We start from the raw sequence: 144,179 nt of genomic DNA on the forward strand, positions 1-144,179 counted from the left end.
CCAACGGATGCAATCCGTGTTTGCGACGTCGAATACGAACCAGAGGGATTGGTTGTTGCCGCTGTGACTTGAACGAGAGTTGACTCGGCTGTCGATTGGAGTGCCTCGTGAAGGCGAATGCGATGTGGAAGATTGCATTTTCGGCAATTGCCGGACTGGCAAGGTTCACCGGAATATTGCTTCAGGTAGTTTTCGCAGAGGTTCTACCTACAGATAAAATGAAGTCGATCATCGGCGCTTGCATGCAGAAACTTACCACATTGATACAATGTATGAGGTGATTTTGCACAAAAATGGCACATTGAATGAGAGAAGTGATGCCCGGTGGTGACGAGAGCTGTTGGTCGAGCTAGCAGTAGGTTTGCTTGGTAGAAACGTATTAGCCACCGGTTTCTTCACACGACTCGATTGAACGGACTTCAGTGAGCAACTTTGCGCATCGACAAACTTCAGAAACTTATCCAAAGTGATATCTTCGTCTTTGAGCTCTGGTCTTTTCTGGTACCACAACTGTTGCCTCCGGCATCCAGTTTCTCGACTAAGATTCAGCGCTAAGCCGGGCAGCACGGCTAAAGCCATAGTTGACAATATATTTCAGATCATTCTGCCTTCGATTTTCGTTAGACGTTGTGTACGAATTACGTAAACTCGAAAGTTCATTCGTCTCTGAAAAAAACCACAAGTGGCTGAAAAAATAACCAAATTAGAACAGTGGACCCTGATATCTAGGAGTTCAGCTGCCTATGGTAATCTACTAGTAACTGCAATCAAGAAAAATGACGACGTTGGAGTATGTTTGGATGTTCGTAGATGGATAAATACGTCAAAAAACTATGAAAAATTATGAAAAGTCGCCGAATATGCAAAAAATTCTCCAGAAATTTCTGGACGAGCCGAAAATTTCTAATCCATTGACTTGAACGCATCGTTTTGACAGATTCTTATCATGCCGGAGCAATGAGAATACACTGGATTCACGTGAAATTCAAAAACATGCGTTTTCAGTTTTTCGAGGGCAATGAACTTTATTTTAGGACTTCCGCGTACGCGTATTCTAGGATCTTAGAATTTGCGGAAAAATATTTAGATGATTTATTAGTTCATTCTATCACGTTAGAGGAAGATTAGAGAAAAACCAGGATATTATTCTGTAGTCTAATAGATGCGGGACTCAAGATCGGTAGCCCTAAATCTCAGTTTTTAAGTGGTTTTCTTAGGACATGTGATTGCAATAGAGGGGATATCAATAAACTCTGAAAAGATCTCAGTCAACTATCTTATTCTCACTTCGGTGAGCGCTGTTCAAAGTTTCCTTTGCCTAGTAAGCTATGTAGTGAAATTCGCACCCAACTTTACAATGATAGTTCGACTGCTCTACCATTTTTTGCGCTTTTAGACTGAATTTAAGAATTTGAAGAAACTTTTCCTTGACCATATAAGGTTACTGTTCGTTACTAGAAGAAGGTACTAGAAGGCATTATTGTGATCAGGAATCGATTTGCCCCTCGCAATCTGTGTAGGCCTTCCTTCTAGTATACAATATTAGGAAAACATCGGATAAACGAGCGAAACCGATGTATAATAAATTATGTGAAAGTCCAAAACCTTTTTATGCTGTAAATTATTATTTTGTACCCAGCCGCCAAGGAAAAAGGTTGCCATTATTGTAAATTTATGTATTGTTCAGTATAAGTCCAGTTATTGTGAATGTAAAATAAATATTGTAATGTAGTGTACTATTGGAAATACAGTATAATTCAATCAAACGAGTGTTTTGAATCGAAGACCGGAAATCTTGGCTGTGGAGAAAATTATTGAGGATATTGTCCAGCACCCAAAGAACCAGTTCCAAACAGTTACGATATCCTAATCCAGATCAAATTTTTCACGTTCAGATGGATAGTTCGTTGAAATAAATTGTAGATGGGGTTTGGCGCTTCTGGGTAATGCTTTACGTTTTAAAATAATTTTATGGTTTTTAGCGTAGGATTATGCCTTTCATTTATATACCGAGGTGTAAAATCAAAGTTTCGAAAACGAAAGCGTTACGCCGGAGACCGAGATTTTCAGCATTAATAGCTCCTAAACAAGTGAACGAAATGGTGAGATAAACACTTCATTCGAAAAATAAAATGTCTACGCGTTGTATACTTTTTACTTTTTGATCCAAAAACTCGTTTCAATAGCCTTAAAATTGCTTTCAAAACAGGCTATTGAAATCACCAATCGGTGTATAAGCGAGCACCGCTCGGAAATCCACTCAGTTATAATTGAACAGCGATTGGAGCATGTTGTCGCTGTTGTGGTGAAGCTAATTTCGTTCATCATGAAAGCGCTGATGAACGGTGTCACCAAGAGCCTGTTTGTGCATCTTAGGCCAGAAGGAAATCCATCAGGAGGAGATTGATGTCACTGAAAAGGCGATCAAGAGAGTATCAGCATCGAAAAACGGTTCCGCTTGAGGCATCGCAGCAGCCGTCACACACACACACACACACATACATACACGCGCGGAATTCTTTTCATTTGGTTGCTGTTCAGCATCGAGAAGATTTCGAAAGATGTAATCGTTGCTGAAAAATAATCTGCTATTTAGTTCCCCTTGGAATACTGGGACCAAATAAATTTAGTTTTGTGATTTTTCAATCAAGTGCGGTCAACGTAAGACCACGTCTTTCGGCAGTTTATTAGAGGTGCAATGAATCTTAATAAAAAATTTCTACGCGCTCTACGTGCACTGGAAAAGGATGTTTACTCAACAATTTCTCAAACGAGAAATGGGTGTTGTGAGAAAGGATGAGCGGACGCAAAAATTATGTAGACTGATTTGATGCAACAGATATTTTGTCTATTGGAAATGGAATACAAATCATATCACAATACAAGCAATGTACAAGTCGGACTCGATTATATACAGACTTGATTATATGTGATTCGATTATATATAATTTTGGGCTCGATTATATACAGTTTGGTAAAAAATAATTTTTTTTAATTTCAAATAAGGCTTATTTTACGAAGAAATGTAACCTTTCAACGTTAAGGTGAAGTTTAAGTGGCTATTACATTTACAGTAAGCAGGGTTGCCATAATAAAATCTGTGTTTTGGTCCCAAAAAAACATTTTATCTGTGTTTTTTCTCAGAAAATCTGTATCGAAATCTGTATTAACCCTTTGCGGTCGATTGTTAGCTTTCAGCCACCACAGCAAAGAAGTATACTAATATTATCATTTATGCAACAATGTATCAGTTCACACTTTTTCTGAACGAATTTTAATGTCTTGTGAATTTATTCACGAACCAAAACGATACTATTATGTATAATAGAGAACGGTAATCAGTATAAACATATGTTGTCATCCATGCTTGAGGAAAGGATTGATGGAAAACTTCATATATTACGGCACTGTGTAAAAGTAAAGAGCATTGGTCTGTATGTTCAAACAGAAAAATAAAAGACGAAATACGCTAAACTATTTATTTTTGTGATACATACGAAAGATATCACACGAAGCAGAATTATGGCAAATATGTTTTAAACATAAACACGAAAACATTGTTTAGTAAATACTTATCAGAAGTTTACAAAAAATAAAGCAACTTTGTTCATCTTTCATAATCTCACAAAGTTATACATCACTGATTTTTCGTGTAAAAATAATTGCGATCAGTATGACACATGGTGCTCCCGTGGCCGAGTGGTTAGCGTCATAACTAACATGCCGGGTGTTCGGGTTCGATTCCCGTTCTGGTCGGGGGGAATTTTTCGTCAAAGAAATTTCCTCCGACTTGCACTGTGATCACGCGTATTCTAGAGCTTGCCACTCAGAATGCATTCAAGGCGTGTTATTTGGCATAGAAATCTCAACTAAGTACTAATAAAAATGACGCAAGTAATGCTACGTTGAGACGGCGAAGTTCCTCTAGGAACGTTAGTGCCATTGAAGAAGAAGAAGAATGACACACATATAGAAAATTTAATAGAACTTCAAAGGGTTAAATTTATAAGTTCAATCTTGAAGCATAATCTTAACTTTAGTATCATAGCTGGTCATAGTTATTATGAATTTGACGATGTTGATGGTATCCACGTAAAAATCGTATTCACTGTGCTTGAGTAGGATTAAAATAAACAGTGTTATTTATTTATTGTAGAGTTAGCCGATGACGCAGACTTTTGCATCTTTTCGCCTTAGATTGAACATTAGAAAGCAGTACTGCACGCTACATATGAATGATAAAAGGATTCTCATTCAGACTGATTCGAATGCTATATGAATAAAATTTGTGAGTTGTGAAACAAAATAATTGAGAACGAGCCATAACTGATATTGGATCGTCATTTTGAAAAATCTGTAAATCTTTATGAAAACCAAAAAAATCTACAGATTCTTGGTTTCAAAAAGTCTGAAAAATCTGTAAGATAGAAAGGAAAGATAGAAGTTGTGCGTCAAAGAACAAATTGTAGAGTGGTGAAAAAACAGGAAGTGGGTTATATCTATGGTATAACCGCAAGGGTGACGTAGGACTATCGTTGATTTAGAGATCATTTGTTTGAAGTTGAATCTAAATCCATCCTGAATGAATGAATAAATAAATATTTGGGTGACTTCAAAAACAAGAGTGTTACGTTGGAGACTCAAGGTTTTATGCATCCAATATTGGATACAAAAAACCTTGTTCTGAAGAATAATCTTCAGAAGCTTTCCTGCTAACTGCACTTGATTGACAAATCACAAAACCAAATGTATGTGGTCGCAGTATTATATGGATAGAAAACATTAAAATAAACTCGCTTGAATGTAATTTTCAATTCCAAGGGGAACTGGCAGATTATTTTTCAGCAACGATCATTATTTTCCAGGTTTCCTCTCGATAACCAGCAAATGAAAAGAGTTGCGCGCGTGTATGTGTGTGTGTGGCAGCTGCTTCTATGTCTTCCCGAGGAACCGTATTTCGATGCTGATACTCTCTTGGTCACGAGAGTATCAGCATCGGCTTTTCTGCGCTCCCTCACAGTTAAAACAAACTGATTGCATTTCAGGTCAGGTCAGGCCAGGTAATGAATCCCTCGATCCCTCGCCGTTCAGCTCGTTCAGTAACGATGTTGTCTTGTCGATGTCCTCAGGCGTCGTGCACAAATTACGTAACGCTAAAAATCCGAATTTTGAACCACCTCTCCCCCCCCCCCCCCTTTCGTAACGCAATTTCCTATCTCTAATAAACAGAAAGTAACGCAACATCTACCCCCTTATCGCGTTACGTAATTTGTGCACGACGCCTCACGAAAAATGAATCGGTTTCACCACCAGAATATCATTTCAGTATGCTTTTCGTGCGTGATTGAATCGAGAGAAGGTGTGGTTTACGATGGCAATTTGGAAGGCAAACTAGAGAAGAATGAACTCTCTGAGTATGAAAATTTCGGCGACTGAGCAATAATCGATTGAAAATTATATAATGTTCGCGATACGAAACATTTTCCGTTTTTCATGTTATGCATCCAATATTGGATACGAAAATATCCTACTGATGGGAAAGAATAATCTTCAGAAGCTTTCCAGCTAATTACACTTGATTGAAAAATTACGAAATCAAATGTATTTGGTCGCTGTGTTCGCCATATAATTAGAAAACATTAAAATAAACTCTTTCGCATGGATGTATTCTTCAATTCCCAGGGAACTGGCAGATTATTTTTCAGCAACGATTAGATCTTTCCGGAATTTTCTCGATGCTGTATGGCATCCAAACGAAAATTCTCGTTTCAGTTTGGCCTGCAAAAAACTTTTCTAAACTCTAATCCATCAAATTTGGAGCCCTGAAAAGGGCCGATGATTATATGCTAAGCTAATATAGCACCCTCTCCTTGGATTCGATGGGCCAGCTGAATGTCCTTGGGCATGATGTGACGCGTTTTGCGTGGATAGCACACAAATTTGTATCTTCGAATAAGCCTCCTGCAGCGTCATAACCGCGGAACTTTGGAAGCGCAAGTCGGTTTTGAAGTCCTGAGCAATTCCACAATCCAAAAGCTGCAAAGGTAGCTTGCGGATCAGCAATTCGGTCGACTTCCGATAGCGATGAATTTCACGCAAAGTTCCCGGTCGATAGCGATGTGGCTTCTTCACCTATCCTGCGGCTGGTGCGCTTATCCGAGCTGCTTTCGTGTGCCTTACCACTGAAAGACTAACTATCTATCTGCTTGGTCCCAAACAAACGAGTCGTCACGGTGCGAGAGTAGAGTAAGAAATGAACGAAAGCAAAGGAAGCGTCATTTTATAAACCATAAAAGAATCGAATGTAAACCCCACCCTCTTTATTGTATAAGCTTACTGTATACTCACGAATATAATAAGGGTGGGATTTAGATTCTATACTTTTATGGTTTATAAAATGACGCTTCCTTTGCTTTCGTTCATTTCTTACTCTACTCTCGCACCGTGAGGACTCGAGCTCGTTAGTCTTTCGCAGACAGCTCGTTAGTCATTCGGTGGTAAGGCACACGAAGTCAGCTCGGATAAGCGCACCAGTAGCAGGATAGGTGGAGAAGCCACATCGCTATCGACCGGGAACTTCGCATGAAATTCGTCGCTATCAGATATCGACCGAATTGCTGATCCGCAAGCTACCTTTGCAGCATTTGGTTCGTGGAATTGCTCAGGACTTCAAAACCGACTTGCGCTTCCAAAGTTCCGCGGTTATGACGCTGCAGGAGGCTTATTCGAAGATACCAATTTGTGTGCTATCCATGCAAAACGCGTCACATCATGCCCAAGGACATCCAGCTGGCCCATCGTATCCGAGGAGAGCGTGCTATATTAGCTTAGCATATAATCAACGGCCCTTTTCAGGGCTCCAAGTTTGATGGATTAGAGTACAGAAAAGTTTTTTACAGGCCGAACTGAAAGGAGCATTTAGCGAAAATCGTGGTTTCGATAATAATTCGTTACCGATAGGTGCCATGGATTTGGATTTCCTTATGAAGAATATGAAATACATGACATGATGTAGTGAATATATCCGAAGAAATTACTTTGGTGAAACTGCATTATAAAATTATTTGTGTACGAATGCCGCAATCGATAGTCGACTCTAATTTGCGCTGGGTAATTTCCTCGGAGGACTCGATTCCTCCTTTGAGCATTAATAATCTCTTTCTGGCAAAACGATGTGCTATGAATCACATTATTTGAATGATAGAATGAAGAAGTTTTCTGCCAATTTCCTTCAACCTCCAAACGTATCTTTCTCCCGTTTGTCGTTTTCGCGTTCGCTAATCCTCTCTCACAACACCCATTTCTAGTTTGAGAAATTGTTGAGTAAACATTGTTTGCCAGTGCGCGTAGAGCGGGAATTCCTAAAGATTCATTGCACCTCTAATAAATTGCCGAAAGACGTGGTCTTACGTTGATCGCACTTGATTGAAAAAATCCAAAACGAAATGTATTTGGTCGAAGCATTATATGAGTAGAAAGCAAATAATCGCTCGAAAATGACTTGATTTTCGCGATGTGAAACATTTTCCGTTTTTCATGTTATGCATCCAATATTGGATACGAAAATTTCCACTGATGGGGAAAAAATATTCAGAAGCTTTCCTGTTAATTGCGATTGATTGAAAAATAACAAAACCAAATGTATTTGGTTGCAGTGTTATATGGATAGAAAACATTAAAATAAACTATTTCGCATGAATGTATTTTACAATTCCCAGGGGAACTGGCAGATTATTTTTCAGCAACGATGATAGCAACGAGAATTCCGCGCGTGTATGTGTGTGTGTGTATGTGTGGCGGCTGCTCCGATGTTTCAAGCGGAACCGTGGCATCACTCCTCCTCCTGATGGATTCCCTTTTGGCCTTAGGTGCACAAACAGACTCTTGGTTACACCGTTCATCAGCGCATTCATGATAAACGAAATTAGCTTCACAACAACAGCGACAACATGCTCCAATCGCTGTTCAATCATAACTGAGTGGGTTTACGAGCGGCGCTCGCTTATATACCGATTTTTGATTTCAATAGCCTGTTTTGAAAGCAATTTTAAGACTATTGAAACAAGTTTTTGGATGAAAAAGTAACAAGTATATGACGCGTCGACATTTTATCTTTCAAATGAAGTGTTTATCATACCATTTCGTTCAGTTGTTTAAGAGCTATTAACGCTCAAAATCTCGGTCTCCAGCGTAACGCTTTCGTTCTCGAAACTTTGGTTTTACACCCCGGTATAGAAATGAAAGACGTAGTCCTACGTCAAAACTTCAATTTAATTGATAGAAAAAATCTAGTTTATTATACATTTTTAGGATTAAATTAACAATAGCACATTAAAAATAATTAATTTTTAAGTGTTTCACTTCCAAAATGTTATTAAAATCCACTAGTTTAAGTGTTACACTACTATATCCGGTACTAAATTTTCTTATCTTTCAAATGAAAGCATCAGAGTTGTCTTCCGTAGCGTACTTTTTAATGAAGAGCCAGTTTGAGGCAATAGAGTCCGATACAAAAAAAAAGTTCTATAACTCTGTTTTTGTTGAAATTTGAACATATGTGTAGAAGGATTTTATTTTATCAAATATGATCGTCTATCACCTCCTGAGAGAATGTGGATAAATTTATTTTTTTCATGTGAGAAAGGTGTTTTCTTACTTTAAGGGTATGAATCAAAAATCAAATTCAAATCAAATTCATTTCCAAAAAATGAAAAATACATGCAAAAAAAAAACAAATAAAGAAAAAAAATGACTCGATAATATACAGGATTCGATTATATACAGTGAAAAGAAATCAAATCTGTAAATAATTGAGTCCGCGCTGTATTATGTATTATACAACTTTTGTGTGATTGCTTCTTCTGCTGAATATTGTGCCTCCAACGTAACGCTCTCGTTTTCGAAGTCCCCCAAACATTCATTTATTTATTCATTCAGAATTGATTCAGATGCAACTAAAAACAAATGATCACTAAACCAACGATAGTCCTACGTCACCCTTGCGGTTATACCACAGATATAACCCACTTCCTGTTTTTTTTAAACAGAAAAGATTTTTTTTATCGTGATAGAAACGTTGGAATATTCCCAGTTGATTGGTGCAGACATTCTCGTGATCTAGAAAGAAATGGTCCACTTATAAGCGTTCGGAATCATTTTAAATTTTATACCTTATATTTTCCTGTTAAATGTAGTCCTACTTCAAAAGTTGCCTTTTAGTAATAATTTTTATTTTATTACGTATTTATGCCCCCTGAAAATCCATCATCATTTTCACAACATGAAGCTCAATTCCATCAAAATGAATTAAAACTGTTGTCTATTTTCATTTTAATTTTTTGAATTTAACGTTCAATACTTATTGATGAATTATGAAGCAAAGCATAATAACAATAGTGAGCGCCCGAGAAGAGTTCCATTCTCTAACTGCGCTCGGTTTTCTTTGTTTGCCCAACACTCACAACGCTCACTCGCCGCGCGCGCTCAGCTTGTCAGCTGCGATTAGCGCAGAAAGCCGAGCTACCAACCGATCGAGCCGAATGTGTGATGAAGGCCCTTCGCCACAAACTCATTCAGTATTCATCGTGTGTCGGTACCGCGTGGATCGTGCGGAAGTTGCGCGCGAGCGGAGAAGTCCTTCCGATGCGCGATGCGCGGAATTGATCAAAACGATAGAAATCGCAAATGTGTTTAAAATAATAATAGAAAATACGGTTCTCGGTACAATGATTGGCAGCCTCTGTGCACGTGTTGAGTGTGTTCATTGCAGTCTGAATCGGTGCGCATAATTGCTCCATCGGTGCCCGACAAGGTCGAACCTCCAGCTGACCCAATTCATCTTTACTCGAGTGAGAAGCAGAGGAAAAATAACAACAACAAAAAACTCAATCCAGAACCAGTACCAGTTTTACAAGTTGAACGGATTTCACGCGTGGTTATCGACCGCGTTGCGCTGATCAGGTTCCCTCGAATCAACCAGTCGCGCTTGGCGCTTGACTCGCATGTGTTTGTGGCTTAAGTGCGGAAGAACACAACGGACAGCGGCTCAACAAAACTGAAAACGATAAGATATTGTACCAGAAGCTGCCCGTTTTCGTCTCTTTTTTGGTGTTTTGTTTAATTTAGTGTGGATTTGAGACAAGGGTTGGAAGCGAGGAAAGTATCGTTCTTTCTTTCGAGTGAATGTTTTGAATCGGTGAATTGTGCCCATCCCCGTCCGGAGTGTGTATTTTTAGATCCTCAATGCAGTGGTGGCATGGCGTGAAGAAGGAAAAAAAATCTCTGTTTATTCGACGTTCAGAAGTTTACAGGCATCCGAGGAAAGTGTGAACAATTGTCACGACAAAAGTGAAGGCGAGAGCGAGCAAGAGTGAACGAGTGAAAGTTGAACGAACCCACCGAAATGACTGAGACAATCGAGATGAGCAATGCTCCCAGCGGTAGTCCGAGTGGGGGCAAAAGTAGGGAGAGTTCCCCGCTAGAGGTGGATCAACACACAAACGCCGAGTTGAATTTGGAGTTATTGGAGCAGGGCAAATTGACACATAAAAGACCCCAAACGTTGGGGTTGGAACCGTTGAAGATTCCCGCGTATCCGGGTTTCGACCTGAGCCCTAGTTTGGGAGGCGTTTCGACGGCGGCCTCGTTGGCCGCCGCTCGTCTCTTCAAACCGGTTACCATCAGCTTCAAAAACTTGTCGTACTCGGTACGAACCGGGATTTTTCGGAAAGGTGAGTGAGTGGGTGTTCTGTTGTTTAGGGGAAAAAACAAGAGTTGAGATTGCTGAAATAGCATTATTCAAAAAGTAGAATCGCGTATCAATGAGTATAATGGTGAATCGGGTACTCTTAGTATACTTGTGGTTAGAGATTAATCTTCTCATTATCTTTCACTCATTCTGTAGTAACTTGCAACCGCGTTTTATTAACCAGTGCACGCAATCGTAACGAAATCAACAACTTCGTTCATAATGGGATTGATTAACATGATCCTTAAATTATCATTTTATTGGTAACACTGACGTTGATAGCTTAATGTTTTGCAGAAAGAATAATATGTTCATTACGCCAATCAATTCTTAGAACAAAATCATAACCATGTATTGGAACAATTCTATAATTCGAATCGTAAACGAAAGTCGTATAAACTGTCAGTATTTACTAACAAAACACGTATGTTTGCTACGAGCAAATGGATTTGAAAACAATATCAAGCGTAATCAGGGCTTGAACTAGTGAATATGATAGTAACAAACAAGTACAACAGACCGGAGATAAACAAAGTACTCGCATCTCATATGGCACTTGAACTTATTTCTGCGTCTTATCGCTTTCACACTCTCCGATTCTCTCACTCGTTAGTGGCTTCGGTGATTTGAAAATTGTGTTAGTAATGAAAAATGCTGTACTAATTACTGCAGCCTGCTGTCAATATTTTGACACACTTTATTCTGAAATTAGAACAAGCACCTATCAAGATCTAGTGGAAAGTTACTGGATGCAGGGGAACGGAGAGAAAAAGAATACAAGCATCAGAGTCTGCGAAATCAGTAAACTTCTCGGATACATCGTACGACGGCTGCTGATAAGGTATAAAAAGCCAGGCGTGAGTTGAGGTATTTTTTGGGCAGGCGTGAGTTGAGTGACGGGGCCAAATAAACTTGACCTTCAAGCGCGAATAATTATGATCGGTCAATGTTGTTCTTATGTTTCAGGATGCCTTTACCATACCTTGGTTTGTATTTTCGAGCCATGTTTCCGAGTTTAATGTTCTACTAAAATGAGTTTAACTGAAAACATAACAAGGATGTGCTCCTGTATGCGATCGAAGCTTGCACCGTGCAGAGGCGGTGAAGTTGAATTGTACACTGTCTGGAAGAAGCTCGCAAACAGATTAGCGACATCGCCAGGAGAGCTGGCAGTGATTCCATCGAACTCCATTGTATCCGGGATGCGATTGCCTGAGCGATGCGATTTCACGTAATTCCAAAATGCCGATGGGTTTCGCTTAAGATTTGCTTGAGTTCGTTGTATATATTCTCCGTACCTGGACCTCAATAATGCGTTGTAATTTGTTTCTGTTAATCTGGGACTATTTTTATCTTCTGTTGATCTTGTGCTCAAATAGCGTTTGCGTGCCTTCCGCTGTACGTTCCGAAAGTTGCGTAACTCAGAGGTCCACCAAGGTTGCGTCGGAATTGGCTTCACTACACGTCGTTTGAGGGGAATTTGCGCATAAAGAACTTCATACAATTTGTCGTAGAAACGTTCAGCTATAACTTCGACCGAGCCTCCTTCCAGCAGTTGAAGCCAGTCAATAGAGGACAGTATGTTGTTCAACGAGTCAAAGTTACACAACCTGAAATTCAATTCAGGTGGAAGAGACGCATAGTCAGAGAAGTTGGCCGGACTGTAGAGGGCGTCCATGTTTAAAACAAAGGGCTTGTGATGTTCATCGGCTGCCAATAACGGGACCGCAGGCTCTAGAAGATTCGCGATGTCCGGTTCACTTATGAACGCCAAGTCGAGAAGTCTGCCGTTCGAATTTGGAAGCGAATTCACTTGAGTTAATCCCAAACTTAGCATCGGTTCAGTAAGTGCCAGTTCCTGTTCCGTAGATGCGTTAGATGGTAAATAGCCGTTCATGTCCTCATCGAAGACCCAACTCAAAAGCGGGAGGTTGTAGTCGCCTAGTGCCAAGATTACATCTTTACTCGAACATCCATCCATGATCGTCTGTAGCGCGTTGGTATGAGTCGTGTAGAGAGCCGGACTGGAGAGGGGGCGCAAATAGATAGCTGCGATGTACAGCACACGAGTAGTTGGATTTTACCGCGATAAGTACACCACCTCCTCTGGAAAATTGGCTGGTAACTGGATTACGGTCGCAGCGAAAGAACTGATACTCAGAGGATAGCTCACAATCTGAAATGTCCGCACGAAGCCACGTTTCAGTGAGAACTAGAGCGTCGTAGTCACAGGTCGAGAGCATCAATCGGAGCTCCGTGGTTTTCGTACGTAATCCCCTCACATTTTGGTAGTATATGACGAATACAGGATCAACTGGAGGTGATGAGTTATCTGGAATGAGGGCCCGATTTGGTTGCATTTGCTTGATTAATTCTCGAGTAATGTAGAAATTTGTGTTTCATTTGTATGAAAGTCCCCCCCCCTCCTCCTTAGAGAGGGGTATGGAGTGTCTAATTACCATAGAAACATTTATTGCACCCTAAAACCTCCAGAAGCCTAATTTGGTTGCATTTGCTTGATTAATTCTCGAGTTATGTAGAAATTTGTGTTTCATTTGTATGACAGTACAGAAATCCATTTTTCTATATATAGATATGTTTCTCAAACGATTATTAAAAAGTAGTAGATAAAATGTGATATGTTCCCATGTACAAATTAAATTATATTATCCATTGAACATTTTTTCCTGATATTTTCGAAGTGAAACACTGTTGTTCCAAGCTCGCACTGTTCGACTGGAGACAGCTGTTTTAATCGTATTCATAACCAGTTTGCAGTTTGGTTTGCCTTTGTTTGTTTGTTTTCGTTTCGATACGTTTCGCAATCCATATTTGCATGCGTCTGGCTTATTTTCTTGTTATATTTCAATTTTATGGTCGATGTCTCCTTCTCCACTTCCTTAATTATATGCCATTTGGTCGCCACACGCTCGCGACAGACGAATCATCGCGCGATGTGTGTGTGTGGATAGTTTCAATATGTGTTTCGATCACTGAGAGGTTGGTGAACTTTTATCCCACCTCAGGCGACAACTAAAATTGTGAATTCTTATTTTCGAGTCCATGTGCGCATCTTAAATCGACCGATGCGAGTTCGGAGATGCAAAATCAGGTGACATTCTTGACTGTTTGTCTCAATTACCCATCCGTGTGTGTCTCATCCCTCTATCGGGGGTGGAAAATCTCAATGAAAATAACACGCGCCTCCTCCCGTTTGTACACAAGAGTCTTACAGTGGTGCAAAGGGCAGGAGATGGTGGCAATGGTGGGATTTTAAATTCGTATGATTATCATAACCGATTGTCGGCCCGCGAATGCGAATGCCAGTGGTGCACTTGCATTCGTCCTAGCTCAGCCGGGTCAAGTGTTTGCTCTAGTTTAGTATTTAAATTAAACTTCCTCTCGTGAGGTGGATATGACACATGACGATAATGGAGACGGCCAAATTATTCCGCGACGTAACCAATCGATTCAGCACGGCCTAAGGAGTGGGTATTCGTTTATTCGTAACTAACCTCACTCAATCATGTTTACATCAGATGCTTATGTGGGTTTTGCTACCGTTTTGCAACAACGTCGAGTAATGGGTCTCTTTTTGTTTTCGTTTCAACGTTTTGATTAACCTTTTATGAAAGGGGTTTTACGTCTGGTTTATGATGATGTTGATGAGCTAAATGGAATTCATTTGTTTGCTAAACCGACCTAAAATGTGGCTTGAAAGATCCAATTAACCATAACGAAGACGACCATCAATGAACCCAATGTATCAATTCAGTTTCGGAACAGTAGTGAGAAAGAACGTTTCGTTAATTTTTCCGAATAAAAGAATCATCAAAAAATTCTTCAACACCATATTCACTAGTATTTATCACACACTAACTATCCGCATTTCCACAATCAACAAGTGAACCACGATCCCGCCACGTGTTCGGTTCGGCTAGCTCGAAGATGGGGCGAGATGGGAGTGTTTCGTTTTGCATCCGATCGTTGGTAGGCGCGTGCATCGATGTGCAGAGAGTAAACATCGTTCATTAGGCAAGGGGGTGGGGGGGAACAAAAAAATGACGCCCCCAGAAGTGGGTCAAAGCTCCCATCGCTGACTAAGCGATTGCATCGCAACCGGTTAAAACCAATTTGGTCAAGTTGTTGTCTCGAGATCAATCACTTCTAAGTGTGTGAAGTGCGCACTACCTGCCAACTAATCCCTTAATCACGTATGCAGCTTAGCAAACTATATTTGCATATTTACTCGTATTTGCAGTCATCGATACGTGCCCCATACCCGGGTTCGGGTATTCGTGATTATACGATATTAACTGATAATGCAGTGGCAGGAATGAAGATGTCAATATTATAATGTACATTTTGTGACATTCTAATATCGATATTTTTTTTACATCGTTTATTTTTACAGGCTCAGTTACATAAGTTTAAATGAGCCAAACTCCTATCTGTATTGTTACAAGTATATATAAACATTTTTCATTAATTCTAATGTGAATGAAGTAGAGAACCGATTACTCGCGGTTTACTCGAGTTCAGAAGGGTGACATTTTTTTTCAGGAAAAGGAAGGGATATAAGGATATGTTGACTATGTTCACACTCACATTCATAATACTCAATTCTTATGTATTTACATTTCACCTTATTCTATTGTTATTCTAATATCGGTAAGAAATTATTTATTTTTATGTAAACTTCAAGACTTCATTTTGCATAGTTGGAATGAACACTTTGGGTTGAATATGAACCGTTTTATCCGAAAACAACAAAAACTTTTACTATAGACAGGAACACGCGATTAATTCCAAATTCGGACTAAGGGTAGATACATCTGAGCCTCTGACTATGATTCGTCATCACCGGAGCTTCTGAAGAATCACTAGTTACTATGACCTTCTCATTTATAACCAAACTCTTCATCCGAACCTTTACTGTCAAGAATTGAACCATCTGAAGGAAACAATCGTCCGAAAGCAGACAGCTTTGGCCATTGCAAGAGAGACTGAGGACAATGGAACTCCACTTCTAGTGGCCAAATCTTTACTGGTGCTTGACAGTAAAATCCTGGCTTTTCCACCGTTTGCGCCCGCTCAAGCGATTCCAAATAGTATTTACAAGCCCGTGATTTTCGATCATTTCTGTGAACTATCGAGATTTTCGAAGACGGGTAAACTTAAGCGAAGTAAGATAAGAAGTAAAACATAATAAAAAAGAAAACGCAAATAGATTTTTTTTTGGTACAACATTCTAGCAAACAGAAATCGATGTTTGATCGATACTTTACTCATTACAACCATCTACCGAATTTCGTTTTCGCCGAGAGAGAAAAAGTACGTCTTCAACCCTTTGCGGTCGTATGTCTGCTCTCAGCCACCACAGCAACGAACGATACTAAGCATATATTTTACTCAATGTATCAGTTCAAACTTTTTCTAAACGAAACAGAATGTATGGTGAGCCTGTTCACGAATCAAAACGGTTCTCCCATGAGTAATAGATAACGGTACTCATTATAATCATGAGGGATGTCTAAATTGAAAACTCGATCTGTTGCAGCACTGTGAAAATATAAAGAGGAAGGATTATTCTGTATGTTCAAACAGAAAGATAAAAGGCGAAGACGCCAAACTAATCACTTTTACGATACATGTAGTCGGAAATCAGGATGTTGCGGACTATTAAGAAATATATCACACGAAGGAGAATTATAAAATATGATTTTATATGAAAACATCACATTAGAATACATTGTTCAGTAAATACACATCTATAGTTCACAAAAAAAAATAAATTTAGTATATATTTTACAATCTTACATGTTTAAATAATTCCGACTAGTAGATACCCATGATCAAATTTAGAACGACCGCAAAGGGTTAATCTCCGTCTGGTTCGTGGTGTCGAGAGTGCCGGCATCGGAAACGACAGTATCAAAGTTAACAAAAAAAATTTAGAAAGTCCTCAGGAACCAATAATTAGTTAATATGAACTCTTTCTTCTTTCTTCTTTCTTCTTTCTTCTTTCTTCTTTCTTCTTTCTTCTTTCTTCTTTCTTCTTTCTTCTTTCTTCTTTCTTCTTTCTTCTTTCTTCTTCTTTCTTCTTTCTTCTTTCTTCTTTCTTCTTTCTTCTTTCTTCTTTCTTCTTTCTTCTTTCTTCTTTCTTCTTCTTCTTTCTTCTTTCTTCTTTCTTCTTTCTTCTTTCTTTCTTCTTTCTTCTTTCTTCTTTCTTCTTTCTTCTTTCTTCTTTCTTCTTTCTTCTTTCTTCTTTCTTCTTTCTTCTTTCTTCTTTCTTCTTTCTTCTTTCTTCTTTCTTCTTTCTTCTTTCTTCTTTCTTCTTTCTTCTTTCTTCTTTCTTCTTTCTTCTTTCTTTTTTCTTCTTTCTTCTTTCTTCTTTCTTCTTTCTTCTTTCTTCTTTCTTCCTTTCTTACGTCTGCCCCAATAACACACACACTTAGGGGTAGTTCTGAGTGCAATACTCGAGAATATGTTCGTACCCACAGAAGTTCCGATTGGTACAAGAATCGAACTAGAAATTCCCTGCATGATATGCATGATATCTATAAATTGAAGTGTAGAAGTGTAGAACAGCCCAGATTTCTTGGGCTGCAATTATATCCCCTATTTTGGGTGGTATATGATAACTAAGTTGGGGTGATATACATACATGACAGCTGCTGGCGAACTAGTTTGGATGAATATACGGCTTACAGATGCATCTAGTGCGACTATTTTCATACGTATATACTGTGTATACTGTAGTAATACAGGCAAACAAACAAAACCAATGATGGAAAATGTTTGTGAGGTTATAATAATTTTTTACGTAGAACTACGTCTTTCAGGAAGGGTGCCAAATCAGGAAACAGGTCACGTTTTTGTGAAATAAAGTTAACGTTAATAACTATTTTCATAGCGAACAGATTCTGATACTTTGCACACCAATGGAATCGGAAATTCTCTAAGATTTGTTTGATATACTATACAGTACAATCCACTAATATCTAAATAGTTTAAGATAATGAAAACTGGAAGCATTCTCATTTATTACAAAATATTATTACAAAAATTTCGATGCATTCTAAAATAATATCCGAAGTGATAAACAAGTAAAATGAATAATATAATTCCGTAGTTTTACGTCGAAAACTGCGGTCGTGTCCTAGATACAACCCATTGCAATTTTTTTTTAACTCACGAACCGCCATTCAAATTATTTTTCACCTTTATCCTCAAAATGACTTTTTTCAAAAATTCAAAGCTTTTGAACTATTGTACCGATTCAGATGATGGACATACCAAATTAAAGCAAATAGAAATATTGAACGAAAACGAAAAACATGTTAACTTTGAAAAATAATAACTCGAAAACGAAAAAGAACACATCTCTGATTTTTGGATATTGTCCAGTGACCCGCCGAGCCCCAAGGTTCTCACTGCTGCTATTTAACTATTTGCTTATTAAACTATTTCCTTTAATACCGCATAACTTAGTGGCAAATTCCTCAAACTTACCTTATTATATTCCCTCGAGTCAATAATTACCAGATATTTACCATTTGATGAGTTCTAAATTTAAAAGTTCCTATTCGAATAACATTTCATAAACATGTCTAAATAACATACAGTTGAAGACCAGGAAAATATCATAACCTCCCGCGAGATTTGAAAGGCAACTAGACTAAAGGGTGTGTCACATCACATTGCATCACGGAAAAAACGCTTTAGAAATTCGCCCAGTAGACCGATCCTTATGAAAATTTTAGACAGTAAAATAAAAACTATTATACAACTTTTGGCATTTTCTTTTTATTCATACTTCGAGCCCAAGCCCGTATGCTCGCACCTTCCTCTTTACCCCGTCCATAAGGTTCTGTACAACGTCAGGTTGTAGTTTTTTTTAACAGAAATCCATTTTCTCTTGAAGTCCGCCTCCGATTTGACAACTTTTGGGTTCTTGCGGAGGGCCTGCTTCATAATCGCCCAATATTTCTCTATTGGGCGAAGCTTCGGCGCGTTGGGCGGGTTCATTTCCTTTGGCACGAAGGTGACCCCGTTGGCTTCGTACCACTCCAACACGTCCTTTGAATAGTGGCACGAAGCGAGATCCAGCCAGAAGATGGTCGGGCCCTCGTGCTGCTTTAATAGTGGTAGTAAGCGCTTCTGTAGGCACTCCTTAAGGTAAACCTGCCCGTTTACCGTGCCGGTCATCACGAAGCGGGCGCTCCACTTTCCGCAAGAGCAGATCGCTTGCCACACCATGTACTTTTTGGAAAACTTGGATAGTTTCTGCTTGCGAATCTCCTCCGGAACGCTGAATTTGTCCTCTGCGGAGAAGAACAACAGGCCCGGCAGCTGACGAAAGTCCGCTTTGATGTAGGTTTCGTCGTCCATTACCAGGAAATGCGGCTTCGTCAGCATTTCGGTGTACAGCTTCCGGGCTCGCGTCTTCCCCACCATGTTTTGCCTTTCGTCGCGGTTAGGAGCCTTCTGAACCTTGTATGTACGCAGGCCCTCCCGCTGCTTGGTCCGCTGGACGAATGAACTTGACAAATTCAGCCTATTGGCGACATCCCGGACCGAACTTCTCGGATCACGTCTAAACTGCTTAACTACGCGCTTGTGATCTTTTTCACTGACGGAGCATCCATTTTTGCCGTTCTTCACCTTCCGGTCGATGGTTAGGTTCTCGAAGTATCGTTTTAGTACTCTGCTGACCGTGGATTGGACGATTCCCAGCACCGATGTCCCGATGTGACAACTCCGGATTCTCGAAATGATTGCACAGGATTAATTCATGACGCTCTTTTTCGTTCGACGACATTTTTTCAAATTTACGAAAAATTGACAGTGAAGCATGGCCAACGTGATCTATACACTCTTATCTGATTATAAGCGAAAGCTGAAGATATAATTCCTAGAAATTAAATTTCTACAGCGTTTTTTCCGTGATGCAATTTGATGTGACACACCCTTTACGATAGATTGCACAAATATATTCATTCAAAGCGGTAGCGAATCAGCAAAAGTAAGATAAATTTATGTTAGATGCTCGTGAAATAATGCTTCTCATTATATTTAGGATTTTGTAATTGTTTACATTATGCTGGAATAAATTCACAAAATCAACGATTCATTTTTTTATCGCCCAATAGATATGTTATTTAAAAAAACCCGAAACCATGTAAACTATAAAAGATACAGATACAATCGATAATCACGAAAACAAAATTCGTTTTCTTCGCAAATGCAATATTTTTTCAAAGAAAAAAAATAGTCACCCTAACGAAAAAATAAAAAAAAATACGGGTCTAATTGTTTGCGGTAAAGAACAAATCTACCACTTTTCACGATCGAATCTGAGAACCACTAAAACCACTGGCTCTGAAAACAGGATTTATTCAACTGATTTTTAGTGGGAGGGAGATATACATTTTCAAAATGAGTGGTGGTGTTGTTGAGAAAATTTGCTCGGATGGGATTCTAACTCCGGAGGAGGATTGCCACATTCAATTTTGTCAAATTTTCTGAAAAAATCTGTATAGATTTTTAGCGAAAAAAAGTCTGTATAAAAAATCTGTATCAAAAAAACAAAAAATGAAAAAAGTTTTATTTCCATTTTGAATTTATTTTTTATTATTTATGGATTGTTAAAGTCGTATCAAAACAATAAAATAAATCATAGAAAGGTTTTCTCATAATAAACTAAATGATGTTTATACATGGTTTTGTCGAACTTTGTCTTCAAATTTTTTCGTCAATTTCATCCTTGACACTCCTCCTTGAGCCGATACATAGTTTTTAGCTTCCAAAATAGAGTCCATCATTGTGGGAGCCAACTGATTTCTGAACTTTGTTTTGTTATGATGCGAGAATATTCATTCAACACACGCTGATGATTGTGGAATTATCAAAATGTGTCCCACAAACGACCTTAGCCGAAGTGGAGAGGTGAGGCGACATTTTATATGGTTCTTCATTTTTATAAAACAAGGAATCTTTATGACTAAACGAAAAAAGCAAAGTTTTTTATAGTGGAATACGTTTTTTATGACCGTATATATTGACAAACCGTTTACTATGATGTAATTACACAACGAAATTTGGTTTGATTTAAAATTCTTTGTAAAAAAGTGACTTCCTTTACAGTGAGATGTCGCTCATTATGACCCATTTTTAATAAATTATGTCCGGTTATAATGACGGACTATTTTTTCACAAAACGCTTTGTATGACGTCCACTTATTATGTTGCCTTCGATGTCATAATAAACAGATTCCTCTGTAGTAAGCAGGTAGACAGAGAAAATGCGCTGTAATTAAATTAATATTGAAAATTGAATTTAACACGTTGACTGCCAAGGCAATTTTCAGAAATCTGGCCAAAAATGGCAATTTGATTTTATCACATTATATTATTAAAAACTCAAATTCTAGTACATAGGTATCATAAAAAAATATTTTTTGTTGCTTTTTTCATAAAAATGGTAAGTAAACATAGGACGAGATAACTCGTAGTTGGCGTCCTTAAAAAGATCGCAATCTACGAGTTATCTCGTAGTTGGCAGTCAACGTGTTAAAAAGAATCTTTCATTTCTGTATCTTCTCTGAAAATCTGTAATTCTGTATTACTGATGCTAAATTCGGCGAAAATTCTGTTAAATACAGAATATTCTGTTTATGTGGCAACCCTGATGATAAGCAACAAGCAACGGCAACGGAATATAATTCTAGAGCTGTTGAACCTCTTACATATAATACGAAAAAGATGTGATCGGATACGTCATTCCTGGTCGTCTATTGTGTTTTAGTGGAAATATCTTGATATTCAGCCATTCCCGTATTTAGACCTGTATTTTTTTATTTTTTCGATAGGGTGACCATTTTTATTTGAGAGTGGTACAAAAAATCATTTTTCTACTTTTTCCCAAAAATGCCTTTTTTCAAGAATTCATAACTTTTGAATCACTAAACCGATTGAGATGATCGACATGTCAAATTAAGCCAATAAGGTAGCATTTTGTTGAAAAATATTTAATTTGCAAAAATAATGGATTTTGTTTTCGAAATAATTTTTTTATATAATTCGTTTATTTTTATAGGCTCAGTTACATAAGTTTAAAGGAACCGAATTCTTAAATATAATTTTGAAACTATATACCTATATACAATTTTCTTACATATATGAAAACCGAATACTCGCGGTGTACTCGAGTTTAGAAAGGTTCTCGTAATTATTGATTGTAGTTGTTTTTTGTTGTTTTCATGGCTTTGGACTAGAGGGCAGTATATTTTTAATTTTCTTCCCTCTGAAATCTGAGGATTTTTTACATAACATATCTCGATATCGGAGATGCTATTTTTAAGTTAACCGGTGGTCCAAAAAATCATTTTTCTCCTTTTATCCAAAAATGACTTTTTGCCAAAATTCATAACATTCATAACATAACATAACAACTACTGAACCGATTTAGATGATCGACATATTAAATTGAAACCAATAAGCTAACCTTCTTTGAAAAAATATCACACGTGTGAGAAGACTGGATTCTAGTCGCACAGGTCTAGTGTGGTCACATAGGAATAGAACGATGACTTAAAACATGTTAACTTTAAAAAATTATGTCTCAAAAACTAAAAAAAAAGCATCTCTGATTCCGAGATATGTTATGTAATAAATCCTCAGCTTTCCAGAAAAAAATATAAAAAGTATAGCGTCCTCTATCTTTAACCGAGAAAACTATGAAACACTGACTCAATCAATAATTACAAAAACGAAGATCAAATTTTTCTCAAAAGTAATATTTTTTCAAAGAAAACTAACTCACAAGCTTCAGTTTGACATGTCGATCATCTGAATCGGTCCAGTAATTCAGAAGTTATAAATTTTTGTAATGACAAAAAGGTGAACTTTTTTTTTTCGTATCATCGGTTAACTTTGGAAAATCATATCTAAAAATTGAAAAAATAGCATCTCTGATATCAATATCTAAAAATTGAAAAAAATAGCTTCTCTGCTATCGAGCTATGTTATGTATTCCATTTCATGTGAAACCGACATAGTGGTTCTCAGATTTTCGTCACATGTGGTAATTTTGTTCTTTATCGCAAAACATAAGACCCCTATATTTTTATTTTTTTATTATGGTGCTTATTTCCATTTTATCATTAAGTCATTTTTCCACTTTCCCCCAAAAATGACTTTTTTTTTTAAATTTACATTTTTTGAACCACTGAACCGATTCATATGATCGACATATCAAATTGAATGAGATAGCCTTTTATTAAAAAATATTGAACCTACAAAAACAATGGGTTTTTTTCGTAATTGTTGATTATAGTCGTTTTTTATTGTTATTATATCTTTTCTGGAAAGCTCAGGATTTTTCACATATGTTATATCATCGATATTATCGATGCTATTTTCTTTGTTTTTGAAAAATATTGAATTGAAACCAATGAGCTATTCTTTATACAAAAATATTACAAAAATATTACAAAAATTGGATCTTGATTTGTTTGGGCAGGTAGCTTTGTGGGTATAATAGACGAATTAATTTTATTCCGATCCTATCATGTGCATAGTTAGAAACCATAAGATTGCCTTATCAAAATATTGAATCTAATCAAAATGAATGGATCAATGTAGACGCATGACAGTTTAGTCGCGTAGGGATATGGAACGAAGACTGAAAACATTAACTTTGCAAAATCATATATCAAAAACTAAAAAAAGCATCTCTGATATGTTATGTAAAAAATTCTCAGCTTTCAAGAAAAAATATAAAAAAATATAGTGCCCTCTAGTCGAAACAAATTACGAAAACAATAGCCATTTACAATGGCTTCAATTTGATATGTCGATCATCTGAATCGGTTCAGTACTTCAAAAGTTATGAATTTTTTTAAAACGTCATTTTTGGGAAAAGTGGAAAAATTTTACTTTTCAGACCACCCTAGAATGAAAATGGGTACACTAATAAAAAAATAAAATAATACAAAATTACCACATTTGACGAAAATCTGAGAGCCACTATATCGGTTTCACATGGAACGGCTGTATATGATTTCAATAGCTTAACAATGCTTTGAAAATAGGTCATTAAAATCACACACAACTGTATATAAGCTGGCGCCCAGTCAGAAGTTTATTTAGTTGTGTTAGTTGTGACATTTCGATACAGATTGTTTACTAATGGCGACATCGGCTATGGATTTGATAGCGGAGAAGATGACATGTTTGATATGGTGTAGAGAATATTTTACCTTATCAATGAAACCACATGGTTTGATGAAAGCAGGAGTTATAATATCATTTGATGACGAATGCCATAACCGATCGATGATTCTAATTGGCGGGGAGGGAGGTGTTATTCGTGATGGGTATGTTCGAGGAGAAGTCGTTTCCTTTTTTAACGTTAATAATTATATTCCAGCTCAACGCAGTGGATTATAATCATTTTATTCAAAAGATAAAATGTCTAAACGAAGATACTGAACTGCAAACGTTTAAAGTCTATATAATTCAACAAGAAGAAGTATAATAAGTGGAAGAAATCCATTCAGTTGTGATTGCGCTAGTTTGCCAATCACTATTATCGAATGCTCACGAATGTCGCTATTGACCGATGATTATAATCATCGGGGGTTATCGCGCTGGGTATTTCCGAGGAGGAATCGATTCCTTCTTTTGAGCGTTAATAATTCTTTGCCGTCTAAACGAAGTGATATGATATTCACTTTATTCGAAATATTAGGCTGTCAAAAAAGTCCTACGGTATTTCCGCGAGGTGTGTAAGCGCGTAGTTCTAGTTGTATTCATTGTATCGAGTCATACTGTAGCTTGTTGGAAAGGTATTTTTGCGCGCTATAATATAGTCCTTGACAGTGTTTTGTTTGGTTAAGTCGTTCGTGAGTTATAGTATCGCAAATATGGAGCAAAATAAAGAGAAAATCCGACATATTTTACAGTACTACTATGACAAAGGCAAAAATGCATTTCAAGCTGCCAATAAAATTTGTGCAGTTTATGGACCCGATACAATTTCCATTTCCACCGCACAACGATGGTTTCAACGTTTTCGTTCTGGTGTAGAGGTCGTCGAAGATGCACCACGCTCCGGAAGGCCTGTCGTCAAAAATTGCGACAAAATCGCTGAATTAGCCGAGAAAGACCGGCATAGTAGCAGCCGTAGCATCGGCCAAGAGCAGGGGATAAGTCATCAAACCGTTATTAACCATTTGAAGAAGCTTGGATTCACAAAGAAGCTCGATGTATGGGTGCCACACACGTTGACGCAAAAAAACATCTTTGACCGTATCGACGCATGTGAATCGCTGCTGAATCGCAACAAAATCGACCCATTTCTGAAGCGGATGATGACTGGCGATGAAAAGTGAGTCACTTACGACAACGTGAAGCGCAAACGGTCGTGGTCGAAGCCCGTTGAAGCGGCTCAGACGGTGGCCAAGCCCTCATTAACGGCCAGGAAGGTTCTGCTGTGTGTTTGGTGGGATTGTCAAGGAATAATCTATTATGAGCTGCTTCCCTATGGCCAAACGCTCAATTCGGACCTGTACTGCCAACAACTGGACCACTTGAAGGTAGCACTCATGAAGAAGCGGCCATCTTTGATAAACAGAGGCCGCATTGTCTTCCATCAGGACAACGCCAGGCCACACACTTCTTTGGTGACGCGCCAGAAGCTCCGGGAGCTCGGATGGGAGGTTCTTTTGCATCCGCCGTATAGTCCGGACCTTGCACCAAGTGACTACCACCTGTTTTTGTCCATGGCGAACGAGCTAGGTAGTCAGAAGATAGCCACAAAAGAGGCCTGTGAAAATTGGCTATCCGAGTTTTTTGCCAATAAGGAAGCGAGCTTCTATAACAGGGGTATTATGAAGTTGGCATCTCGTTGGGAACAAGTCATCGAACAAAACGGCGCATATTTAAAACAGATGATTGTTACTAATTTTATGAACAAATGAAAATTCAAAAAAAATACCGCAGGACTTTTTTGACAGCCTAATATATGCTTGTTACTTTTGATTGCTAAGCCAACGGTAGTCCTACGTCCATCTTGCGGTTATATCACAGATATATCCCAGTTCTGGTTTTTAAACTTCGTTCCGTGTAATTATGTTTCTAGTATCTAGAATCCCCTCCTAAAAGCTAAACATCAACAAATCAAACTTCATGATCAGTGGATACTGAGTTCTGCTGCTGCTACCATTGCTGAGTACGCTGCGTCTTCTGGATAGTTGTCATACCGACAATTGCTGGATGCTGGATGGTTGCTGGATGCTAATGCTGAAAAGATGTTGGATGCTGAATGGGTGCTGGATGCTGGCTGCTGGGTGCAGAATTACCTATATCAAACTGGCAATTTGGAGGATATGTGAAATTCAATGATTCTGGAATAATCTTTTACACTGTGCTTTTTACGTTGAGCTTTTTAAGGGTAGTTTGCGTCTTTGTTATTATTTACATATTTCATATTTAATTTTTTCAATGAATTCATGTTTATTTTTGCTAAAAGTGCAGCATTGCTTCTTAAGTGTACATCATTGAGATTATGGCTGGGATACATTCTTCAAACTAATAACTAAATATTCCGGGAATAGTCATGAAGTCAGCCTCAATCCCCAATAAATTGTCGGTTTGCAGTTTGAATATGCAGAGCATATGTGCAAGAAATATGGTCTAAATGGATGAGCTACGTCAAATAATGAGCATTGCTAGTGAGGATACAGTCTGTGTATGCGAAACCTAGCTGAATGACAGCAAGCCTTCAAGTTTAATTGAGATTGTCGGTTATTATACTGTAAGAAATGACAGGATTGGAAACGTTGGAGGTGGTTTATTAATATATATAAAAAAAAGTTACAATTTAAAAATTATTGAATCTTTTTTATTGAACAACACAATCACCCAATTGAGTTTATCTTCGTTGAAATTATGGTAAATTCTGAAAAGATATTAATTGGACTAATCTATAATCACCCATCGCTTGATTGTTCAGAGCTTATTTTCGAGAAAGTTACGGAGTATGGAACGCGGTGTAATAATGTTTTGCTTCTTGGTGATTTCAATACAAATGTTCTTCGTACGAATTCTAAATCTGAGCGTTTCATTGATGTTCTTAGTTCACTGCCATTGAGCATAGTTGGCAAAGAACCGACTTTTTTCCATTCCTATGGATCCTCGCAGCATGATTTGATCATAACCAACGAGCCAAGCAAAATATTAGGATTTGGACAAATAGATGTTCCAAATATATCACAACATGACCTCATTTTCGCTTTTCTGAATTTCGATAAAAGTATAGTTAACAAGGAGGTCTATTACCGTGACCACTAACATGTTGATTCTGATATAATTTTAGCACAGTTCAACAGACTCGACTGGAACGTTTTCTTCTCATCTGATGATCCTGATACATTAGTTGACTTATTCAATTGTTTTGCCAAAACTTTGTATGATAGTTGTGTCCCTATTAGGAAATTTAGTAACTAGAATCGACACAACCCTTGGTTTAATGAACAAATTCAAAAAGCTATGATTGACCGTGATCTTGCGTACATAAGATGGAAAAATACACATGATTCAAATGACTTCTCATTTTTTTAACACTTGACAACATTTGACTAATCGTTTAGTAAACCAGGCGAAAAGAGATTATTACAATACTCACTTATCTTCTAGTACGTCTCCCAATGTGTTTTGGACAAAATTTCGAGAGTTAGGGTTTTCAAAGCGATCGGCGCAGAACGAGATTAATTTCGATGCTAATGAAATAAATAGTAACTTTCATAAAAATTTTTGAAGGTAATGATGAAAGTATATGATGATGTCGGATATGATATCGATAGTGGTGACAAAGTAATCTTGATTCTATTGGATTTCTCGAAAGCATTCGATACTATTTCCCATGCTCAGCTATGTGGAAAACTGAACTCGAAATTTAATTTTAGTGCTTCTGCGGTAAACCTCATCGGTTCTTATTTAGGTGATCGTATACAAGCAGTTGATATAAATGACGTGCTTTCAGATTTTCTTCCAGTCACACAAAAGAGTGCCCTCTACGATGTTTCCAGTTGAAAGGATCTTTCTTGAACCAGGAAACTAAGCTGAAGATATTCAAAAGCTTCATTCTACCATATTTCGTGACGTGTGACTTTCTACTGCTTTCAGTGAGCATACAGACTTTAGATAGGTTAAGAATCGCACTTAATGCTTGTGTTCGGTTTGTATTCAATTTTGCTCGTCTGGACAGTGTTTCGCATTTACAGAGTAAACTTTTAGGTTACTCTTTCCATAACTTTATAAAAGCTCGCATTTGCTTAATACTTCATAAAATAATTACAACAAAATGTCCCGCATATCTACATGAACAGCTGATACCTTTTAGAAGTAATAGAGTAGAGAAATATGTTTTACCGGTGCATTCTACAGCTTTTCATGCCAAAACTATATTTGTGAGAGGTGTTTGTCTCTGGAATTCTTTACCAAGCAATGTAAGAAATCAAAAATCATTTTTAACATTTAAAAAGCAATGCAACTTGCTTCTTAAATGCAACTCTTAAATTGATTCTTAAAAAGCAACTTCAATTTAATGAATTAATTTATATAGTGAACATTTTTGAAGTTAGATAGTACGTAAATGACTAGTAGTAACATGCAGTCCCTATATAGCAATTTGAAAGATGTATAATCTTATGCTATTATGTGAACAAATAAACAAATAACTCCATCATCAAATACATCCTCTCTAACTGCTCCACTGTTAGTTCTCAGCCAACTAACTTCTATTCATTTTACATTTACTTCAATTAAGACTTTAGAGTTCTACAAAACCCTAGTTTATATGTATACCAGAAATATTCGAAATAATTTGTTCTTTTTTTCACGATTCTCAAATTATTTGGAGGTGGCTTTGTTTCATCAGAAACGATATCTGATTCGGCACAATTCTGCATCGTAATTATTATTGCATGTTCGTTGTTTGGTGTACCGGATATACATTTCGTTTGGTATATGAAGGTCAAACAAATAATTTGGTTTTATTGGATATAAAACTGCTTATCGAATTACGGTAGTTGGTAATATACCCCAACACAGCACTGTGCTGCCTTTTTGTGGTCTCCTCAAATGTGGTTCTCTCATTGCGGGTATTTTATTTCAATGCAAAACATGCGGTAATTAAAATTAAGCACGTAAGCCTTCCGAGACATCTAATGGCGAAACTCGCTTGTCGGTTGATATTTGTGAGAGTGAGAGGATAAAATCATTATTCTTATTTTGACAAGTACTACACCTTTTATTCCTGAAACAAGTTGTAGGTCAGAGATCATGAGCTCTGGGCACGGGAATGCTAGGGCTCCCAAGAATGCAAACATAACTATGGAAGATTCGCTTCGCATCTTCAATCAACGCCTCACTTCTTCCGATCTACTGTTAAATTGTCGGATAGAACTGCAACATGCACGCTCTTATCGTGCAGTTTCTTAGTTTCTGTGTGACTATCAGTTTTGCTCACATTTCTGTTGTCTCATCTCATTTTGCAGGTCGTGATATACTGAGAAACATCAATGGCGAGTTTCGGGCGGGCGAACTGACCGCCATCATGGGACCCTCGGGGGCGGGGAAGAGCACACTGTTGGACATTCTGGCGGGTTACACGTAAGTATGAGCAGACCGCATTTTAGATTTGATTCCTTGAACTGTCTGGGGAGGAGTAACTCTTTCTTCGACTCATCGTACGAAAGGGTGTAGAACGAATGCCGTGTTATTAACTATATCCCGAATGACTGCCCATTTCAGTCGTCTCACTTCGAACACAGACTGTTGTTATTGCCTTCGATGTTTGTTTGCTGCATCGTGATGTTTTTATTCTCGGCGGAAGAAAGAAACAAAAACCATGAAACATTCTGTGTTGTGTTTACTCATCATCACAATCTGTGATTGACTGCAGAAAGAACACACACATTCCGCAGCAGCAAAGGTTGCAATTTACAAGCGTTGAACTTTTGTCGGAGAACCTGGACAAAGGACACATGTGGAAACGGTGCACAGTAATATAGCTTTCGCGGAAACATGCCGCGTGTTCAACTGATGAATAATAACAGCGATCTCAAGTCATCCTTCACAGGCGGCTGTAATTACGGACAGTTACAACCGGCAGCTATTGAACCGTTGAAGCCTTTCCAACACTGTTCGATTCGCTATGCACCGCTCTCGCGTGTATGGCTTTTAATCGTCTGCTCGGTTTAGCCATATCGAGAGTCAAGGATTTCAAGGTGCTTCACGTCGATGCGACGCCGACTTCGAGTGCTGCTCTGTGCAACAAAGAATGGACCTTGGAATTCAATTAATCCCCCGAACGCCACAAAAGGCTCAACTGTCCCGATCGTAATTACGAGAAAATGCAATTGGCTTGCCATTATTGATAACGATATGTGCGATAACTCATGTTTTCTTTCATTCGGTCATGCCTCGTAACTTCGCGAACTTCGGTGCAACTGCACCGAGCGATCGAATGCAGTGCGCGTTCGAAGTCCGCAAAAAACAGCTGTTTCGGTGCAAATGAGTTACCGCTCATTCGGCACGCGTGCTCTGCTCGGTCGCTACTCGGCTTAGGAACTCACTCCAAGTTGTTGTCTTTTCAGCGAACGATAAATCCCAGCATGCTGAGTAAACACAAACAAGGGCAACTTCGAAGGAAGGGTAGGTTATGAGATGTTGGCGGTGGTGATTCACCAGGGTGCAAGCGAGACGAGGTCGCGAGCAGCTGCTTATGGCGGAAACCAGTTTTGTTTACTTTCGGAGCAGGGAAATGAACTGTAAACTTTTGATCGGACCGAATTACAATGTATCGAATCAGAATGTTTACGGTTTACGATCGGGGCGGTGAGTCAGTGCGATGCGATATGCCAAAACATAAACTTAGTAGGAAATTAGCATTGTGAAAACGTATGACATTATTCCATTCAAGCTGTTTTATATCTGCAAGGAATGACACCACGAATCGACAGAAATATAGATATCTGTCCGACCCTCTCCGATTTTTATAAACTTTGTGCAGTGGAACCCCTATTATCCGCGAGCGGATGATCCGCGGTGCGGATTATGCGCGACAGCGAGTTCCATAGAAAATCTATAGGCCTCCCCGAAATTTGTCACTGAGTGATAGGCTTATGCACTTTTGCTTTGGTCATGGCATTCACATTATCTCACCACTGCTGCAGATGTCCTTGTAGATAGGTAGTTCAATGATTTCTGTATTGATAAAACACAGTTTTCATGCTGACATATCCTTTTTTCGTGTTTGGAACTCATTTTTCGTTCTTCATTGTGTTATCCGCGATTTTCGTTATTCGCGTTGAGTTAGCCCGGCTATTACGCGGGTAATCGGGGTTTTACTGTATATCATAGTTGAGAAACTTAAGGCAGCATTCCATCTATTCAACATGCTAGGGGAAGACGGGGTAAGACCGTCCCCCTAAGAAAATCAATTTTCAGCTAAACGCCCTTTAGGATTTCCCCTATTTGTTGTGCTACATATCATTAGTCCATCTGTCCTGATTTAGCAGGACATGTCCTGATTTTGAGCATTTGTCCCGATTTTTATAAGAAATTCAATTACAGTAGAATCCGTTTATAATGACATCGAAGGGAATCGATAAACGCGTCATATTAAGCGGACGTCATACAAAGCGTTTTGTTTCTTACAAAGAATTTGAAACGAAAACTAAACTTCGTTTGTAATTACGTCATAATAAGCGGTTTATCAATATAAACGGAGTCATACTAAACAGATTCTACTGTATGTTGATGAATAATAAGGGCCTTACAATTTCGCTTCAGTTAACACAGCCTCACTTACTAATGAGCTTATCGCCTTTCAATTTGTTGCGAACTAATGCAGGCTAAAATAATGCTACTCTCTCTTCACGCTCAATAAAAAGAATATCTCTTCACCTCTGAACAGTGTTGTTTCGTTCCACGTTCATTTGATTCATCCTTCACAATGAAGCGAAGTTATAAAACCGTCAAATGAAGATGAAAGTGTCTTATATCTGAATGAAAATTTTGTTGGATTTCGAACCGTATGTGAAACATTCAATTGGAAGCAACGATGGTCCTTTAACATGTGAAACTAAAATTGATATATAGCCCATTCAAATGATAATGAATTCGAGCAGGTTCAATCTTCAAGAGAAAGTGTTTGCTTTAAAATTCAAAGGAAATGACAGCAGAATTGAACGAAATAGAAGAAACGATGTTTCAGTTTGAGTAGAGAATACTCGCAATCGAAAAGGATTCTGGCTAATGAGAAAAGTATAAAAATCATTTTCATCTTCTGGTTTGAAATTGCCAAACTCTGATCATAAATAATTCATTTGTTTTTGTATTTTGTTTTCGAGTAAAACATTTTTGACGTAGGATTGCGTCTATCGGGAACATATTGGGATACAAAGTGAAAAAAGAAAAATCTACCGCATCGCGAAAATTGTCTAATTTCAAGCGCTCATTGCTCAATCATTTACTTAAGGATTTTCGAGATATTTGAATCAATCGATTTAGACATTCCCTAATAATATGAAATTGACCATCGAAAAATTGAAAAAGCATTATCTACACGAAAGTCCCGCGGTCTGATTGGTCAATTGGCACAAGCCATCTGTGTTGATATCAGTCATCAAATTATTATCCAAGAGTTAAATAATGAAATTTTTCAAACATATGCAGAATTAATTTACAATCATAGCTTAACGTAATCCTACGTCATATGCTGTCGTTTCTCGGCCATAACCCTCCTGTAACTTTCTATTGATGACTTAAATATTAAAATGTCTAAACGTGAGTTTCATTTTACGGACGAATTGCACCGAAAGTACCTTTGTTTCACAGATAGACCTAATGATTATGAGACTAAGTACTGCACATGTGATTTATAAGTGTTGGTGGTCAATAGCGATATGGTCATTGTGTCATTTTGTTGAAACAGAACTTTTGAATCCACAATGAACCATTACAGATGAATCTGATTTGAAAAAGCATATCCATACACCGAAACATTGCAAGCATATTCAATTGGAATCCTCTTCTAAATCCATGTCGAATTACGTGGTATAAAAATCACATCGCTCAGATGATTTGAGCTGCAGTAGGAACTCTTGGGTTTCATTACAGAATAAAAGCTTCAAATCCATTAATTGTCAACGGCACCATTGCGCATGATGTTCGATGACTTAGAAACAGCCCATAAATCTCATGTTCTCGTACAGAACAAAAGCTATCACTACCGGATTATTTTCAACGTATGGATCGTCCAAGAAATACGTTAAACAAATAGATTTAAGGAAGTATTCTAGTCTAGAAATTCAAAAAAAAATCATTAATTTTTTTTCATATTATATATGTATTATGTATATATTTTCATATTTATATGTATTATTTACCGAGTTATGGCCATTCTAGTGATGCGAATCTAATCTAGTACGACCTTGATACAAAAACGAAAAACGCAAAAACGTTTTTCTCGATGTGAACGCGTTTTTTTATGTAAAATTTATATGAATACAATCTGTATGCATCTCTTTATCGCATGAACCAAAAATAATATTTTTTGAATTTTGGTTTTAAAAAAAATATGGAAACGTGAACAAAACGTTTTAAATTACATCTTTTTCTTCAAACGGCGTAAACTTTTGAGCGTAAACTAATGTTTTCGAATTTTCAACTGTCAAGTTTCTATAAGACCAGCTACATTTTCCGTTGTTTTTGTTGTTTTGATCAATAAATCTGGAAAATGCCGAAGGGAAAGAGCTTACGGAGAGAGAAGAAAGACAAATCGATGCATTCCACCGAGAAAATGTTGGTATTAGAGAAATTGTTCGTCGGATTGGACGATCCCATCAAATAGTGCTAAATTATTTGGCGAATCCTCAAGGATACGGTAAGACGGAGAGAGCTCCTCGTAAATCGAAGCTCTCTGACCGTGATAAACGGGAAATAGCTAGAACAGGTTCGAATACCTCAAAATCGCTTATGCAAATAAAGCAATGAACATTACTCGGGCGACAATTCGTCAAAAAAAAAAAAAAAAAATTAATTTTTTTTCATATTACCCCCAGAAAACCCCCAGGTAAAAACTCCTCATCTTTCATCAACTTATATCGGAAGACGTCTGAGTTTTGCCAAAGCTCACATGAACTGGGACATAGTATGTTGTGACAAGAATGTTTCCAAAAGAATACATTTTACTATATACCATAACGAAAAGATCTTCAACGTAAAGGGTTATCTTCACTGACGAAAAAAAGTTCAATTTGGACTGTCCTCATGGTTTCAACGGGTACTGGTGTGATTTACGGAAGAAGCAACAGTATTTTTCAACCAGAAATTTTGGTGGAGACTCGTTCATGGTTTGGGCGGGGTTCTGTGCGACCGGAAAGCTCAAGATAGCTTTCACATCATTCAAGGATTACACACATGTTCTGAAATCTTCTCTTCTACCGTTTTTGCGTGGATATCGTCACAAAAAATTCACATTATTGCAAAACAATGCTACTATTCATACCAGCAAGTAAACTAAGCAATGGTTTAAGGACCAAAAACTTAATTTTTTGGACTGGCCGGCTTGCTCTCCAGACATGAATCCTGTTGAAAATCTTAGTGGGATCCTTGTACGCAGAATCTACACTGACGGAAACGCCACACCACGATTGAAGAGCTCAAGGTCGCAATTTCGGAAACATGGAAAAATATCGAGAAATACGTTCAGCAGAATTTGGTAAATAGTATTCCAACACGAATTTTCCAGGTTATTAGCTGAAATGGCAAGGTGGCCTATGATTGACATTTAATTCAGCCGATCGTTTTGAATTTTTCATTGATAATACTGATGAATTTTGAAATGGTCTGGACAGCTGAAAATATCATAGTTAAGCCCAATAAATAATCAAACAACTCGTTTGAACGAAATTGACGTTAAATATACTTTATTCTAAGCATTCAACAATGTATGAATGTATCCTGTTGAAATTCTAACTGTTTGTGTTGCAACGAAATAGAATCAGGGTGGTCTTATAGAAGATGGACAGAGTGTACAAAACATTTTCAATTTGAGTTTGCTACAGAATCCGATAGATGAGGTTTTGACCTATCTTCCACATTGTTAAAAACAGCTGGGAATGAGTTTGCAGCTAAGTTATGACCAAAAGAGAGAGTCGATGTGGAGAAATCGATCAAATCACTTACACCCCTTCCATTCTAAGCCCCTCAATTTATATCTTTGTATATTTCCAATTTATCACAATGCACAATGCATTATGGTGCATTTAAGTGGGAATTAGCATTTAGAGTTCGACAGTTATTCTCTAGACAAAAATTGTCTTCGACCAATTTGTTGCAAATGAGCGCTTCACCAAAATGTTAGATAATCTGACGATCCCTGGTTGGTTTTTTTACATTACGAAACGTGGATAATTTTGCTGTTCTACGATGTTTTTGCAAAGTATTATTGCCATTTAGTTCGCATTCTTAACCATAATCAGAGTTGCCAAATGATGGGCTTAGAATGAAAGCGGTGTAAGTGATTTGATCGTTTTCTCTACATCAACTCTCTCGTTTGGTCATAACTTAGCTCCAAACTTATTCTCAGCTGTTTTTAACAATATGGAAGATAGGTTAAAAATCTCATCTATCGGATTCTATTGCAAACTCAAATTGGAACGTTTTTGTAGTTGAGTTATTAACTAGAGAAAAAGTTTATGAAGAGAAAAAGTATAAAAAATATAGCGCCCTTGGTCCCGTGACCATGTAAACTATAAAAAATCCAATCAATAATTACGGAAACAAAATCAAATTTTTCAGGAAGGTAATATTTTTTCAGAAAAGAAGTGGATGTGGTGATTATCAGGGGTCTCAACGACGCGCTGGAATCCGATAGCCATAATTTGCTGCATCCGGATGACATGTTCGCCGAGCTAGCTAGATCTCATCTCATCATTCATCAAGGATTTTCACCGTACAACTCTTTGCCGCCCGGAGTCAAAGCCGCCCTGGTGCTCTCCAGAAGATCATCGATTGCATCGGCAGCTGATATTCCAAGTGTCAAACCGTATCTTGACGACATCATAATCGCAGTCGAATGGGCAGGCTGAGAGGTTTGTTGACAAACTGAAGAGATCCGTACCGATCCGTACAACACTCGATCTCGTCAAGTCTCAGATTCCAAGCCCAACTGAAGTGAACACGAAGCAAACATCCAGTGCAACAGACGCCACAATACCAACAAACGGGATTTTGAAGCAGATGATCTGGTCTACGCAGAGGTTTACCGACGCAACGCAACCGAGTGGGTTCCTGGAACGATTGTGGTGCGCAAAAGCCGAGTGAACTACAATGTTCTTTTGGATATTGGACATCTCATTTGTTCGCACACAAATCAGCCGAAGCAACGCCATGATGATTGTGAAAGCTCTCCAGGTTCACCCAACCTGCCACTATCCATGCTGCTGGATGAGTTCAACCTCCGACCGATGAACCAGATGAACCAGCTGCCCCTGTAGTTGAAGAAGCTCTCTCAATCGTACCTAAAGGTGAACCAGATGACGATTTTCAAGATGCAGAATCAGCCAGTAACCGTTAATCAATTCAAGCTGATTATTCCATACAAGTCTCAAATCTATTTTTTTGAGGCACTTAAAGGCGAAGGTGCTAAACTTAGGGGGCCATGTGTTCCCTACTAGGTGTGCAAGTCGAAGTTGTCCGGTGTTTCAGATGAGGAAAACGCAGAACGAATTCCCATCCAATAAAACTTTTTATATTCGGTGAAGTATTGCTTCGCAATTGCATGATCATTTGAAATAACATAGTGATAATCTAACGATGCCAGGTCTGGAGAATACGGTGGATACGATAACGATTTTAATTTAAGGATTTTTATTGCCCCCTCCAAGGCTTCAGCGGAGTGCGCTAGAACGTTGTTATGCTGAAAAATCTGAGAAAAGAGAGGAAGAGAGAGAAAAGGGGGTCTTCGTAATCAAATATGTTACGTGTCCGTACGCTAAGCGAACGATCGTGTCTTTAAAATGACCTTTTCCAAGGCTAGAAGCGAATGACCTTGAAAATTTTAAGCCCCTAATATATAAAGTAGAAGAAGAAGAAGACATTGAGAATAGAGAGAGAGTGAGGGAGAGAGACGGGGCAACGACCGGTTGTATTACTCTTTTTTTTTATTAAATCGTTTATTTTTACAGGCTCAGTTACATTAGTTTAAAGGAGCCAAACTCCTGACTGTATTGTTACAAGTATATATAAACATTTTTCCTTAATTCTAATGTTAATGGTGTAGAAAACCGATTACTCGCGGTCTACTCGAGTTTAGAAGGGTGACATATTTTCTTCAGGAAAAGGAAGGGATAAAAGGATATGTTGACAATGTTCACTCTCACATTCACACTCACATTCTTACACTCAATTCTTAAGCCTTAAGTCTAATATGTATTTACATTTCACCTTATTCTGTTGTTAATAAGAAGGGATTTGATTTCTCGCGAAGGAAAAGGAAAAGGAGAATATAAGGATATAAGGACAATCAGACACGAAGATCGATAACTTTTAGGAAGACATATATTTGGGACATGTAATCAAGCTCTAAACCAGCCAACACATCTCTCACCGGCACATTGGGCTGCCTTCCTCTAGCCCGAAGAGAGTTTTCTAAATTCGATCTGGCAACAAGATACTCCTCGCACGACCAAACAACGTGTTCGATGTCGTGGTAACCTTGGCCACAGGCACAGATATTGCTGTCGGCAAGATCAAAACGAAAGAGTAGCGCGTTTAACGAACAGTGATTGGACATGAGTCGGGAGAAGGTGCGAATAAAGTCCCGACTCAAGTCCAGACTTTTGAACCATGGTTTAAGGCTAACCTTAGGGATAATTGAGTGGAGCCACCGGCCCAATTCATCTTCATTCCACTTGCGTTGCCAGTTAGCGATGGTATTTTTACGAACTAAAGAATAAAATTCATTGAAGGCGATTTGACGCTGATAAATTTCGCCTTCAATTGCACCTACCTTTGCTAATGAGTCAGCCCTCTCATTACCCAGAATTGAGCAATGTGAAGGGACCCAAACAAAGGTAATGACATAACAGCGTCTGGATAAAGCACTCAAAATTTCTCGTATTCTCTCAAGGAAGTACGGCGAGTGCTTTTCCGGCCTCACTGAACGGATAGCTTCGACAGAGCTAAGACTATCCGTTACAATGTAATAGTGTTCAACAGGTCGTGAGGCGACGCTGTCCAGCGCCCAATGAATTGCTGCCAATTCAGCAATATACACTGAGCAAGGATTCTGAAGACTGTGTGAGGTGCTACAAAATTCGTTGAACACTCCAAATCCTATGGACTCATTCATAGAGGACCCATCAGTAAAATACATATTATCACAATTGATACGCCCATACTTTGCATTGAAGATTGTAGGAACGATCCCCGATAGAAGGTAATCTGGAATATCATGGATTTTCTCCTTCATGAACAGATCAAAATGTACAGAGGAATTGATGTAGTCAGGGAAACAAACACGGTTGGGAATATACGAAGAAGGATCAACCTGCATGGAGATGAATTCATGATATGAGCCCATAAATCCAGAATGAAAATTTAGCTCGCTCAGTTGCTCAAAATTTCCGATCACCAATGGGTTCATAACCTTACACCGGATGAGGAACCGAAGAGATAATAAATTGAAGCGATCTTTTAGTGGGAGTACGCCTGCCAAAACCTCGAGGCTCATGGTATGCGTTGAGGGCATACATCCCAACGCAATACGGAGACAAAGATACTGAATTCGCTCGAGTTTAATGAGATGTGTTTTGGCAGCTGATTGAAAACAGAAACTGCCATACTCCATCACTGAGAGAATAGTTGTTCGATACAACATAATAAGATCTTCGGGATGGGCTCCCCACCAGGTGCCGGTAATTGTACGGAGAAAGTTTATTCTTTGTTGACATTTTTTACTCAGATACCTAATATGGGCCCCCCAAGTACATTTGGAGTCGAACCAGACCCCAAGATACTTGAATGACATAGCATGAGTGATCGGTTTACCCAAAAGTTGAAGCTTTGGTTTTGCTGGTCTATGCTTCCTAGAAAAAACCACCATCTCTGTTTTCTCCGTGGAGAATTCGATCCCTAGCCCAATGGCCCAGGTTGAAAAATTGTTCAAAGTATCTTGTAAGGGTCCTTGCAGGTCGGATTCGTTTGATCCTACGACAAACACCACTCCATCATCTGCAAGTTGTCTTAGGCTGCAATTTTGTGTAAGGCAATTGTCAATGTCGCTTACGTAGAAGTTGTACAAAAGGGGGCTCAAACATGAGCCCTGGGCCCAAGGCCCATGTAAGAGAACCGACTTACTGCCGAATCTCCGTGAGAAAAGTTCAAATGTTTCTCACAAAGCAAGTTATATAATATATTATTCAATAGAGGCGGCAGACCCCGAGAGTGTAATTTGTCTGACAAAACCTCTATTGAAACTGAATCAAAGGCCCCCTTTATGTCCAAGAATACTGAAGCCATTTGTTTTTTTTCGGCGTAAGCCATTTGAATTTCTGAAGAAAGCAACGCAAGACAATCATTCGTCCCCTTGCCCCTGCGGAACCCATATTGTGTATCTGAGAGTAGGCCATTCGTTTCAACCCATCGATCAAGGCGAAACAAGATCATTTTCTCCAACAATTTCCGTATACAAGACAGCATTGCTATTGGGCGGTACGAATTGAAGTCGGACGCGGGCCTTCCGGGTTTTTGAATAGCTATAATTCGCACTTGTCTCCAATCATCTGGAACAATATTATGCTCCAGAAACCGATTGAATAAATTCAACAAGCGATGTTTCGCCACATCAGGGAGGTTTTTCAACAAGTTGAACTTAATTCTATCCGTTCCTGGAGCCGAATTGTTACAAGAAAGGAGAGCAAGGGAGAATTCTACCATCGAAAACTCGGAATAAGGATCGCACCTATCTTGAGGTATATCTCGAACAATTTTTTGCACAGGAGCGGAATCAGGACAAACCTTCCGTGCAAAATTGAAAATCCATCGATGTGAATATTCTTCGCTTTCATTCGTTGAAGAGCGATTTCTCATGTTTCGAGCCACTTTCCATAATTTTTTCATTGACGTTTCTCGTGACAAACCTCCCACGAAATTTCGCCAATAAGCACGTTTTTTCCCTTTGATCAATTTTTTAAATTGATTTTCAAGGTCCAAATACGATTGAACATTTTCAATGGTTCCACGTTTCCGAAAAGCTTTGAATGCGTTCGATTTATCCTGATAAAGCTTGGAACATTGGCTATCCCACCATGAATTGGGAGGCCTTCGACGAATAGTGGAGCCTGGGATGGGTTTCGTTTGAGCGCGAACCGCGCTGTCATAGATCAAACGAGAAATGAAGTTATACTCCTCCAATGGAGCAATCGCGTCCGCATATTTTTTCCAGTCAATGTGTCTTGTGAGGTCATATGCCATGTTTATAGATTCAGAAGAACTCGACCCAATGGTGATGGAAATTTTGATTGGCAAGTGATCACTACCGTTGGGGTCCTGGATTACATTCCACTTGCAATCTAACGATAGTGAATTCGAGCAAAGCGAGAGGTCAAGAGCACTTGGGTTAGCAGGAGGTTTAGGTACACGTGTTGTTTCCCCAGTGTTCAAAACGGTCATATTGAAGCTGTTACAAAGGTCATATATCAACGATGAACGATTGTCGTCGTACTGTTCACCCCAGGCAGTTCCGTGAGAGTTGAAGTCTCCCAAGATCAATCGTGGCTCTGGAAGAAGTGAGCACATGTCAACAAGTTGCTTGCGGCTAACCGCAGCTCTCGGAGGCCAATACAAGCTGACAATACAGAGGTCTTTTCCTCTGATGTTTGCATGACAAGCAACAGCTTCAATCCCTCCAATAGGACGAAGGTCAATTCGAAAAAATGAGTGGCACTTATTGATTCCCAATAGCACCCCTCCGTATCTGTCATCACGGTCCAAGCGTATAATATTGAAATCATGGAAAGAGAGATCATCTCGCGAAGAAAGCCAAGTTTCGGACAGAGCAAAAACATCACAATTGAACTTATGAATTAAAAATTTGAATGTATCCAATTTTGGGATAAGACTACGACAATTCCACTGTAAAACAGTGATATCTCCGACCTCTCTATTTGAATTAGACATCAAGAGAGATAATCATTGCAAGGAGGGGCCATGTTTGCATCAATTGCTGTAAAATTGTCTTTAATATTGGATGCATTGAGATGACAATGGTTCTGATGGAGTCGGAAACATTAAAACACTTGAAGATTTGATCCAAAAGGTCAGACAACTTTATAAATCCCGATTGGGAAGTTGAGCTGGACGGAAAAATAGGGACATTTGGGGTTTTTGATGTCCCCTCGAGTGCTGGGTCGTTCGAAGGTGAACTATTGCCACGGAAGCCAGGAGGAACCTGATTTTGCTTGTCCGCTGCACTCGATTTTTTAGGCAAGCTAACAGGGGTTATCACCGGAGGGACTTGTCCTTGAACTTTGGGAGTGGTCACATTTTTGCGCCTGGGATTCCCTTGGAAAATGAACGGTGTGCCCCCGTTAGATGTGTCCGCTTCCATTTCGTCAACGGGCAACGTGGCAAGGCATTTTGTGTGTTGATTGGTTGTTGTTATTGAGCCGGTAGAGAAGCGCCCTTCAAAATTTCCGCAAAAGTGCGCTTCGAGCGTTCCTTCAAAGAGCGCTTCTGTTTATCCTAGCGACTCTTATAAGTTTCACAAGCTGAGAGCTCGTGTGGGGATCCCCCGCAATATGGACATTTATGCTCAGTCGCACTGCAGGATTTTCTCTCATGTTGCTCTCCGCAAGTGGCACAGCGCTCCTTGTTGGCGCAATAGTCTGCTGTATGACCAACTGACTTGCATTTGTTGCAAGCCATGGGCTTCGGCACGAAGAGTCGCACTGGAAGCCTTAATGTATCCACCATAACGTAGTCAGGGAGGGCGGAACCAGCAAAAGTTACTCGAAACGAGTCGGACGGCGTGAATTTTTTTTCTTCCCCATTCTGGGAAACTTTTCCAAGTTGCTGGCAGTCCAAAATTTTAATTTGCTTCAAAGGGAGCTGTTTAAATCTGCCATCTCCCTCTTTTATTATTTCGCTCGTCAGACCCGTTTCTGTAATCACCCCCGCAATTTCTACGTTATGGCAGGGCACATATACGCGATATTCTATTACAAAACGATTGTCGACAACAATATCGTTAGCGTGCTTCCGATTAGCCACGACAACACGCAGTTTGTTCGGTCTAACCTTTCTAATTTCGACCACGGAGGAATAATATCTTGCCAGATCTTTAGAAATTTGAATGACATTTAGAGATTTTCCTTTTGGTTTGGGCCGGAAGAAAACAACCCATGGGCCAGATCCAGGTGAATGTTCTGGATAGACCTTGATACGAGGAGAGGAAACAACTGAGGGGGAGGACGAGGTCGATTGTTGAGCGGGATCAGGAACAGTAGGGCTGGGAGGCAAGTTCGGGAGTTGATCGGAAGCGGTAGCAGGAGATTGAGGGGGTGAAGAGGAAAGGTTGGCAAATTTTCTTGAGGGGGGCTTGTTTAGGTGGCTTAGCTCTCCCTCTAAAGAGACATCCGAGGGGGGAACGCGTTTAAGCGACTTTCCAGCTCCCGTAGATATGGAGGGGTAGACAGTGGATTCAATCTCCATGTCAACGGTTCCTTCTTCACCTGCCATTTAAAGTGGCAGATGTACACTTTTTAGTTAATTTTTCAATTTTTTTTTGTTTTTTCTTTCTTAACCTAATAAACTTAACCTAATAAAATTATTTATACTTATTATGCACACCACACCAGTGCGGATAATCTCCAACGCGTATCAATCCTTCGGTGCAGCTGAACCGGTGTATCGCACCACAGTTCGATAATGGTGTCGATGACGAGAGGCGATAAATTTACCAGCGCCCGCGCTGTAGGCCTTCTTCCTCCTGCTTGTTGTGTCCGCTTCAATGCAATCCAGTTACAATCTAGGGAATCCCGTTATTGTGCACAATCACTTGACCAGCCACGAGAATAACGGTATCACTTCAACGATACACGATAACGAAATATATGCGTTCGAACTTAGGAAGACGAATGCTGTATTACTCTTCGTAAACTATTATATTAAGGGAGCCATTTCATCCAACCATAACTAAAATTACTAATGACCATTCGTCTTCTTATCCAGGGACAGCGAATTCACCGGCGAAATACTGATCAACAAGCAGCATCGCGAGCTGAAGCGCTTCCGACGGCAGTCCGCCTACATCATGCAGGATCACGACCTGCAGCCCCATCTCACCGTCCTCGAGGCGATGCATTTCTCGGCAAATCTAAAAATTGGAGCCGAGTTGAGTCCCGCCAGCAAAAAGACAAGGGTGAGTGACAAGCTTAACTGCTGCATGCAGTGCGGTATCGGTTTATTCCATCAGTGCGCGATCATTATATAACCGCTGATTGTAAATCATGGGTGATATTCTCGAGTGGCGATATGATATGTAGGAATTAACCTTGGCTAGGCGTGAGCGAGTGATAAGGGTTTGCCTTCAGATGGGGGGATGATTAGATAACCTCGATTTACTATTTGTGATAATCATTGACAATATTTGTTCCCGTTTTACAGATGAACGAAATCCTCTGCGCCATTGGCTTGCAGGAGCACAAGAAGACTCGCACTGCGAAACTGTCGGGTGGTCAGAAAAAGCGATTGGCCATTGCGCTGGAGATCGTCAACAATCCCCCGGTGATGTTTTTCGATGAACCCACCAGTGGGTTGGATAACTCCACCTCGAAGAAGTGCATCGAACTACTCAAGCAACTGGCTCGGGAAGGACGCACGATCATCTGCACCATCCATCAGCCATCGGCTTCGCTGCTGAACTTGTTCGACCATCTTTTCACGGTGGCCGAAGGGCAGTGCATTTTCACCGGCACAGCCGGAAACATTGTGCCATTCCTCAAAGAGATTGACATCATTTGTCCGGAGCATTACAGTCCATCAGATTTTCGTAGGATTTTCTCAATCGATCTTCGATTTCAACCTGAAATTCATAGTATTTTGTTTTTTTCTAGTGCTGGAAATCGCCACCAACGATTCCGATTGCCAAACGGAAAAATTGATTGCGAAGACAGAAAACGGCAGAAGCACAGCGTATCGCAATCGAGAACCGTTCACTCCTTTTCTGCTGCCCATCCTGGAATCTCCAGTGGATATGTCGCCCCTCTCGCCAAAACTAGAGTCCATCTCCCCGCTAGCCAAACCAAAGAAGTTAGCCAAAAAACTGTCCTTCAATCCGGAGAAATGGTGCGGTCGGGATGAGATCTACACCACGAGCTTCTGTCGACAGTTCTATCTGCTGCTGTTGCGCACGTTTCTGATCCTGAGCCGAGATCGATCGCTGATGACGATGAGATTCATTATTCACTGCGCGATCGCGCCCCTCATAGGGATGCTCTACTTTGGCATCGGCAACGAGGCGAGCCATATCTTCAACAACTTCAACTATGTGTTCTTTTCGATTATGTTTCTGATGTTCACCGCATTTAGCTCGATGACGATGGCATGTAAGTTTCATTCTTTTAACACATTAAGGACCGGGAAGAAATCTGTAAGACATACGCCTGGGACCGCGCGTTTTGACTTGTGCGAAGTTAGCGGATGAAAGTTCAGCGGATAAATGTTTTTGTTGCGTGTAGGCCTATAGGCCTTGCTATCAGCTGCATACCCAACAAAGGTTAATTTCGTCGCTTTTGGCTTCCAAACGTTAGCACTAATGTGTTCCGGATCACCGAGGGAAACTACTATATGATACTTAATCCAATTCTTCGGAGTATATTAAAAAAGAGTGTGACTTGTTTGGGAGTCGGAAAGAAAGTTGATTCCAACCGACTACTTTGACAGCGGTATGTTATATCGCTGAATGCTGAGTACAAGAAAAAATGAAGTTATCTAAAATGTCTATACAATATACTCATTTGATAGATGCTCGAAAACACTCTAAAATTCAACTAATCTAAATTGTAATTCAATATAGCGCTGCAGCCAAAAATCTTCAAATGCTTCACATCTGGCTTTCTATCGAACCAAATCTCGAATGGTGCAACATCTACTGCACTGGAGGGCAGCCTGTTTTGTACAATGCTGCTGTATTTACAGCCTTCGCGTAGAATCGTCTGGGCAATCCAGCATCCAGTAGCAAGCATAGCCTCATTTCATTCAAGGTTCTATTTTTCCTTTCGGCAACGCCATTTTGTTGTGGTGCATAGCCAGCCGTATATTTGGCCTTTATACCTTCTTGCGAGTAGAACCTCCGGATACTGTGGCTCGTGTATTCTCTACATCTGTCCGATCGAATCACCTTAGGCTTCTTCCCGAACTGGTTATCCACAAAACGGACGTATTCACGAATTTTACCTTTCACTTCAGATTTCTCTTATATATACAATTGTGTATCTGCTGTGGTCATCGATCATGGTTAGATAATATCTACAACCATCCATAGTCTTCGTTATCGGTCCGCTGACGTCAGTATGGGCAATATCCAGAATCTCATTGGAAGTCTTCATAGCCACTGCTGGAAATGCAAGACGTGCCATCTTCCCTTCAAGGCAACATTCACACATCAGTTGAATTCCACAGTTCTTCATATTCATGTCGGATACTAGATTCTTCCGTTCAATCTCTCCAAGTACAGCCGGATCTCTATGGTCAAGTCTTCGGTGCCCCACATGTTGACAATCTTGATTATTATTATTATTATTATTTAAAAAATAGCAAAAATAGTCTTTTTTTCGTTGAAGTAACAAATTATCCTTGTACACCGAGGTTTTAAACTGAATCCGTGAAATTTCCAATTAACACCTTTTTTACGGGGTCCCGCGCCAAAAAAAAACTGAGTAATATCACATCTCTCCCTCATGCTCCCTCAGAGCATATGGCGATAGTGCTTGGGTTTCTGCTTGTGACGAAAATTAATGCCCATCCTAACAGTTCGGCTGAAAAGGTAACACAGTAAAACAATTTTTTTTGGCAAAATTCAATTTAATTATTCAAAATAATTGCCTTCGAGGGTGATACAGCGATTATAGCGATCTTCCAACTTTTCGATACCATTTTTATAGTACTCTTTCGGTTTTTCTTCAAAATAGGCCTCGGTTTCGGTAATCACTTCATCATCGGTCTTAAATTTCTTGCCATCAAGCATTCTCTTCAGGTCTGCGAACAGAAAATAGACGCTGGAGCCAGATCTGGAGAATACGGGAGATGCGGAAGCAATTCTGTTCACGGTCTTAAAGGGTCAAACAAGTTCGAATGAAATTATTCAACTAATTTCTTTATTGGCGCGCCAGTTCAATTTATAGCTATACTTAGTCTACAAAGAAATTCAAGATCTATTGTTTCGATATACCGCGGTTAAACGGTTATAATGAATTCGATACAGCAACAATGCCGATGATGGTGACACCAAATAAATCAGCGATGATGATGATGATGCCTGGTTGTGTTCTATTCGTTACTATTGTTTCGTCACTTGTTTCGACGCTGCGAGACTAATCTTTATTTATTTATTTATAATGATACTACATCCCATTGAGAGATTAGATCTTCTTCACAATTTTTCGCCAATAGTCCCGATCCATGGCTGCAGTTCTCCAACTCCCGGCTGCACCGATTCTTGCCAAGTCCTGCTCTACCTGGTCCAACCACCTCGCTCGCTGGGCTCCTCTCCTTCTTGTTCCTACCGGATTCGATGCGAACACCATCTTTGCAGGGCTGCTGTCCGGCAATCTTGCAACATGCCCTGCCCATCGCACTCGTCCAGCCTTGGCGACTTTCTGAATGCTGGGTTCGCCGTAGAGTTGCGCCAGTTCGTGGTTCATTCTCCTTCTCCATAGTCCGCTTTCCTGTACACCACCGTATATTGTTCTGAGCACTCGGCGTTCGAAAACTCCAAGCGCTTGTGAGTCCTCTTCAAGCATCGTCCATGCTTCGTGCCCATAGAGAACAACCGGTCGAATTAGGGATTTGTACATGGTACACTTCGTACGGGGTCGGAGTTTGTTGGACCTCAAGGATTTGCGGAGCCCATAGTAGGCACGACTTCCATTGACAATGCGTCTTCGAATTTCACGGCTGTTGTTGTTGTCAGTTGTTATCAACGAGCCAAGGTAGACAAATTCCTCTACCACCTCGAGCTCGTCGCCGTCGATCACAACACTACTACCAAGAAGAACTCTGTTGCGATCAGTCCCTCCAGCTAGCATGTATTTAGACTTAGACGCATTGATCCCAAGCCCAATCAGCCCTGCTTCGTGTTTCAGTCGGGTATACAAGTCGGCTACCGTCGCATGTGTTCTTCCGATTATGTCCACGTCGTCGGCGAAGCAGATAAACTGACTAGACTTGTTGAAAATCGTGCCCCGCATGTTGAAGCCCGCTCTCCGCATAACACCTTCCAGCGCCACGTTGAAGAGCAGACAGGAGATTCCATCGCCTTGTCGAAGTCCCCTGTGAGTCTCAAATGATTCCGACAGATCACCTGAGATCCGCACACTGCACCGCACACCGTTCATCGTTGCCTGAATCAGTCTTGTCAGCTTTCGGGGAAAGCCGTGTTCGTCCATGATCCTCCATAGCTGTCGTCGGTCGATTGTATCATATGCGGCCTTGAAGTCGACGAAGATGTGGTGTGTAGGGACCTGATACTCGCGGCACTTTTGGAGGATCTGCCGCAGTGTAAAAATCTGGTCCGTCGTCGAGCAACCGGGCATGAATCCGGTCTGATAACTTCCCACAAATCTACTTACTATTGGCGATAGGCGGCGGAAGAGGATCTGAGACAAAATTTTGTAGGCACCATTCAGGATTGTGATGGCACGATAGTTCCTACAATCCAACTTGTCGCCTTTTTTATAGATGGGGCAGATTACTCCGTCCTTCCACTCCTCCGGTAGCTGTTCTGTGTCCCAGATCATGACTATCAACCGGTGCATACACTCTACAAGTTTTCTCGGACCTCCCTTGAAGAGCTCCGCTACGAGGCCATCCTTACCAGCTGCTTTGTGGTTCTTGAGCTGATTAATGGCCTCCTTAACTTCACCCATCGTCGGGGGTGGTACGTCGTCGTTGTTTATTGCACCGGTGTAGTCCTCCTCAACGCCGTCTAGGTCTCCTGTCTGCGCGCTGTTCAGGTGTTCATCGTAGTGCTGCCTCCACCTTTCGATCACCTCGCGTTCGTTCGTCAAGATGCCTCCTTCCTTGTTTCTGCACATTTCGGTCCGCGGCACAAAGCCTTTGTGCGAGGCGTTTAGTTTCTTGAAGAACTTCCGCGATTCTCGAGAACGATAAAGCAGCTCCATCTCGTCGCACTCTTTCTCTTCCAGGCGGCGCTTTTTTTCCCGAAAGAGATGTGTTTGCTGTCTTCGTTTCAGTCTGTATCGTTCCACGTTTTGTCGAGTCGCTCGTTGCAGCATGGCTGCGCGTGATGCATCCTTCTCGTTCAGGAGCGCTCGGCACTCGTCGTCAAACCATTCGTTCCGTTGTCCTCGTTGTTCATACCCGATGACGGTCTCTGCTGTGCTGCTAATTGCTGATTTTAAGAAGTTCCAGCATTCATCGAGGGGAACAGCATCCAGTTCGTCTACCCCCGGTAACGCAGCTTCAAGACGCTGCGAATATGTTGCAGCAACGTTCGGCTCCTGTAGTCGTCGTAGGTGGTACCGTGGTGAGCGCTGGTGTCTTATGTTATTGACGACTGACAGTTTAGAACGCAGTTTGACCATCACCAGGTAGTGGTCTGAATCGATGTTAGCGCCACGATAGGTTCTGACGTCGATGATATCCGAGAAGTGCCGACCGTCGATCAAAACGTGGTCAATTTGTGTTTCTGTTTGCTGTGGTGATCTCCAGGTGTAACGGTATTGGAGGCTGTGCTGGAAGAAGGTGCTACGTATGGCCATGTTCTTGGAGGCAGCGAAGTCGATAAGTCTTAGGCCGTTTTCGTTGGTTCGCTGATGGGCGCTGAACCTACCAATTACCGGTCTGAATTCCTCCTCCTGGCCGACCTGAGCGTTCAAATCACCGATGACGATTTTGATGTCGTGTTTTGGGCAGCGATCGTATTCACGCTCTAGCTGCGCGTAGAATTCTTCTTTATCGTCATCGGTGCTAGCTAGATGGGGGCTGTGGACGTTGATAATGCTGATATTGAAGAAGTGGCCTCTCATCCTCAATCTGCACATTCTTTCATTGATCGGCCACCAACCAATCACCCGTTTTTGCATCTCCCCCATCACGATGAAAGCTGTACCCAGCTCGGTGTGTTGCCGCAGCTCTGATAGATGGTATATCCACCATGGAACGATCGCACCATAGAACCTTTCCAGCACACCTCCTGCAGCGCTACGATGTGGAAATTGCGGGCTCTCAATATTTCCGAAAGAATTCGGGTACTCGCAAGAAAATTGAGAGACTTGCAGTTCCATGTTCCGAGTTTCCAATCTCTAGTCCGTGTTCTTTGCGTAGGTCTAGTCCGATTGTCCTGTGTCGAATTTCTTTGTGAATTTTCCTGTGCGTTTTATTTTTACGGATGGCTTGCAGGGCCTGCACCAACCCCCTGTCTCGCCGGAGGACCGTCGTGCACAGCTCTTTTTAGAGTCCCCGCTGGCACGAAGACAGTGATCAGCCGCCCCTAACATGGGGATCAGACGCTGTTTTGAGCCGCACCTCCATGGTGAACAGACGCTCGGATAGGCCCCCTTCCCTGTCAGCATACGACCAAGATCCCACCGGGGTTGGTTACCCGATCTTCACTATGGTTACTCGTACCCCAGCCGGTACCACGGGGAGGTAGGGATAGGAGTTACTGGACAGGAAGCTAAGGACCACGAATGGGGTCTATTTTATGCCTGCAGGTACGCGAAGTACCGATGGTACGCTTGGTCCAGTCATTTACCAACGAGACTAATCTGCGTACGCTGATCGACATAAGGTAGAGTAGCTCGTTACTGCCATCAACGATGGAAATTAATTTTCTCGAACATCCTCCGCCCGTTGAAAGGTACAGCTTTCTAAACTTTGATCAGGATCGATTGGAAGGAAACACAATTTCGAAACTACTCGCTTCATGATTCCATTTTGAGTTTTGATGTTAACGACACGAACGACTCCATCCTTACCAGCAAATGTTTCGGCGATTCGACCAAGCAGCCACTTCTATACTGGCATGTTGTCCTTCTTCACTAGTACAAACTGGCCAATTTTTACAGCAACTTTCTTGTGCCACTTGAATTTTTCCTGTAGCGAAGATATATACTCGAGTTGAAACCGCGACCAAAAAAGGCTGAACGATGGCGGTGATGTGATCGAAACGTGACCTTGGATGGTTTTGACCTTTGACTTCGGGGCGAGCGACAGCAGTTGACGGCCTGAAAATCAAAAAAAATGACCCGGCTTTAGAGGTTCCAGGTCTTCGGGATCATCGGACAGTTGTGTTATAGCACGTGAATTGAGAACAGCTTCTATACGGGCCAGGACAATCGACATCTCTTCGAAACTGAGTGCTGCTCGTCCGGTCTGCTTTACGAGAAGCGCCTTAGTCTGCCGAATATTAGCCTCCCATATACCGCCGAAGTGTGGTGCCTCTGGTGGATTGAATCACCATTCTATGCTGTTACCTTGGGAGTGCTGAATCTCGTTTTGGTTTTCTTGACGATTAAAAAATTTCTCCGATTTCCGATTTTTTTTCTGACGATTGAAAAAATGCTGCCATGACAAATAAATAATGCGATCCAAGCCTTGTGTTCCACAGTCGATCGTTTATTTCGCTGTTCCACGAAAACTGGTCCATTTTTTTCACAATAACAAAAGTTGCTTCACTCTCAATGCTGTAACTCACAAACCAATCGACCGATTGCTGTCAAAGTTGATAACGTTGATTTTAATTGCTATTTCCTTCCTAAAACTTGTGTACATTTTGATGAATAAAAATATTCTCTATCCAATGAGTATTATCTCAAAAATGTGTTTTGGGTCCATTCAAATAACTTTGTTTTAATTTTCTTCAAATTAATTAACTTAGCCCATACAAGTTGTATAGGTTTTGGGCTATACCTTTTTAGACCCTCTTCCGACCATTGAAAAACTTGCTAAAGATAGATAAAAATATTCTATATCGAAAAAGTACTATCTCGAGAATCTGTTTTGAGTCCTTTCGAATTACTTTTTTGACGTGGGACTACGTCCAACCGGAATATATGGAGGGTAAAATGAAAACCTAAACACAGAACATGCAGGAAAAAATGAAAGATTTCGAATGCTTATAGCTCGAACATTTCGTACTGGATAGGAGAGATGTTTGCATCACTTGATAGGGAATATTTCTACGCATCTATCGCAACTAACAAAATGTTGTTTTTCATTAGATAAACAATTGAATAACTGTAAAATATTAGGCGTTATATAAACGCCCTAACTGCATCGTTTTGATTGGCCCGATTTACGGTTTCCCTAACACAGCCATCAAAACCAAGCAGCCTTGGGGAAATCGGCATTGCAAATACATGAAAGTAGGGGGACTTTTGTTCTAATCGAAAAATGTTCCCTAACACAGACTTTAAAACCAAGCAGCGAAATCGGCATTGCAAACACACGAAAGAGCCTAGACGCGAGTGAACTGAAAAGTTTAAACCCTCTTAAAGCCAAAAAGAAGAAGAAAAACACACGAAGGTAGGGGGAGCTTTTGTTCCCACCGAAATGTGTTCCCTAATAGAGATTTCTAAACCAAGGTGCCTGGAGAAATCGGTATTTCAAATTCATGCAAGTCGGGGGTATTTTTGTTCCGACTTGAATGTGTTTCCCTAACACACACTTCAAATCCATGGAGCGTGGAGAAATCGGCATTGCGAATTCATACAAATCGGGGGTGTTTTTGTTCCGTATGAAATGTGTTTCCCTAACACAGACTTCAAAACCGAGGTTTCTGGGGAAATCTGCTCAGCAAATAAATGCAAACTGCGAGTACTTTTGTCCTCGCTTGCCTTTGTGCAGAGTGGAATATGTCTGTCCTAACATGATCTTCTAAACTTAGGAACCTGGGAAAATCGTGCAGCCACTAGAAGCGAATGAACTTCCCAGTTTCAAGCAAATTCGAGATTCGAGAAGTATGTACACTTTTGGGATGTAAACTTCAGAGGGAAATGTAAAATAAAAAAATCGTTTGATAATTTTTTTTTGTCTTAATTGGAAAGATTTTCAGCCTTAGGCTGGTTTATCAAACGTTTGATAATTCTTCCGTACATATATTTTGTTCTAGTCATCATACCAAACGTAAAAGGTAAAAATTTACTTGTAACGAAGAACAATCAATCACAATAAATGAATTGACTTTACACGGCATTTGTTCATTTTTTTCACTCACAGAGCAAATATATTGAACTCAATTGAATTTGGAAACTGTTTTATTCAATCAAGAATTTAATCAATACAAACGAATGATTGCTAAGCTAAGGTAGTTCCACGTCAACCTTGCGGTTATATCGTAGATGTAACCCACTAATTTTTTTTTAATTTTCTTTAAAATAATTAATTTCTTCCATACAATTTGGCCTATAACTTTTCTCAGACCCTTTTCCGATTAATAAAATTGTGGCAAAAAATTGTGGCTGGAAGATAGGTAAAATATTTCTCTATCGAATAACTTCGATGCCTCTATTCGAACATTTTTTTGATTCTCAAAATTCTGTATATTTCCCTATATTGACCCATAATTTTTCTCTGTAACGATCAAGAAAAAAATGAATTATGTGGAAAGATAAATGATTCAATTCTCTAACTAATGAGCATGATTGTGAAAGATGTTATCTGATAAACAATCAATTTATTTCAATTAAAATGTTGAAGAAAGACGTGTGTTCTATACAAAGTCTGGTTTATTACCAACGGAAAAAATTACATTCTTGACTACGACTAACAACACCATGGCCACATAAATCAACTGCAACTATGATTTATTTCTTCACCCCCTCTCAGTTGATGGTCTCCAATCCGATCTTTTTCCTCAAAATTGTTAATGTCGGGGTAGGAAGAGATTTTGTTAAAATATCCGCTTCTTGCTCCTGGGATGGTACATATATTAGCTTAACTTTCGCATCTGCAACAGCTTCTCGAATGAAGTGGAACTTGACATCTATATGCTTGACACGTTTAGTCTCCTCCTTCTCTGCCATAGCTATAGCGCCTTGGTTATCCTCATAAACTGGGACAGGATATAAATTTGATTCACGTAAATCAGACAACAGTCCAGTAAGCCAAATTGTTTCGCTAATAGAAGAGCTCATCGCGATATACTCAGCTTCTGTGGATGACATTGCTACAGAACGCTGCTTCTTAGATGACCACGCCACGGTACATCCAAACACCTTGATCAAAAAACCAGAAACGCACTTACGATCAACCTCATCGCTCGCATAGTCAGCATCGACAAATACTGTAACCGGTAGTTCATGTGGGTTTCTCTGGAAAATCAGTTTCAAATTCTTCGTTGCTTGTAGGTAACGCAGCACTCTTTTAGCATGCTTCCAGTGTTCTTCGCCTGCAGCATCTTGGAATCTTGCCAGATAGCCTACAACATAGCATAGATCCGGTCTTGATCCCAGCATGAGGAACATCAAACTGCCAATTAGTTCACGATAAGGATAGCTGCACTCTTCAGTGGCCTTCTGGAGTTTTAACTTCGTCTCAGCGGGTGTGCTGACAGGTTTACAGTTTTCCATTCTGAAACGGGCCAATATTTTTCGGATCAACGCTTCCTGGGATAGATACATAGTACCTTGTTTATCACGTTCTATCTTGATGCCCAAAAAATGATGTAGCTCGCTCATGTCCTTGATAGAGCATACTCTCACAAGCGGTGACTCATTCATCGAATATTCGAACGTGACCGGTGTTCGACTTCGGCTGAAGGTGATGATTTTGCATTTGGCTGGGTTTGCCAACATTCCGTTCATCTTACACCACGATGACAAGCGTTCAATATCAGCTTGCAGAGCCAGGCAATCAACCGTCGTCTTGATAATGCGGTAGAGTTTTAGGTCATCTGCATACTAGAGCTTGCAGCAGCTTAGGTGGTCGCATACATCGTTTAAAAAAAGTATAAAGATGAGAGGACCAAGGTGACTACCCTGAGGAACCCCGGACGGTAGTTGAAACGCATTCGATGTGGCATCGTGAACCTTCACGAAAGCTTTCCTGGACGAAAGGTACGATTCTATCCAGCGAACAATCCACGAAGGAAGACCGAGGCGGCTCAGTTTTGTGATAGCGAGACCATGCGGAACTTTGTCGAACGCCTTGGAGAAATCGATATACACGGCATCAACTTGACGACGCTTCTCGATGGCACCAACCAGAGTGTTAGTGAAGGTCATCAGATTGGTAATGGTGGAGCGTTTCTTCATAAACCCGTGCTGAAATTCCGAGATTAACGATCGGACTGCCGTGTACAGCTTATCGTGTAGCAGTCTTTCCAGGACTTTCGCCAAACAGTCCAGTATCGAGATTGGACGGTAGTTTTCCACGCTGTGAATGTTTCCAGATTTGAAGATCGGGGTTATGGATGCTAGCTTCCATGACTCAGGAAAGACGCCGTCAAGAAGTGATCGTTTGAAAATAAACTTCACAGGGATGGTCAATGATGCAGCACAATTCCTAATGAAGGAAGGTGGAATTCGATCCGGACCAGGACCTTTCGAGGCGTCAACAGAAGAGAGGGCTTTGAAAATATCGTCGTGGCTGAAGGTGATTTGCTGTAGACGAATATCAAAACTCGGCAAGTTATCGATGTATTCCTGCGGAGTCGGAGCCTGATCGACTTCGTAAACGGTTCGGAAGAATTCCGCAAAGAGATTAGCAGAGCTAGCAGCGTCAGAGGAGCTTTGACTACAGTATGTAACGTCCACTGGAATACGTGCAGAGCCTTTTCGGGAATTTACGAAATTCCAGAAAGATGATGGATTTATCTTGAAACTACTCTGCAAATTGTCAATGTACTGCCGAAAGCTAATTTCATGTAAACCACTATACTCGGCTTCAGCCGACTGTACAGCAGTTTTATTAGCAGCTGTTTTGGAGCGGAAATAACGTTTCCGAGCTTTTCGCAGACGGTTACGCTGATTACGGAGTTCGGAATTCCACCATGGTTGTGTGAAATTTAGGGAAGGCTTACATCTTTTAACAGGAACGGTGTCGGAATTATTTGATATATGTTGTCGTAGAAGGCAGAGACGGCTGCATCAATGTCAGAGAGGTCAAGAAGCTCTGTCCAATTCAACGAGCCGATTCGCTCGTTGATAGCGTTAAAGTCACACCGTGCAAAGTCATACTCACTGCGAGCTGCTGGAACACCGGGCGGGCGGATCTGGCCAGGCGAATGGACGTCAAGTTTTAAAAGTAACGGCTTATGATGATCGTCGATTTTTAAAATAGCAGATGGTGGATCAAACAGCTCAATACCGTCTGAATCGCTAACGAATACCAGGTCAAGTAACTTGCCATTCACATTGACTAGATCGTTGATTTGCTTGAGTCCAACGGACAAAATGGACTCGACAAGAGCAAGTTCTTGTTCAGACGATGCATTGAGTGGCAACAAGCCGTTGATGTCTTCTTCGAAATTCCACACTAGATTTGGTAGGTTATAATCACCCACGACGATAGTTGAATCATGAGGCTTTGCCATATCTATAAGTTGTTGCACAGACTCGGCGTGTTTGGTATAAATATCCAGATGGCTGTTGGGACGAATATAGATGCAGCATAGGAAGAGCGATCGATGTAGAAGAACAATTTGTACGGCAATTTGTTCAAGGTTCTCACTGTCTAACAGATGCACAGATTTGCAATTAAGTCTGGGATTGACAGCAATCAAAACGCCGCCGCCGCGTTGAAATGAGCTGGTGCGAGAGTTCCGATCACAACGATAGATTGTATAGTTAGCTGCCAACTCGGTATTCGCAATGTCGGAATGAAGCCACGTTTCGGTGAAAATTACCACGTCGAAATCACAGGAGAGCAACGAGTGAAGCAAAGCGTTCGTTTTAGTACGTAAACCACGGACGTTTTGATAATAAATGGTCAAGAAATCACGAGTGCTGATCATCAAGGAGTTTAACTCGTCAGCTATCGCTTGCCTCCATTCCACCTCGTGAGGGTGACCATCCACCTCGTCGTAGCTCTTTGGAATCTGTTGGAAATCATCAGCAGCAGAAAAAGCTCTATAAGGGGAAATAAAATCTGCAAACCAACCTGGACTCTTGCGCACCCGACCACTAGACCTCGGAATACACTCCTCACAGTCATTCCCATTGTTTGATTGTGGTGGGAGCGCTGATGCGTTCTCTTTTTCAGGATCAGCAACTCCGTTATCTCCTAGCTCATCGTCTGGCAAAGAATTACCATCTACGATACTTTCAGGTTCAGCCGCTAACTGGTTGTTTTCCGTATCGACTTGCTCAAAGACTGGCGTAACATCCGGAATAATTTCCTTCGAAACTACATCTTCTTCATTCAGTGGATTCGCTGATTCCTTAAACGGAAATATATCCTCGTTGAATTTTACGTCTCGTGCCACAAACATTTTTCTTGTTGTTTGATTCCACAGACGATAACCGGTCGGAGAATAGCCTAGCATTACACTACGCAAACCAGTAGGGTCCAGTTTGCTTCTCTTTTGCTTCGGAATCCATGCAAATGTTTGGCACCCAAATATCCTCATTTTTCCAACATCTGGTTTTTCACCATACCAGCATTCAGCAGGGGTGCAGTTTCCTTCCAACGCTTCAGTGAGACTTCGATTGGTTGAATAAACTGCATTCAATACAGCTTCACCCCACAGAAATTTCGGTGCACCGGATTCAGCTAACATGGTCCTCATTTTCTCCACTATGGTACGATTGAACCTTCCTGCTACTCCATTATGTTGAGGTGTAGAGCCAACAGTTGACTCAACTTGGATCCCTTGTTTTATATAGTACGAATGCTGCTCGTTCGAAAAATATTCTCTTCCAAGATCACATCTTAGGTTTTCGATCCTCTTCCCGAATTTCGCCGTCGCCATAGCCTCGTATTCTTTGAAATAATCAAAGACTTGGTGCTTTTTTTTTTTTTTTTTTATTAAATCGTTTATTTTTACAGGCTCAGTTACATAAGTTTAAAGGAGCCAAACTCCTATCTGTATAGTTACAAGTATACATAAACATTTTTTATTAATTCTAATGTTAATGAGGTAGAGAACCGATTACTCGCGGCTTGCTCGAGTTTAGAAGGGTGACATTTTGTTTCAGGAAAAGGATGGGATATAAGGATATGTTGACAATGTTCACACTCACATTCGCACTCACATTCATCATACTCAATTCTTAAGCCTATCTTATATCTAACATGTATTTACATTTCACCTTATTCTATTGTTAGTAAGAAGGGATTTGATTTCTCGCGAAGGAAAAGGAAAAGGAGAATATAAGGATATAAGGACAATCACACACGAAGATCGATAGCTTTTAGGAAGACATATATTTGGGACATGTAATCAAGGTCTAACCGAGCCAACACATCTCTCACCGGCACATTGGGCTGCCTTCCTCTAGCCCGAAGAGAGTTTTCTAAATTCGATCTGGCAACAAGATACTCCTCGCACGACCAAACAACGTGTTCGATGTCGTGGTAACCTTGGCCACAAGCACAGATATTGCCATCGGCAAGATTAAAACGAAAGAGTAGCGCGTCTAACGAACAGTGATTGGACATGAGTCGAGAGAAGGTGCGAATAAAGTCCCGACTTAAGTCCAGACTTTTGAACCATGGTTTGAGGCTAACCTTAGGGATAATCGAGTGAAGCCACCGACCCAATTCATCTTCGTTCCACTTACGTTGCCAGTTAACGACGGTATTTTTACGGACTAAAGAATAAAATTCATTGAAGGCGATTTGACGCTGATAAATATCGCCTTCAATTGCACCTACCTTTGCCAATGAGTCAGCCCTCTCGTTACCCGGAATTGAGCAATGTGAAGGGACCCAGACAAAGGTAATGACATAACAGCGTCTGGTTAAAGCACTCAAAATTTCTCGTATTCTCTCAAGGAAGTACGGCGAGTGCTTTTCCGGCCTCACTGAACGGATAGCTTCGACAGAGCTAAGACTATCCGTTACAATGTAATAGTGTTCAACAGGTCGTGAGGCGACGCTGTCCAGCGCCCAATGTATTGCTGCCAATTCAGCAATATACACAGAGCAAGGATTCTGAAGACTGTGGGAGGTGCTAAAAATTTCGTTGAACACTCCAAATCCTGTGGACTCATTCATAGAGGACCCATCAGTAAAGTACATATTATCACAATTGACACGCCCATACTTTGCATTGAAGATCGTAGGAACGATCCCCGATCGATGATAATCTGGAATTCCATGGATTTTCTCCTTCATGAACAGATCAAAATGTACAGAGGAATTGATGTAGTCAGGAAAACAAACACGGTTGGGAGTATACGAAGAAGGATCAACCTGCATGGAGATGAATTCATGATATGAGCTCATGAATCCTGAATGAAAATTTAGCTCGATAAGCTGCTCAAAATTTCCGATCACCAATGGGTTCATAACCTTACACCGGATGAGGAACCGAAGCGATAATAAATTGAAGCGATCTTTTAGTGGGAGTAGGCCTGCCAAAACCTCGAGACTCATGGTATGCGTTGAGGGCATACATCCCAACGCAATACGGAGACAAAGATACTGAATTCGCTCGAGTTTAATGAGATATGTTTTGGCAGCTGATTGAAAACAGAAACTGCCATACTCCATCACTGAGAGAATAGTTGTTCGATACAAAATTATAAGATCTTCGGGATGGGCTCCCCACCAGGTGCCGGTAATTGTACGGAGAAAGTTTATTCTTTGTTGGCATTTTTTACTCAGATACCTAATATGGGCCCCCCAAGTACATTTGGAGTCGAACCAGACCCCAAGATACTTGAATGACATAGCATGAGTGATCGGTTTACCCAAAAGTTGAAGCTTTGGTTTTGCTGGTCTATGCTTCCTAGAAAAAACCACCATCTCTGTTTTCTCCGTGGAGAATTCGATCCCTAGCCCAATGGCCCAGGTTGAAAAATTGTTCAAAGTATCTTGTAAGGGTCCTTGCAGGTTGGATTCGTTTGATCCTACGACAGACACCACTCCGTCATCTGCAAGTTGTCTTAGGCTGCAATTTTGTGTAAGACAATTGTCGATGTCGCTTACATAGAAGTTGTACAAAAGGGGGCTTAAACATGAGCCCTGGGGGAGGCCCATGTAGGAGACCCGATTTACTGTCGAATCCCCGTGAGAAAAGTTCAACTGTTTCTCACAAAGCAAGTTATATAACATATTATTCAACAGAGGCGGCAGACCCCGAGAGTGTAATTTGTCTGACAAAACCTCTATTGAAACAGAATCAAAGGCCCCCTTTATGTCCAAGAATACTGAAGCCATTTGTTTTTTTTCGGCGTAAGCCATTTGAATTTCTGAAGAAAGCAACGCAAGACAATCATTCGTCCCCTTGCCCCTGCGGAACCCATATTGTGTATCTGAGAGTAGGCCATTCGTTTCAACCCATCGATCAAGGCGAAACAAGATCATTTTCTCCAACAATTTCCGTAAACAAGACAGCATTGCTATTGGACGGTACGAATTGAAGTCGGATGCGGGTTTTCCGGGTTTTTGAATAGCTATAATTCGCACTTGTCTCCAATCATCTGGAACAATATTATGCTCCAGAAACCGATTGAATAAATTCAACAAGCGATGTTTCGCCACATCAGGGAGGTTTCTTAACAAGTTGAACTTAATTCTATCCGTTCCTGGAGCCGAATTGTTACAAGAAAGGAGAGCAAGAGAGAATTCTACCATCGAAAACTCGGAATCAAGATCGCACCTATCTTGTGGTATATCTCGAACAATTTTTTGCACAGGAACGGAATCGGGACAAACCTTCCGTGCAAAATTAAAAATCCATCGATGTGAATATTCTTCGCTTTCATTCGATGAAGAGCGATTTCTCATGTTTCGAGCCACTTTCCATAATTTTTTCATTGACGTTTCTCGTGACAAACCTCCCACGAAATTTCGCCAATAAGCACGTTTTTTCCCTTTGATCAAGTTTTTAAATTGATTTTCAAGGTCCAAATACGTTTGAAAATTCTCAATGGTTCCACGTTTCCGAAAAGCTTTAAATGCGTTCGATTTATCCTGATAAAGCTTGGAACATTGACTATCCCACCATGGATTGGGAGGCCTTTGACGAAAAGTGGAGCCTGGGATGGGTTTCGTTTGAGCGCGAACCGCGCTGTCATATATCAAACGAGAAAGGAAGTTATACTCCTCCAATGGAGGCAAACCATCTCTGGAATTGATGGCTAGAGCAATCGCGTCCGCATATTTTTTCCAGTCAATGTGTCTTGTGAGGTCATATGCCATGTTTATAGATTCAGAAGAATTCGACCCAATGGTGATGGAAATTTTGATTGGCAAGTGATCACTACCGTTGGGGTTCTGGATTACATTCCACTTGCAATCTAACGATAGTGAATTCGAGCAAAGCGAGAGGTCAAGAGCACTTGGGTTAGCAGGAGGTTTAGGAACACGTGTTGTTTCCCCAGTATTCAAAACGGTCATATTGAAGCTGTTACAAAGGTCATATATCATCGATGAACGATTGTCGTCGTACTGTTCCCCCCAGGCAGTTCCGTGAGAGTTGAAGTCTCCCAAGATCAATCGTGGCTCAGGAAGGAGTGAGCACATGTCAACAAGTTGCTTGCGGCTAACCGCAGCTCTCGGAGGCCAATACAAGCTGACAATACAAAGGTCTTTGCCTCTGATGTTTGCATGACAAGCAACAGCTTCGATCCCCCCAATAGGTGGAAGGTCAATTCTAAAAAATGAGTGGCACTTATTGATCCCCAATAGCACCCCTCCGTATCTGTCAACACGGTCCAAGCGTATAATATTAAAATCGTGGAAAGAGATATCATCTCGCGAAGAAAGCCAAGTTTCGGACAGAGCAAAAACGTCACAATTGAAGTTATGAATTAAAAATTTGAATGTATCCAATTTAGGGATAAGACTACGACAATTCCACTGTAAAACAGTGATATCTCCGACCTCTCTATTTGAATTAGACATCAAGAGAGATAATCATTGCAAGGAGGGGCCATGTTTGCATCAATTGTTGCAAAATTGTCTTTAATACTGGAAGCATTGAAATGACAATGGTTCTGATGGAGTCGGAAACATTAAAACACTTGAAGATTTGGTCCAAAAGGTCAGACAACTTTATAAATCCCGATTGGGGAGTTGAGCTGGACGGAAAAATAGGGACATTTGGGGTTTTTGATGTCCCCTCGAGTGCTGGGTCGTTCGAAGGTGAACTATTCCCACGGAAGCCAGGAGGAACCTGATTTTGCTTGTCCGCTGCACTCGATTTTTTAGGCATGCTAACAGGAGGTATAACCGGAGGGGCTTGTCCTTGAACTTTGGGAGTGGTCACATTTTTGCGCCGGGGATTCCCTTGGAAAATGAACGGTGTGCCCCCGTTAGCTGTGTCCGCTTCCATTTCGTCAACGGGTAACGTGGCGAAGACATTTTGTGTGATGATTGGTTGTTGTTGTTGGGCCAGTGGAGAAGCGCCCTTTAAAATATCCGCAAAAGTGCGTTTCGAGCGTTCCTTCAAAGAGCGCTTCTGTTTCTCCCAGCGACTCTTGTAAGTTTCACAAACTGAGAGCTCGTGTGGGGATCCCCCGCAATATGGACATTTATGCTCAGTCGCACTGCAGGATTTCCCCTCATGTTGCTCTCCGCAAGTGGCACAGCGCTCCTTGTTGGCACAATAATCTGAAGTGTGACCAACTGACTTGCATTTTTGGCAAGTCATGGGCTTTGGCACGAAGAGTCGCACAGGCAGTCTTAATTTGCCCACCATGACGTAGTCAGGGAGAGCGGAACCAGCAAAAGTTACTCGAAACGAGTCTGACGGCGTGAATTTAGTTTTTCCCTTTTCTTGGGATACTTTCCCTAGTTGGCGGCTGTCCAAAATTTTAACGCCCACCAACGGGAGTCTTTTAAATTTACCAACTCCTTCCTTTATCATTTCACACGTCAGACCCGTTTCAGTTATCACCCCCGAGATTTCTACGTCATGGGAAGGCACGTAGACACGATACTCTAGGGAGAATCTCTCGTCGATCACAACTGCATTTGCGTGTTTCCGATCACTCACGACAACACGCAGTTTGTTCGGTCTAACCTTAGAGATTTCGACCACGGAGGAATAATATCTTGCCAGATCTTTCGAAACCTGAATGACATTGATGGATTTTCCGTTCGGTTTGGGCCGGAAAAAAACAACCCATGGGCCAGCTCCAGGTGAATCTTCTGGATAGACCTTGACACGAGGAGAGGAAGCAACTGAGGGGGAGGTCGAGGTCGATTGTTGAGCGGGAGCGGGATCAGTAGGGCTGGGAGGCAAGTTCGGGAGTTGAGCGGAAACGGGAGCGGGAGAATGAGGGGGTGAAGAGGAAAGGTTTGCAAATTTTCTTGAGGGAGGCTTGTTGAGGTGAGTTAACTCTTCCTGTAAAGAGACATCTTCTGAGGGGGGAACGCGTTTAAGCGACTTCCCAGCACCCGTAGCTGGGGAGGGGGAGACAGTGGATTCGATATCCATGTCAACGCTTTCTTCCCCTTCTGCCATTTAAAATGGCAGATGTACACTTTCTTATAATTTTTGCAATTTTTTTTTATAATTCCTTAACCTAATAACCTTAACCTATTAATTTGAGTATACTTATTATGCACACCAGTGCGGATTATTTATAACGGTGCTGCGTGTTGATCGTTCGGTACAGCTGAACCCGTGTATCGCACCACGCGGTGATGATGTCGAAGACGGTGCTACGGCGATAACACACCAGCACTCAGCGCTCGCGTGCAGCGTTTCTTCCTCTCGCTTGTTGTGTCTGCTTCAATGAATTCACAGGGAATCCCGTTAGTGTCCAACACTCACTTCACCAGCCACGAAAATAACGGTATCACTTCAACGATGGACGATAACGATATAAAACCGTCCGGCGGCTTCGAGCTTAGGAAGACGAATGCCGACTTGGTGCTTGTGCTTCATTAAATATACCACAGCAAAGTGTATATAATCATCAATGAATGACACGAAGTACTGGCACCCATCTACTGTTGTTGGTGTTATCTGGCCGCAAACATCCGTATGGACACGTTCCAATGGTCTTGTTGTTGTCGGTCGATTCTTGTTGAATGGCAAACGGATCATCTTGCCCTCTGCACAAAACTCGCAAAATTTAGCTTCATTCTTAATTTCTCCGATTCCACTTACTATTCCTTTTTGCTTCATTCGTACCAAATTTTTGTAGCTCAGATGGCCGAATCGTTTATGCCATAAATGCAACTCAGAAACTCTCGTGACCATGGCTAACTCTGACGTCATACACAGCATCTTGAGGAAGAACAAATTTCCTCGCAATTGCGCCACAGCTATTATATTGCCGTTTCTAGATAACACTGCTCGATCCGGATGGAACACTACTTCGACTCCCGCTTTCAATAATCGCGATAACGACAACAAATTGAAGCTGAGATTCTTCACATACAGAACATTTCCTAAGGACAATGTGAGATTATCACCATCAACAGATGTTTTCGCCTTCACTGTGCCTTCTTTAGTAGCAACAAGCTTTTCACCTTTCTTCGCACTTTCAATAACGAGTGGAGTTTCGAACTCCATAAATTCGTAGAAATAGCGCTCATCATTTGCCATATGATGACTAGCTCCTGAGTCCAAGACCCATTCAACAGATGACTCCGATTTGAAATCTTCTTCCTGGGATGAAATCATCAATACCACCTCTCGATCTACCGGAACTGTTGCTACTTGAGCTCGATCACGTCGCGTTTTCAGCTTTGGACAAGCAAACTTCTTATGACCTTGTTCACCGCACATAAAACATTTTCCATTGAACTTGTTTTTCTCCTTGCCTTTTCCTGATTTCGCTACGAAAGCCGTTCCTTCCGTGATTCCATTCGCACTCACGTTATCTCTTCCTGATCGTTTCTGCTCTTCGGCCAGCAAACGCGCCTTGACCATATCCAGTTTCAACTGCTCTTCTCCCAGGTTCTCCATTGCCGTTGTAACAACATCATACGTCGATGGTAGAGAGATAAACAGCTGACTTATGGCATCCAGTTCAGTAACCGTGGCACCAGCTCCTTTTAGTTCACGAATCAATTCATCAAACTTACGAAAGTGATCTGTTCCTTCCAATGGTGTTCCTTCTTCCATTTTCAGCGTTGCCAATGATCTCCTTATGTATGTTTGTGCTGCAAAACCTTTTTTCGCGAACGTGGTTGCTAGGGAGTTCCACATTTCCTTAGCAGTATTTTTGTCACGTACGTACTCCAGGTGAGAATCCGCTATGTACGAAACTAGAAGCGCCTTTGCCTTTTCATCCTTTTCTTGAAAAGTCTTCCTCTGTGCTTCATCAGCAGGTACATCCGCTGTTATCACCTCCTTCACACCGTGAGCCGACAACTGCGTTTCGACCCGGAACTTCCAAACATCGTATCCTTCTCCAGCAAACTGAATGATTCCTACTTTCGACGGGTTTGACATTTTCCGTAATTTGATTATGAACTTTTGATTTCTTCAAAAAACTTGTCCGCTTCAGTTCCAATTCAGGTTCCAATGGCCAGACGCAACTGGGCCCATAACCTGTTGAAGAAAGACGTGTGTTCGATACAAAGTCTGGTTTATTACTAACGGAAAAAATTACATTCTTGACTACGACTAACAACACCATGGCTACAGAAATCAACTGCAACTATGATTTATTTCTTCATAAAATAATTTATTATTCATGGAATCCAGCAAGACGTTGAACAGAAACTTGCACACAACAAAAACTTTTATCCGCTTACATCACACAAGTCCGTAAAGAAGGAACGCGAAAACGAGAAAACTCGTGAGCGGTCCGTAAAATGTTAAGGTGATTCGTTGATAGATGCTAACGATTTTTATTTTCTCAGTCCCCCTGGAGCTCCCAATTATCACACGGGAGCACTTCAATCGGTGGTACTCGCTGCGCGCGTATTACATTGCGATGTCGGTTGCGGATGCACCGATTCAGGCGCTCTGTACGGTGACTTACATCACGATCACTTACTACATGACCAATCAACCCCCGGAAGCCTACCGAATGGGTCTGTTCACCTTGATTTGTTTGATGGTCGCATGGGTTGCCCAAGGACTTGGTATTCTGGTGGCCTCGCTTTTTGATGTTAAGGTAATTGTTAATCATCATAGTAGTAATGACCGCTGATCACTACCATTTAATCTTCTTTTCCAGAACGGGGCCATCTTCGGACCCTTCTTCATCTGCCCGTTCCTGATATTCTCGGGCTTCTTCATTCATCTGAACGACGCCCATCCGGTCATGCATTGGCTGTTCCACATTTCGTTTCTCAAGTACGCCCTGCAGGGTGCGACGGTTGCGATCTTCGGGTACGATCGACCCAAGCTGGACTGCTGCGAGGAGGTATACTGTCATTTCACGCTGCCAAAGAAGTTTCTGAAGGAGATCGACATGCTGAGTGCGGACTTTGTCGAGGCTGTGATAGCGCTGGGGGTGGCGTTCGTGGTGTTTCGAGTGGCCGCCTTCTACGTGATGCGGTATAGACTAAGGAACAAGTGTTGAGATGAGTGTATTTCCAGTGTGAGCCGTTAATTAGTTAGTTAGTTAGCTAATGAGGAAGACATTCCCTATTCCCGCCTTCGCCACCGGCTGTGTTATGTTTGGAGCTGTTCGAAGCAAACGCGCTTGGGTTGTAGAGTCATTGAACGGCGATTAAGCGATCGAGGTAATTTAATGGTTTTTTAATAACTTTTTTGTGATGAGATCGTATGATTATTACCGAAGAAGAACAACAACAGATAATTATTATTTTAAGATATACCCTCGAGAGTGGTCGTTTGTGACCACTGCGAATTAATTGAGTCTGTTTAGTTTGTTTGCCTGTTATATATCACCAGTCCATAATACAGTGTTTAGTATGATGATTCGACGCGGTCAGGTCAACGTCATACTACGAAGTCTTAAGCTGTACCAACAAACCTTGGTCGACATATACGCAAAGGCAGAGGGCGAATTACTGCGATTCCTACGACACAATCAACAGAAGTGGTATGAGAAAAAATACCTTCTCTGCGAGACGCTATCATGAGCAACACTGACACAATTTCGTCTCCTTTTTGTCGTAAGGCAGAAAAATGAAATAAAGAAAATCAATATTAATTCCATGCGCTCTGAGCCGGATATTGCATTCAGTAATCCGTTCGACTCAAGCGACTTCAACCGAATTTTTAACGGAACCGACAAGAAGAAAAAACTGAAGAAATGCGCTTCAGACATGCTCAAACGGCCCGACAGAGGCGGAAGACCTCGATATTTCTGAATCAGCACTGAGGAAGAGGCTCATATCAGTGAGTGATTTATGATTTGAATCTACTTTTATTGACATTTCTACTTCTGCTGGGATGTGCCAGCGAGCACCTAAGGCGGTTCAGGCACGAATTTACGAATGAGCAGTCCGAGAATCTGGCGAACAATTGCAGAGCACTGACAAAGCATTTTATGGTATGACTCTCAAAGATTTACGTCATCTTGCGTTTGATTTTTCGAAAGCCAACAACCTCCAGCACGAATTCAGCCAAGTTACAGAACTGGCAGGAAGAGATTAGGCTTCTAGCTTCATGAGGAACCATCGTCTATTTCTTCGAACCCCACAAGAGCGCTCCAAGGCAAAGCGTCGGAATCCTCAGAACCGAATCCAAGATGAGGAAGAAAAATAAACAATTGCTCAAAAATAATTCAAGATGAATTTCAAATTAAAAATATTTTTATTTTCACCATGTATTCAATTCAATAACGGTTATGTTTCGTTTATGTTTATGTTTTCACAATGTACTTCAAATAAATATTTACTTTTTTTTCAACAATGAGTTTCAAATAAGGGAAGGAAGGTATTGAATTAGAGAGACTTTAAACTCTGAGAGTTCATTCGTCTCTGTTTCAAATAAATCAAGTGAAGGTAACTTTGTATTTATAAACTTGATCTATATTAATAAACATGATTTGGTGTCCGTTACTCACGATTAAACTCAAGAACGGAGCAACGGATTTATACAGTCAGTATCAGGATTGATGCGTCTTAGTCGGGGCTCTGGCAACCCTATTCCATCCAATGCAAATTGAGCGTAGGCAGCATAAAACAGGGCTCGCGCTTAGGGGGCTCACGTATTGTTTAATGTTTGGAGTCATATATGTTAATATTTGATTACGTTGGATAGTTTTTTTTTTGGCAAGCGATGTTTGGATACCCATCCGGAAGCTTTCTTGACGATTTGCAATTCAAATCACAGCCGAAGAATCGCGCGGAGCACTTCATTTTGAATTTTAGGTTATGATTTCTATGCTCATGATTTTCTATGCTGGCTACTGAAAAACGGCCATCTTAGCAATCCCTTGGTCTTAGTCTGCAACAGGGTCGTATGTCAATAAAGAAATTATGTACCGCGAGTATAGATCAATGCTTCAGGCAAGTATGATGTCGAAGAGGCAAGCTAGCTATTTAAACCTTAGTTTAAGAATGCACTGAAAAAGTGTCCCTTCATTTTCATTTCAGCCAAATTAAATAAACGAAAGGAATAAGGTGAACAATCGATTAGTATTTCTGTAGGGACGGTTTCATTGACTTTGATATTTATATTTTTTATGAACCTTGATATAAGAAAACCAGAGAATGTCGAGTTTTTATGTCAAAACTAGCTGACCCGGCAAACTTCGCTCCGCCCGAAATTTATTTTTCGTTATCACATCCACGCAATTCAATAACGGTTATGTTTCGTTTATGTTTATGTTTTCACAATGTACTTCAAATAAATATTTACTTTTTTTTCAACAATGAGTTTCAAATAAGGGAAGGAAGGTATTGAATTAGAGAGACTTTAAACTCTGAGAGTTCATTCGTCTCTGTTTCAAATAAATCAAGTGAAGGTAACTTTGTATTTATAAACTTGATCTATATTAATAAACATGATTTGGTGTCCGTTACTCACGATTAAACTCAAGAACGGAGCAACGGATTTATACAGTCAGTATCAGGATTGATGCGTCTTAGTCGGGGCTCTGGCAACCCTATTCCATCCAATGCAAATTGAGCGTAGGCAGCATAAAACAGGGCTCGCGCTTAGGGGGCTCACGTATTGTTTAATGTTTGGAGTCATATATGTTAATATTTGATTACGTTGGATAGTTTTTTTTTTGGCAAGCGATGTTTGGATACCCATCCGGAAGCTTTCTTGACGATTTGCAATTCAAATCACAGCCGAAGAATCGCGCGGAGCACTTCATTTTGAATTTTAGGTTATGATTTCTATGCTCATGATTTTCTATGCTGGCTACTGAAAGGCGGCCATCTTAGCAATCCCTTGGTCTTAGTCTGCAACAGGGTCATATGTCAATAAAGAAATTATGTACCGCGAGTATAGAGCAATGCTTCAGGCAAGTATGATGTCGAAGAGGCAAGCTAGCTATTTAAACCTTAGTTTAAGAATGCACTGAAAAAGTGTCCCTTCATTTTCATTTCAGCCAAATTAAATAAACGAAAGGAATAAGGTGAACAATCGATTAGTATTTCTGTAGGGACGGTTTCATTGACTTTGATATTTATATTTTTTATGAACCTTGATATAAGAAAACCAGAGAATGTCGAGTTTTTATGTCAAAACTAGCTGACCCGGCAAACTTCGCTCCGCCCGAAATTTATTTTTCGTTATCACATCCACGTTCATGGGTCCAATCGCAGAAATGTTCATTGATTGATCTTCTAATCTACCCTTTGAAATTATGTTATACTATAAAATTTCAGTACTTCTACTAAAACTCGACATTATAATATCAAATTATTTTGAGACACAATTCTCATGCATGATTTTTCATTCACTTGCAAATAACATGTTTCTCCGTTACATGGAATAAATGTTTGATACAGAAAATATTATAGAATGAAGACAGCCCTAAATCGGACAATTCCTTTCTCGAGTTTTGCTCTTATCAACATATTCGGCGATCCATTTTCATTTCTATAGATAGAAGACGATATAGAAGTGCATTTTACCACATCAAAATCTATTTCCACTTTCGAACGAAGATCAATTTCGTTACCGCAAATATCAAACGAACTAAGAACGCTTGTTCATATGTAATTGTAGAACACATGCGAATTGAATTTTTCGAATTCTCCCATTTTCCTTCAGAGTTTTCCGAAAATTTTTTATTGTCATGTTTGGTTGGAGTATGTGTATTATTTTTATGAAACCCCCTCTCCATTCCAGAGAAGGGAGGGGTGTCATACCATCATAGAAACATTTCTCGTTTCATTTACTTTCATTTGGTTTCATTTACTTGATTAATTCTCGAGTTATGCAGAAATTTGTGTTTCATTTGTATGGCAGCATAAAAAAAGTTTCCCCCAAGAAAATAACTCAAATCCACGCCATTCACCGTTCAATTTCCTTTTGTTTCCCTGCTATGCGATTGAACACTTTGCCTTTCCGGTTGCGCGTGGCTGTTGTGTATTCAACAACGAAACCTACTGACACGCAATTTCATTCTAATACCATTCTCACGCACTAACTATGGCTACAATGAACCTATGTCGAACATGTGTCGCGAGTTTAATCGTTACAGTTTTCCCTTCGACCTCGGACTGTCTCGTGCGTCACTCAAAAAACGCTACACCTTCGCACTTACACACTCTCTTGACAGCAATTAATTTTAAGATTAAGTTAAGTTCATTGTTAAATTTAGTTCCTCTGGTTTATGAGCATCATTAGGGTTATTATTGTACCCGTTGGTGGAGTGTCTAACTACCAGAAAAACATTTATTGTACCCTAAAACCTCCATATACCAAATTTGGCTCCATTTGCTTGATTAGTTTTCGAGTTATACAGAAATTTGTGTTTCATTTGTATGGGAGCCCTCTCTAGAGAGAGGGGTGGAGCGTCCAACCACCATATAAACATTTATTGCACCCTAAAAACTCCATATGCCAAATTTGGATCCATTTGTTTGATTAGTTTTCGAGTTATACAGAAATTTGTGTTTCATTTGTATGGGAGCCCTCTCTAGAGAGAGGGGTGGAGCGTCCAACCACCATATAAACATTTATTGCACCCTAAAAACTCCATATGCCAAATTTGGATCCATTTGTTTGACTAGTTTTCGAGTTATGCAGAAATTTGTCGTTCATTTGTATGGCAGACCCCTCCCCCTTCGAGAGGGGGGAGATGTATCTAACCACCATAGAAACATTTATTGCACTCTTAAGGGGGTATTCTAGTGTAGAGACACGAATTTTGGACGTTTTTTCGAGCTCCTTAAAAATAAAACAAAGAATATTTTTAATTTCCATTATGTCATTGTTTGTTCATCTATCTTTTAAAAATAAAACAAAAATTGAATGGAGAAAAAATAAGTAAAATATGGAACAGTTACAAGCTGATGAAGTGAGGGAGTTCAAAAAAAAGTTGTGCCATGGCGTACACGATTCCAGCCCTTCTGGTTATGTGGAACAAAAAAGTCGAACAGATTCTGAATCAGTAAACATTCCGCTATCGCATGAACCTCAGGCAAGTCAAAAACATCTTTTCTGACAAAATGGCGGCTGTTTGAAAAACAAAATGCGGTTTAAAACGACCTTTCTTACGTTTCCCGGTTTTTTGAAAATAGTAAAATCAGAAAGATATCATTTTTTAGAGGTTCTTGCGATAGAGAGATGCATGCAGATTGTATTTATATAAATTCGACATTAATCGGTTCAGTAGAACTTAAGATATCGTGTACGCCAGTTTGAAAAAACTAGTTTCGAGAAAAACGCGTTTGAAGTTCATTGTTATGGCCGTACCAGGTTAGATACCGCTTCACTAAAATGGCTCTAACTCTGTAAATAATAGGATTTTCGATAAGTCCTCTCTAGAGTATATTTTTGAATGCCTAAACTACAGAAATAAGAAGGAAAAAAAAAGTTTTTTCTTCAAATTTCTAGACTAGAATACTGCCTTAAACCTGCACATGTCATATTTGGTTGCGTTTGCTTGATTAGTTCTCGAGTAATGCAGAAATTTGTGTATCATTTGTATGGGTAGGGGTCTTGAACTATCATAAGAACCTTCCTCGGCCCCAAAACCCCCTACATACCAATTTTCATGTCGATCGGCTCAGTAGTTTCCGAGTCCATAAGAATCAGACAGACAGACAGACACACAGAAATCCATTTTTGTATATATATAGATTCGAATAACTATCTGATTTGTTTAACAGTTTACTATATATTTTTGAACAGTTACAAAAACACAATTCAAAAGCAGTTGTCCCCAATATTAAAAGTCCTACGTTCGTACCTCTAGGCACAGACTCTTCTACTTCTACTAATAGTGTAGTTGAAAATTCACGTGCAGTGAATAACATAGCTGCCAACGTTTTCAATGAAACAAATAGCAAACAATGATCTCACATTCATTCACTAATTCATATTCATCTATCTACAATCAGATATCAAAAATATCAAAAGGTTTTATTCTATCATCGTTGGTTTGAAAGTGTATTCTTATTCTACTCATTTGTATACTTTTCTCTCACTAAGGTCACTGGAAAATTCTCAACCGCCTCCGGAGCGAGAAATACAGCATCGCCTGAAACAGCGCGATGAATCCCAGCAGAGCGTATACATTCAGCTCGATGCCCTCCTCCGGAGTGTCCATGAAGCGCAGATACTTGCTCGGTTTGTTGTAGTAGCACACGATCTGGGAGCAGGGAAAATCCGTCCGATTGTATCCGTAGATGGCCTGCAGCGATCCCTGCAAACTGTAGCGGAAAAACGATGTATAGGAAAGTGGTTGGAGGAAACCCAGCAGCTCGTAGGTTTTCACGAAGAATCCGGAGAAAAGCAGCGCTGGTATGCTCAGGCATGGCACGAAGAATGTCGCCATCTGGATGTCGAATGTTGCTCCGGAAAGCAGGCCCACTGTTTGGGCGAACATCCCCAGCAGCAGACACACGGCCCAGAACATGCCGAAGCGGAATAGTTCCATCGGTTGGCCAGTGAGGAAGTAGGAGATCACTGTGAAGAGCGTCGGGCAGAGGACTTGGAGTGGGAGGTCGGAGAAAATCTTCGCTAGGTAGTAGGCTTCCAGAGAGTACCAGCTGTTAAGGTGCTCGCGGACGAAGATCTTCGTTTCCAGGGGAACTGCGAAAGGTTGTTTAGTTAATAATAATAGTGGATCAAAAAGTATCATGACACTCACAAGTAATAGTGCAGGGCATAGCATTGCCGAAGAAGATGAACATATGGAAGAAGAATATAGCTGCGGTGCTGGTCATAACCGAAGAGGCATCCTTCCCGGAGTCGTAGAAGACAATCCCTAGCAGAAATCCAACGATTATGTGGGCGATCACGCGGAGTTGTGCGAAAAACTGAAAGGTAAGTACAGAATATTACCCTTTCCATTATTATGGAAGCTGTTTTGAGACGTACGAAATCTCTAGTCGTCGAACGTAGCGAACGCCTGAGCAAAATCCAGAACTGTTTCCATTGCGGAGTCGGATATCTCCGTCTCGATTTGGCGACTATGCAAGTGTCTTTGTACGGGGTGTGTATGCTATTTCTTACTGCGTGATCTTCCTCGATGGATTTCCTCACGTAGACATCGGAATTGTTGTATTTTAAAATCAGTAAATCGGTTCCGGCACAGCTTGGCATCGATGCAACCTCGAGAGCTATTAGGGAAATCATAAATATTCTATTTGAAAATTATATAAAAATAATATTACCAAAATCGGCTCTGTTATAGTATTTGGGACAACGAAAGCCCGCTTCAGCGAAGCTCTCAACCATTGACCCAATCGGTCCGCTGTAGACACACTTCCCAGCGGACAGTAGAAACAAGTCGTCGAACAGTTGGAATAAATTAGAAGCCGGTTGGTGAATCACACTAACGATCGTCCTGCCTTCCCTCGCGAGCTGCTTTATGTAGCTCACTAATTGCATCGCAGAAACACTATCCAATCCGCTGGTCGGTTCATCCAGCAGAATGATTGGCGGATTCGTTATCAACTCCATCCCGATCGAGACTCGTTTCTTCTCTCCGCCGGAGAGATGTTTCACCAAGGTTCCCATGCTGGGACGCAATCCCAGGGCATCCAGAATATCGTTCACCTTCTTCTTGCGAACCATCTTCGAGCTAAATCCACTCATCTTCAGCTCGGAAGCGTAATCGATGGTCTCCAGCACCGTCAGGTGCTCGATTAGTTGAAAATCCTGCGGAATGTAGACACATTTGTTTCTGAACGCTTCGTCGGTTAGCGTTTCTCCGTTCACCATGACCGACCCGATGACTCCATGTTTCCTAGGAGGATTAGAACTCATAGCAGATCTCAATTTATATGCATACCGATCGAATCATACTTGAACCCTGAGAGAATGTTCAGCAGGGATGATTTCCCGGCCCCGGAGGGGCCAAGTATCGCCGTCAATCTCGCAGGACTGAATCGGCCGGATACGTTTTCCAAAATTGTTTTCCGCTTATCACCTGAAATGCAACGATCGTTAACTCACGTGAATCACGATCCCCCAAACATAAAGACTAACCTTTCAGCTCCCCTTTGTAGCTTATGTTGGTGAACTCAAGGGCCATCTGATCCAGCAGCTTACGCTGCGCAGCGACTTCCTCCATTTCAACGATCTCCATTTCAAATCGGGCAACAATCAGATCGATTCATCACTGGTGAGCGAATCGGGCGAAACGTTCACTGCTGACGCGTTGAAATCACCCACCGAACTGAAGAAAAACCAGCGCTCGAACTGGTTGCGGCGATTTTCCGCCTTCGTGCGGTAGTCTATTGCGGAGAGTGATAGCGAAAATTTTGCAAACCGCTTCAGTAGGTTTTTCCAAAGGCGATCGCTATGTGGACACTCCGTCCCACCCTTCGGCTGGAAGATCGCGTCGATAGAAACTTTTATCGTGCGCAGATGTGTTAGGCTGTTCTACGAAGTTATCGATTCCCAGAAAGGGTGGTAGGGGGGGGGGAGTTTATAATGATCGCAAATTATACGTCACAAAGACGCTTTTCTTGCTATTGCAAGTTGACGAATGTATGGGTTATTTATTAAATTAATCATTTCGCTATCAACGATTGTATTGCAGTAAATGAATGCAGGTGGTGATGTGCCAGTGACTTGTTCTCAGAGAAGCATTCCATCGCAATATTGTGAGATGAACAAAAAGATATTTATACAAATCTGCTTCTGCAGAGTCTTTGAGGTATTGTAATAATGAATGTCAAGCAAACTTGTTTTAAGGAGGGGAAGAGCAAAGTTTGCGTTTTCGTTCAGCATGAATTCCTGCTGAACTCAAAATGAAAATATGAAGATTAGAGGTAGCATCAACATTGTCATTTTCATTGAATATATGAACAAGTAGCACTATTTTTCTCTTTTTTTATTATAGGATCAATGTGTAGTGCTCATAACATGCCAAAATGTGGTTGTTCATAGTTTCAATTCATTTACTTGACCGATCCTTAGTGTCGCGAATGTCCTTGTTCCAGTCTCCTAACTGATTCAGTGCTCTCGTTCAAGTTGGATTGTGTTTTTGGATAAGAAATCACTTGCACCAGTACAGGAGTATATTTGAACGGGTGTTTCAACATCAAATGGGGAAAATCCTGAAGGTTGGGAGATATGTTCCACATGATTGGGACGACAGATAACAAGAAATCCGGAAAAACGACTGGCAAGATATTGCTGGCCATGTTATTTATGCATCGGCTCGTGGTCGAAGATGAAAAGTGAATGTATTTCAAGAACCCCAAACGCGAAAGATTAGTTTGGCGCAAGGCCAGATCGCTACGGAAAGAAGACAACGTTTTGTGGTAATATCAGAAAAGGCAACACAGAGTCATTTGTTGTCATCAAATGCTTCGTTTCATAGAGCCAGGAACAGGGCTCGGCATAGTCATAGTCAACTGAGGATAGTCGGCTTACTAACCGACTGACTATATCCGTAGTCAGTTAGTAATGGCTTTTAGCTTCTTCGATGTTTGAGTTCAACATGATTTGACATACACTACAGGTGAGCTAGATTCTTTTGTACCGTACACGAAAACTACTCACACGTATACAATAGCGTGCAGTGTGTGTGCGCGCTATTTTGCACGCAATTTACTAATACTAACGCGAGGACCTTTATAGCATACTTGATAAATGTCTAAGTTCGTTGGTTTGAGTTCACGATGGGTAAACAATAAACCGTCCATTGATGGGGTAACTTCTTTTTTGCATCAGAAATCATGTTTTCGTTCCTCTTTATATGGACGTAGAAATAAGGTTGCATACGCGGGTATACATTTCGTTCCTAGGGAAGTAGAAATGCGGATTGAAGTCAGTTGAATGAAGAGGCAGATTTGTATTCATTAGTCGAGTCAGTTAAAATAACCACTGACTGGACTAGTTCACCAGTCATCCTCGCTAGTCAACGCTAGTCAATTCATTTTCTAGTCAAGCCACTTTTTGTTGTGGGCGACTGCCGAAGCAATTCTAGTCGAAGCGAAGGTACTGAGAGTAGAGTCGGTATTCTTTTTTCACCTCCGAAGATATATAAGATTAAGACCGAATTTGTTTACAAATGCCGTAATCGATCGTCGTTTCGAATTGTGGAGAAGGTGGCATTATTTTTTCTGTGTATTTCCGAGGAGGAATCCATTCCTTCTCAAGCGTTAATAATTCTGCTCCAAATCAACGATGATTCCAATTGTCGGGCTTGTGGAGCGGGGTATTATTTGCGTTGGGTATTTCCGAGGAGGAATCGATTCCTCGTTAATTATTCTTTTCAGGCTAAAAGAAGTAGTATGATCATCACTTTATTCGAAAGATGAAATGTCTAAGAGTAACAAGCATATATACTTATTGATTGCTAAGCCAACGTTAGTCCTACGTCCACCTTGCGGTTATATCACACATATAACCTACTTCTAGTTTTTACGCTAGATTAAAGTGCCGGGGGACAACGTGGATCAAGCGTTGACGCATTTGGTTGAGAGTTGATATTTGTCTCTTGCTGAGTGGAGAGTTGTTATGTTTGGGGGCTGTCCACATACCACGTGGACAAAAAAAGCACGATTTTAGATTCCCCCCTCCTCCTCCGTGGACAAGCGTGGATATTTTAAAACCCCTCCACCTGTTGTCCACGTGGACATTTTTTTTTATTTTATTAGAATAATTGAGAGAATAACTGACTTGCGCATAATTTAATTTCATTTCCATTTAAGTTTATTTTGTTTCATACTTTACTAGCTGTACCCTGCTTGCCTTGCTCTGCTGTGCACATTGTGATTTTATGGCAGAGTAATGAGCAGCAAAACAAAGCATATGTTTCATATGAGTATAATTGTGAAATACTTTTAATACGAAAATATTAAGGCTATTTGGCTTGCCAACACGGAAACGCGAAATATACAGTTGAACAATCTGTATCCGAATATAAACCACACAATTCCAAAAATTGATCTTGAACAACACCAATCGAATAAAAATAGATTGATTTCAAATCATAATCAGATACAATTTTAGTACACGATTTTTTAAACATTTGTGAATTTGTGAACATTTTGTTCGCTTAGTAAGCGATCGATCGTGAGTTCAAAACTCAGGACCCTCATTGACCATCTTTGTGTTGTTACAGAATAGCTACGTCCACGCAACAATCATCAGCGATGGAGATCGATCCACGGTCGAAATAAGATCGATTCATCCATACAACTGCTCTGCTCTGCAAGACACATCGGGCTGCTGTTCTATAAATAACTCAACAATGATCAATCAACTGTCTCCGCTGTCCGGTGGTCCAACTGGATAATGGAAGAACAGAAAGAATACCCTTACGCCTAAATGGCTACTGTGTGAATGTACCATATGTAATGGTATAGAAGGAATACTGGCGAATGGCAACTGTGTAATGTGCTAATTATAGATACGATAACCAAGTGACATGTACACGATTAAAATTCGGCTTTGTTACAGCTAAAATGCTAATGAGCCTTAAATAAATAAATGGGATACAAAAATGTTTTGCTGTCACATAGAATACAAATTCAATACTCAAAAGATAATTTACGTTCACAGCTTTATTTCAGAAGTGTGCTTACTCCATCTGGAAATCTTAAAGCTTCCTGAGGTGTTGGCAGTAGCAACATCTATCCTTAAAGTGCTATAATATAAATGATGGCATGAAGATAAAAAATACAGCATTTTCAAGCTATAAATTTTTAGCTTAGGGATATCGTACGTACATATTTTCAGTTTGATGTGTATATGCATTGTAAACAAAGGAGATTGCTAGAAAAGGTAAAGCGTTTTTGGTTTACTTTCAAAGTTTCTATAGATTTTAAAAATACATTCCCAATAACAATCCAATCAATCTGATTACTTCGCGTTCATTTGATTCATAGAAAGTTCAATAGAACTATTTCATACAGAGGTATTCTCTATAAAATGAAAAATAATCCTTTAATTCTGAATAAAGAATATTTTATGAAATAATGAACGCCCAGAAAATCTATGGTCAAAATTTGAGAATATTCTATACAAGGCCCAGTTGTTGCTTTGACGAATGCATTATTTTTCAACAGAGTTAAAGTGTTTCAAAAATCACTCAAAATTTTCGATGTCGTATTTTGCTTTTCAATTTTTTTAGTCGAGTGTTGTTCTTCGCCCACTCCGGAATACGATCGGCTACAGAAAATGTCTGTTCATTTACATACTCGTTTTATTTTTAATCGTCAGCGTTATACGAAACCTTTTCCGCAATACAGGGTAACTTCGATATAACGTACATTTCACTTTAAAAATTGTACGTTGTATCGAATTGTACGTTATATCGAAGCATAATGAAGGACTCACAAACATAACCTAAAATACATTATCGTGTTGCTATTTTAGTAAAGTTAATGAATGAATTCAATTAGAAGACGAAGCCAATCTTTCTAATGATGTTTCCCTTCGTACTGTTGATTGAAGCTTGATTCATTTAGAATCCGGAATCACAAATCCAGTTGTATTTCGGGATTGATTAATTGATTTTTACTTACCTTTCTCGAAAAGGCTTTTTACGCCCCTTTTCTGCACTCCGCGGATCTGCATTTCGCTTGAAACCATTATTTCGTGCGAGTTATAATTTCGTATACCCTATTTCGAACGTTTTGCCCATTTGATGTTCGAAGAGAAACAAATCGAACGAAATGCAAACACCACTCAAACGGAATACAGAATGGAATTTTATCAAGTCGTTCGAAATAGTTTTATATAGCTAGTTTTCCTCCGCTTTGATTCTTATCAAAAAATCACTTATAAAATTCGAACAATTTACTAGAGAGCAATTCAACTCCGAATTAATCGGCCATTCTTTAAAAATTTGTTCATTTTTTACGAAAAATCATAGCTTGGAAAACCTGCTCCCCGCCTTTTTGCATTAAACTGAATTCAACTCTCTGCGGCCGTTTGTCTGCTCTCAGCCACCACAGCAAGGAATGATACTAAATACGTTATTGAACTATGTCTGCGTGCTGCCCCAAGTGCTCAGGCAATCATAAAATCGAGAATTGTGAGGCGATTTTTGAAAAATGCGTTAATTGCCAACTTGTGAATTCAAAACAACAATCGTCCAGGGATGAGCTACTCGATGTCACTCATTCATCATGGAGCAGTGAATGTCCCATTTATCTAAAGCATCTAAAAAAAGCGAGACAACGAATTGATTTCTCAATTTAGCAATCAAACATCGATCACTTCGATGGACTATACGCGTGTTCTTCCTCTAACCAGCCGGATGTACTGGCTCGCTCAGCGTCGAACAGTTTATCATCGTTGGACATCTCAAACCAGCTAACAGAACTGGCTGGTCCAGGTAATGCTACATCAAATATATGTCCTGCCGAAGCATCTGTGGATACTGCACCTCTCCTAAGTTGTATAAAACCATTACAGGAATCCGTCTCCGATAATGGTTCCTCTAAAGCAGCAGGAGAAGGAGCATCAAATTCCCGAGCAGGATAGTAATCCACTCCGCGCAACACACTCCAGTAAGCTTGAAATCTATTACCAGAACGTGCGAGGTTTGCGTACAAAAATTGAGGATTTTTTTCTCGCAATCTGCGAATCACATTACGACATAATTGTGCTTACCGAAACTTGGCTCGACGAGAAGATATTCTCTTCTCAGCTTTTCGGTAATTCCTATAATGTGTACAGGAATGTAACCATCTCAATAGCACGAAAATTCGCGGAGGAGGAGTGCTAATTGCCGTTTCAGTCTTACTAAGCTTTTTTCTGGATAGAACTCAAGTTATTCATTCACTCGAGCATCTGTGGGTTACCCTAAAGTTGTCCGATTCAAACATAAGCATTGGTGTATTGTATCTACCACCAGATCGTAAGAATGACCTGATCAGTATGAATGACCATATCGATTCTATCAGAGCCATTTTCTCCAATCTCAGAGTGCATGATCACGCACTCCTATTCGGGGACTATAATCAGTCGGGATTAGTATGGAACTCAACCAGTCCCGATTATCTTACTGTGAATGTTTTGGAATCGCATATTTCTTCTGCGTGTACTGTGCTGCTCGACGGTTTTAATTTGAATAATTTGAGACAAATCAACAAAATTCACAATAGATTAGGACGTCTTCTCGATCTAGTGTTGATTACGGACTCATTGATTGGACAGTGCAAACTATCTGAAGCCATCGAGCCGCTTACCCTCAATGACTCTAGTCATCCAGCCCTTTCAGTAGAGATTGAAGTGCTAATTCCTCCTATATTTGAAGAACTGCACTCAAACACCGTCGAACTAAACTACCGTAGAGCTAACTATGTAGCGTTGAATGAAGTTTTCCATCAAACAGATTGGACGTTTCTTGAACTATCAGCGAATGTGGACGATGCCGTCAGTCATTTCTCACAGTCGGTAAACGAAGCGTTGGCGGAACATGTTCCTGTTCGAAGACCTACTCCCAAACCGTAATGGGGGAATGCTCATCTACGCCCCGGTGTCCTTTTCGTAAGCAGGCATTCGTTTGCGCCAGCAACAGCTATCGCCTTTACAATCGGTATCTGTACAAACGATATTCTCTCCGCACACAAGACAACCTTCGAAGAATTCCTAAGCAGTTCTGGAATTTCGTGAACTCTAAACGCAAAGAAAACGGACTCCCTGCTGAAATGTTCCTAGATCATGATGTCGCTTCCTCCTCTTCTGAAAAATGCAGGCTTTTTGCCACCCACTTCAAGAGTGTATTTAACAGTTTTATCGCCTCCGCTGAACAAGCCGCAGCTGCATGTAGAAACACCACTATCAACGCATTTGAATTGAGAAATGTTGTTATCAACCAACAACAGGTTGAACGCGCCATCTCTAAAATGAAATTCTCATCAACTAGTCCGGATGGGATTCCGGCCTGCGTTTTAAAACATTGCTTGAGCTCACTGATTTGTCCTTTAACGCTACTCTTCAATATGTCCCTTCGTGAAGATATATTTCCTTCCAATTGGAAATTGTCGGTTATGTTCCCTGTTTATAAAAAAGGAAATAAGCAAAACATTGAAAACTATCGAGGTATTACACCGTTATGTGCATGCTCCAAAGTATTTGAGATTATCGTCAATGAAGTATTGTTTGTAAGTTGTAAAAATTACATAACAGCTGATCAACACGGCTTTTACCCCAAGCGATCTGTCTCGACAAATCTAGTGCAGTTTACATCATTCTGCTTGCGCAATCTAGATGCCGGATCACAAGTTGACGTGATATACACTGATCTCAAAGCAGCTTTCGATAGAGTCGATCATAAGATACTGCTTATAAAACTGGACAAGCTAGGAGTTTCGAATGACCTCATTAGATGGTTTAAATCATATCTCACGGATCGAAGACTATGTGTGCGAATTGGATCTGAGTCATCTGAATTTTTCACCAACATATCAGGTGTCCCGCAGGGGAGCAATCTAGGACCTCTTCTCTTTTCTATTTTCATCAACGAGTTATCAAAACTACTGCCACCGGGATGTCGCCTTTTCTACGCGGATGATGTCAAAATATACACAGCCATAAATCACATCCAAGATTGCTATACTCTACAACAAAAGATCAATGAATTCGAAGAGTGGTGCACAAATAATTTATTGACGATCAGTATCCATAAATGCAACGCAATATCGTTTCATCGAAAATTAAACCCAATCATCCACAATTACAATATTTCTAACGAGCCTCTAGTGCGTGTTGATCAAATACGCGACTTGGGAATCATCCTTGACACAGGGTTGACTTTTCGCCCCCATTATGACAGCATAATTGCAAAGGCTAACCGACAACTAGGATTTATATTTAAAGTATCCAACGAATTCCGTGATCCACAATGTCTTTGGTCACTTTACTGTGTACTGGTGCGCTCCATTCTGGAATCAAATGCAATCGTGTGGTGCCCGTATCAGTTAAACTGGATAAGTAGATTCGAATCAATACAAAAAAAAAAAATCATTAGATACGCGCTCCGTAGTCTTCCATGGCGAGACCCGTTGAATTTACCACCGTATGAAGAGCGATGTAGGCTCCTCGGGCTTGACACGTTGGAACGCAGGAGATATGTTGCCCAAGTTATGTTTGTCGCAAAAATACTTTTGGGCGATATTGACTCAGCGGAAATATTGACACAACTAAATATATATGCACCTATTAGAGCCCTTCGACAGCGGGACTTCCTGTTACTAGACGGTCGTCGTTCAGCATATGGTCAATACGACCCCATTCGATTTATGGCGACAAGATTCAACGAAGTCTATCAGATGTTCGATTTTAACTCTTCTGCTGCAGCATTCAATCGAAACCTATTAAATGGATAACACCCAACATTGGAATACTGAAGAACCACCACGATCAGCAGCTTCACTGTATACATTTTATTATTCATGACTCTAATTTTATTATTATGATTTATGAGAATGTTTGTTTTCATGTTTTTTTCTCTGTACTATGTGCTTAGTTATTGTTAATATTTTATAGTAGGAATTATGAAAAGATATGAGGTTTTTATGTCCTTTTGTGTAAAACATCCAACAACTCAAAAGGGCTTTTCCTCATCTTATCGGTACATGTGATATCATTAAGGCAACTAGCCAGATGAGAAATAAATATATAAATAAATAAATAAATAGTTTACATTTTTTATAAACGAATTTTAATGTCTAGTGAACTTTTTCGCGGATGTATACGGAAATTCTATGGATAATCGGTAACGGTACTCACTATAAACAAAATATTATAAGAGTGGAAAGATAAGAGAATTTCTTTCGAGGAATCTTTATTCCGACCGCAAAGGGTTAATCCAAAAAGTACGCTGCTTAGCACGATTCAATTGCTCATTTGAGGAAATTTAACATAAAATTGTGTTGTGAAACATTTAGATTAGTGGAAGAATAACAGTGTGGTGCCAAGGAAGGAATTGTAGAGTGGTTGGAGAGCTTCAATTTGGTTGATAGAAACAATTCAGGTTATCATGCATTTTTGGAAAATTACTAGAAACCCATAAGAAATACATAATTTTAAGTTCCTTCTTTACCTCTAACAGTTACTTGGTCACAATAATTTTAATATTTTTCAACTGCATTCTACGCAAAAAATATCTTTCAAATGAGCAGCATAATCATTCAAAGTAGCGTACTTTCATATTTAGAGTCAGTTCAAGACATACGCTGACATAGCTCAGAATCACCATATGCGTAGAAGGTTTTGACGTGGGACTACGTCTAACCGGAGTATATGAGGTAAAATGCAAACCTAAACACAGAACATGCAGGAAAAAATGAAAGATTCCGAAAGCTTATAACTCGAACATTTCCTACTGGATCGGAAAGATGTTTGCATCAATTGATAGGGAATATTTCTACGCATCTATCGTAATTAATAAAATGTTATTTTTCATTAGATAAACTATTGAATAACTGTAAAATGTTAAGTGTTATCTAAACGTCATAACTGCCTCGTTTGATTGGCCCGATTTACGGTTTCCCCAACATAGCCATCATAACCAAGCAGCCGTAGGGAAATCGGCATTGCAAATACATGAAAGTATGGGGACTTTCGTTCTCATCGAAATATGTTTCCTAACACAGACTTCAAAACCAAGCAGTGTTGGTGAAATCGGCATTGCGAATAGATGCAAGTCGGGGGCTTTTTTCCGCCTGAAATGTGTTTCCCCAACACAGACATTTGAACTAAGGTGTCTGGGAAAATTGGCATTGCAAATTCATGCAGGTTGGGGGTATGTTTGTTCCGACTGAAATGTATTTGTCTAGCACAAACTTCAGACGAAGATGTCTGGGGAAATAGGCTTTGCAAATAAATGCAAACTGCGAGTACATTTCTACTCGCTTGCCTTTGTGCAAACTAGAATATGTTTCCTTGACACGGTCTACTAAACTTAGGAACCTGGGAAAATCGTGCAGACATTAGAAGCGAATGAACTTTCAAGTTTAAAACCTCTATAGTATGAGTATAAAAAGTAGATGTTGAAGTAGTTGATTCATGCAAGCCGGGGGTACTTCTGCACCCGCATTTTTTTTTTTTTTGCAATCCGAAAAGTGTTTTCCTAACGCACGGATTAAAAAAGCGGGTACGAACACAACGCTTTGGTTCGGTTATTCAAGATTGCATTGAAGGATATGCCTTCATATACTCTGCTCACTGAATATCTACGCATACCATTTCGATCGATGGTTTATTACTATTTCTTGCTTTCTTCCTTTGCCTACCACACTTGAACAAAGCAGGGAGTAGACTACCTTCTTATTCCACGTACTTTGTTCCCTGCCAATACATTCTATTTATTTATTTATTTGTCAATTCATCAACGGGCTGTAAGGGCCCCAATGATGTGCTTAAGGATATATAAAATTCTAAATCTACATTTAAATCTAAACATGAATCAAATGACATCGTGTTACAACTGATTACATCAAATTACAGTCATCACATATTAAAGATACACTTAAAAACAATAATCACGTGACTGTTTGTTCAGTAAAAAAAGAGCTAAATCTCCGACGAAGAAGCGTTCGGGATAAATGGTAATCGAACAGCTGGGTTACCCTGTTGAAAAGTCTTTGTAGACCATTTAATCCACCGAACATGCCGTAGTTTGTACGTAGGGCGGGCAATCGTAACATCAAGTTATTTCGGAGAGCCCGAGGTCGAACGTTGAAATTATTTTTTTCCAGAAGACCGGGACAATCGATGCGTCCTTGTAAGGTATCAGCTATCATCAAAGCCCTGGCTGTGTCTCTACGAACCGACAAAGTTTCCAAGCTGATCAGCTGACATCGACTCTGGTAACTCGGTAATCGGAGGGGGTCAGTCCACGGCAATCTACGCAGAGCATATCTTATAAACCTTCGTTGAACTGATTCGATCCTTTCGACACCGTTGCTGTAGTGTGGAGTCCAAACAGCTGCACCATACTCTAAGATGGAGCGAGTGAGGGAGCAGTAGAGGGACTTCAGACAGTAGATGTCGGTAAAACTTTTAGCAATCCTGAAGATGAACCCCAGAGTTCTGGATGCTTTATTCACCATGTATGTGATGTGCGGTTTGAAAGAGAGTTGCACGTCTAAAATGACACCCAGGTCCTTGACTTCGCTGACACGCTCAATTTCCGTGCCGAACAGGACATAGTTGTGCAATATGGTCTGTCTCGTGCGCGAAAACGAGATGACAGAACATTTAGCGGGGTTAACCTCCATTCGGTTTAGAATACACCAATCGGCAAAAGCATCCATCTGTCGTTGAAGGAAGCGACAATCTTCAATCGAGCTGACCTGAAGGTAAATTTTTAAATCGTCAGCATATGATAGCCGTGGACCTTCAATTACCAGATTTACGTCATTAAAGTATATCAGAAATATCAAGGGGCCCAGATGGCAACCTTGTGGTATACCAGACGTAGCAGCGAAAAAAGGGGATTGGCAATCACCTATAACGACGGCTAGTCGACGGCCAGTGAGGTATGATTGAAACCATTGTAGAAGGTTGCCGTTAATCCCAAGCCTGTCCAGTTTGGCGACAGCTATACTGTGGTTTAATCTATCGAAGGCTGCAGTCAGATCCGTATAAATAGCGTCCGTTTGGGCATGCTTCAACATGCTGTCGGTAATGTAAGAAGTGAGGCACAGTAAATTTGTGGTGGTGGAGCGGCCCGTCATGAATCCGTGTTGGTCAGTACTTATGTACGGTTTGCTGAGAGCGTCTAGCGGTTCCAAAATAACGAGCTCAAATAGTTTTGCCAAAGCGCAAAGCGAAGTGATGCCGCGATAATTGTTAATATCTCGTCTATTTCCCTTTTTATGGACTGGGAACATATGCGATATTTTCCAACAGGTCGGAAAAACACCGGTGGCTACAGAGAGTTGAAATATGTGGAGCAGCGGGATCAATAGGTCATTCATGTGCGTTTTGAGAAAAGCTGAAGGAATACCGTCGGGTCCCGGGTTGAACGACGTTTTGAGCTTTGAGAATGACCTTGAAATCATCTCCGTATTGATGTCGAACCTACTCAGAGTTTGGCTAGAACGGGGGAGGTAGCTAGCCGCATGCCTGATATAGTCGTCGGTTAATGTTTCATCGGTGAAAACACTGGCGAATTTTTCTGAGAATAGGTTGCAGATATCCTGCTGAGTAGAGGCCGCAATTCCATTGAACGTCATAGACGATGGCAGGCCAGCTTCATGGCGCTGCTCGTTGATAAAATTCCAAAATTGTTTTGGGCGGGATTTGAGTTTCCTCTGTAATCTGCGCTGATAATTCAGGAAAGATTGTTTCGCGACACGTTTGTATTCGTAATTGATTCTCGCATACTGGCATTGAAGAGATTGTGTGCGGTATCTGGTGAACTTTCTTAATGCGGCCCTCTTTATGGATTTCATTCGTCGAAGTTCGCGTGTTTGCCACGGTTTTCGGGATGTATGGAGGCACTTCTTCTTTGGCACATATCTATCAATGACATATGCCAGGACGTTGGAGAATGTTACAGCTGCAGACTCGACGTTAGCGGTATCTAATATGTCGCCCCAATTGAAGCTAGAGAACAACTGGCTGATATTACGATGGTCAGCATTTCGAAAGTCGTAAGAAACGACTACAGGTGAAATATTGATATCCTGTAACAGTTTTGTGCCAACGGCAACCAGCAAGGGTGGGTGATGAGGGGTAAGTTTCACGAGAGGAGCGGGAGCCTCGCATAAGAATGGGGCTGTGTCCTGCGCACTCACAAAGCAAAGATCCAGGCTACGGCCGTTCTCGTTAGTGACGTGATTAATTTGCGAGAGAGTGGCTAAGCTATAAGTATCTAGCATGAAAGACGCGTTGGAATGGAGGGCTGAGTGACCCAGATCCGGATAAAGGAAACCGTTGCGTGATTTCTTCCAGGAGATTCCTGGGATATTATAATCACCCATCAAGATGATTTCATCTGTTGTTTTCTTCCAGAACGGAGAAAACTGACTGGCAATGGATCTCGATAAGTTCACGTTCTCGTGTTCGGTCAGGAGGGATATACAATGCGCATAGATATAAAGTGCGGTCGCCAAGTGTGATCGCCGTCCATACCTGCTCTAGACAAGACCATTTTTGGTTTTCTACAGCCCTCGTCTCAAGTCTAGAGTTCACGGCTACTAAAACACCTCCGCCTCTAGCCTTACGACTATTATCAGCGTTCCTATCGCAACGAAAAACATCGTAATCGCAGCCGAACACTTGGTGAGAGAGTATACGTGAGTCCAACCAAGTCTCCGTGAGAACTACTATGTCGTAGCATTGGTCTGATACAGCTACCCGGAAATCGTCGACCTTGTTGTTGATACCGCCAACGTTTTGGTAATATACACTAATTTCCTGATGACGGTTGGAAGAAAGAGCGTTGAAATGCGAGGTTGTGGTAGCTGGAACAACAGTGGCATCGAGGTTCGGCTCGGCATCAACCACACCATTGATGTACGCAGCACTATCAATGGGACCAATATCAGGAAGCGAAGAAACGGTACTGCAATCGTACTTGCCTGAAGTAGCAAGTTGGAAGACTCCCTCACCAACTCCGGACACAGGAACGGAATGTCTTGAGTGGCAGGAGCAGTCAGCGGAGAGACGACAGCGGTGCTCGACTGTGCCGGGCGGTTTGGGAGCTTCCATCATGCTATTTTGCGCGCATTCCGTTGGAAGTAACCACAGACGGCTGGAAACGGTCAGCGGTGACGGTGACGATGTATCCTCTGATTCGGTGAATGATGACCGACTAACAGCAGAAACGACGGGAGCATCAGAGTAAGGTGCGGTATCAGCCGCACCGTCGATGTAGGCAACACTATTAGTGGGGCGGATTTCAGAAAGCGAAGGAACGGTACTGTAGTCGTACTTGCCTGAGGTAGCAAGTTGGAAGACTCCCTCACCAGCTCCGAACACAGGAACGGAATGTCTTGAGTGGCAGGAGCAGTCAGCGGAGAGACGACAGCGGTGCTCGACTGTGCCGGACGGTTTGGGAGCTTCCATCATGCTGTTCTGTGTGCATTCCGTTGGGAGTAACCGCGGTTGGCCGAATGGGCAATGGCTATGTGACATTGTCATACTTATTGAAGAAATGCAACTGAAAACGTACCGAGAATCAGGAACGAAATTAGATCCAGAGGAACTGTACTTGCCTGTGCAAACTGGCTGGAAGACCCCTTTTCCAAGCCCAAACGCAGGTCCGGGACGACTGCTGACCGACGGCGTGAGGGGCACGACTGGGATGGGAGGAGAGGGGCCTTCCGAATGACTCAAACTATTGCGTCCCGGGCTGCAGTGAACTAACTCAAATTCATGATAGTCGCGGTCGGAGAAGATACCGTTTCTGGTGGCATCAACGGCGTTGTAGACTTCTTGTACTTCGTTGGAACTCCAAATTTTTGTGAACCGTAGTTTTCGAATTCACGAAATAGCAATCCTTCGGGCCATGTAGATGGGTCAAGTGCCTTTTCCCTGAACGAGTGGTCCAGTCCAATTTTAAAGGACAAAAAAGTGAGGGAATCCAACTCTCTGCCTTTTGGAATGAGCTTGACCACTGAAATATTATCCTCGGTCCCGAGATTAGCCTTAACCATAGTCGATACCGATTCCACGGTGACGTCTGGGCGAATTTTTGATACGTATAACCAGAATTTATGATCAGCATCATTATTTTGGGCTATGAGGGTCTACGCATACCCCGTAACTATAAAAGTTCGATCATAACAAATAGCTTGGTCATTCACAATTTACGTGACATATTTTTATATTACAGATTTCACTGAAGAAGATCAATGATATGAGAAAAAGTATATAAACGTTTAACTGGGCAGCACTCTCAGGTGGTGTATTGATAAATACGGAGAGTGTTGAAATTCTTGAATATGTGTTATTTAATTTAATTTTTAATGTATAGGTGATTTTAAAAACAGGAAGTGGGTTATATCTATGGTATAACCGCAAGGGTGACGTAGGACTATCGTTGATTTAGAGATCATTTGTTTGAAGTTGAATCTAAATCCATTCTGAATGAATGAATAAATGAATATTTGGGGTACTTCGAAAACGAGAGCGTTACGTTGGAGCCACAAGGTTTTATGCATCCAATATAGGATACGAAAAACCTTGTTCTGAAGAATAATCTTCAGAAGCTAATCTGCTAACTGTACTCGATTGACAAATCACAAACCCAAATGTATTATATGGATATTTTATGGATAGAAAACATCAAAATAAACTCTTTGGCTTGAATGTAATTTTCAATTCCAAGGGGAATTGGCAGAATATTTTTCAGCAACGATCAGATATTTCCACATTTTCCTCGATACTGGAAGCCCACCAGTGGTTAATACTAACTCGATAAACACCTGTTAATAGTACTTGATTGAAACATATTTGATCACAGTGTTACATGGATAGAAAACATTTAAATAAACTCTTTCACATCTTCTTCTTCTTCTTCAATGGCACTAACGTTCCTAGAGAAACTTCGCCGTCTCAACGTAGTATTACTTGCGTCATTTTTATTAGTACTTAGTTGAGATTTCTATGCCAAATAACACGCCTTGAATGCATTCTGAGTGGCAAGCTCTAGAATACGCGTGACCACAGTGCAAGACGGAGGCAATTTCTTTGACGAAAACTTCCCCCGACCAGAACGGGAATCGAACCCGAACACCCGGCATGTTAGTTGTGACGCTAACCACTCGGCCACGGGAGCACTAACTCTTTCACATGAATGTATTTTTAAATTCCCAGAGGAACTGGCAGATTATTTTCCAGCAATGATTAGATCTTTCTGAAACTTTTCGATGCTGAATGGCATCCAAACGGGAAGAATTCTGCGCGTGTATGTGTCGATCCTTCGCCGTCTACCTCCTCCAGCACGTTAGGCAACGATGTTGTCTTGTCGATGTCCTCACGAAAAATGAATGTGTCTCACCACCAGAATATCGCTTAAGTATGCTTTTTGTGTGTGATTGAATCGAGAGAAGGTGTGGTTTACGATGGCAATTTGGAAGGCAAACTAGAGGGGAATGAACTCTCTGAGCTCGGAACTTTCGGCGACTGAGCAATAATCGATTGCGGGCGCATACAATATTGGATACGGAAATATCCTACTGATGGGGAAGAATAATCTTCTGAAGCTATCCTGTTAATTGCGATTGATTGAAAAACCACAAAACCAAATGTATTTGATCACAGTGTTACATGGATAGAAAACATTCAATTAAACTCTTTCACATGAATAAATTTCGAAAATTCCCAAAGGAACTGGCAGATTATTTTCAGTAACGATTAGATATCTCCACATTTTCCTCGATACTGGAAGCCCACCAGTGGTTAATGCCAACTCGATAACCACCTGTTAATAGCCGCGCGTGTATGTGTGTGTAGCGATGTCTTCCCAGGGAACCGTTTGTGGCATCACTCTCCTCCTGATAGATTCCCTTCTGGCCTAGGGTGCACAAACAGGCTCTTGGTGACACCGTTCATCCGCGCTTTCATGATAAATAAAGAGCTTCACCGCAACAGCGACAACATGCTCCAATCGCTGTTCTATTAGAACTGAGTGGATTTCCGAGCGCCGCTCGCTTATATACCGATTGGTGATTTCAATAGCCTGTTTTGAAAGCAATTTTAAGACTATTGAAACTAGTTTTTTGATCAAAAAGTAACAAGTATATAACGCGTAGACATTTTATCTTTCGAATGAAGTGTTTATCATACCATTTCGTTCAGTTGTTTAGGAGCTATTAACGCTCAAAATCTCGGTCTCCGGCGTAACGCTTTCGTTTTCGAAACTTTGATTTCACACCCCGGTATAGAAATGAAAGACGTAGTCCTACGTCAAAAAAAAATACCGAAACCCGATTCATGGAGGTCACGTATAGAAGGGATCATCGCTTTAGATTTTAGGGTACGCGGGGTACTCGAATCGGAAGAATTTTCAACTCTGTGTTTCCAGGAATAGGCTAGACTGGGGAGGACATGTTTCTTGGATATTACACGGAAAGCAAACACAAAACGAAACTTATTAGAGAATAGAGTTCCAATCAAACAAAAAATGAGTAGCTCAAACATCTCATAAAGGCACAATGAGCTACCATAGGAATTCCCAATGACTGAAGCGCTTGACTCTCGATATATTGAAGGTTGCCGTTAGTTTATCGTGCCCTCACGGGGAAACGTAGCTGGCGGCATATCCAAGCGCTATGCAACGGGTATCCAGCTCCTCCCCAACAGGTCACGAATGATGATCAATAGCTACTGCAGCCACTATCATCAAGCGAGTAAAATCTCTATTCGTCATCGTTCCAAACCAAGCCTAATGATGCACATAGAGTGCAACTGCACTCGATTGAAAATACGTTGCATAGCGTGCGAATGCACGCGAAAATAGTGAGTAAATAGTGAGTATCTACTACTTACCAGTCACAGCCACTAACTTAGCAAACGGCCAATCAATCGACTTACGCGATCAGTCTTTACCAACACGTGTGCCAGGTGAAACGCTCAATCGCGAGCGGTGAAATCGAAGCGCGAAAATAAGTTCTCCTTCGTTCGGATATTGTTTTCGATAGAAATTGGTCTGATTCTATCAAAATGCAACATTGCTGACACCATTCTGACCGTGGAAAATTCAGTTTAGGTAAAGCAAAGTGCACGCTTCGCGTTTAACTCCAATCGCTGGTAGGGCACGCGATTAATCACGGATGGAGCAACACTTGGATGCAATTAGCGAGTGAACTTTTTTTTTTTTGCACATTAGAATTGTTTTCCCTCGTGTGATCGCGATATGCCCCCCGGAGAGGAATTTGAATTAACCTCGAAACCGTTGCTCAACTTTGTGCCGTCGAGTCTACGGTTTCAGAATGTTTGCTACGCTATCGAAGGTACGACGGCTATGAGGTGATTCAAGCAGAGATTGGAATGATTTGAGTCGTTTTTATTCTAGGGAAAACCATACTGAATAACGTTTCGGGGCGTTTCAAGCATGGACGATTGGTGGCGCTGATGGGACCCTCGGGAGCGGGGAAATCCTCACTCCTCAATGTTCTCGCCGGTATGAAGCTGTTCGGGTTGAGTGGATCGATTGCGATCAATGGTGAACCGGTGGAGGAGAATGATCCTCGAAGTGTTTACGTCGAGCAAGATTGCCCTTTGCTCAGTTATCTCACCGTGCGGGGGACAATGACCTACGCTGTGGACATGAAGATGACCAGAAAGACGCCGGCCAAGCTTAAAAGACAGAGGGTAAACAAACTATCACCCCTGAAAATATATTTCATCTTAAGTTTGTTCATTCATTATGATAGATCAAGGAAATTTTAGAGCTTCTGGGATTAGAAAGTAGCTCCGCTACGCTAGTGAAGAACCTTTCCGGCGGGGAACAGAAGCGGCTGGCGGTAGCCGTGGAGTTGATCACGAATCCAGCCGTAATGCTGCTGGATGAACCCACCAGCGGTTTGGATAGTGTGGCGTCCGCGCAGATCATATCCCATCTCAAATCGCTCGCCATGGGAGGCCGAACGATCGTTTGCACGATCCACCAACCAGCTTCTAGTTTATTCCAACTTTTCGATGACGTCTTCCTGCTGGTCGAGGGACGTTGTTTGTACACGGGATCAGTGGAGGCTATGATCCCAAAGCTCGAATCCTCCGGATTCAGCTGCCCCGAATACTACAACCCAGCAGATTTTGCGATAGAGGTGCTCACATCCGACAACGAACAGGCAAAGCAATACCTCATTACACAAACCACGGAGGAAATGAGAGAACTCTTCGAGACAGGCCCCTCTAGTCCAACACTGACGCGGCCGGGTGTAGGCGTAAAGCGGTACCAGGTTCCATTCTGGTATCAGTTTCTGGTTCTGCTCAAACGATCCGCGATTTCAACCGCCAGAGACGAGTTCTTCCTCAAAGTTCGCGTCGGCTTGTGCCTCGCTTTGGGACTCGTCTTCGGTGTGGTACACTATGACATAGGAAATGACGCCACCAAAGTGATAGCGAACGCCGGATGCTTCTTCCAGCTGTTTGCTTTCGTCTACTTCTCGAACTCAATAGCTGTTATCAATTGTAAATCATTAGCATCAGAACCGAAACGTTTTACCACAGTATTATTTTCCCATTTTCAGACTCAGAGGAAGCGAATGTAGCTATCAAGGAGATTGCAAACAATTGGTACTCACGGGAGGCTTACTTCCTGTCCAAGCTACTCAACGATCTGCCGCTTCAGATCCTCTGTCCGATACTCATGGTACCTCCGATGTATTACCTCAGTGGACAACCGCTGGAGCCCACGCGATTCGCCATGGTGTGGACCATGTTCTTTCTGGGTGGAATTGTCGGACAGAGTATTGGTCTGCTGGCGGGGATTTGCTTCGACTCGAAGACGCAGAACTTCGTGGTGGCGAATGCCTGCATCGTTCCGATCCTATTCTCGGGGTTTATGATTAATGCCAAAGATTTAGTGCCGTATTTGAAACCCCTCAGCTCGGTGTCCTTCTTCCGGTATCAGTTTCATGGCGTTATGCAGGCTTTGTATGGCTTTGGGAGAGAAAATTTGAGTTGCAAGCAAGTTTACTGTTATTACAAGAGACCATCCAGTATTTTGGAGCAGTTCGATATTGAACCTGATGGTTTTGAGCGGAACCTGTTGATTCTTGCGGTGATAGTGGTGGTCTTCCAGCTTGCTATTTATTTCGCTTTTGTTGTTAGATTACGACGAATAAAGTGATGTGGATATATTATATTTTTTTATGGGATGACCTCACCTTGACTCGGTTGAATCATGCTGTTCTGATAATCTGTTATTATACCTGGATTATTTTAATTCTCTTTAACTCATACGGGTTTCACTAACTTTAATTACTTCCCAAGAATTAACTTAACACAACTAGCTTTTCATTTTGTTTCCATTTTGCTTTCTATTATTACTTTTATTGTTATTAATGTTCTGACCAGGGTTACCATATCTACATAATAATCTGTATTTATACAGATTGTTCAGTTCTTTTTTTAAATAAAAAATCTGTAGTACAGATTTTTCAAAATAACGATCCAATATTAGTTAGGGCTTGAACACAATAATATTTTTTCCCAACTCACCAATTTTATTCATATAGAATTCGAATCAGTCCGCCTGTGAGTCATTTTGGCATTCATGTGTAGCGTGTAATACTGCTTTCTCATGTTCAATCTAAGGCGAAAAGATGCCAAAGTCTGTGTCGTCAGCTAGCTTTACAATAAATGAATATCACTGTTTATCTTTTTCCTACTGAAGCACAGTAGATGCGAATTTTTTACGTGGACACCATCAACATCGACAAATTCATACTAACTATGCCAACCAATGATACTAAAGCTAAGATTAACCTTCAAAGTTTTATATATAAAGATTTTGAAGCATAATCAAGATTTTTCCCACGTACGTATAAAGGCCGTTTTATATTATCCATCACGTAGCGTTAACGGCACGTACCGACACCGGCAGACAAATACATGATGTATTCATATCATCAGGCATAGCAACTTCTCTGTAGGGGCCGGCAGTGCAGACGGAGCGGAGAAATGCTACTGATGATTGAACCGATGTCGTACCGAAGAGCGACGAACACACCCATACCACGAACTTCGACGTTTGATTTGTATGTATGGTGCTACTCGCCCGTGTAGTTCGTGCCCGGCACCGGCAAATTAAGGTAATATTATATTATCAGGCACGTAGCGTAACCGGCACGGCACGTTTCATGCAAGACAGATATTATTGCGTGTGTTTCAAATATGTATGCGTATATACAGCGGAACGGCTCCGGACATACACAGCACGTTTCAGACAAATGCATGAAGGAATTCTCGAAAAGAATATTTTGCCGGTGCCGGGCACGAACTACACGGGCGAGTAGCACCATACATACAAATCAAACGTCGAAGTTCGTGGTATGAGTGCGCTCGTCGCTCTTCGGTACGACATCGATTTAATCACCAGTAGCATTTCTCCGCTCCGTCTGCGCTGCTGGTCCGTACAGAGAAGTTGCTATGCCTGATGATATGAGTACATCATGTATTTGTCTGCCGGTGTCGGTACGTGCCGTTTACGCTACGTGCTGGATAATATAAAACGGCCTTTATTCTTTTCGAGAATTTCTTCATGCATTTGTCTGAAATGTGCTGTGTATGTCCGGAGCCGTTCCGCTATATATACGCATACACATTTCAAACACACGTAATAATATTTGACTTGCATGAAACGTGCCGTGCCGGTTACGCTACGTGCCTGATAATATAATATTACCTTAACTCATCATCACAAGAGAACGGCTGATCAGATTTGAGTCGTCTATATATTGTTATGTCTGTCTCCACTCAAATTAGAATGATAGAATGCTTTGAAGAATATTTTAAAAAAGGAAAATAAAAAAAATTAGCTACGCATATGTACTGCAGTGAAAAATCGAAAAAAATGATCACGCATTTGTTCTACAATGATAAGTTTGTCCGATTGGAATTAATTTTGACGACATTGATATTTATGTTACACCATTTTGTAAATATTAATGGTTTTCCAGGTGGAAAATGAAAATGAATCGCCAAAAAAATTCGGGTAAAGATTGTCCGATTTGAGTTGAGATTCCTTCATAGATCAATGTAACGATGCGAAAAATAGCTTTTCGGAAAATTTTGGAGGAAAAAGGAATAAAATCGGGAAAAAAACTGAGCAATTTGAAACTGCTCTCGAGCTTGGTAATCTGATAGAGTTAATTGCAAATTATAGATTGATATTTATTTTCTATTATAAAATTTCAGACTTTAAAATTCATTCGTGTCTAGTAGTGACAAATGCCAATTTAACGAGCGTTCGCTTTGTGAAGGAACGTGAATGTTCAGAAGTATTCATATCAAAAAATCAATTTTGGGCAGAACAAAGTTATCCAGCTCACCTAGATGAACTTATAAATTTAACCCTTTGCGGTGGTCTTAAATTGCGACATGTATGTAGTACTGGTCGCAATTATTTTTACTTGAAGGAGCAGTGATGTATAACTTTGTAAGATGAGCAAGATTCCTTTATTTTTATAAACTTCTGATAAGTATTTACTAAACAATGTTTTTATGTTTATGATTAAAAAATATTTGCTATAATTCTTTTTCGCGTGATATCTGTCGCATGTATCACCGACATAATTAGTTTGTCGTCTTTCGCCTTTTATCTTTCTGTTTGAACATACAAAACAATGCTCTTTACACCTATACAGTGCCACAATACATGAAGTTTTCCATTAATCCTTTCCCTGAGCACGGATGACAACTTTTGTTTATACTGAGTACCGTTATCTATTATTCATAGTAACACCGTTTTGGTTCGTGAATAAGTTCACAGGACATAAAAATTCAAAATCAAAACCACAGATTTTATTATGGCAACCCTGGTTCTATACTCCAAAATACTTGTACTGAGAACTTACATTGTTAGTTACATTGATAAGTAGTTTCTCTATGTTTATGATTCTCTAAGCAGAACGTTTCATTATTATCTGAATAATACGAAATGAGAATTACGGAATGATGTCAAATTTATCCGGGAGAGAAAGAGAGAGCAGTGTTGCGTACTATATTTTTCAAAGTGATTAGAAAGATATATAGTTTCACTTTTATATTAATCCATCAACGACTAAGCTGTAAAAAATATTTTTTTTAACAAAACCAATGGCCAATAGTGTAATTTTGGTTATTGGCGTTACAGAAACCCCAATCTTCTAGAATTATTTATTTCCACTGTTCAGTTTTCCACAAAAAATGGAAAATCGCCGTACAAAATCATTGGCCAAAACCTATATTTGTCATCCTGTAGGAGGTTAAATCCTATGGTTTTTTTCCTACATCACAATGCGTTTTCTTCTATCAAAGTAGATTTTAGAAAAGTTTACATATATTTGCATTTTATTAGATTTCGTTTTTTGTTTCGCTACTTACGTAATTTTTATTATACTACCATTCCATACCAAACTCATATAGTACTTCTCGGATTTTCGTGAAAATTGGTAGTTTTGTTCCTTATCGCAAAATATTCGATCCGCATTTTTTATTTTTTCATAAGGGTGCCCATTTCCATTTTAAAGTGGTTCAAAAATCAATGTTTTCTCCTTTTTTCCACTTTTTGGTATTAAATTGAAAATGATATTAAATTGAAGTCAATGCGCTAGTCTTCCTCGAAAAAATATTACATTTGCAAAAAATGGAATTCTATTCGCACGAGAATATCGAACGAAAACTAAAAACATGTTAACTTTGAAAAATCATAACTTTGAAACTAGAAAGAACACATCTCAGATTTTTGGATATGTTATGCAAAAAAATCTCAGCTTTCAAGAGAAAATATTTAAAAAAATATAGCATCCTTGGTCCCGAAATCATGTAACCTATGAAAAACAGATACAATCAATAATCACGAAAACGAAATCCATTTTTTTCGCAAGTGTAATATTTTTCAAAAGAAGTATAGCTCGTTGACTTCAATTTGATATATCTGATTCGGCTCAGTGGTTCAAAAGTTAGAATTTTTTGAGAGTAGGAATAGGGGAAAAATTGATATTTCAAACTATCGCTTAACTTTGAAAAATCATAACATAAAAAATAAAAAAAAACACTTCTCTGATTTTGAGATATTTTATGTAAAAAAAATCTCAGCTCTCAAGGAAAAATATGAAAAAATTTAGTATCCTTGGTCCGGAAACCATGTAAGCTATAAAAAAAAACAGATACAATCAATAATTACGAAAACAAAATTCAAACTTTTTGCAAGTGTGATGTTTATCCAGAAAAGACTAGCAATTGGCTTCAATTTGATATGTCGATTATCTGAGTCGGCTTATTGGTTCAAAAGTTATGCGTTTTTTATTAAAGTCATTTTCGGAAAAAATGGGGAAAAGTGATTTTTTGGACCACCCTACAACCAAAATAGGCACCCTAACGAAAAAATAAAAAAAAAATGCGTGTAATAAGGAACAAAACTTCCACTTTTCACAGAAATCCGAGGACCACTGTATCGGTTTGGCATGGAATGGCTGTATACCTTTTTTTTTTTGTAATGAATTTGTCCCCAATCCGCCGACTTGAAGCATTCCAAGTCGGCCGCCGACCCGTCGTCGAAAGCGGCGGTCTCTCGCAAACAAACCTGTGTTCCATCGATTGCCTGGTTAGTTTGAAACATAGGAGATGATCCTTTAGATCCTTTAGATGATCGGATAAATGTACTTCAGGTAATCGTATTTTGAGTGGTAATGGTATTTGGAGGAATGTGACACAACCAATTACGAATTAAATGTCGGAATTCGTGAAATTCCGAAGCCCAACATAAAATTATATCTGAATTGTACAAACAAATTCAAAAGAAAATTTCGAATTTGAAAAATCAGTCATTCAGCAATTCTATGGAAAAATAATCTACTGGAAAAAAACATATGTTTTCATTCAAATGGTATGTTTATTCCTTTTTGATTTTTTTTATTTCGTGCTTGAGGTGCATCATTCTTAATTAGAGTGGTCTGAAAGAATTTTAAACATTTCCTAACTTTTCAAGCGCTTCAGCACGATTTGTCATTGAGTTTGTTTACATCATCATTAAGAACAAGTTAACTATTTTTAATAATAAATAAATTTAATAACAAAATTTGTGCTAAAAATAACATTTTTTTCTATCGGAACGTTCAAAATGCTGCAAAACACATTTGGTGAATCAACTAAATCGAAAACAATCGAGTGTATGAATGGTAAAACGTGTTCAAAGACGACCGAGAAGAGATGAACGATTTGCCACATCAACTTATTCAAATGATGAAAACACCAACAAAATAAAAGGAATGTCGCTCGGAAATCATCATTTAAATTTAAGAGAGCTCCCCCGTGAATTGAATATTTCTCACGAGACCGTTCGTCATATTTTGGTTGATGTTTCGGGCATGATAAAGGTCGCAGCACGACTAGTGCCAAAAATCTCAATTTTCTTCAGAAACTTCATCGAAATCAAGTGGCTGAAGACATGCATGTACGATCAAATTCTGGTTTCACGTTCATCCAACGCATAATTACTGGCGACGAAACATGGGTATGACTTTTTTTCTATTTCCGAAATTCAAACTACCGCTTCGTGGGACCCGTTTTGGCATACAGCTTGTCGCGGCCCAGATGGAAAACCATGAAAAAGCACATCTTGTTTTTTCAAACACTTTATTTATAAACAAAAACTACACACGACTTAACACTAAACATACTTTCAACACATATAAATCGCCAATCCAGGACCTTAATCCGCACCTGGAAACAACGGACAGTGATTTTTTTTACATATAACTACCTATGGTTACTTTCCTCTTGATTGCTCACAGTCTGCAAAGATCGTTATTGTAGCACACCTAATTGTACGACACATGATACTTACCTTTGAGGATAACACAAAAATGACCACATTTTCATATAAACAATAACAAGCGAGTTGTCAAATGATTTTAACGGATGGAAATGAACCCGCTGCACAAAGAGCAATTGTGTTAGATAACTATGGGAGTAGTCGTATAAATAGGGCACGGAATGTTCGGAACAGATCAGTTGCAAATGAACCTTCGATCAGTATAGATCAAGACTTCTGAGATATTCGATCTTAATTCTTCTCAATCATCAGTAGTCAGTCTACTCTCACCCCTACTACTCTGTAACTCTGCTCAGAAACTATCTGGGCGGAGACACAGCGATAATAAGTGTTTCGATGACTGGATTGTTCGTTGGAAGAAGTGTATTGCCTATCCTGAATCATGCCGCAACGGTATGAACCTCGGGCAAATAAAAAAAAAAATTTGCGGGCGTTTGAAAAAAAAAAGATTTTTAGGTCTTTTATGATGATTTAAATTTTTTTAAAGTTGTAAAATTTAAAAATAATATTTTTTATTGGTTCATGCAATAGCGCGTAAAGAGTATAAAGATCTATTCATGTCAAATTTGCAATAAATCTGTTCAGAAGAATTTGAGATATCGTGAAGACCGCGTTTCAAGTTTTATGTCAAGACCATACAAGATTAGAAACCGCATCACTAAAATAGCTATAACTCGGTAAATAATTTTTCGAAAATGCAAAATCTTCAGAAGCACGAAGAAACAAGAATTCGATATTTTTCAAATTTCTAGACTCAGAATACCCCCATAAATCTCATTATTACTATTTCACCATCAGAATTGTGAGAAAAAGATTCGTGGAAATTAATGTTATTATGTTGGATCGGAAGAATCTCGTATTTAGCTCTAGCTAGTGGTTTATGGATTGGTTTTATAATCTAAGGAACTGGAGTTCCCTAGATGCTTGCTATGAAGGCAAGACTTTTCGCTCGTCCTCTCTCGAGCGCTTCGTGATTAATCTAGGGAACTTTTTCCCTAGATGTCGGCAATTGAGGCCTGAGAATCACGGTTTAAATTTATTAAAGCCAGGGATCTATTTCCCTGGACTTGGTTGGTCTCTTATGGGCTAAGCCCCTTTGCGTGAACAAATCCCGGCTAGGGCAGCCACAAAACTTCAACCTCTTCCGGCTCCAGTGCGGTCCGGTGAAGCGAAGCAAATGGTCCGCTTTTCGGATTGGGATTTGTTCCTTTTGGTTATACCTTTTATAGCGTGGCGCCTGGTTGCCAACGCTTGGGTGTATCCGGATTCTGATGCGTGACGCCTGGTTGTCAACGCTTGGTGGATTTTCGGATCACGAATTGAACTTTGAACTACGAACTTTGATTTTGAACTAACGAATTAGACTTCTGATTTGAACTGTTTGATTTGAACTGTTTGATTTGAATTTTGAAATGGACTCAACAATTGGACTGTTTTCCTAGGCCAGAATCCCCAGTATATATACCCAAGAATTCATTCCTAGGCGTTAAAACTATAAAGGAGAGAAGAGATCTCTCTTTCCTTCTCAGACAACCGAGCCCATATCGATTGTCTGCCTGCTATTTCCCTACATGTTATTACTACCCGCTTATCTCTGCGGACCTTTGTCGCTCTCGCTAGAGGGGTACAATTTAGAAAGTTTATTACTCATCGTCGGCTTAAAATGTTATTTTTGTTTATAGCCCTTCGTATATTCGATAATGGGCGAGGCCAGGCTTATTACCAGCAATAATCTTTCGCCTGGTGCCTTGTTGTCTTTGTGTATTCCAGGCGCCTTATCTGTCTATGCTGCCTGCTCACGGTCTCAAATGAACACGTGATTTCCTATCTTGTATGCCTGCGCTACACTATGAGTAATACGATCTATTCAGAGGATCGTGCGGGTCACAGATTTGTTTATTTATTTGTCCCTACTTTCTGGTGCGTCATGCACCGCTTGTCTGAAGCTATACAAAAGGAAAAGAAAAATAAGAAAGGGATGAATCACATGGCCGTATCTGGTGATTCATTGGGCTATAAATTTTCTATGCGCTCGTTTGCACTTCAATAACATTATTTTGTTTATTGGCCGGCCTTGCTATCTAAATTGGGTCCGTAACATTCCGGCCCTGATAAATCTACTTGTTCGATTTATAAAATTCCTGAACGGACCCTATGCTACCTGTGTTACTTATATCTCTATTTGTTTACATGTTTTCGGAGCATCATTTATTTTACATTCATCCTTATATTCTAACAGAGTTTAAAAACACTTTTAAATTTCAATTCTTCGGCACGTTGCCTGGTTCCAAAGGATGTCCTCTTCAATGCTTGGTCCATGGATCATACATCTTAGCTCTGACGCGAGCTTACATCAGTTGGCTGCATCTTTCGGATATTGGTGCTCTGGTAGCGAGCACTGACGTCTTCTTCCTGATTAGTTGATGGCTGGATCATTTCCCTTGATAATGTCCAGTACTGCAATTTTAACTGCCGGTCGTTTCAGGACACCTTTCGCGGTTTGGATCTTTGCTTGGCGAACTTGCCCGTCGCTCGCCACAAACGTTTCGATGACTCGTCCTTTAAGCCATTTTCCTGGTGGTGCGTCGTCGTCCGTGATTAAGACGATGTCGTTGACTTTGATCGGTTCTACTTTCTGCGTATTTTTATTACGCTTTAACAGAGTTGGTAAGTACTCCTTCTTCCATCGGTTCCAAAACAACTTGGAATAATGTTGAATGCGTCTCCATTGCGCTGTGTCATACTGACTGGTCGTTGGTGCATACGGTGGGGCATACTCTCCTGCTCTTCCTATTAACGCGTGGAATGGCGTCAACACTTCATCGTCGATGCAGGAGACTGGTATGTGTGTCAACGGTCGAGAGTTGACTAAAAATTCCGCTTGGATGAATGCAGCTTGCAACGTTGCTGCTGATGGCTTGCTCCTACCCCAAACTTTCAGGATCTCTGCTAGTGCTACTTTGACGTTTCTTATTAATCTCTCCCAAGCGCCTCCAAAATGTGGTGCTGAAGGTGGGTTGAATCTCCACTGGATTTCCATTTTTGCTGCTTCATTTTTGCCCATCTTCTCGTTGATTTCATTGACTAGCGACTTTAACTCTCGCTCTGCTCCAACGAAGTTCGTTCCGTTGTCGCTGTAGATACTGGTGACCTTTCCTCTTCGGTTCTGGAAGTTCCTTAACACGACCATGAACGCATCAGTACTGAGATTTTCTGCCATCTCAATATGTACTGCTCTTGTTGAGAGACAGGTGAATATGACGCCCCATCTCTTCTCGAGCGATCTCTTTACCGCTACTTCGAAAGGTCCGAAGTAATCTACTCCGCAGTTTGTAAATGGAGGTATATGCGCTTCTGTGCGGAAATGTGGTAAATCTGCCATCATCGGCTCTACCGGAGTTGCACGTCGTATTTTGCACCTATTGCAATTCTTCTTGACGTTTGCTAATACTGTTCTTATATGCAGTATCCAATACTTCTGCCGTAATGCTGCTATGACGATGTTTTCGCCGTGGTGGAAATATCTTTCGTGTGTTGCTTTCACGATCAAATATGTATATGGATGCTTTTGTGGGAGCAATATTGGCGTTCTTGTAGTCCATGGTACTGACATGGCTTTCTTCAAACGTCCTCCACTTCTCATTACCCCTGCCTCGTCTAGGAAGGGTGCGTAACTGACCAATGGTCCTGACGATATTGTTCCGCCATTGAATAAAGTTTCCATCTCTGTTGGAAATGCTTCCCATTGCATCTTTCTATAGAGCACGTTCTCAGCTCTTTGGTAGTCCTTGTACTCAATGTCTGGAATATATCCACGACGTAATCTTTCCTTTGTCCTGTTTAATACACAAAGGTTCTTCACCAATTTCCACCAATCTGAGTATTCCTTGTACTTATCGATGAAACTAAGTTTGCTTAGTTCTTCGTGAACTAGCACTGTTTCTCTCAACTCTTCGTCTGTTTCCTTCTCTTCAATGGAAGGCCATGACGATTCTGAGAGCTTTAGGAAATCAGGTCCCTCAAACCATTGTGATTTTCCTAGCTTTTCCTTTGTGCCTTCATCGGCTGGATTTTCATCTGTTGGCACCCATCGCCATTCATTTTTCCTGTTATCTTCCAGGATTTCACCTACTCGATGCATCACAAATACGCTTCTTCGTTTTGGACTCTTGATCCATGACAATACGGTCTGTGAATCACTCCAAAATGTTTTGCTGACGATTTTCAACCTCGTTTCATCTATTATCGTTTTGGTTAATCGGCTTCCTAACACGGCCGCTTGTAGCTCTAGGCGTGGTATGCTCAATGGTTTGACTGGTGCTACTCTAGACTTTGCTGATAGAAGTCTTACGTGTGGTGTGTTTCCAGATATACTTCTTACGTACACACATGCACAAAATGCTTTCTCAGAAGCATCTACAAAGGTGTGTAGTTCTACTTCACCTGTTCTTTCTTCGAGGATGTATCTTGGTATCGTTACGCTATCAGCAGATTCAATAATTTCTAACCAGTGTTGCCAGTCTGACTGCAACTTCTCGGGAATTTCGTCATCCCAATCTATATTTTCTATGTGCAGCCTTTGCATGAGGATTCTTCCATGCACAGTTATATTTGAGATGAGTCCAAGTGGATCGTAGACACTCATCACGAAAGCTAGTACCTCTCTCTTTGTTGGTAAACGTAGCATTTGTGTAACATCACTTCCTAGCTTGTCTAATTTGATTTGATAGCCGAGTGTGTCAGACGTGGTGTTCCAATATACACCAAGTACCTTTTCTGTCATTGAATCCTTTTCTTCGAACATTTTGATTCCGGAAATTTGTACACGTTCCGAGGGTAAACTTTGCAGAAGTTCTCTGCTGTTTGACACAAAGTTTCTGATGTGGAAACCCGCGTGATCGTGAATTTTCATAACATGTAGTACTATCTCTGCTGCCTTATCAAGCTCTTCGAAACTATCCAAATAATCGTCGACGTAGTGTTGCTTGATGATTGCTTCAGTCGCCACTGGACAATATTTTCTGAATTTTTCTGCGTTGTGGTTTTTAACCGCTTGTGCACATGACGGTGAACAGGTTGATCCGAATGTCATCACCTGCATTACGTATACATCAGGTTTCTTACTGCTATCACAATCTCTCCATAAGAATCTCTGAGCGTGTTGATCTTCAGCTCGGATTCGTACTTGGTGGAACATCTCTTTGATGTCTCCACATACAGCAATTGCTCCTTCTCGGAATCTTACTAAAACACCGAACAATGACGTAGTAGCATCCGGCCCTGATAACAGTTCCGTGTTGAACGATACACCTTGTGTCTTTGCCGCCGCATCGAAAACCAACCTTGGTTTAGGTGGCAACTTATTTTTGTTGTGCACAATAAAGTGTGGAAGATAATACACTCTTGATATCGGCTTCATAATTTCTTCCTCTGACAGTTTGCGGATGTAGCCTTTCTTCTCGTAATCCGCAAATGTTTCTATTGCCCATTTTTTCAACTCTGGGTCTTTTTTTAACGTTCTCTCACTCGTTGTCAGCCTCTTTGCTGCATTGTTGTAGCTATTTGGAAATTTCGTTTCCTCATCTTTCCATAGAAGTCCAACTTCGTATCTACCATCCTTGTATTTCATAGTACTTCTTAGAATTTGTTCAGCCTTTTCTTCTTCAGCTGATTTTGGTAGATTCTTGACTACCTTAACGCCGAAGTCTTCGGTGGAGAAATATTTCTGCAAAGCCTTGTTCATTTCATCTTCTTGCTGAATGACCATGATGTGTCCGCCTTGCACATTGGACGATATGTTGCCGAACATGAACCATCCAAGTTTGGTTCGTAGCGCTGTGGGCTCGTTCGGTTTTCTCATTCGCCTTTCGAATGGAATTAACAAGTGACTGTGACTCAGTCCAATTAATATCGTCGGGCGTATACTGCTGTAACTGCTCAACGGCAGATTCTTGAGGTATGGATACCTTTTCTCCATCACCTCCTTGTTGAAGCTTTGCTCTGGGAGTTGGAGATTCTTTATCGTTCTCACTCCTTTCATGACGTATTCTTTTTCATTGTTGCCGTTGATTCGTACCTGAACTCTACGGCTGTTTTGTTCGTTTCTCGTGACGTTCTGCGTCCACTTTAGCATTAACGGATCAATTCTTCCGTTGAGCCCTAACTTGTTCGCAATCTCCTCGTCTATTAGAGAGAGTGATGACCCCGCATCCAAGAAAGCGAACGTGTTGATGATTTTGTCATTATTTTTCAACGTCACAGGAACTATTTGGTAGAATACGTTGGATTTTGTTAGTTGTTGGTGATTGTGTATCTCACCATCTGCTTGTGTATCTGGACTATGCTGTCCTTCCGACTGATTTGAATCACTTGATTCTCTCTCATGAGATTTATGAATTAATGGATGATGTTTGAACTTACATCCATTAATTCCACATTGTTTTGCTCTTTTGCAGTCTCGCATCATATGGTTTGTAAATGCGAGACAGCTCAAGCATACCTTTGCCTTAAAGGCTAATTCATTTCGCTTTTCAGGCTTCATAGCCTTAAATCTGGTGCATTCGAGGAGTTTGTGGTTTCCCCGACATGCTTCACAATTGCGTTTTATTATTGTCGATCTATTTTCCTGATGCGTATTTACGTTAAATCGACGCTCAGGCCTCGTGTCTCGCGGCTGCGATCTGTTAATTTCTCGCGGCTGCGGTCTGCTTGTTTCTCGCGGCTGCGGCCTGCTGGTGCCATTCAGCAGTCTATTGGTTCTCGAATGAGGCTTCAGCCACTCATTGAGATCAGCTAAAGTCTTTGCCCCGTCGTACATTTCTTCAGTCCACTTCACCTGTAGACCGTAGGGCATTTTCCTTATGATCTCTTCCACCAATCGGTGGTCAATCAGGAATTCTTCTCTATCCATAAGAGAAACATTACAGACGAGATTATCCAGTGCTTCGGATATCTCGGTAATCAAATTCCGACTCTCCCTTTTGATATTGGTGAGTTCGGCTAGTAGTTCTTTATAGACTAGTTCGGGTCTTCCGAAATTATCTTCTAGTCTATCAATTATTTGGTCCATATTATTTGGATCCATCATTAACTGTCGGACGCTCCTCTCTGCGTTCCCGTACAGCACTGTTTGCAGGCGATTCAAATTTTCAAGCCTGTTAAATTGACCTTGTTTTGTGGTCTCATCAAAGGCCTTTTTAAATTTCGGCCATTCTCTGGCCGCACCTCCATATTTTGGCAAGCTCATGAGTGCTTGTCGCTTTAGGTAGACAGTCCATTCTGGCTCTGCCTCCTGATTTTGACCTTCGATGCTGTCATTATTGTGTGCTGAACTTGTACCTGGTTCAGCTTCGAATCTCGTTGTCCTCATGGACTTTACCAGAGCCTCCATTGCTGCTCTGTTCTCTTGCAAAATTTCTTGCAAGCTGTCTCCGGAAACTGATTGTCTGACTTTGACTTTCAGTTCCATCATTTCCCTTTCTGTGCTCATGCACTTAGGGCATACCCACCTTTCATCTTTCTTGGGTAGGTATGTGAGTCCCACACATGAAATGTGGAACCACCGATCGCATTCATCGCATGCGACCATGTCCTCTTTCTTGTCTTTGTCCGTACACAGACGGCAGTGCCCATTAGGGTTGGCTTTATATGCATATGTAGCCATTTTAATTAACGTGATTCCTTCTTGAATACACGTGAGTTCAATTCAGATCTTTTTTGAGTGCTTAAATTTTCAAGTCTTATCTCTTTCTTATAAACGTGATTCCCTTTTGAATGCACGTGTGTTCAAATCAATTTCTATGAGTGCTTGAGTTCCAAGTCTTATCTCCTCTTACAACGTGATTCCCGTTTGAATACACGTGAGTTCAATTTCACTCTCTGGCGCGAGAGTTCAAATTTCAATTCTTGACTTCTTAGTCTTTTCAAAAAGGCGTGATTCTGAGCCTCCCGATTTACTCCTCTTGCGCGAGGGATCGTGGTTCTTGTCTTGGCGAAGGTGTGAGTTTTAAATCTCCTCTCTGGAGCCACCAATATATAATCTAAGGAACTGGAGTTCCCTAGATGCTTGCTATGAAGGCAAGACTTTTCGCTCGTCCTCTCTCGAGCGCTTCGTGATTAATCTAGGGAACTTTTTCCCTAGATGTCGGCAATTGAGGCCTGAGAATCACGGTTTAAATTTATTAAAGCCAGGGATCTATTTCCCTGGACTTGGTTGGTCTCTTATGGGCTAAGCCCCTTTGCGTGAACAAATCCCGGCTAGGGCAGCCACAAAACTTCAACCTCTTCCGGCTCCAGTGCGGTCCGGTGAAGCGAAGCAAATGGTCCGCTTTTCGGATTGGGATTTGTTCCTTTTGGTTATACCTTTTATAGCGTGGCGCCTGGTTGCCAACGCTTGGGTGTATCCGGATTCTGATGCGTGACGCCTGGTTGTCAACGCTTGGTGGATTTTCGGATCACGAATTGAACTTTGAACTACGAACTTTGATTTTGAACTAACGAATTAGACTTCTGATTTGAACTGTTTGATTTGAATTTTGAAATGGACTCAACAATTGGACTGTTTTCCTAGGCCAGAATCCCCAGTATATATACCCAAGAATTCATTCCTAGGCGTTAAAACTATAAAGGAGAGAAGAGATCTCTCTTTCCTTCTCAGACAACCGAGCCCATATCGATTGTCTGCCTGCTATTTCCCTACATGTTATTACTACCCGCTTATCTCTGCGGACCTTTGTCGCTCTCGCTAGAGGGGTACAATTTAGAAAGTTTATTACTCATCGTCGGCTTAAAATGTTATTTTTGTTTATAGCCCTTCGTATATTCGATAATGGGCGAGGCCAGGCTTATTACCAGCAATAATCTTTCGCCTGGTGCCTTGTTGTCTTTGTGTATTCCAGGCGCCTTATCTGTCTATGCTGCCTGCTCACGGTCTCAAATGAACACGTGATTTCCTATCTTGTATGCCTGCGCTACACTATGAGTAATACGATCTATTCAGAGGATCGTGCGGGTCACAGATTTGTTTATTTATTTGTCCCTACTTTCTGGTGCGTCATGCACCGCTTGTCTGAAGCTATACAAAAGGAAAAGAAAAATAAGAAAGGGATGAATCACATGGCCGTATCTGGTGATTCATTGGGCTATAAATTTTCTATGCGCTCGTTTGCACTTCAATAACATTATTTTGTTTATTGGCCGGCCTTGCTATCTAAATTGGGTCCGTAACAGGTTTGTTACTGAAGGATATGTAATTTCTCGACCAGATATGGTGACCATTTTTATGACCATTTGCGCAATCTGTAGGTATAAAAAGCGACAGAATGTATGGTTCTATGCCTTTTTTTAAATACGATTTGATGTTTGAGAGTTGTCTCACTAGAAATATCAATTCCATTTCCCACGAGTTATTTGCGTAAAAAATAAAAAATGAAATGCGTGGATAAAATCCAAAGAAACTTTTGCTATGTTGAAGCTGTAAGAATATTATTTTTCGTATAAAATGCCGGAACAAATGAATCATGTTTGGAATGTATAGGTCTTATTGTGTTGTAAATGCGGTAACTCCCTCAGTTTAATATTAGGTTGTAATTGTGAAAGTAATCCATTATTTGTGGGTGAAATTCAAAATCTTTTTAATATGCTTTGGACTGTCCGATTTGTGTCAAACATGCATCGTTTAGTTGGAAATTTTGTTGCCATTCTAAAGGAAGCTTCATCATGCATCTCTCATAGAAGTCTATTACAACCTTCTCTTGATCCCAATTTCTCATCACTCAGGAAGTTTCGCAATGCGAGAAAAGTTGGTGAACGCTTGGTGTAAAATCCGGTGGATTCATTAAAATTCATTAAAACACCTCAATCAAGCTCCCGGAGTTTTTTGGGCTTGAGTTTTTCTGATGGAACACAACACCTCCTCTAACTGGAGGTTTCTGATCAATCCTAGCTTCAAACGGTTCATTATTGACTATAGAGATCTTAATTTAATGTATTGTAAGTTTTAAAAAAAATAAATAAATGATTAAAAATTTGAAAAAAATAATTAAACTTAAAAAAATTAATTGCACGTATTTTGCTGTTACAGTATCGGCACCATTAACAACATTCACAGTTTCAGCAACCTGGTTTGCATTTTCGCCTTCATAAAAGAATAAGTGTTAGTACTTTTTCCCCAACCTAATAAGATATAAATAAGATGAATTGTGATTTTAGGCGGTGAAGGCCGAACATATAAATGCTAATTACATTGTGAATGCCGTTATCAGCTTAACGCAATCTATATGGTCGTTTCAAACATGCATGCTAACTTCATTCGCCTTCATTCACAGAAAAATACAGCGTCATCGATATGTGAATGGGAATGACGAGACATTTTTTTTGCAGTGCACAAATTTATTTGGCGTAACGTAAAAATGTTCAATTGAAGGATCGAATGCCCAATTATTCGTGTCGCATTACAGGTCTGTCCAATTAGAGGCGACTCCCTGAATATGGATTTATTTCCTATCGTTTTCTTGAATTGTGAATCGTGTTCTCCAAGCTAACGAGTGATGCATCTACTTGAATCTGGGTTGTGCTGAAATAAAGATAGAGGAATGTACTCTCTGAGTTTTAAGTCTCTATAATTCAAAACTATGCACCTGAACCTGAAATAAATAAGAATATCCGTTTATAAGAAAAAACGCTGTTTTGTTAAAAAAAATGAGTGACTTGGGAAAATGTTCCTTGGAAAATTTTATCCGCTGCATATTACGAAGATCTCAGAAAAGGAATTTCCCTGAGTGTATTGATCATATTTTTTTCTGAATGAAATCGTTTTTTATTGTTCTTCAAGAATTTCATAAAAATGACAGTAAAGTTATGTTTTAAGAAAACTTGATCTTCACTCGATGAAATAGATCCCGTCTATCATATGTGTCTCACAAAAATTATCACAGTATATTTGGAAAAAAAAAATATTCTTGAATGACATCTGAGATGTCAGATCACGGGGCTATGTTTTCCGAACCACGAAATAGATAACTCTGCATCAGTCCTAGCATCAAACCTAGAGAGTTTGAAAATGCGCATTTTTCTCTATTTAATACAGAGATCAATCGCCCACCAATAAGGCGCTGAATGCATGAGTGAAAGTCTCTCTGTTTTCGTTCGTTACTTTCTCCGAGCGTAGAAAAACAACTTAAGCTTCCCCACTTCACTCTCTTACGCGCTCCTCTTTTCCGAACGAAAGCACTCTCCTCATCTACTCCGTCTTTTTGGGGTTCATAGCCTTTCAACAAGATCTCGGAACACAGCAAATTATCTTTGCGATCTCTCTCAGCATCTCGGCGCAACCTGCCATGGTATTGGTGGTATGACAAACTCCAGCCCGACTGAAACTGATTCATTCAATTGCCTTCTCTCGCTCTCGTTTCGACGGCGCTGCTTAGCCTAGAAGACCTAAGTCCGACCGAGAGTTCAATTAGTTCGACATAATTCGGCCAATCGGACGTGCTTCTTAGGTTGCGGGTCTTGACTCTCGAGTGCGTTTGGTGATCAAAATTAGTTGGCCTTTGTGGTGTAACAATCGTGTGGCACTATCAGCTTGCGACCAACACCTGCAATTTAGCCAGATAATTGCAATTACCCAGATAATCGTTATCAGCGCACTCCTAACGAGTCTTGCATCGATAACAGGGCACAACAACGGAATAGGGGTAGTAGCAGTCAGAGTGTGGAATCGTTTCAAGTTGGTTGAAATCCTGCGTCGTATAAGCTTTTTTTGAACAACCAGTGAGTACAAATTAGTTGGTCTTTCATGTAATATAACCAGTAAGTGGGTCGTTAAGACAGCTTTTAGAGCGGCGTTGAAACGTGCTTAAATGCAGTAAAAACAGTGGATACTATACTAATCGCGTCACACGCGAAGCGTCGTATAGAATTAGAAACCAACCGGCAGAAAACCAAGACCTTGAGGGAGCTATTCTTATCAAAGAGGAAATATTCGCTCCCGCCAGTAGAGAGGACTTAAGCTTGTACACAGTGTCTCAGCGAATCTCGCCTGATTTGTAAACATTGCTCGTCGGTTCAAAGTTGCGACTGAGTGAGTAGTTTAATCAACGAAAGCCAGACACAGACTCACGATGCAAGAGCAGTTGCATCATTGAGAATATTGTTCAGACTGAGGGTTTATTAATATTCATTACACGGAAAGTGAGGGTTTTGGAGAACGTGTTGATACTGGACACACTACCAATGAAAAGTTCGAGTTTATTTAAAAGTGTACTGAAATCGACCGGTCATAATCATCGTGTGATCTCAATGATGGTGTTTTCTCGTGGTGTCCGGATTCAATCGATTAAATTGATCATTTAAAATATTTGCATGTCAAATTGCTTTCTGCTATAATCACTTATTGTAACAGTGCTCTATTAAATTTGTTTTGGATTTTCCAGCGAATGAACAATCGATCAAATCAAAATACCCATGTGCGTGCGTAAAGTGTTTTTCTCATGTTGTGTGGAAATATCAGTTAATTATTTTACGTGTATAGAATACATTAATTCGCAATTGGGATGGTGAGCGGTTGATATTGAAATGTACATTCAGTTGGTTATGCTTGTTCGCTGTGAACTCAAGTTTAGCAAAGTTGTCTTCGAGCACCGGATTTCTTCATGTTGAGTGAGGCATAACGTAAACGGCGAAAATTTGTTGTACAGCTACAGTGACTGGAACTTGAAGTCGTACTCCACCATGCAGTATCTTTTTAGTTTAGAATAAAAAAGGTATTGCCAATTTATTCACAATGATATGTAATATTCGTCCTTTGACACGAACGTTGGGTCCGATCATTCGATTCTATATACAGAGAATCAAACTCGGATTCGTACCCCACCCTGCAGATTTTTTTTCACTACTTTTGATAGTCGAAAACATGCAGACCACTTCAGACTTTTTTTTATCTGACAAGAATTCTTTTATAGTCTCTCGAGATTATAAAGTATCAACTGCAAACGATTGTATCGTATTACACAATCGCAGCAGATTATTCGTCGTCTACCTCCGTTGAATTGGTAGGCTTGCATCAAGTTTAACGTATTAATTTCGACTTCGGTTCTCAATGATAAACTGTCCGAGGTACACTAATCGTCCAATTTTTAACAACACGTCAAAAAATCAATGGCCACTTTTGTGTTCTGGGGAACCCACAACGGGGTAATACCGACTGCTTCCAACATATATCTTATCTTAACAAGATCCTCTTGGTGAATTCAGTTTATCGGTAGTATCAAAATACGAGAAGCATTCAGAAACATCTGCCAGTGATTTTTTTTTGAAGAGTCAACAACTGGTTACGGCTGATATGATCTCGGGGGTGTGTAGAGAGTGGTTTTTTGTTTCCAAAACAACTATAAGTATTGTCCCTAGACTCGTTTATAGCGGATGAGTATACGTGTTTTGAAATTGTGTCGGTTTGTGCTATGTGTGACGCGACGTTAAAAAATGGACAACGTTGTGCGATAATATTTTGCCATCGCTTGGGCAAATCCGCGCCAGAAACGATCGATATGATGAAGGAGGCTTATGGTGAACTTTGTATGAGATAAAGAACAACTTTTCGATGGTATTCAAGCTTCAAAAATGGTTGAGAATCGGGTGAACTGATTCTTCAAGGAGGAAGGCCCAGAACCTCCTGTACTGAGTCAATATCAACACGATATGGACTATTGTGCAAGGAGATAGGTCTATTAGTGTAGCACGAATAGCCGAAATCATGAATATATCTTGTTGAAACTGTTCGAAACTGGAAATTTTCAACGACGAAGTTTTGGAAGGCGAGTTAGTGACATCAAGATTTCGTAGTCATTTGAAGGATGTTGAATTACCCTGGACGATGCCAATCACTGAATTGCAATTGAGTCCATCCATCCATCCATTGAGTCCAGTCCATCGTGAAGTATGATTTCAAAGAAACGCACCCAAATCTGACATTGAGTTTGAAGCCGTTACTATCTGTTTGCGTTTCTGTAGTGTCATGTGAAAAAAGCTTCTGAAAATTGAAATTTATTAAACAATCATCTCAACGATTGCGCGCTTAAACGAATTAGCTTTGCCGTCAGTTGAAAGTGAATATGCTAACTCTATTAACTTCGACAATGTGATCACATATTTTGCTGCTGTAACGCGTGAAGCTTTTGTGGTTTCTTGTTAGCTTTATTCAATATTATAATACACAAGTTTCTTAGTTAGATAAATTGGATTTTTTCATTTAAAAACGAAAACAAATGAAAGTAAATATGTTGATTGGTGGGGTGACACCCAAGACACTCGCCCCGGGTGTGGGTGTGTCACCTACGCCACTGGGTCTAACAGACCGACAATGAATGAGGTGGCTGAATTAAATGACTATTAAAACTGAATGAAGTTGAAGAAAAAATATTTTCTGGAGTTTTTTCATTCAGTTATATCTTTTTCTTTTTTTCAATAACGCCTAAAAATGCACAATAGCAATATTACAAAGACGCGCACAGTTTGGGAGTACACGAGTTACGATTTTTCGCACGAGTATAGGAGTGTTAAGGATCAAGATGAGAGCAACATTACTATCTGTTGGGAGGACAACCCTGACGAGCAACGTACATCGAGTCGGAGGCTCGCCATCTGACAGCTGTCAGATCGGTCGATGTCGACCGTGCTCGATAAGAGGAGACATCGCTCAACTCTTTCTCTTGTGCGTGGCACGTCATCGGGAAAGGCCACGTTTATAGATCGCACATAGTCTCATATTTTAATAAAGTTTTAATTTGTTTGTTGTATAACCGCGTGCATTTTTATTACAACAAAGTGGCGACGAGTATTATCGGTGTCGGTTTTGCGCGTCAGTGATCCGATTTTGCCAAGTTTTGTCGGAAATACGTTCGCGAAATAAAAAGTAAGGTTACCCGAACAATGGAATCAACACAGCAATCATCAGGAGCATCCAACCAAGCATCGAACACTAACACGATGCTTATGCAGATCCTGATTCAACAGCAAACGTTGATGACGAAACTCAACGATCAGATGTCAGCAACCCAGTTGGCCCTCAAAGAGTTATCGAGAGATTAAATCGCGCTAGATTCGCTCTCCAGTAACATCATCGAGTTCGTCTATGATCCGGAACATGGGTGCACCTTCGATACGTGGTACTCGCGATATACCGATTTATTCGACAAAGACGCAGGCAAGTTGGACGAGGCAGCAAAAGTCCGGCTCCTTCTAAGGAAACTGAATCCATCAGCACATGAGCGATACACTAGCTTTATTCTTCCGAAAGCGCCAAAGGACTTCACGTTCCAGCAAACCATCGAGAAGTTAAAAACCATCTTCGGGGCGACGACCTCCATCTTCCACAGACGCTACCAGTGTCTGCAAACTTCCAAGGACGATTCTGACGATTTTGTTTCATACTCCTGCAAAGTGAACAAAGCGTGTTGGAACTTCAAGCTGGGTGATTTGACGGAAGAGCAGTTCAAAACGCTCATCTTTGTGTGTGGACTGAAATCACCGAAAGATTCCGACATTCGCATGCGTCTGATCACCAAGCTGAATGACATGGCGGACATAACCTTGGAAAAAGTCGTCGAAGAGTGTCAGAGCATGGTTAACCTCAAAAAGGACACCAGCCTCGTGGAAAAACTTTCTTCGTCGGTAGCAGTACATGCGGTTCATCAGCAGGGCAGCTCGAGGTTCAAACGGAAGCAGCAAAAACCCAAGCACGAGTTCAAACAGCAGACGTTCGGTAGTGGATTTAGCAACGAGCAGCCTAAAACACCATGTTGGTCATGCGGGGGCATGCATTTCTCGAAGGATTGTCAGTTTCGGGAACATCAGTGCCGTGACTGCAAGAAAAAGGGACATAAGGAAGGATACTGCGCCTGCTTCTCTAAAAAATCAGCCAACGTCAAGAAGAATGTAGGAGCGTCCAAAAAGGAAGTGAATATCGTTTCCGTCAAAAATATCAGCCAGGGGAGGAAGTTTGCCGAGGTCCGGATGAATCATGTTCCGACACGACTACAGATAGACTCAGCGTCGGATATTACTATCATATCCGAGCAACTTTGGAAGCAGATTGGTCAGCCTCCGGGAGTGCAACCCTCCTGCAGAGCTAAAACCGCTTCTGGAGAACCCCTGGACCTTATATTGGAGTTCTGGTGTGACGCGGAAATTGGCGGCATTTCGAAACGAGGTTTGTGCCGTGTAGTACCCGCTAATCTGAGTCTGAATATTTTAGGTGCAGACTGGATTGAATTGTTTGGGCTGTGGGACATCCCGTTCAGCTCATTTTGCCGCAAAGTCAGCGGTTCATCATCAAATGGCGTTCAGGCGCTGCAATCACAGTTTCCCAAGGTGTTCACCAGCAACTTGGGTCTATGCATCAAAACAAGAGTTCGGCTCACACTGAAAGGGGACCCAAAACCAATTTTCCGTCCTAAACGTCCCGTGGCATACAGTGTGCAGAATGCTGTGGAAGACGAAATTCAGCGTCTACAGAACCTGGGCATCCACGTTCCTGTCGACCATTCTGACTGGGCAGCACCAATCGTGGTTGTGCGCAAACCAAATAGCACCGTCCGCATTTGTGCTGACTTCTCCACCGGGCTCAACAACGCTTTAGAGCCGAACCAGTATCCATTACCACTACCTGAGGACATTTTCACGAAAATGGCAGGCTGCAGGTGGTATAGCCACATTGATTTGTCGGACGCATACCTCCAGCTGGAAGTCGATCCCAGAGACCAGCATTTACTCACCATCAACACGCATAAGGGATTGTTTCGCTACACCCGTATCACCCCGGGCATCAAGTCAGCGCCGATCTCAGCGACCCTCAGCTGCAACAATACTACCAGCGTAAAGACAGTCTTTCAGTGGTTTCCAACTGCGTGTTGTACGGAGAACGTTCAGTTATTCCATCCAAATTTCGGACCCGTGTTCTCCGTCAACTCCACAAAGGACACCCCGGCGTGGAGCGTATGAGGACGGTGGCACGTAACTACGTCTATTGGCCTGGCATCGACGAGCAGATCACGCAGCTCGTTCGTTCATGCACCGAATGCGCTAAGGCAGCGAAAACCAGCAGTAAAGTAAACCTGGAGAGTTGGCCTTCACCGCAAAAACCATGGCAATGTGTACATGCAGATTATGCTGGACCTGTGGACGACTTCTACTACCTTATCGTGGTGGATGCATTCAGCAAATGGCCTGAGGTGATACCAACCAAGCGAATCACCACTGAAGCAACACTCACCATGTTCAGAGAAATTTTTGCAACTCACGGTATGCCAGAGACGCTGGTAACTGACAATGGTCGTCAGTTTGTCAGCGAGGATTTCGAGCGCTATTGTGAGCAGAACGGCATACTCCATCTGAAGACACCGCCATATCACCCACAATCCAACAGACTTGCTGAACGCTTCGTAGACACGTTCAAGAGGGCACTGAAAAAAATCACATCGGGGGGAGAGGCCCTCCGCGAAGCAATAGCAACCTTTTTGCTTTGTTATCGCTCTACACCGTGTCGAAGCGCACCCCAGGAAAAATCACCAGGCGAGCTGCTACTGGGTCGGCGACTCCGAACTTCATTGGATCTGTTGAAGCCACCCACACCATTCCACAAAGTTGCAGATCCCAAGCAGAACGCTCAGTTTAACAAAAAACATGATGCAAAACCGATGAATTACGACGTCAAAGAACTTGTCTGGGCAAAAGTACATCGCAATAACACTTGGTCTTGGGAACCAGGACAAGTATTGGAAAGAGTCGGTCGAGTGCTATACAACGTCTGGCTACAGAAGGAAGGAAGGAAGGTATTGAATTAGAGAGACTTTAAACTCTGAGAGTTCATTCGTCTATAGGGCTACAGAGTAAACAGAACCTCATTAGGACTCACTGCAACCAACTACGTAGGCGATATATATGTGAACAAACCGAGTTGACTGAGCAGCAGCAGCCAGCGTTAATCCCACTCAACCTTCTTCTGGACTCGTGTGGGCTTCTACCAGCAGCAGTTGATGCAGCTGCACCGGAGCCTGATCCAAAGTCACAACCATCATCATTCGAGAGTCAGCCTCTCGAATCTCCTGAACCTAGGACAATTAATCGAAATCCTACCCTCATCTCATCAAGAGCTACTCCTCAGCTAGAACCAGTTCAGCCTCGCCAATCTTCACGACCCAGAAGAAAGCCGGTGAGGTATGACCCGTATTACCTTTACTAAAAGGGGGAGGTGTTGGGAGGACAACCCTGACGAGCAACGTACATCGAGTCGGAGGCTCGCCATCTGACAGCTGTCAGATCGGTCGATGTCGACCGTGCTCGATAAGAGGAGACATCGCTCAACTCTTTCTCTTGTGCGTGGCACGTCATCGGGAAAGGCCACGTTTATAGATCGCACATAGTCTCATATTTTAATAAAGTTTTAATTTGTTTGTTGTATAACCGCGTGCATTTTTATTACAACACTATCCATGGAGATCGCTATCATGCAATGATTTCCAACTTTTTATTGCCCAAAATACAATAGATAAATTTAGTTACCATAAGACGCTGCCACAGCAAATTAAGCGATGGATGCTTAGTTATATTTGTGGGTATGACCAATTTTATGCCAACTCGACTGGCCGTTGGCAGTACCATCTCAGATAGCAGTGAAACGTTGTGGGTGTAGAGTCATGGGTCATTTAAGCAACTTTGCATACTTGAAATATTCAAAAAATAATTAGACTATTTTTTGGAAAAAGCCAAAAAAAATTTCTTCATTTTTTTTTTCAAAAAATTATAACTTAAAAACTATGAAACCCACAAAAATTTTGTCAAAGAATGAAATGTAGGAAATTGTTTAATTTTTTTCAAAAAATACCATTCTTAAATACCATATCATTTTTGGAAAAATTAATTCGCTGAAAAAAAATGAAAATTAAAATTAATTTTTTTCATTTTCATTCAAATTAAAATTCATTTTTCTCAAAAACGTATTTTTTTAAAATTTATATAATATATAAGTTACGGACAGGTGTGTCAGAGAACCCTACAATAGATTATCAACAGCAGCTGCATTGCCGCCACCCATGGCGGTATCAAATTCAAACGGCATAATTGCCGCCAACAGATAAGCGCGCGAGGTGCAGATTCAGCGATCCCGGAGACTGGAAATGGGAACATAAACATCTCGACAGCATCGGTTCGCATCATCGGATAAACATAAACAACGGACGTACAACAACAACGGCATGGAATGCTGACGAAGTGTTTTGTGATTAATAAAAGCTTTTGGAAAATAAAATCTTAGTAGTTCTAGTTCTAGGACCTGGCGCAGTCAAGTGTTAGTTTTTTAAAAAACCCGAACGTTGCCCAGCAACTATAACTTATATATATATATATATATATATATATATATATATATATATATATATATATATATATATATATATATATATATATATATATATATATATATATATATATATATATATATATATATATATATATATATATATATATATATATATATATATATATATATATATATATATATATATATATATATATATATATATATGAACAGCCCTTGAAATTACCAACAAGTCGTCCATACATCGGAAGATGGGTACTTTTACAGGGAAAAAGTTTTTTTCTAACAACAACTTATTTTATGTTTTCTTTGAAAAAATACAACTTATCCTAATTTTGTTCAAAGTCAATATAGCGATATAGTGTATTCGACAAACTTTTAGATCTCATTCAAATATGAACTTTTGTCGAAGTCGTTAACTTTCTGTCTGTTATAGTTTTTGGAATATAAGTCATTTTTGTATGAAGACTCCTAAAAAAAAATAATGTTTTGCTCGTATAATTTTTATGTGTGAATTCTAACGTTTGACATGTTCTTGACATGTTTCTAAATAGAGAAAAGTTAACAGAGTATATAAATTGCGATAATTTATACATAAAAATGATACAAATTCAAACATATTTTTATTCAGAATATTTTTTCAAAGAAAAAAAATTAAAATTTGTTGTTCGAAAAAACTTTTTCCATGTAAATGTGCCCATCTTCGATGTATGGGTGACTTGTTGGAAATTTGAAGGGCTATTCATAGTTATTTTTTCAGATTTTTAGAAACATATGTTTAAAAAAAAATAATTTTAATTTTCGAATTATTTTTTTTAATGACATTTTTTTTCCAAAAATTTGTTATTTTTTATTTTTAATGAAATGAAAATGAAAATCTAAATAATTTCCTACATTTCATTATCTGACCAACTTTTTGTATATCTTATAGTTTTTAAATTGTGCACCCGTGGCGAAGTGGTTAGCATCTCACATTATCATGCCGGGTGTTCGGGTTCGATTCCCGTTCTAGTCGGGGGATTTTTCGTCAGAGAAATTTCCTTCCACTTGCACTGTGGTCACGCTTATTCTAGAGCTTGCCCCTCGGAATACATTCAAGGCATGTTATTTGCACTGAGAAATCTCAAATAAGTAATAATAAATGAAGCTAGTTAACGCATACGTTGAGACAGCAAAAATTCCACAGGGAACGTTAACGCCATTCGAGAAAAAGAGAAGAGTTTTTAAATTAAGATTTTTCGAAAAAATGTTGAAAAAACTCAAAATAAAAAAAAATCACAAGAAAATCTATCAGACCTATAAAATTTTAGTCAAAGAATGGAATGTAGGAAATTATTTTGGTTTTCATTAAAAATTATCAAAGATTTCCTTGGAATTTTTTTTTTCAGGAGTCTTCATACAAAAATGACTTATATTCCAAAAAAAACTATAAAAGATAGAAAGTTGATGTCTGCAACAAAATTTATATTTTAATAAGATCTGAAACTAAAGTATGCAAAGTTGCTTAAATGACCCATGTCTTTATACCCACAACGTTTCACTACTACCTGAGATGGTGCTGCCAACTCCTAAGACGAGTTGGCATGAAATTCGTCGTATGTCAAATCTCTTGATTGTGCCGATAAACCAGCATCGATTCCAGCGCTAGAAGACTACATATGCTCCAAAAAGTATCTCAAAATTGGACTTAATTTTTTCTGTAAATTAAAAACAAACACTTAAAAAATCACCCTCTTCTAAATTCAGAAGTACTGTCCGGAGAATTTGTCTGTAAGATGTTTGTTTTTTGTTTCAAGCCAGCAAACAACCAACCAGACAGTGAATCAAACCAATGAGTTGTACATTATGAAACTTATGTGAAGCTTTCGTCAAAATTCAGGCCAAAAGTTCTACAAGACCTCGTTCCGTGAACTTTTGAATTTCTAAGAAAACATTCCATCTGACAATAGATGTTGTGCCTGTGCAAAAAACTGCAATCTTCCGTACATTAAGGCGCACAAAGAAACTTTGGTTTAGCAATCTTACACTACATCTGAGGTACTTCAGTCAAGCTTTAAAATGCGATGGTTCCATTAATTGCTCCGAGTTCAATCCAATCGAAAAATATTCAGCAATTGCCTAGAGGCAGTTGAAATTACTTCCTTTGGACTAGAATGCTGTAAAAAAACAGACTAACAATTGAGTGCTCAAGAACATCTGAATAATTCATCGATATTTTTTTCTATTTAGGAAGAAGAACGTGTTATTTAGCAATTACTCAGTTACTTAGTGTTACTCAGCAATTTTCTTGTGTCAAACTAGTCCCGAGATAGAGATAACTTCTCGATTCCGGGTTCTAGCGAAACTGAGCTTCACTTGCGAGCAAACATTCATCATCATCTCATACTTAGCATTCTGTCAACAAATGCCAGCGAATCATCGATTTCATCTCACACTTCGCACGACAACAATACAATGATTACAGAGTCGCTCCATCATTTGCCTTTTCCCTTCCACACAGCTATTGAACCCCTGCTTGACCTCCGCACGTGATTGAGGCACACTAAAGCGGGGAAGGATTCTGGCGAACTGATGCAGCAACAAGCAGCGTTTTCATTCTTCTCAGTACATCTCCACCTCTTGGTTGACGACCAGCCGGTTAGAGATGGGAACGGACACAGCGATCGCTATTGATATTCAGAATGACGGCGCGAGGCAAAGTACGTGTTTGAGTTTCCGGCAGATTGCGTACCAAGTGAAAGGATGCGATGGGAAGACCAAGTGTCTGCTGCAGGATGTGTCCGGGAGCTTTCGCTCCGGGAGGTTAACCGCCATTCTAGGACCTTCAGGTGCGGGAAAGTCCACCCTATTGAACATCCTCAGTGGATTCAAGTAGGTTTCCCAGGTACACTTTTTCTAGAGAAAGCTTAAAACTCGTGTTAATCTTTTTAGAACCAAAAAGGTGACGGGAGAAATCCTCATTAACGGCGCCCCCATTGAGCCACGGAAATACCGACGGGAGGTCACCTACACCACCCAGGATGTCAGCATGTTGGGGAACATCACCGTGATGGAAAGTTTGGAGTTCGCAAGCGAACTCAAGCTTCCGAAAACGGTTTCCAGGATGGTGAAAACAAAAACCGTCAATGACATCATCAAGCTGCTCGGGCTGCAGAAATGTGCCCACAATCACGTGGAAACCATATCGGGAGGGGAGAAGAAACGTCTCTCCATCGGGCTGGAGTTGGTCTCCAATCCGAAGATTCTGTTTTTCGACGAACCGACCAGTGGGTTGGATATAATCGCCGCAATGCAGATGATCACACACCTCAAGGAGTTGGCGCTCAGTGGACGGTGTGTGATTTGTGTGATCCATCAGCCGAGCTCCAGTATTCTGCAAATGTATGACGATTTGATGGTGCTTTCCGAAGGGAGATGCATTTACAGAGGGCCGCTGGAAGAGCTGGTGTCCACGTTCAAGGCCAGTGGGTTCGAGTGCCCCAACTATTACAATCGGGCGGATTTTGCTTTGGAGGTGGCGAGTTTGAAGCATGAAGGGAATGTTTTGAAGCTGATAGCGAAAGTGAAAGAGGATCAACATTCGATCGAGAAGGAAGTGAATGAGAGTATTGGTTGTGGCGAGGGTGATGCAATGCTGAAGCGAACTGAGTGTGACAATGTGAAGAGAACGGACGCTCCAGATCGACAATATCCGGTATCTCAGTGGAGTCAGTTTATGACGCTTACGAAGAGGACAACTTTGTGCACATTTAGGGATATGCAATTGATGAAAATGAGAGTATTAGCGCATGTTTTCGTGGGGTTGCTGATTGGGGTGGTGTTCTGGGACGTTGGCAACGATGGATCAAAGGTACTGAGTAACGCTTCCTGTTTGTTCTTTTTCTTAATTTTTATATTCTTCTCCAACTCCATGCCGCTGGTGATGACTTGTAAGCAAAATCAAGTTTGACGAGAAGATGATGATTACTCAAACTCAAATCTACTTTTTACAGTTCCACTGGAAACAGCTGTGTTCATAAGGGAACGGATGAACAATTGGTACTCACTTACCGCTTACTTTTTCTCCAAACTCGTGGCTGATTTCCCATTCCTGGTAAGGCATCGAATCATTGTGTTCGCAGATTTTCCTCAACGGCAAAAATGTGTTTTTCATCAGATCTTAGGGCCAACGCTTTTCCTCGCCAGTTCCTACTACATGACCGCTCAACCGATGGAGATGGAGCGCATGGTAATGCTGTGGGGCATTTGCATTCTCACAGCATGGATTGCTCAACTGACGGGGCTCCTTGCCGGCAGCTCGATGCCACTGGAGGTAATCTATTAAACATCTTCCATAAAATCTAAACCAAATTTCTCATAATTTTAGTTGAGCGTATTCTGCGTGCCATGCTCCGTGATACCGATGCTGATCTTCTGTGGCTTCTTCGTGCGCTTCCGGGAGATGTTCGATTTCCTCATCCCGTTCACGTACATCGGTTACTTCCGGTACAGCTTCGAGGGTGCGATGCAGGCGATTTACGGGTTCGGTCGGGAAAACATTCCATGCGAGAAGTTTTGCTTCTTTGGGAAGGTTTCGAAATTTCTCGAAAGCTTCGACATGGTGGACAATACCTTTACGATGGACGTGTGCAGTTTGCTGGTGTGGATCCTGGTGCTGCATGTGGCTCTGTTTGCGAGTTTGGCGTTCCGGTTGAAGAGAAACCAGTGATCGAACAAAACGAAAAGGCGAAGTAGGCCAATCTTTTTTTTTTATGTGTGAGGATAATTTTCGATGGTTTTTATACAATGTTTTATTGGAATAAAAGATAGTATTTTTATATGAAACACGTGGATTTTTTATATCTAGAATTACGAAGAGTAAAGCAAACCCAACGCACATTGAGACTATATTGTGAATTCAGCTAATACCTAACTGTCGGTTGATTCGTGCAAAATAAGTTACCTGAAAAGATAGTGATTGCAAGATTATGACACGAATGACACGAAAAAATACAGGATCGACATGAACTCGCCTGTGTGATGGTATTTTTCTCATTCTGTCAATCAACAAAAATAAGCAATGTGATAGCTTTTTCTTAGTGGGTTTTCATTAAAAACCTTCAATAGATATGGAGTGGATGAAACACCACATCAACAGCTCTTGGAAATCAAGGATGACCATGCACTTGAGTGAAACTTGAAAGCATGATATCCTGTATCCCACTTGTGAAGCATTGTTAGAACAAGCTGAAGTAAATGTCTTAGAATCGAAAATAAACAATACAGAAATAGTTTTTGGAGCATAAATTATATCGAATAAATGTTTTCAGTAAGTTTGCAATATAAGTACCGTAAAATGGGGTAGCATTGGTCTTTTTCTCAATGTTTTGTGAATATGTCTTATCAAAACCCAATAATATTATGTTTCAAAACAAATGTTTCACGTCCAGTTTAATTTTTTTATATCAATCTGGATAACGGAATTATTCAATAAAGTTGAATTTATTTAGTTCTGGAAACTTCCGACGCATATCGATACATGGTTGAATTTGTACTGAATGGACATTTCACAAACGTAAACAATGACGCCGATCATTTAACATTTAACATTTAACTGATTGGAACATTTCAGGAAATATGTTTATCGATAGTTGTTACTTTTACCTAAATTTATTTCATATTTTTTATAAAAAGTATCATGTAGAAAAGAAATGTACGGATTGTTTTGTATTACAATTCATAATAATTTCCCTTATGAAATACGCATGCCTTCAACCTGATATTTTGGGCGATCTTCCCACTTGGTATTATTATGGCATTTTTCGAACTTGTAGCATAACTTTGAACATGTTTCAAGAACGAAATTCAGAGGAATTTCCATTTGGAGATAAAGTAAGTCAAGCAAAGAATCTATAAAATAAACATTGATACTAGAGATTTTTTTTTTATTATCTGTATTATAGTGATTTTCAACACATTTTGGCTGGTTCATCACTTTTACTTCCATTTTTGGAAGAATGTCGGGAGTGAGAATTGAACTCGTGACCTTCAGCGTGAGAGGCATGGATGTTACCACTACGCCAGATCGCCTCCGCGATGATACTAGAGATGAAATGGATATCCGGCCTTTCCGGTCAATATCTGCCACTCGGCCGGATATCGGGTATTGTAGAGAATCAACAATTTATCATTAACACAACATAAATCATAAGAAAATAGCTCATTAGCTAGCTAACAAAGTATAGCAAAATCAGTTATCCAAAATAAAAAATAAGGTTTGATTACCGAAATGCCAGATTTTTTTAAAATCAAAATAATGCTGACTCATAACATTCATTTATGAACTGTACTCAAAATTACCCAGTGGTAAATTATGATGAATAAATAATACATTTTCAGAAGTTAATGATGACAAACGATTACGTTTTGCTTCATACACCAGGCCAACTTCAGAGAACAATCTTCGCTGTAATACTACTGCAAGGAACTGAAAGATAAACCCTAGCAATCCTTGCCCTTGATTGACTGCTTAGATTTTAATGACCACCAAATGTAAGGATCGTGATTGCGATCGATTCTAAATGTTTTCACATTTCGTCGATTTCGTTAGCAACGGGATTTTTTTCCTGAACGCGACGCTAACTATTACTTTCATTTTCCACTTCGTTTGAACAGTCCCATAAGGCGTGTGATGAATTTCGTGTATAAGGTTTGATTCAGTTTCGTCTCTTTGGTTTCATCTACAGGTCTTGAAGAAGACGATGAGCTGTTACTCTTAGAAGATTTGTCGCAATATATTTTTTATACTCCAAAAACATTGCCAGCAAGACTGTTTACCTTTCAAGAACTCCTAAAAAGTCTGACTTGATCCTAAGAAGGTTGCAATTAAGTAATTCTGATTTTCTCCTAAGTAATTGAATCCTTATCAGAAAAAACCCTGTTTAAGTATTCCTTGCAGAAAACTTAATACTCTATTAAATAATATCCATTTGAAATGGAAAATTTATTCATGGTTCATTATTTTTATGTAAGGATGTGTTTATTTCTTCAAAAATGTAATCCATTATTCGCTTCTTGCACACATACAGTGTCTTCCACTTTTGTATTCGCGAATAAAAAGCCGAATATGCAGCTGCCGGATATCCGGTATCCGGCCAAACTACTATCCGTTTCATCACTTATTGATGCAAAATTCGCTTCAATTTCTTCAGACCTTTTGCTCTACTTATTCATGCATTAAATGGGCAAAAAAAAGGCTTATAAATACTCCTGGGTGATAGAAAATTAGTTTTTGCGCATTTTTTAGTAATCATGAACAATTTTACATCAATAAAAAAAATATTTTTTTTGCTTCGATATAACATAACGAGAAAAAAATAAAGTTGCCTTATAACTAGTTATAACTGTAGTGTGTTTGCATGAAAAATACAATTTTAATCTTCTTTCTTTTTCTTTGTCTGAATTTGCTTTTCCGGAAGAAGAGAGCGTTTGTGAAGTATTCAGTGCATAGCCAAAACTAAAACAAACTGCGACATATGGCCAGACTGTTTATGGTTCACGCGCAGGCAAGAATGAATGAACCATCAATATTTAGCCGCCTCTGCCACTTCTGTTTTCCACGGAAACTGGAAATTTAATTTGAAATTAAAGATCAAAATTTCAAATTAACTTTTGAGAAGAAAATATCTCAAATTTAAAAAAAAATCTTCAATTTCTATAATGTTCGTTCTTGCCAGCAATCATTTTCTAGTTCACGTTAACAATACAGTCATGTTTTAGGCATCAGCCTTCTAATTCTTTTCCTCAAAAAATACAACAGAGGATTCAATGTTTCTGGAGCTTGCACCGGCCAGATCATTCCGATAAATAACCATTCTGTTACATTCAAATTAACTCTGGTCTGGAAATTGACTACTGCAGGCACAATGTAGGTTAACCGTATTTTATTGATCTTCACTCTCTTAACTTTTCTAACAATAATCGGTACCGATCAATCGTGGAAGTTGTAACCCGATCGGGTTGGTATGAATGGAGGAGTTACAAGTGAACGGCTTAGGGGCCTCTCCCGAGGGAAACCGTTCACCTCTGTATCTGTGTCCAGCTGGGACTCTGCCAAAAGGCAGGTTTCTTCTTTTTTTTAAATGATGATGGTCCCGTCTCCTTCCCCTACAGAGATTTGAGCAAGACGAGTTATCTAAAAGAATTTTTTTTTCTCAGCATTGAAATCAGTTGAGCAAGAAAAAACTAACTGTTTTTATTTACAGATAGAAGTTCAAAAAATTCCAATGTTAAAAGACAAGCCAATACGCAGTCTTGTCCGCCACGGAGCCGATACGGTCCCAACAAGGCACTTGCAGCCAAATGGTCCACCAAGACACAAATCCAGCCTTGTTTTGGATTGACTTGAATATCATCCAGAGAAATCGAGAAATTTTCCTTCACGAAAATTTCTAGACCGACCCTTACTAAATTTTTAAATTTTTATCCTTCATATATGCGCGACGCTCAAACTTTTGTAGACTACTTTTATTTTTTTTCAACTACTACAATATAAAAACATCAAAATATAAATAGTCCATCATCACCAAGATCATGAGAGACATAATAGAGATAAATACAAAATAGAGAAAAAAAATAAACCGTCTACACATTATAATCCGTTCAATAGAAACTTCGTCAGATACAATATTCAATGAAAAAAATAAAACAAAAAAGACTGCATAAAACTTTTCACATAAATTATCCGTTCGTATAAAACTTCGTGCGTTGAAATTTTCGTCATAAAGTAAAAAAAAATCATTCGGCTGTTATGAAAACACAGCTTTCACGTGTGAAACACAGCTTCTCTTAAACTCTGCTAATGTTGTTGCACGTTTAATATGTCTTGGCATCGAGTGAAAAACATATCTTCCTTTGAAATACAACGAATTTTGTGAAGCACATGTCAAGAAATGGGGTGTTCTTAATTCATTCGCGTTTCAAGTGTTCTAACTATGAAGGTCATTTCCTCTTTCAACTCGACCAAAACTCCCAAACAAGAGAAATTAAAAGTTCGACCTTCTCAGCTGTGGTAATTGTTGATCGCAACAATCGACCTCAGATCGATAAAGTAGATCTCAGTCTGCCTGCATAACCATCACAGGCAGTAACTCAAACAATCCACGTTTTCCCTTCTCGCTTGGGAAACCAAAACCAATATAATCAACCAAACAAGCAACGGAAACATCAAAGCTCGTGAATTGGAATTCCTCCACAGAACCAGTTCCTGAACACTACAGCTGTCCCCAAAAACAATGAACAAAAAAACTAAAGCGGATTTCTAGCTGAGTTTAAAACTAAGGGCTCTCATCGACCATCTTCGTGTTGTTACAGAATAACTACGTCTATCGATCCATGGTCGAATGAAGATTGATTCATCCATACAACTGCTCAGCTCTGCAAGACACATTGGGCTGCTGTTCTATAAATAACTCAACAATAAGTTCAATCATTGATTGATCTTTACAATTTCCATTTACTTTCCATTTACTCGCCGTATACATTTATTTTCAAACGCAATTTTCCCATTTCTCACTTTCGAACAAGGATCAATTTCGTTAGCGTTAACATGAAATGGGTGAACAACGCTTATCATGATATTATGTTCGAACATATCGATATTCAATTATCCGAATTTTCCGGCCTTCCTTCAGAGTTTTCCGAAAATTTTCCGGTTTTTCGTTCCACTATATTGATCTATGGGCAGAGGCAAATGTAACAAAATATAAACAGCTCAAACCGGACCATTCCATCTTCGGTTTTTGCACTTCGCAACACATTTGGTCTTCCATTTTTATTTATATAGATATGAAAATAAATTAAAACGAATTTTTACTGCGTTCTTCTTTGGCGAAGTTTTACTGTGTGTTAAAAAGGTTCCTGTAGTTTATGTCCTTTGATTTGCTGAATTTAAATATTCACATTCCGTCGGTTCGAATCACTACTCCATTGCGTGATTTTTTCAATCTTCCTCTGTCGAAAGGATTCGCTTTAGAAAAAAGTCACAGGAGGGTTGTGTCCGAGACACGACCGCGTAGTTCACGTAGGATTACGTTAGGCTATCTGTTGATTTTTGATATGTTTGAAGAATTACATTGTTAAACTCTTTGATAATGATTTGGTGGCTCTGAAAAGGGACGCTTTGTTTGGTTGTTGGGTGTTCTTTGTTCACTCCACCAGTGTTTACCGAGTGATGATGACAGAACGATGGTAAACAGTGGTTGGATGGTGCGTATCAGATAAAAGACACTGAAGTGGAACGAGATATGATGAAAACTGCCCTCTGTGATCCTAGACGAGATGCCTCCTGTGTTATGTATGGATGAACTGAAGAAAAAAAAAACTCACCAATGTAATATAAAATTATCAATTTTTCTCATCAGTAAAAATATGTTACTTAAATATAAAGAAAACATATTTGGAATAGAAAAGGTTATTTTCTTTTATAATTATTACTTTCTGAGTTTATTCAACCCAATGCGAATTTTAATTGGACTAACAACAACTATTACTATATGTAGAGCATATGGGAAATAACTTTTTCTAATATTTCTTCACTTTTCCAATTTTTCTCGCCATATAAACTTTCCTTGGGTGAAAATGAACATAACAAAACAGACAGCTTAAACCAAACGACCCATTCTCGAGCCGGAACACACCTTGGTTTTTATTTATGAAAATTGCAATAAATCGTTTCATATATCAAGCCATTTTTAACACAACTGCTACCATATATAATTTCACACTTACACTTGTGCTAAATTTTTCACAATACACGATCGGTCATTGATATGAAATTTCACCAAGCAACCAACATTAAAGTTCCAAATTTAAATCTTGTTTGCTAGAATTAATCGTGTCACTCACTTTACTTACAATATAAAAATGTCCCCGACTTACAAATATTTGCTATGCCGATTTCTCCCGGGCACCTCAGTTCTGATATCTCTGTTAGGGAGCACATTTCGGTGGGAGCAAAGTTTTCCCCTCCTTTCATGTACTTGCAATGTCGATTTCCCCCAGGCAGCTTGGTTTGGATGTCTTCGTTAGAGAACATATTTCGGTAGGAACAAAAGTTCCCCCTACTTTTATATATTTGCAATGTCGATTTCCTCTTGGCAGCTTGGTTTTGATGTCTCTGTTAGGGACTCGCCGCATGTGTCGTCAATTTCGAGCAATCAGAAGTGGGTTTTTCCGTTAGGATAGGGGTTGAGATTTTTCAATTGTTCAATGGTTAGTTTCATGACATATATTATTTCCTTCAATATAAAAAATTGTTATGGAGTACCGAAATCGATTGACGCAAAAATTTCATAAATCCATCATGAAATGGCTGAGCAATAAACGTTTGAAATTGGACAATTTTCACGATGTGCTAGATTTTCTATTTTCAATTTGTACCCCAATATGTTCCCGAAAGACGTAATCCTACGTCAAAAGCTTACATTTCCCGATCCTTCGTCATGTATATTGTAGATGAAATGACCAGCGATATTTTCAACGAATTCACTATTCGCCACTTCCGCTACCTTCACCAAATAAGGCATGACATTGCAGTATAAAAATTGGACAAGATAGGTTTCTGCGATAATAACCTGTGTTGGCTAAAATCGTATTTCATCGGTCTTTGTGCTTCTTCTTGAATGGCGTTAACGTTCCCTGTGGAACTTTTGCCATCTCAACGTATGCATTAACTAGCGTCATTTATAAATACTTAGTTGAGATTTTTTAGCCCAATAACACGTCTTGAATTTATTCTGAGAGGCATGCTCTAGAATACGCTTGACTACAGTGCCAGTCGGAGGAAATTTCTTTGACGAAAAATTCCCCCGACCAGAACGGGAATCGAACCCGAACACCCGGCATGATAATGTACTAAGGTCTTTATGCTATTTGGCTATATCATAAGAGCATTCTTGGTTTTCCAGATTTTATGAAGTCAATCTCATATTAGAGGGACCTTGCCTTACCTCCGCTGACGATTTGAAGCTATTTCCACACACTAAGTCGGAAACTGATGCTGTATTTCTCCAGCAAATCTTCCAGTGCGTGGATAATCATATGGAAGCATGCCAAATCTGGTCAAAAATTCACCGGATCTTTGCGACCCTTAACCCTTTCATTACGGCAGTGTGCTCCGCCGAAGTGCTACCCCTGTACGGAGCACTGCGCCGAAAAGTATGCACATCGCGCTGGTGTGATCGAAGAGCAGTATGAATTTCATGTCGTCTAAAGACGACGCTCGTACATACAGCTCGTCGCGCGGATGTCGTCTATAGACGACGCTCGTAACGAAAGGGTTAACAAATAGAAGGAGACGTTCCTGCAGGCACTCTTCTCTACACATTTTCAAGTTCACTGTCTTGTTAGTGACGAGAAACTTCTGTTCACAGCTACAAACCCCTTGCCAAATGAAGAATTTCCTGGCAAATTTATCAGCAAAAACGAACCTAAATTCGCTGGGGACATCTTCTCTGGCCTTATAGACCTTCAGGCCTGAGACCTGCCCAAAATCCATCTTTCATCCTTCGTACTTCGTCAAAACCTTGTTGTACAACTTTTGAGCGCGTCTTTTGGCCACCAGATTTGCAGGCACGGAAATTACGATAACCTTCTCGCATACAAATTTTCCGGATGGTATTTCGGTTAGAGTTTTGGTTTTTGGGTGATGTCGTAGTCCGAGAATTCTGGGTGTGCCTTAATTGTTCTCAATATATTCGCCCTCAGCTTACGATCGTAAGTTCCACTCCTCTGATCCACCCGAATAACAGTTATACGTTCACGGAGACGTTTCAGCACATCATACACGGTCGATTTAGCCACTTTCAGCGATTTCGCGATTATTGTACCTGACCACGCCGGATTTTTAAAGTTTTTTTTTGAACCATTAATCACAAATGGTCAGAACAACACAACCAGAGTATTTTTGTGTTCCATCAGGACAGTGCCACAACACACACGTCGTTAATGACTCGCCAGAAACTCCAGATACCATTATAAACGGGGATGGTAGGTTCTTATGCATCCACCTTATAATCCGGATCTGGCACCAAGTGATTACCACCTGTTCGTTTCTATTTCTCAGGTGCATATTTGACCTAAATAGAATTATTTTAACGCATTTTAACGCATAACGCATACGGTCTCACAATCCGAGAATCTATAACTTTGTTTCTAGGAGGCTGAATTAAATGACTATTAAAACTGAACGAAGTTAAAGAGACATATTCTCTGGAGTTTTTTCATTCAATTATATCCGTTTGGAATACGGCTAGGAAAATGCGTAGCTGGAACCATACAAACGAAAGTGAGGAATACTCTGACCGTTGGATTTTTAACTTTGCAAGGAAGGTTTGTCCCGACACCGTTCCTGCACAAAACGTCGTACGCGACATTCCACTTCAAAACGATTATGAGAATTTTTCGATGGTGGAATTCTCAATTGCCCTTCTCTCATGTAACAATTCAGCTCCGGGATCGGACAAGATTAAATTCAACTTGTTCAAGAATCTTCCCGACTTGGCAAAACAGCGTTTGCTGAACTTGTTCAACAAGTTTCTGGAGCTGAATATTGTCCCGCATGACTGGAGACAAGTGAGAGTGATAGCCATACGGAAACCCAACAAGCCGGCTTGCGATCACAATTCGTATAGGCCGATTGCAATGTTATCCTGTATTCGTAAATTGTTAGAGAAAATGATTCTACTTCGTTTGGACAAGTGGGTCGAAACGAACGATTTGCTGTCAAATACGCAGTTTGGCTTCCGCCGAGGTAGAGGGACAAATGATTGTCTCGCGCTGCTATCTTCTGAAATCCAAATCGCATTTGCTCGCAAAGAACAAATGGCTTCCGTTTTTCTCGATATCAAAGGGGCATTTGATTCAGTTTCCATGGAAATTCTCTCAGAGAAGCTTCATAATCGTGGACTTTCACCAATTCTTAACAATTTCCTGTACAATTTACTGTCAGAAAAGCACATGATTTTCTCTCATGGCAGCTCGAAATCTTCTCGTTACAGTTTTATGGGCCTACCACAAGGCTCCTGCCTAAGTCCCCTCTTGTACAGTTTTTACGTCAATGATATGGATGATTGTCTAACTAGAGACTGCACGCTGAGACAACTTGCAGACGATGGAGTCATTTCCATCACCACGGGTACTAATCCCGTCGCTCTGCAAAAGTCGTTGCAAGATACCCTGAACAATCTGTTCACGTGGGCCCTCAAGCTGGGTATCGAATTCTCTACGGAGAAAACTGAAATGGTCGTTTTTTCTAGGAAGCACGAACCCGCCCAATTCCAGCTTCACCTATCCGGCAAAACGATCCAACACTCTATGTTTTTCAAATACCTGGGTGTATATTTTGATTCTAAGTGTACCTGGGGGAGACACATTGCGTATTTGAAACAGAAATGCCAGCAAAGAATCAATTTTCTCCAAACAATTACCGGAACATGGTGGGGTGCCCATCCAGGAGACCTCATTAAGTTGTACAAAACAACGATATTATCAGTGTTGGAATATGGCAGTTTTTGCTTCCGATCAGCTGCCAGGATTCATATTCTCAAGCTGGAGAGAATACAATATCGTTGCTTGCGTATAGCCATGGGGTGTTTGCATTCGACACATACGATGAGTCTTGAAGTTTTGGCAGGAGTACCCCCGCTTACTCTTCGGTTCACAGAATTATCCTACAGATTTCTCATCCGTTGCAAGATCATGAATCCATTGGTGATTGATAACTTCGAAAATCTACTCCAACTGACTCCTCAGTCAAGTTTTATGTCTTTATACCATGAGTACCTTACCCACGTCGTGCACCCTTCACCAGGCATCTCCAACCAAGTTTGCTTCCCATACTTCTGCAATTCCTCTGTCATTTTTGATCTGTCCATGCGACAAAAAATCCATGGAATCCCAGATCACCTACGCTCCGATTCTGTTCCGCCGATATTTTCGGCAGAATATGGGAAAGTTGGATCTGATAAAATGTTCTTTACTGACGGTTCATTCATAAACGGGTCCACTGGCTTCGGCATCTTCAATGAAAATCCCAGTGCCTCTTTCAAACTCAAAGATCCTTGTTCCGTGTATGTCGCTGAACTGGGTGCGATATATTACGCATTAGGGATCATTGAAACATTGCCCATCGACCACTATTTTATTTTTTCAGACAGTCTCAGCTCAATAGAGGCAATCCGCTCAATGAAAGTTGATAAACGCTCATCTTATTTCCTAACAAGAATAAGACAACTATTGAGTGTTTTGGTCGAAAAATTATTCAAGATTACCTTAGCATGGGTTCCCTCTCATTGTTCGATTCCGGGGAATGAGAAAGCGGACTCGCTAGCTAAGGTGGGCGCTTTAGAAGGCACACTTTTTGAAAGGCAAATTGCCTATAATGAATTTTTTCACATTCCTCTTCAGGACACACTCGTTAGTTGGCAGCGCATGTGGAGTGAAGATGAGTTCGGTCGTTGGTTACACACGATTATCCCTAAGGTCTCGACGAGTGCATGGTTCAAGGGATTGAATGTAGGTCGTGATTTCATTCGCGTGATATCTCGGCTTATGTCCAATCACTACAACCTAAACGCGCATCTCTATCACATTGGGCTCGCAGCAAACAATCTTTGTGATTGTGGCGATGGCTACCACGACATCGAGCATGTTGTCTGGTCGTGTATCCGGTTCCATGCTGCTCGCTCTCAGCTCTCTAGAGCACTGAGAGCACAAGGTAGACAATCGGATATCCCCGTCCGGGATATCTTAGGTAGCCGGGATCCTGATCTTCTGCTCCATCTATACCTGTTCCTCAGAAACGCCGATGTCAACGTTTAATGATGTTTCCTTCGTTGTGTCCCCGTTTCATATCCCTCCTATCCGATCGATAAACTTTTACTTAGTCGCGGCAATACATACACACACTCTTTACAGATGCACGGGCCGAAGGTTGTGCAGTCCACTGATCATTCAACAAGAGCCAAAGGTTGTACCGCTCATGACAACTCTACACGAGCTGATGATTGCGCCGGCTAGTGACCATTCTATCCTGGATTCCTCGAGTCGAGAAAGACGCACCACGCTAGATATGGGGTACAGACTAGGGAGCGTTGCTGATTAATGGTCAGCTGCATCCCAATAGGAAGTATCCCGTGTCGGGCACACGTACAGAGCATCGAAGACTGCGACATATCAATTATGATATGATTATGATACTTGTAATACTAACCTCGAGTCAACCGCGAGTAATCGGTTACATATTACTAACATAGTCTAAGCAAACATTGTCACAATATTGAACTCCCGGCCCCGTTAGACTGACGCCATATGAGCCTTAATAAAATATATATTTTGGATAAAAAAAATATCCGTTTAAAAACCGAGAATTTCATTTATTTTTTTTATAATTTTAGAATCATTGGTTTACATTAATCACACAGAACTGAAAGATAGAATCACTCAGCTCAGCTGGCTGATTCTATTTGGTGACGTTTGTAAATTTTAATAATGACGGTAATGAGTTGATCTGATAGTTCATCTCTTCATGCTTCGTAGAATGTTATAAGTGTAGGGGAAAGGGGGGCAATTTCGCTAACAGCCCTTCCACCAGCAGCTGTCATATGGATTGACATCTTCTGGTCGTTTGTTACTTACGAAAACAACACAGTGCCCTTTTCCATACACGTTTCGAAATTTTTGAGTTTGAAGTTGTAAGTATTTCCCTAATTCCTCTGTGAGCGATTCAGAAATTTAAGTACACCACCTCAGTTAGTAACTAATATGAAAAAAAAAAAAGTGCATATAACTGTGAAATAAAGGTCTATTTATTAGATAAAATTATTATTCGTCTTCGGATGGTGGTGGGGCACATTCGGACACTGTTGAATAACTCATAAAATTTGTGTCTGATTGTTGTTTACTAACGAACATCAATTTAGTCTGCTTGTCAGACCTAATAATGGTTCGAAACAAAAAAAAAAAGGAAACCGATAGAACCAGCACCAACGAAGATGAGATGGAAAGAGCTATCGAACTAGTTTCGAATAGACCGTTTTCATAATTCTAGCTCATAGGTGGTCCAACTAGGTCCATTTTTTTTCCCAAAATATATATTTTATTAAGGCGCATGTGGCGTTAGCCTGACGGGGCCGGGAGTCCAATATTTTGACAATTTTTGTCTTACAACTATGTTAGTAATATGTAACCGATTACTCGCGGTTGGCTCGAGGTTAGTATTACAAGTGTTCTCATAATTGGTATGTTGCAGTATTCGATGCTCTGTACGTGTGCCCGACACGGGATACTTCCTATTGGGATGCAGCTGACCATTAATCAGCAACGCCCCCCTAGTCTGTACCCCATATCTAGCGTGGTGCGTCTTTCTCGACTCGAGGAATCCAGGATAGAATGGTCACTAGCCGGCGCAATCATCAGTTCGTGTAGAGTTGTCATTGTTGAATGATCAGTAGACTGCACAACCTTCGGCCCGTGCATCTGTAAAGAGTGTGTGTATGTATTGCCGCGACTAAGTAAAAGTTTATCGATCGGATAGGAGGGATATGAAACGGGGACACAACGAAGGAACCATCATTAAACGTTGACATCGGCGTTTCTGAGGAACAGGTATAGATGAAGCAGAAGATCAGGATCCCGGCTACCTAAGATATCCCGGACGGGGATATCCAATTGTCTGCCTTTTGCTCTCAGTGCTCTAGAGAGCTGAGAGCGAGCAGCATGGAACCGGATACACGACCAGACAACATGCTCGATGTCGTGGTAGCCATCGCCACAATCACAAAGATTGTTTGCTGCGAGCCCAATGCGATAGAGATGCGCGTTTAGGTTGTAGTGATTGGACATAAGCCGAGATATCACGCGAATGAAATCACGACCTACATTCAATCCCTTGAACCAGACCTTAGGGATAATCGTGTGTAACCAACGACCGAACTCATCTTCACTCCACATGCGCTGCTAACTTACGAGCGTGTGCTGACGAGGAATGTGGAAAAATTCATTATAAGCAATTTGCCTTTCAAAAAGTGTGCCTTCTAAAGCGCCCACCTTAGCTAGCGAGTCCGCTTTCTCATTCCCCGGAATCGAGCAATGAGAGGGAACCCATGCTAAGGTAATCTTGAATAATTGTTCGACCAAAACACTCAATAGTTGTCTTATTCTTGTTAGGAAATAAGATGAGCGTTTATCAACTTTCATTGAGCGGATTGCCTCTATTGAGCTGAGACTGTCTGAAAAAATAAAATAGTGGTCGATGGGCAATGTTTCAATGATCCCTAATGCGTAATATATCGCACCCAGTTCAGCGACATACACGGAACAAGGATCTTTGAGTTTGAAAGAGGCACTGGAATTTTCATTGAAGATGCCGAAACCAGTGGACCCGTTTATGAATGAACCGTCAGTAAAGAACATTTTATCAGATCCAACTTTCCCATATTCTGCCGAAAATATCGGCGGAACAGAATCGGAGCGTAGGTGATCTGGGATTCCATGGATTTTTTGTCGCATGGACAGATCAAAAATGACAGAGGAATTGCAGAAGTATGGGAAGCAAACTTGGTTGGAGATGCCTGGTGAAGGGTGCACGACGCGGGTAAGGTACTCATGGTATAAAGACATAAAACTTGACTGAGGAGTCAGTTGGAGTAGATTTTCGAAGTTATCAATCACCAATGGATTCATGATCTTGCAACGGATGAGAAATCTGTAGGATAATTCTGTGAACCGAAGAGTAAGCGGGGGTACTCCTGCCAAAACTTCAAGACTCATCGTATGTGTCGAATGCAAACACCCCATGGCTATACGCAAGCAACGATATTGTATTCTCTCCAGCTTGAGAATATGAATCCTGGCAGCTGATCGGAAGCAAAAACTGCCATATTCTAACACTGATAATATCGTTGTTTTGTACAACTGAATGAGGTCTCCTGGATGGGCACCCCACCATGTTCCGGTAATTGTTTGGAGAAAATTGATTCTTTGCTGGCATTTCTGTTTCAAATACGCAATGTGTCTCCCCCAGGTACACTTAGAATCAAAATATACACCCAGGTATTTGAAAAACATAGAGTGTTGGATCGTTTTGCCGGATAGGTAAAGCTGGAATTGAGCGGGTTCGTGCTTCCTAGAAAAAAACGACCATTTCAGTTTTCTCCGTAGAGAATTCGATACCCAGCAACTAGGTCCATTGTCTTTCCTAATTTCCCAACTAACGGTTGCATAACGGAAAAACTGTTTCTCAATGTTCTGGAACATTTGAAAATGGTAGCAAAAACGAATCAATTTCAAAAAACCAAAAAACAATCAAAAATTCAGAGAATGGCTACTCAACCATCCTGGAAGAACTATTTTTATACACGGCCTTTCAGGTATAGTTGCATCGGCTTATAATGCTACTTTCAATCTGAGTAATATCCTAGCTGGATTCAAAATGACAGGTTGCTATCCATTCTCAAGAAAAGTTTTTTTCGGACAAGGATTTTGAATGCTCAAATAATTTCACCTACTGGAGCGGAGGTAGCAACTGACTCATCGGGTAATACAACAATGCTGCAACAGCACAGATAGATGTTACTTTGGCGACTTTGTCCCCGGAAAATGTTGAACGTTTACCAAGAACTTCACCGCGGAAAACCACCACTCGAAAACGGAAGAAAGCAAAATCACGAATTTTAACTGACTCTCATAGCAAGCAGTTTCCTTTCAGACAAACACTGATAAACAGAATAACGCAGAATATGCTGAAAATAAGAGGAAACGGAAGTGATTGTTGATGAACATAAAATTTTATATTTTTTTTCGTTCACACACATTCGGACAGAAAGGTAATTTTCAAAAATTCGCACACATCTAACACACTCATATGATACATTGATGTCCAAATGACAACCAGGATGAATTCAGGATTTTGTTTTAAGTTTACAAAAAATATTAAAAATCAAGGAGAAAAAAGTGTCCGAATGTGCCCCCCCTCCCGTACTCATTACGTAAATAGTCACTTGAAATCTCTAAAACTGTGCAGTTCTTGGGAAACTTGCGGTGCCTAAGAGAGTAAGTCACTCATTACACCATTAATCACATTACTCTGAGAGCCATTTTTCAATACAGAGAACGTATCTTTCAGAAACACAAACAGCTACGCGTGAAAATTGATTTTCCCGCTCATTGCAGTTCAGTGCATCGGCGAGACGTGTGGTATTTCCGGTAGCCCAAAAATCTTCTACACGATGAAGTAGCTTCCATTTAACGAACTAAATAGAACAGCCGAATGAAATAAGTTTCTTGTTTATGCTGGATTAGAAGAAAATGTCGTCTAGACTATTCCAACATGTGCAAACTTTCACATCGTGAAATGAATTTTTAAGGAGATAAAACAGGTTCCCGCCCATTCATACCCAAGTCTTACGTGGCTTGCACTGAGAAACTCGTGAACATTACGGCACTGGTAAAAGTGGTAGTAACACTCTCGTGCAATATGTTTTATTAAAACGGCAAGGCCGGTAAGCGTAAGCGTAATTAAGTGATCGTTTGAATGTGAATGATGTATGAACTAAGCAAGTTATATACAAGCGAGTAGCTAGTAGTCGGGGCCCGAGCTCGGCACGTGTGACACTCGAACGCTACAGCATGAATCAAGTAGACCCAACTGAGGTGGTGATCCCCCTCATTGAGTCGTCCACAACCGTTCTCGCCTTCAAGAATCTCAACTATTGCATCAATCAAAAGTGCCTACTGAAGAACATATCCGGGGCGTTTCGATCCGGTCGACTAACGGCCATCATTGGACCTTCGGGGGCAGGAAAATCCACTCTGTTGAATATCCTCAGTGGATTCAGGTAAGTGACATATAATATTCAAATTTAATTTATGTCATCGAGAGTTCTTCTTAACCAGAGTAAACGGCTTCAAAGGACAGATTTTGATAAACAACGAAAGTATCGATCGCCAGCGCTACCGCAAATTGGTGGCTTATAATGCACAGCATGTGACACTACTGCCCAACATTACCGTCCAGGAAACCCTTAGCTATGCTGCCGATCTCAAAATGCCATCCACCAACATGTCAAAAATCAAATTGGTTAACGAAATAATAACCTTACTTGGGCTGGAGAAATGCGCCCACAATCAAGCGAAAGTTCTGTCCGGTGGCGAAAAGAAGCGACTGTCGATCGGAGAGGAGCTGGTCTCAAATCCCCGAATAATGTTTTTCGATGAACCGACAAGTGGATTGGACAGCGAGTCCTCGTATCAGGTGCTCTCGTACATGAATGAATTGGCACGCCAGGGAAGGTGTGTGGTGAGCGTTATTCATCAGCCAAGCTCGGATCTGCTGGAATTATTCGACGATATCTTCGTGGTAGCAGATGGGCGTTGCCTGTATAGGGGTTCGTTGAATGATTTAATTCCGACCTTTGCCAGGGTAGGACTGATTTGTCCGCAGTATTATAATCCAGCCGATTTCGGTAAGAATTCAACTGAATACAAATTTTACAGTATGATAAATAATTTTGTTACAGCTATGAAAGTATTGTCCAAATCAAACTCCGAGACGGAGAAGATAAAGCAACTTTTGGAACAAATGGAAACAGTGTCGGACGTGGAACCAAGCGATCCTGGGCTCCAATCACCCGGGAAGTCACTCGCCACAACGCAATATCCAATTTCCCAGTGGCGTCAGTTCACGATCCTAACCCGCCGAACTGCCCTTGGAACGGTGCGTAACTTCACCTTGACGGTGCTACGATTCGTCGGTCACATTCTGTTCGGTCTGATCGTGGGATCCGTATACTACAACATTGGAGACGATGGCGCAAAGGTACTTTCGAACATCGCCTTCATCATGTTGATCCTGTTGTTTATTGTGTTTTCGAACGCGATGACCGTGGTGCTCACCTGTAAGTAATCATTCCGCCATCTATATTCTGTAAACGAGTGACACTTCCAATTCGCAGTTCCGCTGGAGATGTCAGTTTTCATTCGCGAGTACCGCAGCAACTGCTACTCGGTCACAGCCTATTTCTTCTCGAAGGTGGTGGCAGATTTCCCGCTGATGATTGGGGGCATCACTTGCTTCCAGCTCGTTGCCTATTACACGACCGGCCAGGCGAACGAAACCAACCGGATAGTGATGTTCTGGTCGATGTGCGCACTGATGGGATGGTTTGCCCAGGTCTACGGAATGCTCGGAGGGAGTATATTCCCCATCGATATCAGTCCGTTTGTGGTACCGACGATGCTCATTCCGGCCGTGCTGTTTTGTGGATTTTTCATCCGCTACAATGAGCTGGCGGATGCCTTCAAGCCACTTACGTACATTTCACCGTTCCGGTTTACCTTCGAAGGGATTGCGATGGCGCTGTATGGGTACCGACGGAAAGATCTGGGCTGTAGTGAGATGTTTTGCTACTACCGGAAGGCTACGAAAGTGCTTGATATGTTGGATATGGTGAACGCTGATTTCTGGTTCGATGTTGGTGGGATCTCGCTGATTATCTGTGCTCTGCATGTGGCGCTATACATTAGTTTATGTTTTAAGCTACGGTAATCGATGATGTGTGATATGTTCTTCTAGTTGTGTGAATCGGGTATTCAATTGGATCACTTCAAAATCAATTTAGCCTGACATCCACTGTGATCACAAGTTAGATAATAAAAGGAAGTGGATTTAGTTTTGTTTCAATCAGCAACTGAGCAACTATTGATAAGTGTTTTTCGTTGTTTTATTTCGATTATTTTTGGGTTGGGGAAAAAAAATGTCGTATTTCTGATCGAAATTTGACGCTTTATTTAACATACTTAAAATTATCCAATTTAAGTCAAATATGCGCCGTTTTGTTCACAAACTTGTTGCCATTTAGAAGGCAACTTCATTATCGCCCTCTTATAAAACCCCCCCCTCCTTATTTGCAAAAAACTCAGACAGCCAGTTTTTGCAAGCCTCATTTGAGGCCAACTTAGTATCACCAAGAGCGTTTTGTATGAAGCGGAAGAGATGATAATCACTTGGAGCCAGGTCCGGACTATACGGTGGATGCAATAGGACATCCCATCCGAGCTCCCGTAGCTTCTGGCGGGTCATCAAAGATGTATGAGGCCGAGCGTTGTCCTGGTGGAAAACAACACCATTCCTTTTGATCATTTTTGGCCGCTTCTGATCAACCGCCTGCTTCAAACGGTCAAGCTGCTCACAGTAGAGAACCGAGTTGAGGGTCTGGCCATAGTTGAGCAGCTCATAGTGGATGATTCCCTTCCAATCCCACTAAACACACAGCAAAACCTTCCTGGCCGTCAATCCGGGCGATTATTTGGGCCGGCTCACTGCGCTTCGACCACGACTTTTTTCGCTTTAGGTTGTCGTAAGTTATCCACTTTTCATCACCAGTCACCAATGGGTCGAGTTCGTTCCGTTTCAGCAGTGCATCGCAGGCGTTGATTCGGTCTAAAAGATTTTTTTGCGTCAACTCGTGTGGCACCGATACATCCAGCTTTTTTTGGAATCCAATCTTCTGCAAATGGTTCCAAACGGTTTTATGGTCTATACCCAGTTCCTGGCCAATCGAGCGAGTGCTGATATGCCGGTCTACTTGGATGATTCCAACAATTTTATCGGTTTCCACGACGATTGTCCTACCAACACAGGGTGTATCTTCGACAGCCACTATACCAGAACGAAATCGATCAAACCAACGCTGTGCTGTGCGAATTGTTACAGTATCGGGTTCATAAACTACACGATTTTTTCGGCCGCCTTCGTTGCAGTTTTACCTCGCAGGTAGTAGAAACGTAAAATAAGGCAAATTTCTTGCTTGGTGGACTCCATCTTTGATGCGCTATAACTTGAGACTGAAAAGGACAATCACAACACTGTCAGAACGACACTTGTAGCACAGATTGTCGTCTTTAAATAGCCGTATAGTATGGCCCGATGCGATAAGTACAACACAAGATATGTTTAAGTGTTGCCATATATTGACAATATACTACATTTCTTTTTCCCCAACCCAATATTATGAACCTGTCCATATTCCTCCCATTATATTTGGTGATTTGGCCAATTATTTCGAAAACCAGTATATTGAATTGTTAGAAACTGCTTTTAAGTTTTGAATATCACGAGTTTTCAAAGATACATTTGAAGTTCTTCCTAACATGTCCGTCTTACCCCAACTTCTCACTACGTATGAGTGCATAAACTAACCTAAACTTACCTGTTGGTTTGTCCGATTTTGGGTATTTTCACTAGTAAATTCAAATCGATTTTTCTTTACGAAAATCACATGTGATCGAGACGAGCTTGGGTTTGTTGAAAAGCCTTAAATCTCTAGTTGCTAATAGTACCATAAGGCGTTCAAACTGTACAATTTTCCATGTTTTTTTAACGATTTTCTTCAAAGAAAAATTATGATCATGGTTTGTTCACTCCGATCTTGGTTTGTCCGAAAAATGATAATGATAATCTTCAGAATATTGCCTTTTCTTGGACATTTTAAAGACATAACTCAACACAGAGAAGGTTAGTTTCTGCTTCTGATTTTTTTTTTGCTTGGATTCTGTTTGTCCCTTTGTGCTCGGGCAGTTAAGTTGCCCTTCCTAGACATTACAAACATTTTGTTTGCTCAATTTGGTTTTTATCGATGGCGTAATGAATCAGAATGTTTACCTGAACACAGAGGCGTCTCGTCCGTCTGTTCAAACAGTTCATAGGACAGGCAGACGATCTCAGAATAAAATGTATATTATTTCACATTTGTAACATGTATGAGGAACTATCGAAGGTATTTTTTTTGTGATTTCCATGTTATCCCGAATATCCTTATTATATTTTCTATTTTGGTGGAACTCAAACCCACCGTGAAGAATATAATCTGATAATTACATTTGAATACACCTCAATCCGCGCGCAGCACAGCCTTAACGTTACGAAATAATTAGTAATGAATACCGGGTTCAAACCATTCATCTGAACCCGCCGTCATCCAAACACAGGGCAAATACAGTCAACTACGTATGAAACGATCGCTACTACTAATGCGCCGCCTTGCGTCAAAATGACGTTTTCGGTTCAATATTTGTGCTGAGCAAAACCGATGCAAACGATGGAAAATACACACAACTATTCTTCAGTGTTTGTTCGTAGTTGTCATCGTTTCCCTTTCTGTTTCCCTTCCTATTCCTGACGTCATTAAAATTTGAGAGAGGGCATGAGACCGCGAGAGTACACAGCACCAAACACCCCGAGCGAGCATGATGCAAATAAAAAAACGAACAAATTCATTCATGATTTCTGTGGATGTGGTGGTATTCTTCGTTGATGTGTGGTTTTAATTCGAGCGTTTTTATAAGGTGTATGACACGATTATAGCTATCTCACTCTACCTACCGTCACCGCCTATCTCACTATCCCTCTGCTGCCAAAGTTCATCATCGACATCACGATATGTCAGATGGTGGTAACATGGTAATTCGCGATGACGTCGCCGTCTGGTGGCGACTTCAAGTTAGAGCCATAATTTGGGTCTCAAAATCGTTAGTGTAATCTCTACCAGATTAGAAGACACGGAGCCGGTTTTCAAATTTTAAAATTTGAATGAAAATTTTCACATTATGTTGTTTAATTATTAGAAACACGTATTTCTGACTTTCATTCAACCATATGGTCATA

At 40.5% G+C, this 144,179-nt stretch overlaps 8 protein-coding genes across 9 annotated transcripts; 5 read left to right on the top strand and 3 right to left on the bottom strand.

Annotated features, from left to right (window-relative positions):
* The first annotated feature begins 9,579 nt into the window (after positions 1–9,579).
* On the top strand, positions 9,580–65,971 carry LOC129778576 (ATP-binding cassette sub-family G member 4-like). Its single transcript, XM_055785547.1, has 7 exons — positions 9,580–10,730; positions 29,314–29,428; positions 43,061–43,250; positions 43,496–43,880; positions 43,945–44,436; positions 65,009–65,265; positions 65,329–65,971. The coding sequence occupies exons 1-7, from the start codon at positions 10,403–10,405 to the stop codon at positions 65,674–65,676; spliced, it is 2,115 nt and encodes a 704-aa protein (XP_055641522.1). The 5' UTR covers positions 9,580–10,402; the 3' UTR covers positions 65,677–65,971.
* Positions 65,972–71,350: 5,379 nt separating this feature from the next.
* LOC129778577 (ATP-binding cassette sub-family G member 4-like) lies at positions 71,351–74,927 on the bottom strand. The gene is made up of 6 exons (XM_055785548.1): positions 73,689–74,927; positions 73,506–73,629; positions 72,872–73,446; positions 72,576–72,817; positions 72,346–72,514; positions 71,351–72,287 (listed from the first exon to the last, which is right to left on the bottom strand). Exons 1-6 carry the CDS (start codon positions 73,786–73,788, stop codon positions 71,686–71,688), a joined length of 1,812 nt encoding a protein of 603 aa, XP_055641523.1. The 5' UTR covers positions 73,789–74,927; the 3' UTR covers positions 71,351–71,685.
* An 11,685-nt stretch (positions 74,928–86,612) lies between these two features.
* On the bottom strand, positions 86,613–93,464 carry LOC129778579 (uncharacterized). Its single transcript, XM_055785552.1, has 2 exons — positions 91,116–93,464; positions 86,613–87,783 (listed from the first exon to the last, which is right to left on the bottom strand). The coding sequence occupies exon 2, from the start codon at positions 87,762–87,764 to the stop codon at positions 86,613–86,615; it is 1,152 nt and encodes a 383-aa protein (XP_055641527.1). The 5' UTR covers positions 87,765–87,783; positions 91,116–93,464.
* On the top strand, positions 91,121–93,441 carry LOC129778578 (ATP-binding cassette sub-family G member 1-like). Of its 2 annotated transcripts, XM_055785551.1 has the most exons (5): positions 91,121–91,335; positions 91,456–91,579; positions 91,642–91,940; positions 92,003–92,762; positions 92,822–93,441. In XM_055785551.1, exons 2-5 carry the CDS (start codon positions 91,483–91,485, stop codon positions 93,421–93,423), a joined length of 1,758 nt encoding a protein of 585 aa, XP_055641526.1. In that variant the 5' UTR covers positions 91,121–91,335; positions 91,456–91,482; the 3' UTR covers positions 93,424–93,441. The 2 variants fall into 2 exon arrangements, with proteins under 2 accessions (XP_055641526.1, XP_055641524.1); XM_055785549.1 differs by having other exon boundaries at positions 91,122–91,579.
* An 8,063-nt stretch (positions 93,465–101,527) lies between the features above and the next one.
* LOC129772910 (uncharacterized) lies at positions 101,528–106,774 on the bottom strand. Its single transcript, XM_055776440.1, has one exon. It carries the CDS (start codon positions 106,772–106,774, stop codon positions 101,528–101,530), a length of 5,247 nt encoding a protein of 1,748 aa, XP_055632415.1.
* A 3,759-nt stretch (positions 106,775–110,533) lies between these two features.
* LOC129772913 (ABC transporter G family member 2-like) lies at positions 110,534–141,222 on the top strand. Its single transcript, XM_055776443.1, has 11 exons — positions 110,534–110,880; positions 120,981–121,351; positions 121,412–122,409; positions 122,473–122,573; positions 122,637–122,792; positions 122,847–123,184; positions 124,294–124,351; positions 139,073–139,353; positions 139,412–139,980; positions 140,035–140,412; positions 140,470–141,222. Exons 2-11 carry the CDS (start codon positions 121,125–121,127, stop codon positions 141,060–141,062), a joined length of 3,699 nt encoding a protein of 1,232 aa, XP_055632418.1. The 5' UTR covers positions 110,534–110,880; positions 120,981–121,124; the 3' UTR covers positions 141,063–141,222.
* On the top strand, positions 114,037–116,106 carry LOC129772911 (uncharacterized protein K02A2.6-like). Its single transcript, XM_055776441.1, has 2 exons — positions 114,037–114,152; positions 114,219–116,106. The coding sequence occupies exons 1-2, from the start codon at positions 114,037–114,039 to the stop codon at positions 116,104–116,106; spliced, it is 2,004 nt and encodes a 667-aa protein (XP_055632416.1).
* On the top strand, positions 116,103–117,346 carry LOC129772912 (uncharacterized protein K02A2.6-like). The gene is made up of 2 exons (XM_055776442.1): positions 116,103–116,936; positions 116,993–117,346. The coding sequence occupies exons 1-2, from the start codon at positions 116,103–116,105 to the stop codon at positions 117,344–117,346; spliced, it is 1,188 nt and encodes a 395-aa protein (XP_055632417.1).
* Positions 141,223–144,179: the final 2,957 nt, after the last annotated feature.

The sequence above is a fragment of the Toxorhynchites rutilus genome, chromosome 3 (genome assembly GCF_029784135.1).
Source record: "Toxorhynchites rutilus septentrionalis strain SRP chromosome 3, ASM2978413v1, whole genome shotgun sequence".
In the NCBI taxonomy this organism is placed as follows: domain Eukaryota; kingdom Metazoa; phylum Arthropoda; class Insecta; order Diptera; family Culicidae; genus Toxorhynchites; species Toxorhynchites rutilus.

What these genes read in the sequence shown, in the direction of transcription:
- LOC129772911 (XM_055776441.1), top strand. Translation starts at nt 114,037, where the DNA reads ATGGAATCAACACAGCAATCATCAGGAGCATCCAACCAAGCATCGAAC. An exon ending in ACGAAACTCAACGATCAGAT is followed by an intron (nt 114,153 to 114,218) that starts GTCAGCAACCCA and finishes TTCGCTCTCCAG; the next exon opens with TAACATCATCGAGTTCGTCT.
- LOC129772912 (XM_055776442.1), top strand. Translation starts at nt 116,103, where the DNA reads ATGAGGACGGTGGCACGTAACTACGTCTATTGGCCTGGCATCGACGAG. An exon ending in TACAGAAGGAAGGAAGGAAG is followed by an intron (nt 116,937 to 116,992) that starts GTATTGAATTAG and finishes ATAGGGCTACAG; the next exon opens with AGTAAACAGAACCTCATTAG.
- LOC129778577 (XM_055785548.1), bottom strand. Translation starts at nt 73,788, where the DNA reads ATGGAGATCGTTGAAATGGAGGAAGTCGCTGCGCAGCGTAAGCTGCTG. An exon ending in CTACAAAGGGGAGCTGAAAG is followed by an intron (nt 73,630 to 73,688) that starts GTTAGTCTTTAT and finishes GTTGCATTTCAG; the next exon opens with GTGATAAGCGGAAAACAATT. An exon ending in AACATTCTCTCAGGGTTCAA is followed by an intron (nt 73,447 to 73,505) that starts GTATGATTCGAT and finishes TAATCCTCCTAG; the next exon opens with GAAACATGGAGTCATCGGGT.
- LOC129772910 (XM_055776440.1), bottom strand. Translation starts at nt 106,774, where the DNA reads ATGGCTACATATGCATATAAAGCCAACCCTAATGGGCACTGCCGTCTG.
- LOC129778579 (XM_055785552.1), bottom strand. Translation starts at nt 87,764, where the DNA reads ATGACAATGTCACATAGCCATTGCCCATTCGGCCAACCGCGGTTACTC.
- LOC129778578 (XM_055785551.1), top strand. Translation starts at nt 91,483, where the DNA reads ATGCCCCCCGGAGAGGAATTTGAATTAACCTCGAAACCGTTGCTCAAC. An exon ending in TGTTTGCTACGCTATCGAAG is followed by an intron (nt 91,580 to 91,641) that starts GTACGACGGCTA and finishes TTTTTATTCTAG; the next exon opens with GGAAAACCATACTGAATAAC. An exon ending in CCAAGCTTAAAAGACAGAGG is followed by an intron (nt 91,941 to 92,002) that starts GTAAACAAACTA and finishes TCATTATGATAG; the next exon opens with ATCAAGGAAATTTTAGAGCT.
- LOC129772913 (XM_055776443.1), top strand. Translation starts at nt 121,125, where the DNA reads ATGGGAACGGACACAGCGATCGCTATTGATATTCAGAATGACGGCGCG. An exon ending in CATGCCGCTGGTGATGACTT is followed by an intron (nt 122,410 to 122,472) that starts GTAAGCAAAATC and finishes TACTTTTTACAG; the next exon opens with TTCCACTGGAAACAGCTGTG. An exon ending in TTATAATCCAGCCGATTTCG is followed by an intron (nt 139,981 to 140,034) that starts GTAAGAATTCAA and finishes ATTTTGTTACAG; the next exon opens with CTATGAAAGTATTGTCCAAA.
- LOC129778576 (XM_055785547.1), top strand. Translation starts at nt 10,403, where the DNA reads ATGACTGAGACAATCGAGATGAGCAATGCTCCCAGCGGTAGTCCGAGT. An exon ending in AACCGGGATTTTTCGGAAAG is followed by an intron (nt 10,731 to 29,313) that starts GTGAGTGAGTGG and finishes CTCATTTTGCAG; the next exon opens with GTCGTGATATACTGAGAAAC. An exon ending in TTACAGTCCATCAGATTTTC is followed by an intron (nt 43,881 to 43,944) that starts GTAGGATTTTCT and finishes GTTTTTTTCTAG; the next exon opens with TGCTGGAAATCGCCACCAAC.